We start from the raw sequence: 144,179 nt of genomic DNA, 5'->3' as shown, positions 1-144,179 counted from the left end.
CCTTAAACCATTTTAGAAAAGGTATGTGACCATCGTACATATAAATGGGTTACAGAATTGAAGCACATGGAAACCATTGCTGTGTGTTTTGTTTTTAGGTTTGTTTTGTTTTGTTTGTTTGTTTGTTTTGGGTTTTTTTTTTGGGGGGGGGTTTGATTTTTTGTTGTTGATGTTTGTTTTTTGTTTTTTCATATATGGAGTCAAAGCACGACAAGGTACTTACGATTTACAGCACCGAAAATTGTGTTTGTGTTTAATCTAATGGTGAGAATATATTGCAGAGAAAATAACCGTGATTAAATAATAAGAATAATTTAATCATGATACCTGGTGTCAATTAAATCAACTCTCTATACCGGACTTTTGTATCGCTCGTTGGCCTTTTAAAAATCTCTGTAGGCGCCTGTACATTTGTATGTATCTGTGTAGGCGCCTGTACATTTGTATGTATCTGTGTAGGCGCCTGTACATTTGTATGTACCGAAGACAATAGCAAAATGTTGATCGACAATTACATCAATTTGTACATGAATCTGACGATTACATTTGTACATGTTATTGACCATTTCACTTATATGTAAGTGTATTGATACTTACATTTAAACGTACATGTATTTAACCATGCATTACGTGTATAGGTACATTTAGCCACTGTATAAATGTATCTGACCATTACATTCACATGTACATATATATACATGTGACTCGCCACTGCATTTATATGTACATGTTTATAAATTCTGATACCATTTTTAAACTTCTTAAAACTCTTTCCAGATGAGATAAACTCTTAGATATAAAGGTATCATTCTAATCTCCAATGGCAAAAAAATATCATTTGTAATGTACGGAAAAAAACCTACTTTCTATTGTGAACTGGTTTATGCAGATATATAAAAACTTTTTAGAGTAGTAGAGTAGTAAAGAATTAAAGATCGAAAAAAATAGAGTTCATCATACAGGCTTATATATATAGTGAAAGAAGATAATGAGGAACTAAGGACAACTATAGGACAACATTCAAGGAAAATCAAGAATTACTCTATTTTGTCCAGGTTCTCCGAATGTTCATCTGAAAAAAGCTGAATATGTTAGCAGGAAGTGTAGGTATTCAATGATATCCGAAATAACATAATTGTGAATAATAGTAGATCAAAGCATGGAAAATGTACCCTAAACACATCAAGAATTGCTGTGTGGTTTGAAACAAAATTGAAGAAAGTTTCTTAGGACTGTCCCAGGCACGCAGCAAGGATTTTTCTGAAATTTACATACAAAAAATTGAATTAACAAATAATCATTGAAATTGAAGTTAAAGGTATATACCCCCCCCCCCCCCACACACACACACGGATTAGGAAAGTAAAGCCCCCCCCCCCTTTTTTTTTTTGCTTGCTTGCTTGTCAAGATTTTTTGGGTGAGTCTGCCCCCCCCCCCCCCCCACGCACACACACAGTTTCAAAAACGATGCTACGTGCCTGCAGGACTTAATTAGCCCAAATGGTGACTTACTGCTGCGTCACTCATAACCCTGGTGTAAACCTGGATGGGGATCTTTCATTTTATGCTATTAAAGGATCAAATAATTAAAAAAAAACCTTACACAAAAAATCTTAAATTTTAGAGCTCCTTAATGAAAAAAGAGGAAATAAACCACACAGAAGTGTAAACAGGGTGCGATGGAAATTTGTCATAAAATCTGTAGCCTATTGTTGTACCTACAAAACGAAAAACGTTCCTGTAAACCATATAGCTAGGACGCAATCTGCTATTTTAAATTAAAATTTGTTCCTTTAGACTGTAAAAGACATTCAAAACAGTATCTGATATTTTGGATCACCCTGTATGTATACATGTACTATATAATTATTACATTTATATGTACATATATCTGACCATTACATTTATATGGACGTGTTATGACCATTACATTATTATGTATATATACATGTACTTTGTACATGTATCAGTATAGTTCCAGGAATAAAAGAGAAAAAAAATGTAGGTGTACAACTACTTTTTTATGAAGGATACGAAGTGAAGTTGGTATATGCTCTAATTATAATAATTATACAACTTTTATGCCACCAATTTCATACATTATGAGATAAGCCTTTTCATTTAGTTAATTATTTATCAAAGAAAATGATAAATATTAAAAATTTTAAAATCTTTATAGTCGCTATTCCGGATATGCATACGCGCTCAGTTTTGGAATTTCTTTCTTGTGGATGCTGAGATCGATTGGAGCATGCGCAAAGGTCTGTAGAGTAGCAGTCGACAACAAACTCGAAAATAAGAGAGTACTGACTGTCATTCCGCTGCATTCCGAATGACAAAAACATGGGATGTGGTGGCAGTACGTTAGAGAATGATAGCCCAGGGTTAGTTTTGCACAAGAGGGACAAAATTAAAATAAATCTTCATATTGGCAAAGAAGTGAAAATTCTATCTACGAGGCCTCAAGTAATCGTCGTGTTTGGTGAGTAACATCTTGTAAGGCCGTTTTAATACGAAATGTGTTTTCATAAATGCATACGATATTTCAATATTATGCCAGTGTGAAATTGAAACCTTTGATTATTCATCATATTGTATCGGTTTTATTTGGTCTTGGGGCTTAATAAAAGTGCAAGATACAGATTAATTATAGTAATTACGACGCACATGATTAATGATTGCGGTTCGATTCTTGTTAAGGATAATGGATTATATTGTAGTAATTGTGTTGATTATGTTTCCCAATGTATTGCCATGACGGTATATTTATTGGTATATATTTGATATACCATGCATTGAACAATGCTGGAGAAAGTATGCGTAGTTCATTTTGAAAATCTCCATTCTTCTCACAGTGTTTAAACTGACCAGGGTTTGTGGACCTATAATGTTTGCTTGTCAATACTTTGTAAACCCTTCTTTTATTGAGATGTATTACCGTGTTACAAAAACAAATTTAAAAATCAAAGGGTGGCCTCACAAAACTCAGATGCAAATACTACTTTGATTTTATGATGTTTTCTAAAGGAGAAAAATCAATAATTATGCCTTTCTTCATGTTCTTAACATGTTACTTTTATTACCATAAGTTTAACAGATCTTTAGTGGTGTTCATCTAAGGCCTTGCATACACAGCTGTGTAGAATGAACAAACTAAATAATTAGAAAATAACAATCCAACCATTATGATTTGTATAAGCATGATAAGGTTAGTTCGGTGTAATTAACAAATTCAGTGGAATAGCTTTAAGTTGTAGGATTGTTCAATGATTACTTACATGTACTATGGTAGGAAATTCACATAATAATTCATGTATCAGTGATAAAAAATAAAATTATTGACATGTTTTACGATGTGACCATTTGGAAGAAGAATTAAGACATGCATTAACAGAATCAGATTTTATTGTTATTTACATCTATATGAATTACGGTGCTCAATTGAATCTGCCTATCTACATGTACAGGTATTCATTTATAACACTATAGGTTGCATGCTAAATCTAACTTGTGATATCCATATGAGATAGTAACACATCAGTCAACATTTTTCAGTGTAAGGCAAATTTGAAAGGAGATGAAAACAAGAACTAGCTTGCACAAGAATAACCCCTTTTTTAACAATGGTTTCAAGAATATTTTGATTTTAAAATGCATAGTATATTTAGTAAGACCAGAAAGCACAATCTTTCTATAAAGATTAAGAAATGGTCAAGCCTATAGATAACTGCTTGCCACCATGAACCATCGTTTTTAAGTGTATTAGGTATAGCTAGGTATTGATACCTGCAGGTATCTACATTAACAATTTCTAATAACCGGGGGCAAGTAAAGTTTCTATTCCAGCAAGTGGAACTATTTTTCTGATTTGGCAGGCAAATATTGCAATTAAAGACAATATAAATTTGTAAGAAATCCTACTTTAATCAGTTAGTAAAGGGCGCACTTCATTTGTCCCATATCGGCATGTGCCGAAATGCGCTGATCATGTGAACTGCTTTGAACGGCAAATCGGCAAATGAAATAAAATGGCGTAAAATGTCACCAATGTTCATGTAACCATGGTAACAGATATAACAATAGTCAAATTAAAAGTACCATGAAATGCAAATTTTTTCAGCAGTTTCTCCACATTTCAAAATGATTCTATCTGCCAGAATAATTATAGCCTTAATCATGCATTCTGCAGTCGCTGTCTATTTTGTATGTGAGTAAGGTTGTGTAATGTAAATGAATAAAACGTTATTTTATCACGTAATGAATGAAAATGTGTTAAATCATTGCATATTATCAATTAATGTGCTGATTTATAAACAAGCATTTACTTTTTAATCACCTAAATGTGAGCTAACCATCAATCATACTTGCAAAAAGGCGAATTTGTTCACCAGCATACACCATACACAGGCGAAGCTTCCTTAACCAAATGAAGCAGGAGGCCAGGTTACCAAAGGCAAAAAAAGCATTTCGCATATATGAGGGTTTGATAAATGAAGACCTACCAAAAAAGACAAAAACTTAGGCCTCTGTTATTTTTAGTAATTTAATATCAAAAGCCTATGCAACCAAATTTTGAATTCAGACAAGTGATATTAATATGACTTAAGCTGACAGATAAAGGGAAGCCTGGGCTCTGTTGAAGTCCACTCTTTGTAGTGTTGTGTTCAGTTAATACTGATTTTACTTGGAATCCGTGAGACAATTCATACTGGATCGAATCTGGATTTATTTTTCTCTCAGTTTATTTATGCCAATTTTTTTCTTTTTTAGGTGGCCCAGGAAGTAGGAAAGGAAAGCTTCTAGATGATGTCTCACATGTTTATGGATTAAAACTGATTAGCACAGAAACAGTGCTAATGGAAGAGTTGTCCAAGAAGTTAGAAAATCCAAATTCCAGCAAGAGAACAGAAGATATTGCAGCTTTGTTGAAGGTATCAACTTCCTATAAGCATATAAAGTTTATATTGTTGATCATGTTGATAATGTATTATCTTGTATACAGTCTTCACGACAAATTTTTTTCAGCACATGCCCTTCGGGCATGTAGACCCATCATTTTATCCCAGCCCATTCAAATTTTTACATGCCCAACTCAAAATTCTTATATTGACCGGTACATGTATTGTGCAACCAAAATAAATAAATAGCTAAAGATGTACGTTTCGTAATTTAGCAAACACATACTATAGGTTTAACTAAACACTTCAATGATTACGATTGACGCTTATTTGATAAGTCGTACCGAGAATGTAGACTGCACAAAGCAAGTTACGCGAATAACTTGGGTAGGATGGAAGAAATGGCAAGTTAACAAATTGTTAGACTGGCAATGCCTGTCTGATATTCACGGTAAATGCGCGATATTTCGTACTATGAGACCAAGGACCAGTCTATCATATTGTACGTTGACAGAAAATTTACACATGCCCTCTGGGCATGTAATTTGGCAATTTTTACATGCCCGCCTACAAATTTACCAGGTCCCGGGCATCGGACTCCCGGGTTTTCTGAAGACTGTGTATATGTAATGAGACCCACGGAGTTCAATATTATTATTACATAATTTGCAAATATAAGAGTCTCGTAAGAACTACATTGTCTGTCTGTCTATCTGTCCAGGGTTGGAAATAAGAGCCCGCCCGACCGCCCGAGACGGTCTGTTTCTTAGGCGGGCGGGGGCGAAACTTCAAAAGACAGCCCGGCGGTCGGGCTAATTTTAATAGCCAGTTCCTAGTTTAAAACCGACAATTTCTATATTTAAGTTATTTACCTCATTCACAAAAAGTACTGACAATGTCGGTTGATAGGTTTCGTTGAGAATTAGGTAAGCTCTACAAGTTGTAATCTATTCGCTCATTGGTCTGAATGATTGTTATAGCCAACCAGTGTTCGCAATACAATTTTGTTCGGCACTTTTGCAATAGAAGCAACATGCTAGATGATGCGCAAGTTTTTGAATTTGTTGATTCCCAAAAAGCGTTCCTTGATTGACGCTTAGGGAAAAAAAAAGTATACAACCAAAACAAAAGACGCCGATGTACAGTTCCGGGATGGAAAGTAGAATTTGAATGGCTGATAAGTTATGAAACACATGGGAAGCTCTATTGTAAACAATGTCGAGGGTGGATAGGTTGTACACCACTATTATTTTTACGATATATTCTGACCAAAATTACGCATATTTATATGAGGGTAGTTGATTTTAAACAATCTTCTGGCGAAATCTCCCTTTACAACTTTTAAAACAATAATTCATAAACGATTTAGTTGCAAATAAACACAAAGACACAAGAGTTTACTCGAAGACATCAAAGTTACTCGTGTGGTTGAAAATCAAGTACAAGCATTTTCATCCCCTGTGCAATTAATTGGCATAAGAATATCAAGTTACCTCGTATTTTTACAACAATTATGCGTTTTAACCGTTTTTATTTCGTTGAAAATAGAGCCCTGTCACTGGCGGAAAACCCCTCAAAACAAAGAGAAATCTGGAATTATTTTGCTTTGACCATATTTTGAACCTACAGAAAAATAGTGTTGTGAGACAATTAGCAGTTAAAAGGAGTGCATCTGACCGAATAAATAAATTTTTATCACATTTATTTACAGTTGTTTTAATTTAATCCCTTTTAAAATTTGATATCATACTATTGTCAATCTTTGAAATTGTTTAAAAAGTTCATGATTATGACATTGTTAGCTGGTTTCTAAAAGAGGTTTTATAATTATATACATGTAGATGAATAGTTTAATTTTTTAAGCTTATGTTAAACTTAATAATAAGCATTCTTTGGGTTATGTTTAGATATGGTTTCAAATACTTGTAAAAGTTAAAGATTTCGAGGGGCCTGTGTTACAGATTTAAATATTAAACTTTATGTATAGTTCACTCATAATAATGAACATTTTTATCAGGACTGGCAGATTTTGGGCAGGGCTGGTAACTTTTTAAAGTAGCCAGCCCTGTGGCTGGCTGCTATTTTTGGTGAATTTCCAACCCTGATCTGTCTGTGTGTTACTTTGTCTTTTGACACTTTTATTGTGAGATTTGAACATAACAATTTCAAATATTACTTTGTCGACCAGTATGTATTTTTATTATGGCAATTTAGGTCGTCTTGTTGTGCATGTTGTGAAAGGCAAGATCAAGTAGTTTTCAGTGTAACATTTTCAAATTTTGTATTTAAATAGTTTACTTTAGAAGGAAGGCACCAATAATTTTATCTCTTTGTATTTCATTCTGACAAGGTTTAAGATATGGAGTTCTGTGCAAGTTAAATATTAGAATTGGATTAAAAATTTCAATATTGGTAACAATTTTGAGGTTTTTCCAAATGAAATTTACTATTGCTTGCAGAACACATTGTAAGGTTTTATAAATCTCCACAAGCTCTGTATAAAAATGTAGGAAAATATTCAAAATTTACTTTGTAAGTACTGCTATTGGGATTTTTTCTTTCAATGACTTTATAATGGTTTATGGTCAAAGATATTGTTTGAAATTTTAAGGTAGATCTGATTGATATTTTTTTTTTATCATCCATCCTCCTTAATTAATGTTTAAAAAAAGTGTTGAACAACTAAAAATAAACTTAATCACAAGATATATTTAGGTAATATTAAGTAAGTGGGCTATTCATTAACCGACTTTGTTGATATTGGAAATTTTTATTAAACGGAACGTGTGCACTCCAGAGACAGCACAGATCGAGTATTATCAAAATTGCTCAGATTTACTAAAACGTCTTTGTAAAATACCAAACTGTTTATGATTTCATGAAAGCAAGATAGCAAATGAATTATGTTTCTTTATTAGTTAATCTTTTGAATACTAAATAAATAAAGCAAGTAAATAATTTCTATATATCTTCTTTTGGGTTTGAGATACCATAGGTTATAATGAATTTCTTAGCATATATCCATGGTATGTTTCTACCAGGAATAATGGAAACTGTCTTTACCATATATGTAATTAAAAGGAATATATATAATCTGAACAAGTATACATGGAATACTTGTGTGACTTTGTTAGAGAAACACTTAGTCTAGCAATTTATGGCAACCAACATAACCAAGGTAGCTGAAAGCCTAAAAAAGTTCAACAGTTCCTGAAGCTTTTGTTGAAAATGAGAGCTTGCATGAAGAGTATAGGACCAGATTGATAAGAGAAGAGTATAGGAGAAGAGTATAGGACCAGATTGATAAGAGAAGAGTATAGGACCAGATTGATAAGAGAAGAGTATAGGACCAGATTGATAAGAGAAGAGTATAGGACCAGATTGATAAGATTTTGTCAACAATTAAATCAGTCTTCTAACAGTAATATTGATATTTTGGGGGTTTTTTTTTTGGGGGGGGGGGGGGGGGGTTGGGGGGGATATTAAATACATCAGTAGATAGTATACCCTGGGCAAGTACATGTACAAGACTAGCACAGGCCATGCAAAGAAAATGATCTACAGTTTCAGTGCATAATTCAGAATAATTTTAAGTCGGTATTTAGTAATACGTGTTGCCACTGAATTAATGAGCAATAGAGTGAATAGACAATATCCATTTCAATTTGCTTGCCATGGTAGCCATATCATGTGGCGTCTCTATCACGTGGCGTCTCTCAGATTAAAGCTTATAATTATAGGAAACTGATTTATTTTTGTAAGCTTAATGCAGAAGTACATTGTATTTTGCATCACCAGTTCATAATTCTTAATCAATAATGACAATTATGGTTTTTAATCAATCTAATTAGATTGGTTGTTTGATAGTTCTTTTTCTGTTTGACAGACCCAGCCAGAACTGTTACGATTGCAATGGATCTTCGGTCTTATATGCAACCAAATAGAAAAAGAGGGCAAAGATAACTGCATATTGTGGGACTTCATGCCAAATCTCAAATTCCTTATGACCCCATTCAGAAATGTAAAAGAATGTGAAAATGATTTCAAAATCTTTGAAAACAGAGTAAGTATATTATAGTTTCTGTGTTTTTGTGATTCTTTGTTGTTTCTTTGTTGATCTCCTGTCATGCAATTAATGAAAATAAAAGTGTCAAGGTAAATATTTAAGGAATAAGGCATCATTCTTTGAGGATTATGAGGTGATAAATTTGGTTTGGGTGTGGTCAAATCCAATTAAGCCCTTTGGGCTTTATGATAGATTTGACCATGCTCTGAACAAAATTATCACCTTAATTTTTCAAAGAATGATTCTTTATTACATATACATGTATTTATAATTTTTCCAATTTCAGCACTTTAAAACAACATTTTAAAACCACTATATTTTCATGTAGCACATGTAGCTGCAGGTCTGTAGCTCCCGGTCTGAAAAAATTCGGATGGACGACTTGTGAGCTACAGTAAGTGCCTCCCATAGTAAAAATCTGCAATTTACGGTGCACAGAAATCTGGGCTAGTTTGGGACTGATTAATCTTATTTCCGAACACATTCTGTAAAAATATTTGATTTCAAATAATTCCTCGGACATTTTACTACAGATATTGTCGCTTTACTTGCCTCTGATATTCTTTTAAACACCATCACCAGTCCTGTAAAGTGAAGTGTTGCAGTTTGTTTACATGAAAAAATGGCGACTCTTGATCTCGACGTGAATTTAACATATTTCATTTTCCGAGGTCGATTAGCGTGTTTCGGGGAAAGTCAGGGGCAAGGAAAGAGACGATATCAGTAGGAAATTTCATGAAGAATTTAATGGTACTTATTTTTTTCACAGAATTTGTGTGTAATTAAGGTTAATCAGTCCCAAACTAGCCCAGATTTTTGTGCGCCTTAAATTGCAGATTTTTACTATGGGAGGCACTGTAACTCCCAGGTTGTCTATCCGAATTTTTTTCAGACCGGGAGCTACAGTCCTGCAGCTAGTAGCACATGCTATGTATTACGAGGCAGCGCAGGGAATACTGTTTTTCAGTTATTCTACAAGACACGCCCATTTTGTGTCGCTCATCTTTTATGAAATTATTGGGCTTTTGGCTTCAAAATTGAATTGTATTGTTATCACAAACGAATACATTTAAAAATGTAATTATAAAAAAAGATACAGACGGATTCAGTTTGACATGCCATTGAGCTTTATTTCTTCATGCAAACATAAAAAAAATTACAGCATGAAAAGGTGGTGCTAGTTTTAGATTTACTAATATTAATTTAAATTTGTTAAATTGGAAATGTTGATGTCAAATTTTCCTTCAGACATTTTACTCGGATTAATCTCTATAATGTCTTGGACTTTCTCTTCAACAACTTTCAACATGAATAGTATTTAAGGTTACATGTGACATTCCTCAGTTTTAGATAATTTTCCTTGATAGATTATATTTCTTCTTTATTAGCATTTAGACCTGTTAAGCCCTAAAAATTCAGAGTGCATTACCTGGCTATTTTTGGAATTAGAATATTTTGAATTTTTCTTTTTATTGCATACAAAATGCAACTCAGTGCTTTTTAGTAAGGTCTTAATTTAGTAGCAGTATATATTTTCAATTAAAACTATATATCCAAACAGAAAAATATCATATAACTGAAAATAAAATTTTGAATTCTGTAGTGAAAATCTTCACATTGTTGAGATGGGGAAAAAAAATGAAAATAGTATTGAAAATAATGGAAGATAAATAGGGTCTGACTTTAATTCACTTTAATTCATGTGTGGATCTAGATTACTATTTTTAACCTGTAAAAAAACAAATATTGCATTTCTTATCTTTATTGGACTGATGAGGAATAGAGGAAACATGTTTAAATGAATTTCAGAGGCCAGAAATATAGTGAGTACTGACAACGTCAGCATTTCAAGACATTTCTCCACAAAATAACATGCTTACAAGCATGTAGATAAAAAGACTCTAGCTTTAATGGTTCTTTTTTCTTCTTTTCAGTTTCCTATTTCCTTTGCAATCAATTTCACTGTCACAAGTGAGAAGAATATCCTGGCCCCTCAGTGTGCTGTTCCAAAGGCAGCAGAACCGAAAGAAACTAAAACACAAAGTGCTCAGCCGAAGCAATCTGATGAGGCCGACACTGGAAGACTAGCGGTTAGTACTGGTTATGTTTTACCACGTAGATTATCAGTAATTAGTGATTATGATGATCGAGTTGATTAATGACTCACTGGAAGACTGACAGTCACTATATATATAAGGATTAATAGGCACACTGATAGCTGATACTGATTCTATACAACTGGAGGTAGACTTGTAGTATTAAATCCCGTATATTCCATATCTTTATGGTAGATGTGTGTGGTCTGTATACCAATGAAATCCATTTTCCTATGGGGGCCATGTCCCATTTAACTCATCACCAGGGTGCTGCTCTGGACCCACTATGGATGGCTCCCTGACCCTTTGCCATATTTTGCATGTTTTGTGCCTATGTTCATCAAAGCCTTAGCTAGCCCCTGAAAACTATTTATTGCAAAGATTTAAAATAAATTGCTTGCATATGTAATATCTTGGGCAATATATATTTTGATGATTAAAAAGTAAAGAACTCTGTGTATAAATTGGTACAATGCATCGCAGACAATATATGATAGAGATGTGTATGATTATCGTAGATCTTTGAACACTGCAATGAAGAAATGTTCAAGCTTAATGGATCATTACTTTCAAATCAATATGAAATTCTGAGATAAAAAAATCCCCCCCCCCCCTGATTATCTTAATTGGTGTGGTTTTTATTTACTATTGGATGAAGTTATTGGGATATCTAGAATATTAAACAAAAGATGATTTAATTTCCTTTCCTTGAAATTAAAGACAAATCAGTGTTGATCCAGACTTCATTTGATGCAAGTCGTGGACAAGTCTTCTTATCTTTTAGGAAAATTCAGAATTTTTTATTAATGCAGTTATGTAATGGCTCTGTAGCCAATTTTGTATTCTTGCAAAATCATTACCAAGCTGAATTTGCAGTCTTCTACGATGTAAATGACTACATCCACACGATAACTGCTCAGTTGAGCAAGGAGATCTTGAAGGCGCGTTGATGGGTTACGTACTGTCTGGTCTGCAAAAATTTCGTCTCTGTGACTTGGCATCTGTCACTTCTTCAAGTTTTTTACATATATCTGAATGGTTAATTCTGTTTTAAATGTCTATTTGTATCACTGTTTTGGGTAAAGGACTGACAGAATTGTACCTATACATTGCACCTACCTAATATGGCCTTTGAGTTTTAAGGGTTCTTCACAATTATACCTTAAAAGGGATGCTTAGGATCCTTTCTGGCCAGAATCCCCAAGGGATATTATAAATGAAAGCTGAGAGTCTTTGTTCAGTTATGATAAATTATTCTTTGTTCAGTAACCTGGAAAAAAATAACAGCCACAAAAAAGAATATTTCTTTAAGGAAGCCCGAAACCAATTAAAGCACCAAAAACACAGTACATGCATGTATACCCCCACCCCCAACCCCCCCCCCCCCCCTCAAAAAAATATTTAAAATTTTTTGAATCTACCAGAGTTTAATTTATTTCACTGTAAATTTAATACTGCGAATTTATTATTTATTTAACAGAAAAGAGCCCGTCTCTATGCTGAGTGTGTTCAAATATTCACAGACTATTTTGCAAAGCGAGAGAAACTTGTCTCCATGGATGTATCCTCCAAAGCAAAGGAAGACATCTGGGATAAAGTCTGTGAATTTTTTTCCAATCTCGAAGTTCCACATGTCAGAAACGTAGATACTGTCATCTTTTTTATTTTTGGTAAGTACCTGATATATATAATTACGATAAAATTTTGTGATCTGCAATACAGATTGCATCAAATGACCATATATTGCAGTATTTAATGGTTTGTAGTTTCATGTTTTTGTCATATCTGTATGTACAAATAGCAGACTGCAGTTGTCTTCTTACCAACTAATAAGTCAAGATTTTTAGTATTACACAGACACTTATTCAAAATTTGACATACCTGTAAACTAATTTGAAGTACCATGGCAAGTAGAATAAGTTAGTTTGCGTAGATTATTTTACAGAACAAATTAATTACAAACATTTTTGATTTACATTATATGTTAATTAGTACAGATTACTGAATTTCTCTAAATGCTGTAAAGAAAAGGATTCAAGTTGTGTCTTCTTCATCCTGTTTTTACATATTAAATTATCTCTATGCCTAACTGTCAACACAAATACTTTGTCATAAATCCGTAACATTGATATGAAAGATATACGTTGCAAAATATACTGTGACTATGTACCCTAACATTTTATAGATAATAAAAGCTGACAGGTATATTGAAATTCTACACTCATTACTTTTATATGGTGATAATTAAAAAAGAGGCCAATCTTTATAGTTCTGTAAGATTAAGTTATTGTATCCTTGTATAGCTCTTTGATATACAGTTATTGTGTATCTCTTATTAACAAACATAAAGCAAAGCTATGCATCAGTTTACAATGGTTTTCTCAGGGGTTTCAACTGTTACCCTAGCTCCCAAACAAGCACTATTTATATAAATGTTATTACTGTAAACTTCACAATACATGTAGTTCATTAGACATTACTTTAAACATGTTCAAGTATTATACATGTACCTTTTAAATTACTAAATAATTAATGATATTAATTTGGAGCATTAAGGATCTGATTTTAAACAATTATGAAAATTTCATACTGCTATGGATAATATTTGCAATTCGCATTTTTTTTTGACAATGGAATACTAACTTCTTTACCAATTTTCAAAGATATTTTGTGAAACATTTGTTACCAAAATACTCTCTCGACATTTTACCTCTAGATTTATCCTTTTACTTTCCTCAAACGTTGGTGAGTGTTTGTAATAAAGCCATTGTTTCCATGTTGATGCTATATTTCAGATGACAACGATGCTCAAAATTACTACACTGATTTTCTGGATGCAAAGCGTGTCAATGTTCGTGACATGGCAGTGAATATTGCAGCACCACCGGTAATATACAAAGCATATTATAAGCATGGGCTTAATTTCTTATGATGTAAATGTCAATTTACAGTTATGAATGACATGAGCTAATTATGCATTTTTGCTAGCAAATCATTAGACTTTTAAACCTACATGATATAATAAATATGTAGCATTAAACATGTACTTAATGATCTCCGATACCTGTTTTGGTTAAAATTTGATCTCAACTTTTATATTTTAAAATTCCATTAGCAAATTTGCAATAACTTGGTAAAATACATGGATACCATAAATTAATTTCATTTCATTTCCTTTAAGCGAAAGTTTGAAGGACAAATAACATTTTTATGATGTAAAAAATACTTTGAGGCTGAGGGTCAAAGAACCTTAATGAGAAAACATCTAATATGCTAGCTCTAAAATGCTGTTTTGTTGAGCAAGGGTTAATGCATGGTCCACAATCCTTTCTAAAACCCAACATTTTAACTGTTAACTATTAGATAGCTATTTCGTATTTGGTGATAGAACGACCATATCAGAGGTTATTATCAGGTGAAAACTATGCAAGCAAACATTCTTATATAAACATGTGCCACATGAAACTACTGTTTCCATTACAATAGAATATGCCAGCTGTCTTGTAGAAAGATGTGAGATCAGATTCTATGAAGAGAGCAGGTTCTATCTGAGACACCGAGTAAATAAAAAAGCTCATTTATTCTTGAGAACTGATCCCATAAATTATTCTTCTTTTTTCAGGAACAAATTATTCCAGCAGTATGCAAGTATATTGATGATACATATCCAATACAGAAGAAGTTTATTGTAGATCTTCAACAGTCTGCGATCACAAGGGACTGCATGAAAAAGGTAACCAGGTGTCTCCAGATACTCAGCAGCTACTCTATCACATTTCTTTAACATCAAACGATATCTCTCTGTAAGATCTTGTCATACAATATGCGTTGCTGTTTTTGAGACAAGCTTAAAGACCGAGAAAATAAGCACTGCCTTCAAATTTACCTGGTCAGTGTACCCCTGTCAATCAACTGAATTGAGGCCCCAGATTGGATGTTAGAAAATGATTGACATTCGTTTACTTGTCCTGTGTATACCATGTCTAGCGCTTGTGAAGATCATGCAATTAACTTTTGTCTTTTGATGGATACCGTAATGATAAAACGCCTTGTCTTTATAATCAAAAGAAACTACTGTTGACAGCAATTAAGTTAAATTAAATTAAATTTTCTGCTCTTGAAAATTGTGAAAGATATGAATCAAAAATTTACTCGTACTTGGTTTATGTACCACAATAGTATTTGAGTACAGTACGATGATAACATATTGCATAAAACATTGCGATAAACTCTCACTAGATCCAGTCAGAAACTTAATTGTTTAAACAAACGAAAGATTTTGGCAATGTCGCACACGGTTATTTCATGCTTTCATATTCATCTCAATGAATGACAATTTGCTTTTCCAAGTACATATATAAATACGATATTTTTTAGATCATCGAAAAAACTCTGTTGAGAGCATTTTAACCCCCTTGTACAGACCCTGAAACGTACTACTACACCAAAAAAGCGTGCGACTTTCGTGCGAGAAATGTTTCGTGTAAACCGTTTAGCGTTTCGTGTAAACCGTTTAGCGTTTCGTGTGAATCGTGAAGCGTTTCGTGTAAACCGTTTAGCGTTTCGGGCAAAGCGGGCAGCGTTTCGGGCAAGGCGTGTAAATCGTTTCGGGCAAAGCGTGCGAGAATCGTGTGAAACGTTCATTAGATTTCATTCGGAACTCTCTAACAATTTAATTGTTTCAAAATAACGCTCGTGTTAAACATTACTTTAAACTATTTGTGATTGGCAAAACTCCTTTGAGATATTCTCGTGAAAAAAATCTATAAGAAATGATATACTTATCTTTTTACAAAATTGAATTAATTTCAACAAACAAAAGAAAAGTACGCGTATTGAAAGAAGACTAGTTATTGAGACTATTCGGCTGTGTACAACCAGTACACATAACCTCGGACATCGGGTAAGACCTGCACCTGGCTGAGCCTGTCAATCAAACTCTGTGTATTCGTTTTCATTGGATGTTCACGCGTCTCTTTTTTAGTCAATAGCCAATGAAAATTTAATGAATTCAAGGTAGTCGGAATCAGTATTTGATGATGCACACAATTTCAATGATAGATTATTTAACATTAATTTGAGCAAAATTAGATGTAAACATAGAAAGAAAATATACTGTTCATTTCTATGAAATGCGGGAAGTAAATTCTTCTGAATCCCGAATAAAAATATTTCTACAAGTTATTATTTTGATTATTTAAACACTGATAACGGAAAACAACAAGTAATTAACACACTGAAATTTGTCTAAAATGTACACATGCAATTAATTATTATGGGAATCTATATGTATGGTACTTAATTCAAATAGATTATGATAGATATATTGTACGCCGTTATGCGGGGTGCGGTTATGTATACGAATATTGAGACAAAAATCTAAATCATTTTTTATTTTTTGTTCTTTCCGAAATCCGAAATAGTAATGACAACTTTCTTTATTGTTTAATCCATTGATTTTTTTTTCTGTGATATTATGTACGGAACATTTATTTACGCGAATGATTCGACATAAAAAAAATTAATCGGTTATTTTATAGCATTTTTCTAACTTATGTGACTAATTTTATTTTATATAACTTCAAAATTATCCATGTAAATAATTACAGGTTTATTTACAGTTAGTATTTTTACATCGTATTTTCTGAAACCAATAAAAATATTAATGTGAGAAGAAAAAAAAATCCCGCCGAATACTGAAAAACCGATTTCAGTTTGTAATCAAACGGATTTTATTTTTGGTATTGAATATTGTGTTACGGTAACTTTTTTTCTCTGGAATTTTGATTATTTACGGGACTAATAAGAATCATGGATATTTCTGTTGAGCAATAGATATATTTATAGAAGTAATATTTTTCGCTAATTCTGAGAAAAAATATTTTTTTGCTTTAAATATAAGCACCAAATTAATTTAATTAATCAATTCAATACTTATGTACATATATGTTTCTAATATCAGTATTCTATTATTTTGTGTTTTCTTAAAACTAATTCTTACTTACAGAGTCAGGGTAAAAATCCGAGAGGACCCGAATCGATCAGGATAAAAGCGTGTCCAAAGCGTGTGAAAAGCGAGCAAATCGTTTCGTGCGAGAATCGTTTCGTGTAAACTGTTCAGTTTTTCGTGTAAATTGTTTTGCGTTTGGGGCAAAGCGTGCAGCGTTTCGTGTAAACCGTTCAGCGTTTCGTGTGAACCGTTTAGCGAGCGTGTAGCGAGCGTGCAGCGAGCGTGTGGTGTAGTAGTACGTTTCAGGGTCTGTATATAGACATGTATACACAAGCAAGTGTGTTTCCCTCGGGGCTTCACACCTTTATCGATATAGGCTCCACCCCCACCTGAACTTACCGGAGGTAAACCACCCGGTTAAAAACCTCGGCCTTTAAATGTATGTGAATATTTACAGGCATTAACACATGGACCTCTAATTATTTTTTGATATTCAAGATTCCTTGTTGAAACTTAGTAGAATTATTGAGTTAAAACAGGGCTTTACCTATCATTTTGTATGATAAATTATTTCAAAAGTTTTTGAAATTTATAAACATATTCTCTATTCAAAGACACAGTCATTTTAAAATCTCAAAGGACTATATATGATAAGGGCCTAAAATGGCCCCCTAAAATGAACATCATCATTTTACTATCATTCTTTGTTTTCTTAGTACAAATATGTATGTGATGTGTTTACATAATTTTCATTTTAGTTCAAGTGCCCACAATTTAGAAATATGACATTGTAAAGAAAACATTTTCCCGCCATTTTTGCATTTTTAGCGTAAAACAGCTTGTTTTCAAACAGTTTTTCCTTCCGAAAACATAGAGCGCATTCTTGAACAAATAAAATATTTTAATCAGAGATGTATCTAGCCAAGACTTATAAGTGACAAACAAATTTTCCTTGTTCAAGCATGCGCTCTATATTTCCCATTCGTAAAAAGATAAGAAAAATGTCAATTTTTGGCTGATTTTGATTGAATTATAGAAATGGCGTCACTTCTGACGTCATATACTGCCATTGAGTGCAAATAAATCAAATAAATAGATGAAAAATATATTTTATATCAACTCTTCTAAAAAAGAAGTTAACATTTTATTGTACCAGAAACACTTAAAAAATGGCGAATTATGGGGGCCAAATTTAACTCTTATCATATATAGTTCTTTTAGCATCTCAGTTTAACATGCCTTTACATTGTTTTACTTATACATTGTTGCCAGAAATTGCAATTTAAGTATTGTTACTCCAGTTTCAAACATCCATGACCATGTTGCTTTGTCTTTAATTTTGAACTTGATAACACCAGTATAGGGATCCTGGAATATAAACTTGTGCATACAATAGATGGTTAAAACTTAAACCAAGATTAAGCCTCTGGTTTTGCTTGCCCGTATTCTGACCATTGAGTAACTTGGACAGAATAGACATTGTATTGATTGACAGTCAATTCAGAGGTTGTATGTTCACATGTATACAAAAGCTACAGTCTGTATAAAATATTTCCCAGTGAAAGTCGTGAAACACATCAGGGGATTTAATTGGTTAGTGATATAACCTGGCAAAATAACCTTGGACTTTTCTCTCTCTCCTTTTTTTCTCAGCAAGTGCAGGGAAGGCTAAATACCATTTCCTATTATAAATATCAATACATGTATTTACATTTTCCAGTGTCTTTGCCTGTGATAACGCTATGTATTATCTTATACTATATACCCATAATTTCAAATGACGCCAAATTGAGGAGCCAGTGGGATTTGCTTATTTATTTTTAAATCGTACGATAGTAAAAAAAATTATATTTATAAATGCGAGTAATAAGGAATCATACTTTGAATATTATGAGATGACAATTTCGGTCTTGGCATGATCAAATCTATCATAAAGCCCTTCAGGCTTTATTGGATTTTATCACGCCCAGACCAAAACTATCATGATATCTCACAATACTCAAAGAATGACTCCTTATTCCTTAATTAAATTCACTGCACATTTTGATTTGGACCAGATCTTGCATTAAAATTCCTAGTATTTTATAGAGCTCTGCTTTATGTGTTATTGATTACTTTTGAACAGTGGATGCTTTTGAAGAAGGCTTTCAAATCTCTGCTGGTAAACCTTGGAAATGTTTTATAGTGTTTGTTCTAATTTCTTGTTTATACATTCAAAGAAATTTTGTTATCCTTTATTTGTTTTTAGCTTAACTGAAAGCTCAAGTGAGCTATTCTAATCACATTTTGTCTGTCGTCCGTCTGTCTGTCCGTCTGTCTGTCAGTCTGTCTGTAAACTTTTCACATTTTCAACATCTTCTCAAGAACCACTGGGCCAATTTCAACCAAACTTAAGACAAAGCATCAGTAGGCCAAGGGGATTTAAAGTTGTAAAAATTAAGGATCACGCCCTGTTGTAAAATTAGGAATTATTGAAATTTTTTGAGAAAATTTCAAAAACCTTCTCCTCAGGAACCATTTGGCCAGGAAAGTTGAAACTTTTGTGGAAGCATTTTCAGGTAGTGTAGATTCAAATTTGTGTGAAAATCATGACCTTCGGGGGTAGGATGGGGCCACTTTGGGGGGTTGACTTTTTACATAGGAATATATAGAGTAAATCTTTAAAAAACTTCTTCTCAGAAAGCAATCAGCCAGGAAAGCTGAAACTTGTGTGGAAGCATCCTTGGGTAGTGTAGATTCAAAGTTGTGAAAATCATGACCCTTTGGGGTAGGATGGGGCCACAAAGGGGAGTCGACTTTTTACATATGAATAATTAGAATAAATCTTTGAAATTCTTCTTCTCAAGAACCATTTGGCAAGAAAAGTTGAAACTTATGTGGAAGAATCCTTAGCTGGCGTAAGTTCAAGGTTGTGAAAATAATGACCTCGGGAATAGGGTGGAGCCACAATTGGGGGTCAAATTTTTACATAAGAATATATAGAGTAAATCTTTAAAAATCTTCCTCTCAAGAACCATTTGGCCAGGAAAGCTGAAACTTATATGGAAGCAACCTTGGATAGTGTAGATTCAAGGATATGAAAATTATGGTCCCCAAATTTTTACATAGGAATATGGAGAAAAATATCTTTAAATCTTTTTCTAAAAAAAATTTGCCTAGAAAAGTTGAAACTTGTTTGGAAGCAACTTCAGATAGTGTAGATTCAAATTTGTTCAAATCACAATCTTTAGGATAAGTGTGTGGCCACATTGGGGATTCAGTTGTACAAAGGAAAACATTTTAATTATTCACAAAAACTGAAATGTTAATTATACATTATATGCTTTTACTTATATGCAAGCATTTTTATATATTGCTGATTCTTTAAAATTGTTAAGACTTTGGCCCCAAGACAATTCTTCGGCCTCACAAGAAGGATCAGAGTTTGATGTAGGTTTATGATATTCCCATATATAAACAATTGATATTGATCTTTTTGAGAGCTGCAATACTCAACATGTGATATGACTTTAAAATCACCCTGTTAGAAAAGGGACTAATGATTATAAACATAAGAATATCCAGAAGGAAAAAGATTATTTTGTGTATGATCTACATGTATTATACCACATTGTCCAGATATTTTGTATTATGACTCCATGAAGCTGATTTGATCATGCCTATTGTTGCTCAGGTGAGCGATGTGGCCCATGGGCCTCTTGTAATTGATTTGTCGTCTTTTATTTACATGCATATATTTCATTAATTATATTTCATTGTTTATTTAAAGATGCTGTGATTATCATGTGGAAAGTTAATTTTTATTCAAATGATATTAATATGGATAACATGACAATCAGAGTAGTTTAACAGACATATAGAATCCTTTAACATTATCTATATGTTTCAGAAAATATGTTTGTATTCTCTGAAATGTATTCTTTAGTTTAATTTGAGGAATTATAAAAAGAATTCAGTAGAAAGTACCAATAGAACCATATTGTATTGAAAGAAGCAATTTGATTGATGTTAATAATGTTAATATTATGACATGGTTTATAATTTCGTGTGTCAACATATATTTACGATACAATTTTTGTTGTTGTTGTTTAACCAATGTTTATGTGACCTGAAATCAATACAAATATTCCACTGTACCAGTATGACATCAACTGCCAGTTTGTTCATTAAGAATTGTCTTCTGCAAACAATATTAGTCAGTAGAATTCTTCATTTAATATTCAATTCATAAACTACTATGTTTAAGTTTTAAAGGGGCATGGTCATGATTTTGGTCAAATTCTATTTTTCTGTATTTATTATTTGCAATGCTTTAAGAATACATTTCTAATGATCAAATGAAATTTGGGTGCCCGTCGATGAGTTTTAAGCAATATACAGGACTCACAATGCTTTGTCATATAGACAAGGCTCGTGCCCTGTTTTAGTTTACATAGGTTCAATTTACCAGTAAAAAATCTTTTCAAGCTCATTTGTCTATATTCTTATTCATTTCAAGCATAGATAAACAGTTCCAAACGATTAACACATTCATTTTAGGTGTAAAACTGAAAATTTCACTTCAACATTCAAAATGTAAACAAAAGCTTTGTTTACATAGCAAAGAAATGTAAGCTCTGTAACTCGCTTATAACTCAACAAATGACATTCAAATTTTGGTTGCCTATTAAAAATGCCTTACTGAAGCATTGTAAACATTAAAATCGAAAAAATAATTTTTGATCAAAATCCTGACCATGCCCCTTTAATGACCTCTTATCAAGGGGAAAAACTAAGGAAATACATTCTCACTCAAAGAAAAACCAAAACCAAAAATGAATGGCATTCATTCTTGTCATTTATAGGACCCGAAAAAGGTCATCCAATTCAGGGACATTGCTGAAAATGTGGACGTTCAACGGTACATTCCCCTACAGACCAAGACGAAACACAAGCTAACCAAAGTGTCTGCTCTCTGCTCCTCAGAGAACGAGGTTTGTCTGTTCCCGGCAGATGTCCCTCACAGTCTGTGCAAGTATATCGCTGGACTCTATCGAGCCTATCAGGACTATGTGATATCTAAGTCATAATACAGCATACAGTGGGTCATCATTAGGGGAACATTGATCACTATGCCAAACTTCACGAAGCACCTGACATAGTTGTGTATTGTTGAAACCATTCCCCCATTTTCTTTAACTCATTTTCAACCATATATATTTCATTTGTTGACGTGCTACAAGTTATACTTCTGTGATCCTAGAGATATTTTGACTATCATCATAGTCTAATTAGACATTTATATATTTACTATTTTTTCTGACCTTTTAATTGTTATGTTATTGAATGTAGTTGAATTATAATAAATTTAAGAGTTAATCAATGGGAGGTAGTTTGTTAATCTTTTTTTTTTCGCAATTAATTGTATGCACACAAATGAGAGAGAAAATGTGTGCATGGGGTGTGAAATGTCATAAATTTTTTGATAATATTTTCCTCATGAAAATGGAGGTAGTTTTATTGATTTTTGTGATTTTTGTATCTTTACAATATAAAATATTCCCCATGAACACTTGCACTGGCCAGAGCACCTGCAGGGGTTCAGGAAGATGATCAGTGACAAGAGAGATAACTCCCAAGAGATAAAAGAGATTGGACCAATGTCTGGAAAGTGGACACACACGATTTGAGTTTGCAAGAATCTACATAAATCAATTGAGGTTACATGTCTAAAAACTCAAAATATGCTACAGATTTAACCAATTAATTAGTTACTTTAATTTTGCAAAGTATATTACTACTTGGAATTTGAAGTACATGTATATTCCTATATAAAAAAAAAACATGCAAGCTCTCTGAAAATAGCAAACTTATACCCCCTGCAGGGTGCCCATATTTCGACAGTCTTTATCTATAGGTCCTCTTTTCAGATAAAATGAGCAATAATTTTGAAAGCTAAGACATTTATCATGAATATCAATCATATTGCTGTGTTAACATAATTTGATTAACCTTTTTACATTTTATTATTTCAATATACAAAGTATAAATTCATCAACAAATTTACGGCCGACATCACTTGGTCCTAAATTCGACGATTGCTCTACATTGTCTTGTCAGTTAAATTTATCCTTACAACATTACTTGTTTTTCATTAATGAATCTTCGGTCCTTGCAGACGATAAACCATGTGTTTCGTCATAGTGTTTATATTTTTGTGTTACGGTGATTTAAATTCAGGGTAATGGTGGATTAACATTTGCTGTTTTTTTTGTGAGGAAAAATTCATAAATTATTTTCTTACTTGTTTGAAGTGCATTTTAATAGATACTAGGCCAGTTGATTGCTAGTCTATCATAGTATCATATGCATACAAAATTTCTCTTATTCCTGCGAAAACGAGCGAGATGTAAACAAAAGATAAATACCGTCGAAATTTGGACACTGTTGATTTTAGGACATTCGACCATATGTGCAATACAGCAAAAAAATTATATTTTCTTAGCAGGGGTATCATTTTGAGCATGCTCACAGTACCATGAGTTTAGATTAAAGTAGTATTCGCGAAATATTTCTCGACTGAAAGTCATTTGTCACAATTGCTTACATTTGTAGTTTCAATAGCTCTCGTTCAAAGAACCTTTGCGACGTTAACACTAAGCGGTCGCTTTCTATTGCTTATTAAAGTGTTTTTTTTTTAATTTTTGCAAACGCAACACCTATACATTTCCTGTGAAACTACTTCTTACATGTACATACGTGTCAGAAACGTAATCGTCTTAATTAAGACTCGAAAATAAAACAATTCTGTTAAACTCTTCAAACCGATATATCATAGCGGAAGTTGCCAATATTTTTGTTTTGTTTTAAAAACCAAATAGTTAATTCAAATAAATGTAGAAAAAATATTTTGAAAAAGAAAACACCAGCAGGATTCGATCCAGAAATTATATTGCTTTGCTGCTGTCTGTCTGTCGGTCGGTCCACCAATGGTTTCCGTTTATTTTCTTCGCAGAGGTTGCACAATCAAATTGAAATGAGATTTAGTATACCGATTGATTATAATGATATCTAGATCAAGTTAGATTTTTAGTGTGATCGTGCAGTTTTCGACAGAGTTATACCCCTTGGACTTAGTTAAATTCTACTTCGCAGAGGTTGCACATATTGAATGAAATTTCCAGGTATACAGATTTATCATGATAATATCTAGGTCAAGTTTGATTTTTGGTACGATTGTGCAATTATTTACAGAATTATGCCTCTCGGACTTAAAAAAATTCCACTTATTTGCAGTTTCCGTTCATTTTCTTCGTGGATGTTTCCAAGGGAGGGGGCATGCATAAGTGTTTCACAAACATCTCTTGTTAACATTTATTTTATTAGAAGGTTTTTATCCTTCACATAACGGAACGAATCATGAGAGCTACATGTATGCTTGTTATTTATAAAGTAGTATTTAAAAAAAAACATTGTAAGATTTCTAGACTTGGTTAACTTTCATCGCAAAATATATCGAAAAAGTATATCATATGTCATCTCTGGGTCATCTCTCCATTATTTTTTTTAAAGCAGCATATTTTGTGTTCCACATTTATGGAGAGACAACGAAATCGGTTTAAAATAGCTGTAAATAAGTACGGTACCATCTTGCTATACTCGGACCCATTTTAAGCACCTTTTTTTTTTTTTTTTTACCAATTTCAACGTCCCAAATAAAGCAAATAACGATCATAACTGGAAATATGTGCACTTAAAATCGATTATATTTCTTTTTTTCTGTGTGCCCAGATTCCTGCTGAATTTACATTTTATGCGTCCACTTTGTTCTATAAAAAGTTGAAAAAAAATCGATAAATTAATGTGTAAATTAGTTGGTAAGGCTGAATTAAATAAGGATTAGTTATGGCGGGAGCAGTTCAATTTCCTCTGTCTTTCATCTTTTGGCGGCTTAAATAAATGTATGTATATGGAGTCTTTCCATTTAGCCATGCTTTTACTTCTTTTCGAAACTGCGTAATGTTTAGCTCACCTGAGCTGAAAGCTCAAGTGAGCTTTTCTGATCACTTTTTGTCCGGCATCCGTCTGTTTGTTAACTTTTTACATATTTGACTTCTCCAGAACCACTGGGCCAATTTCAACCAAACTTGGCACAAAGCATTATTGGGTTAAGGGGATTCAAGTTTATTCAAATGGAGAACCACGCCCTCTTTCTGGGGGAGGGGGGGGGGTACTATGAATTTATCGAAAATTTGTAAATATTTTTCAAGAATCTTCTTCTCAAAAACCATTTGGCCAGAAAATCTGTAACTTGTGGGGACTCATCCTCAGATAGTGTAGATTAAGATTTGTTCAAACATAGTCCCCAAGGGTAAGGGGGGGGGGGGTCAATGTTTTAATTGGAATATAAAAAGTTATTATTTAAATACACATGTATATTCTACTCAAAAGACATTTGGCCAGAAAAGCATGAGTGAAAGCATCCTCAGATGGTGTAGAATTAAGTTTGTTCAAGTCATGGTCCCCGGGGGTTATAAGATAGGTCCACCATGGGGGTCGAATTTTTACATAGGAATATATAGAGTAAATCTTTAGAAATCTTCTTCTCAGAACCTAATCAGCTAGGAAAGCTGAAACCTGTGTGAAAGCATCCTCAGATAGTGAAGTTAAAAGTTTATACAAATCATGGTCCCCAAGGATAAGTGGGGCTGCTGGGGGGGGGGGGGGGGGGGGGTCAAATTTTAGAGATTTTTTAAAATCTTCTACTCAGAACACAATTGGCCAGAACTATCCTCAGGTAGGGTAGATTTAAGTTCTAATCATAGTACCCGGTGGTAGGGTAGGGGCACAAATGGGAGGGGTTTAATTTTTACATAGAAATATATATAGAAAAATCTCTTTCTAAAAAAATCCCAACATTTTCTCAGAAAAGGTGCAACTTTAGTGAAAGCAACCTTAGATAGTTTAGAATCAAATTCGTCAAAATCATATTTTTCAGGAGTCTTCTTGAGAACTGTAATACTCAATATGAGTAATGGCTATAAAATCGTCCTGTGACAAAAAGGGCTCAATAATAAACATAATATCCAGGGAAAAACTAATTTTTTTAAAAAGAGGTTCGCTCCTTAGGTTTAGGTACCCATACTGGGTCACCTCTGGGCTGAAAATTCTGCATCATATTTTAGTTTTAGTATTATATTTATATATTACAATGTCAAATAAACCTAATTGATTAAAATTGTTTTAAAAAAATTACATTTTTACAGAGTTTAGTATGGCTATATTTTGTGGCGGAAAGTGATGGAAATGAACAATTTTCATTACTCTCTAGTTTTAGAATACTGTTGCTTTAGCTTCCTAATTTTCAGCGGAGACCAAACTTCTAGATAGTTTTGTGTATTACTATATATTCATGATGTTCTAAAAACATATTTAAGGAAGGGGTCTTTTCTGGTTTTCGACTTGTCAAACGTAAATTTGATTAATTGTTCATTAAATAAAGATGAAAGGGAATTAAAATAGTATATTTTTCTTTCTTTTTTACTATCATACAACTTGGCATAGAAAAAGTGATCAATGTTTAGAATATAACAAGGACTATATTATTGGCGTAGGAAAATATCACATGTTTCGCAATTCAGAATTGCTGCAGATTAATGAGTCGGTTTTAGCATTTTAAAAACAATAACATTAATGTTGGATTATTTTATTAATGTGAACTAATGATATGATACTTGGGTTTCAGAATGTGTTTTTGAAATAAAATTTGCCTATCAAATTACATTTTTATAAGCTTTTTAAAGCGCCCATCATTAAGGTCTTCCGTTTCCAACGGAAGACCTTATAGTTTTCGTACGATTTCTTCTTATTATTATTTTTTTCCACAAATTTTGTGCACGCGATTTCTCGAAAACTATTCGACCGATTTCAATCATTTTTTCACAGAAGATGGGACTTGATGTAAACTTCATACATTTTTGAGATTTTTTCTGTCGTCACTTCCGGTACCGATTTATCGGCCATTTTGCACATTTTCACGACCTATTTTGTGCAGAGCTGATCTCAGAAACTATCAAAGATATGACTATGAAATTTTCAGGATATGTAGTCTATAGTTTGAAGTTGTGCACTATTATGTTGTTTTACGCCAGTGGCGCCATTTCTTGGAGCTCGCCTGGGCTCGAAAATTGAGTACGAATTTTCATTCAAAATTTTCATACGTTTTCATCTGTATCTTTTTATCAGTTGGTATTTTGTTAAGACATATATAACAAAAGTAGTAGATAATTAAACGTTCTTTCCAACAAAATCAAGAAAAAGGGGCTGGCCCCTTAAATTAGGGGCCAAGACACTCGTAAACTCTATTACAAATAACTTAAAAACGATCAAAATTTTGTAATGCAAGATAGAAGCAAAGTTGTTGATTGTAGCAATATTTATCAGGTAAAATCATTTTCACACCCATTTATGACGTAATTAGGGATTTTAAGGGGCCAAAGTACTTAAACTTTGATGCAATATATCTTGAGAAGGAGACATATTTTGTTAGGCAATGTAGAAAAGAAAATGTTTGCATTGATGATTCTAATTGATTCCACTAATCAAAACTCTAAAGTCTGCCCCCATTAAGGATCTAGAGGGCTGGCCCCTAAAATATTCAATCATTTGTATCTCAAAAATGAACAACAATTTTAGATGGGTGTAAGAACAAAAAATGTTAGTATTCGTGAGAACTTTCGATTGAACTCAAGAAAAAGGGACTGGCCCCTTAAATGAGGGGCCAAGACACTCGTAAACTGTATTACAGATAACTTGAAAACAATCAAGATTTCAAATATCTTTGGTACCTAGCCTTTTTACAAAATTGATACCAGCGAGATTTTAGTCACTGTAAGTGATTGAAACACAAAATTTTATAAATGATAGACAATCGATTGAAGATATATTTAACGGGTTTTCTTTTGTCAACCGTCACTTCCGGTACTCACCAGAAGAGTTCAAACAATTTATTTTTTTCACAAGTTTAACTGATTATCTTTGGTGTTTCATCTTCCATGATTAACAGTGGTGTACACTAAACAAATGTATAAAAAAACCTAGCTTTTATTTTCATAAACCTCTTTTGTTCGTCCGTTTTCGGTCTCGAGACAAAAAACCTAGATTCACCAAGATCGCAGATTTGGCAGAGAACATCGATATTTCATCGTATCATATGAAAATAAAATCGGGCGGAAGACCTAATCGTTACTCGTAACGAGATCTAGTATACATTGATTTTTGTGAAAAAACCGCTAAAATCATTTTTTTACCGGGTTTTCCAACGGAAAAAATCCGGTTATTAAAATGGCGGGCGGGCGGCTGCCAAAAGGGTACCTTCATTGTACGGATTACTCATCCTACAGTTTTCAAGATAGGAAGTTGTCCTTTTGCAGATCAATTGTACATATATTAGAGGTGTGTATATTGCTAGGATTTTGATTTCTGTTAATTTATGATAAAAAATGCCAGCTTTTGAACTTAGTTATTTTTTGGCAAAATATTGCATATAGGGTACCCTCATTGTACGGATAACTCCTCCTACAGTTTTCAAGATGGAAAGTTGTCCTTTTGCAGATTAATTGTACATATATTAGGGGTGTGTATATTGCTATGATTTTGATTTCTGATAATTTATGAAAAAAATACCAGCTTTTGAACTTAGTAATTTTTTGGCAAAATATTGCATATAGGGTACCCTCATTGTACGGATAACTCCTCCTACAGTTCTCAAGATAGGAAGTTGTTCTTTTGCAGATCAATTGTACATATATCAGAGGTGTGTATATTGCTATGATTTTGATTTCTGTTAATTTATGATAAAAAATGCCAGCTTTTGAACTTAGTAATTTTTTGGCAAAATATTTCATATAGGGTACCCTCATTGTACGGATAACTCCTCCTACAGTTCTCAAGATAGGAAGTTGTCCTTTTGCAGATCAATTGTACATATATCAGAGGTGTGTATATTGCTAGGATTTTGATTTTTGATAATTTATGAAAAAAATACCAGCTTTTGAACTCAGTCATTTTTTGGCAAAATATTGCATATAGGGTACCCTCATTGTACGGGTAACTCCTCCTACAGTTCTCAAGATAGGAACTTGTCCTTTTGCAGATCAATTGTACATATATCAGAAGTGTGTATATTGCTAGGATTTTGATTTTTAATAATTTATGAAAAAAATACCAGCTTTTGAACTCAGTCATTTTTTGGCAAAATATAGCTTTAGGGTAATCTATTTCACTGGATACGAATTGACATGGATTATGGATACAGGTCACATAAAAGAAAACCCGGTTTGCTGTCAAATTTACAGCTTTTCACTTGTCTCTCTTATTAAATGGTCAATATATTAGCTTTTCTGTCAATTTAGATCTTTATATAAAGTCTTCATAATACATAATCAAAGTACTGAAGAACTGACCGGAGTTGATTTTGTCGATGTTTATTTATTTTAAAATCAATGATATGTTATTTTGCATGACAAGTACATGTAGTTTCTAATTTGAATTACGCACATTTTTATAATTTGAATTTTTGGACTTTTTCGACAAGAATATCGAGAAACCCCCATTTTATAATCATGTTGAATAATATTTAAAGATAAAATTAATTCAATCAAACTATGTATCAGTAATAGAAATATTTCTCGAAAATTGTATGGAGCCAAGCAATATTGAACTCTAGTCTCGTTCAACCAAACGCTCGTCTGACACTGTAAATCTCCGACAAGGATTTACGGAGACAGCCGAGCATCGAGTTGAACGAGACTATATTGAACTTTGGCGTAGGAATACATACGACTACAAAAAATATTTAAATTGTTCGTACCATTTAAAATCTGACTATTTTCAAGGTATTCATAAATAAGTTTACTTGAAAAACAATGCTTTAGCATACATTACTTTGAATTTATCAATTATTTTCAAGAACTAAGTCTTGTCAGCAGCAATGATTTGTGCTGAGGTCCAAACACTGTATCACTTTCGGTTTGTCTGACTAACTGCATAGGAGAGTTGATTAAAATCAACTCCCAAAAATCAGAAATATTTTATTATTGGAAGCATACAAAAATAATCAAAATTTCTTCAAAATTTAAGAAAATTAGAGGAAATGCGGGCTAAGCAATATCAATTTTAGCATAAATATTTATTCCAATTTGTAGTAAAAGCTGATAGACATTCTGATATATTATCATTTCATTGAAGAATAGAATCTTCAAATTTTAAACAAATTTCTACAGAACTACAAAGAGCTACACTTGTTTTTATCATCCTTTACGTTGAGGAAAAAGGTAGTGACCTTGACCTGACCTGCAAAAACAAAAAAGTCAAATTTGAATAACTGATAGAACCATTTGGTAATATGATCCGTTTGACTGTGTCAAAATTTCATTAATTTCTTTTTATAAGAAGTATCTTTGATAACGAGAAGAATCCTTCCTTCTCATAGAAGTTAAGAAAAAACTAACTCCAATTTTGGCCTAAAAATAGCTTATTTCATGTCATATCTCAAACTTTTGTATAGCAGTATAGCAATTCTTTTTAAACTTTGATATAGATTTTACTTTTATAGTCACTACATGTGTTCAACTTCATACTTTATTGAAATAATAGCTAAAAAATAGTTCAAACTATAAATATTTGTTTGATTTCATCAAATTATCAATTTCCATGTAAAATTTCAGCAAAAAATTCAAATTATATTTCTGTTTGGGGCCTTATATTTAAAAAAATGGCATGTGACCTTGGTCACAAACAAAATAAATGAACATTTTAGGTCCCCGTCTTTATATCCAAGTGATTTTCGGATGATTGTCATTACTATTATTTCAGGTGCCAACCTCCTTAAATACTGGATCTGTTATACTTTATTCTCCAGATATTTTGTGTTTGACTGTGAAAGCTGATTTTATGATGTCTTTTGTTGCTCATGTGAGCAATGTGGCCCATGGGGCCTCTTGTTTGTTTTCGGTGGAAGTGGGTTGTAGTGATTATTTCTGGTGTTGTTGTTTTAAGGAATAAGGCATCATTCTTTGAGTATAATGAGGTGATCAAATACGATCGAGGTGATCAAATGCAATGAAGCCCGAAGGACTTTTTGATAGATTTGATTACGCCCGAAAACGCTGTTAAACGCGAAAAAAGAACCAGTTTTACGGTACCAGAGAAATAGTTTAATAGAACATTACCATGTGTTTTGTATGCCGTAATATGCTAGACTTTGATATCCTCAAGTACATATAATGTGGAATCATTTAGATTCACGGGGGCAAATTGTCGTGGATTGTGAGTTTTTTTCTTTTTCGGGGGGTGGGGGGTGTAATTCGTGGATGGTAGGTTTTCAGTTTGAGTAAGAATAAAATAACTCTTTCAAACTTTGTTTTCGTCGAGGATTTAAATTCGTGAGGGAGGGCAACCTACGAATACCACGAAAATTTAGCCACCGCGAATTTTAATGATTCCACAGTAAAACAACATATGGTCCTCGATCATCGTACAAATTCTGTGGGCGTGTGATAAGCGTAACATTGGTGATATCATTTCATTAATATTCACGGTCATCAATTTTCGATGATTTGGTGAAAATCACAGTTTCAAGAATGCGTAAACTCTTGGGAAGTGATCTTATCGATACAATATGGTAGTATAAATAACAATCAAATGAAAATTTAATTTTGTTGTTAACAGCAAAATCCACGAAAATTGGTATACGTTTAGCAAAGAATATTGATAAATCCACAGTATACTCAATATTGCTCGTCTTACTGATTTTCATATAATATATATTAAAAAGGGACTTTTGTTCTCTCTGAGTGCTTTTGAAAGTTTTAATATTCAATAAAAGTGCAATTTTTTAATTGTCTCGTAGCATTCTGAAAGAAAAATGATCTACTGTTATAAAGAAGGGGAGCAGAACGGGACGATGGAGATCCTTATATTGAACCAAGCATTCTAAGCAACAAATTTACTGTCCCACAAAAGGAACATTTATTGAAACCAAAAAGAATGGCTCCGTAGACGTCAGGTTTTGAAAAACAAACATTTTAATGCTAAGCGTTCAAATATTAGTCTGTGATATTTCAATACACTTTTGATAATTTTTTTCCCAGCCACTGAAATGCGTTTATTAACTGCGTTTTAAAAGCCTGCATAAAACAATTTTTCAAACCAAGTTACAAAAGTTAAAGAGATTTGTTTTCAAAACCGTCCATCACATGAAATCTCGCCAAAGCGTCAGATAAATCATTATCTCTGTGTGAAGTCATTAACAGTGTTCTTCAGAGTATCAATAATTGGCTCGGAATCAATGTTTAAAATGCATCGCGCGCATATCAAATCCCTTTCTTTACATGTATGCCCATAATTGTGAAATATTTCAACATGAGTGTTTGCCAAATATACCTTCTCTTATTTCTCCAGTTCGGTTATTTGGATAGTTTTTCAGTTTATGAACAATTACATATGTTTGGAATGGAGTGTGGCAATGTAATCACCAGCCACATTATTTCAGGGAGCACTAAATTTGTCAAGTCTAGGGTAAGTCTCATTAACATCGAGTAGGGATAGTACCACAGAGTAGATGAGACGGCGATTTTATATATTTATACATGTATACATATACATGTACTTTAAACAATATTCACGAGAATAATTAACTATAATGATTTTTAAAATCGGGGCAGGATTTAAGTAAAATTAAAAGTCCAACCCCGCAGATGGAAGTTTAATTGTGCAGGAAAAAAAAGATAAGTTTCTTTGAATTTCGGGTATTATCGGGCGGGTGTGATAGGTACAACTTGGGTTTATTATTTTATGATATCCACTTTGTAGATAGAATGTGCAGCTCACTGCTTGGTAACTACAGACTGTGGAACCATTTTGTTTGATAAGAAGGTCGGACATGGACAGGAGGGTCTTTGCACGCTGGTCACCGAGTCGTCTACAAGTCCGTACGTACTGGAAAGCAACTCGTCTGTATGCTTCATGATGAGAGCGTCTGTGGAAACAACAACTGTACCATCACCAACTGAAACAACAATAACGGCACCGACAACAACTACATCTACAACAATAACAACGATGACAACGGCACCGACATCAACGACGGTACCGACAACAACTACCCCGACAACAACTACTACACCGACGACGACAACAACGAGTGCACCGACAACATTACCACCAACAACAATAGTGACACCGACAACAACGGTGACACTGACAACAACGACTACACCTACAACAATGACAACTACATCTACAACACCGACAACTCCGACAACAACGACGGAACTGACAATACCAACGACATCGACAACAACGGCGACATCGACAACATCTATTGGAGAGGTATTTTTAATCTGGATTTTACTACAAAAAGACAAAACTTGCACCAGGGAACAAAAATTAAATTAAAAAAAGAAAAATAAAGTATGAGATTTATCGCTTAGCCGTTGTATGTTGCCTTATTGCACGCCTTATTGACACAAAAAAAAGTTTAATTAAATTTTGAACTGATATGATTAAAATATATATTTTTTCTTATTAACACGGGAAATTAATGTATTTGCCCTCTCTGAAATTTAAGACATAATTCATGGATGTCGTTTGACCAGTGAATATGACATACTAGTACATGGGTCTCTTAATTTTAGAGAAAAATGAAATTGTCGTAACCACTTTGAAAAATAAGTAGAAATCAATAAAGCTTTTAAATACAATTATATTGTAAACAATATAGAAACTTCCGTTCTAAAACAATTATTTCCAATTCATATAAAGCAGGATATCTGATGTCGACAGTACTAGATTATTCGACTATCGTTTGTTCGATCGTCGACTAAAATTTTTTAATCGGTTACTTGCTATGAAGTTAATGAAAATGAGAACATCTGATATATTTTTAAGTGCTTCAAGGTTTGGGATATAAAAATTAATCATTAAACCGCATACTTTCTAGACATTTGGTCATTTAACTGTCTGTTCCATGCAGTTGTGCCTCCTATGTTTTTATATATAAGCGTCTTCTTTATTGGTGTTAAAAAAAATTTTCTTCAAAAAATTGAGTTAAAGATTTAAATAAAACCACTGAGTTAGATATGCATATACGTGTAACTGGGGAAACTGATCTATGCCTTAGATTTTTCTTTTTTTATATTAAGTATCAATACAATTAAATATTGCATGAATAAGATGTTTGTATAGATTATACAAGTAATAATTATCTCAAGGTGTTTGTCTGAAGAAAACTTTTCTAACAGCCCTCGTATTCACACAACATGTCATCGCACAAAAAATGTGTTATAACGCAACCAAAACAGACAAAAATGCATAACAACTCGATGACGCCTAATTGCGATGGGTGTTGTGCAACGTAACGATAGCGAGGCGGTATGCTGTGCTATGCGGCAATAGTTGTAAATGATCATGCACATACTCCATTTTGACCGTCCTATGTTGTCTTTAAACACCGGAATCCATTTGTGTATTCAGTGTTGTATACAAGGATGCCTTCTGATGGAAAATAACGGTGTAAAAATCAATGCTATCTTCAGTAGACCTTCGGTGAATGGAAACTCTAGCTTCGCGTCGGTTGACAATGGTTTTCTCGGGATGTCAATTTCAACTGTTACCCTCCCAAACAGGCACTATTTATATAGTGCTACCCGTTGCCAAGAGTGTTGCTAACGTTGAGGGAATAGAACGGATTTTAATCTGCGTCTGAACCAATCAGATTTATTTAACATGAAAGTAAAATAAAAAATGTAGGGGTTTATAAAAAAATAACGTTCTTTTTTATCATATTTAGACCATCATTGATATAATAGACAACGTTAACAACATGTGCACCACGAACTCTCAACACGATATAGCCATAGTGACAACCAATGGGGTTCATCTCTATGACGACGCCGCATCCCTGACCAATGGAGCGTGTGGGAATAAGACTATTGTGGGGCTGTTTCAAGGATTTACCCCCCTCCCCGACAGTAGCACGTGGAATGCTCTGTTAACCTACAACAATGACAAATTTGATCTATTCACAAGTATGTTATTTCTTTCAATTGCACCAACTGTAACACATGTAAATAAACCAATAGGTTCACAAATCACGTAATATTAAATGCATTTTATAACCTCTGATATCTATCTATCTATCTATCTATCTATCTATCTATCTATCATAATAATAATAATGATAGTTCTATTTCTTTCAGATGATGGTCAAGTATACAGATGGCAGAAAGACAGTGGAAAAATTAACCCAACATCAGGTTACCCCAAAACTAAACACGCTTATATTTTAGCCGCCGTGTCTTACACCCCCACAAACACCTTCAGCGCTCAGTGGGCGGTTTATACACAAATCACCGGCGCACAGACTTTTTACTTCTTTGACGCGTCCACTGACACAATCTATTACTACCGCAACCAGCAACCTCATGAGGGCAGTTTCTCTATCAGCGACATGACAAACATGGACAACAATGGGAAGCCAATAAACCTGTGGTACAATCTACCCAGCAATGTGGTGGGCGTCACCGGACAAGAAAACACCAAAAAATTTATCGTTGTTGATGTTGACCTCAATGTGTACGACTACGATATACCCAACCCCAATGACGTCAACACTTTTCCGCCAGTGTGTTCCCCACAGGGGCAACTACAGTTGTGATGGAGTTAATAGTAACCGTTAAAATGTACTTGTATGATGGCTTAATTCCTACAGCTTCGATCATCCTCAACAAAGAATAATCGTCATTGTGCTCGGCATTTTGATTCTTTTTAACAGCATGAATAAAAAATATACATTACCAAAACAGACATTGAAATTTGCAAAAAACATTTGACAAGAAAATGCAGAAAAAGTAATTAGAACAGACCAATATTATTACTTGTGCAATAAGTTAACCAATCATTTAAAAGTATACGGCTACAAAACTTCATTGTGCTCGTTCATGCGTGGATTCATAAAAAAAATTCAAGGGGGGGGGGGGGGGTCCGACGGTCGTTTATTTGAATTTGCCGGGAGGTGGGGGGGGGGGGGGGGGCTGAGGCATAGTTTTGGTAATTTTCTAAAGAAACTTTCAAGTAAATGAATTTTGAATTCTGCAGGGAAAAGGGCCGGGGTCTCTTACTCCCTCTAGATCCGCGCATATCGTTTATTTGAAAAAAAGGACAAGTATCCGCACGCATGGCAGATTGACTCGATTGTTTGCTATATCCCGATTGTTTGAAAATGTTTATCCCGTAAAATTCCTACTGATTTTTTTAGTGAGTGTAGTAACTACTAGAACGCTTTTTTTTTTTTATAATTTCATTACCGATCACAGATACAAAAAAAAAACAAGCATTCTGAGAGTATTGCATAAGCAATACACGTCCCCTACCGGTTTGTAGAAATTTATTTGATACACACCGAGCCCGATAACGAACCCGAACATTCAAAAATTTGAATATAAAAAATTAATTTTCTCGAAAATATGTCAACCAGACGCTACAAAAGTGTAAACTTGATCTGTAGTTTGACATTTTGAAGCTGCTCAGCAAGTTTCATGTCATTCGTCAAACCCATAGAGAAAAAAACAGTGGAAAACTGAAGTGGGACAGACAGACGGACGGACGGACCGACGTACGGACGGACAGACAGACGGACTGACGGACGCAGAGGAAAGCTATAGTCCCCTCCGGTGAAACCGGTAGGGAACTAATAAATTGAAAATAATGACATAATTAAGTCACAAATACCACTAAATTGGCTTTGTTCTTGGCATGAGCGAGTATGAAAAGGTCATTTGTTGTTGAATCTTAATTGAGATTTCTCCCATTATAGTCCTAAGGTGGCTTCATTGACCACCGCCTTGGAACACTGATAAAACTTCCCTATATTTACACTGTGACTTCCCACCAATGACGTTCTGGTCGCCTTGTTATATATATATACACTGAACAAACCCTGCCATCCCAACGAGATACTGGCATCAATGCGAGTTTGATCCCGATAACCTGCATTCTGGGTTAGAGTCTTCTATGCGTACAGTCCAACTTCTGGTACTTACTATAGCAAGCCTTTCCCTTCTAGTTTACATACTGGTCCATTGTTTATGAAAACAAGAATATGAAATGTCAGCGTTCTTTAAGTTAAATTAAATAATCTCTCTTTTTTTCCGGAAAGAGTCGTAGGATTAGATCAACAGCGTTAATTATAGCTTTACATAAATTTCACAGACGTTCCTTGATTAAATAAATTAACATACAGTTATAATGTATTTTAAAAAATATCAATATTTCTCTTATAATGTCACCCTGAAACAAAGAGGATAGCTCGGTCATGTTGAGCTGGTCATTATTTGTTAAAATATATACCAAGCTACGTAAACAAAATGCGAGTCCTTTCCAAATGGTTGCCACTGAGTGCCAATAGTCTGATGATGAAAATGTTTATTCTATCTAGCATATTGTTTTTAAAACGATAAATTATCGCAATCGAGAAATTTCCTGGTAATACTCTCTTCCAAGTAACATGCATCAGTGACGTTTAAATGGTTAAGTACGCATTATTACTAAGTCCTTGCGTGCAATTTTACAGATCACAAAACACAATAATGATTTCAAATGTTTATTTTATTTTATCACATTTTATTTTTAGGAAATTGGGTATCTAGATAGAATTCTTGTCTTTGAACTTTGATATTCTATGAATATCTTCAACACAGATCAAAGTGATATTGGCGAAATAATATTTCATATAAGATTGTGTTATTGACACAAATTACTTTACCAGGTATTTATTATTCATTTCTTCTTAAGTTTGTTCGTTCAAACAGAACACCTTTAATAATATATATTGATTTGTGGTTGTAATAAAGAGATAGATTGATACTTGAAATTCAAACCTTGTCAGTCTTGGTGAATTTCTTCACATTTGTTTTGACTTTAATGTATGTACCCACATATGATTCATTCTTTTGAGGTAAATCATCACAAACAGTTGGTGCGTTAATTTTTAAAGAACTTAAACAGTTTCTAACCTTAACCTTCTTAAAATTGTTTAAAATATATACCTATATTTAAAAAGTAATAAATTCTCCATATGGCAAAATCGGAATTTGACCAAAGACTTAATGATTTGCTTCATTTTATCACTCTCTAATTTCGTTTACCATTATTCACATTTCAAACTAATAATAATTTGCTAATCAACATGGTCATTTCTTGTTCATTAAAACCTTATTCCAAGCACATTTCAATCTTATAAGCAACGTTTCGTTAAATATATTTTTAGTGATAACGTGAATACAATAAATTATACATGTGTACAGAACTGCTTGTTGTCTTCTTTTTACACTTGAAATTGACTGTGCTGGGAAATATTTTGTGAGGCATAGCTACACTGAACCAGACATAAATAACATTGTTACAACATTGTTATATATGTCTCTGACTGAACCATGGACAAACTGGACTGACTGACGTCAGACTGAGATCAGTTTATCAGCCTGATTATGTAATAGACAGATTTTATACGCATTGTTTTGTAAACACGATAATTTCTAAACTTTTGATTTCTATCGATTGCTTTCTTAAATAAAGGTCTAAATGATAGGATATGACAAAAGAATGGGGATAATTTATCTGCTGAAAAGATGGTACGTGTGTAATACAATGGTAAAAGCAATTGTCGTCCCAGGGAACTTGATTTGACCTCTGTGATGCACTGGCATCGGAAGCAAATTGAAAGTGGGGGGGGGGGGGGGGGGGTAGACTAATCCTCAGAAATATTGAGAAAAAAACTAATTCCCAAAATCACGGAAATTTTAATCCGTGGGAGGGGGGGGGGGGGAGGAGGGAGTAACTTCCAAAAAAAATTTTTTACCTACCAATTTTTTCCCCCCAAAATCATGAAATTCCTACTCCGTGGGGGGGGGGGGGGGGGGGGGCTAGTATGCCTCTGAATCCAACTTCTCAATCTTTCAAGGTAACTTCAATTTAGGAACAATAATCTTTCCTGCAAGAAAAGTGGAAAGGGGGGGGGGGGGGGCTGACTCCTCTATCATGCTATATGCCTAATGGTTAGGTCTAACTTTGCAAAAAAAAGTGAGGGGACTAAGCCCCCCCCCCCCTAGCCCGCCCGGTTCCGACGCCTATGTGATGAGTGCGCTAACATCATCCGGCACTAGTTCAGATGTGATCATATTTAGAAAAGTTTTGAAAAGTTGTGCATTTTCATAATGGTTAACCCCTTACACGGCCGGTATTTTTGTAACAGAATTTCCGATTCTTTGAAACAAAACAATACGAAATTCTTTAAATAAGCAATTTTAAAAGCATTTATTTGAGATAATTACAGTATTTCTATTTTAAGTGGGAAAAATTGCCTTTAAATAGACATTAAACGTTTTCAAAAAAAAAAATCATATGTCCCAGAGAAAGGGGGGGGGGGTTCCGACCCCCGGAACCCCCCCCCCCCCCCCTCTGAATCCGCCAATGATGCCTGTCCATTTCTCAAAAGAGAATAAAACGAATGTACAACAAATTCTTCTGTCCAGGATGTTGTTTCCTAGACGTCACAATACCACGTGACTACCTATCAAACGATCAATACCGGTATGTACCAAATTGAGGCTGTGCGATGAGTCAATTGTTTACTTGACAATCTATCCTATTTGGGGGAACAATTTATTTATGTCTAGGACATAATACGAGTTCCTTATGAGTCCTTTAATCATTACATCTTGACAATTATACCATGTACCTGTATGCACAGTTATAAGTCCATACATCATTTCTAATAACAACCACCACGTTTTTCTTTCACCATTTAATCATGACAACAAATCAATCTACATCAGGTTTGATATCACATTGGTGTCGCAAAACAAAGTAGAAGAAATACATTAAATTTCTTGATTAAATGATTTTACTCTGACTCAAGGTGGGTTCCAATTTGGCCTTTTTGTCCTGAAGTCATATTTTCTTGATAATTTAAATTATTAGAATGACTTTTTGATACTAGTGACCCAAAAGCAAAAAAGATCTAATGTGGAATCTTTAAAATTTGTGGTGTCTCAATTTTCATGGTATTGGAGGGTAGCCCTATCCCAGGAATTTACATCCTCCACGAAAACAAATTTTGAAAGAGTTAGTTTTCTTACTGAAGCTGAAAATCAAAGCAGCTACAAAATTACATCCCCACGAATAACCAAAAATACGCAATCCATGACAATTGGTCCCCTCGAATTTAAATGATTTCACAGTATGTTTTGGCATGTTTTTTTTTTCCAACCCAAATCTGCATTCAGTTTTGGCAGCTAATTATATCAACAATGCAACATAAACGGTCAACTATTTATCAGTTTTTTGACAACTGATATGCAAGAAAGTCATTATTTGTATCACTATTTTCATAAATTAATATACATCAATATTTTCTCTACAGTGAAATTTAATGGAGACATCATTCAAGAATGGGCCCACCTCAAGTCAAGTAAAGCAATTAATATCAAATCAATGGCAATTTAGCACAGGTTCATTTGGTTAATTAATGAATAAACAGGAACATATGCAAACACATGTAGAAATATTTATAAACATTAACAAATACAAAAACTTAACAACTATTTCTTACAGAATTAAATCACTTTCAACAATATTTTCATATTAACACCCTCAAGCTTCTCTTCAGAAATACAAGTAAAGTTCAAAGGTACTGTAAACCAATTTTTATTTGTGGCGACTTTATTTCGCCATTAACTGCCAATAAACTGGTTCGCGACGACTAATGTTCACGACCAAGCCTTATCCAGACCTATATTGTTATAAAAACTATAGACAAAGGATTGGTTCACGGCAAGAAATATTTGCGACGACAAGGCTCTCGCTTACCTTGCGAATATTTCTCGCACGCAAATAAAAGTTGGTTTACAGTATACAGGATGGTAGAAATTGCAAAATGTCAAGTCCTTTACATAAATGTAGCTAGTGAGAATATAGATTTATGTATGTGCTAGTATTATGAGAGAAGCAATTTCCAATCAAAATAAAATTGACATTAATGAAAGACATCATAAACAAATTTTACTTTCAATTCATGAACTTAAAATCATGCTATCGGTTAATTACAAAAAATATAATAATATAATCATAATTATAAAAATTAAAAAAAAAAATTGAAACTCAACAATTAGGAACAAACAGATATAATAACAATAACAAATTAACAAAAAAAGAAAGGAAATCATTCAAAGTACAATGGCAAGATTCTTTCAGCCTTACATCAAAGAAAATCATACTGTTTTAAGTATTAAAAAATATCAACACTGAATTTCTCACAGTGCTTGTTTTGGTACATAGAGATTAGAGAAGGTTACAAAATATATTTATAATCACTTTAAACACACAAAAATGCTTCATTCACAAGTTATCAAAAATGTGAGAGGCCTTCATATACAGAATGAGGAATACATTATAAAACAATCTTTCATATACATGAACATATCCAAGGTCACACAATTTGGTTGATAGTGCATGAAAAATTCAACTCAAGATATTTTTTTTACAGTTTTCACAAGAACCAATTACTTTTCATGTATTATTAATGTAAACATATATAACATTTGGCTGTGTATTCTATTTCATGTTTTTGGCGGAATGCAGCTTCAACTAAATCAAGTTCATTGCTAAATGTCAAACATACATGTAGATAAATAGGTACTTCCAAAAATATGCTAAATCACTTGTTGAAAAATCAATTTCTGTCAAATATCTACGGAAGCCCGTAAGTGCCACATGATATATATAAAGAAAACTACATATATATATAAAGAAAATCGTATATTTATATATATAAAGAAAATGATATATATATATATATAATGAATACGATATATATATAAAGAAAACTGAATATATATAAAGAAAATCGCGATATATAAGCAAGAGTGATATTTATATAAAGCCAAAAAATTCCACTACGTGACCTTCACCGATTGCAGCCTAATGCTGCATATAATTAACAAACTCCGCCTACAGAGGAGAGAGGCCACAAATGCAATTATCGCTCCATGGTCAGCCGATCAAAAGAGAGGTAAAGAATTTATTTGTACTATAGACAATGTGTTAAAAGAAATTGCATGTAACTCTATTGTAACGAAAATATGTTTTACTGTTTAATATTTATATCCTTAAAACCATCGCCTTAAAATTGTTTATAAACTGTTTAAATTACTAATAGATTGATAGGAGTGTCTGGCTACCCAAAGCACAAAAGTTTATTCCAACAAAAATTGTGCATACCTGCGTGGAATAAGTGGAGGGGTCATAAAGTTACGGGTATTTTGGAAAATTCAATCTATTTTAAAAATTTGCTACAGAAAAATAGGTTATGGACACACCCAGTCCCCCCCCCCCCTAATTTTCTCTACCGCCTCCCTCTTTGGAAGTTCTTGGTTAAGATGGGTCTAAATATTTTGAGCGATATAAATCGGAAGGGATTTATTCACATTACAGATGATTAATTAATTCTGATCGAGTGAAATATTGAATGCCTTTCATAATTTGCACTGGTCCCGCCCAGTTTGTAAAACATTACCTGGTATTGAATAATTGTTTTTTAAAGTAAACGTGATTTTATTAATCACAGTATTATCTTTTTTACAGATGACAGCCGAATTATGGATATACGTTTCTTTATTCTTTACCTCTCTTTTGATCGGCTGACCATGGAGCGATAATTGCATTTGTGGCCTCTCTCCTCTGTAGGCGGAGTTTGTTAATTATATGCAGCATTAGGCTGCAATCGGTGAAGGTCACGTAGTGGAATTTTTTGGCTTTATATAAATATCACTCTTGCTTATATATCGCGATTTTCTTTATATATATATCAGTAGTTATCTATATATATATATACACGATTTTCTTTATATATATTCAGTTTTCTTTATATATATATATCGTAGTCTATATATATATATATGTCATTTTCTTTATATATATAAATATACGATTTTCTTTTTATATATATATATATATATATATATATATATATATATATATATATATATATATATATATATATATATATATATATATATATATATATATATATGTAGTTTTCTTTATATATATCATGTGGCACTTACGGGCTTACGTAAATATCATACATGTGAAGTAAAATATGTTTAAAGTATCCCCCCCTCTTTGAGAGCAGATGCAAAACAATTCTTTGTGAAGCAGTTTACCACTGGTAAAATTGTAAAATAAACTCATCAAAAAGAAAAGCTGGGTCACAGTGTGTAGCACAAGATTATAGCACACCCTCCCTCTTACCTCAAACCCTCATTATAATTACACGTTTCTTATACTCTGGATATAACTTATTTTTCTGTTTTGAAATTACAAATTCATATTATGTTATAACAGTTTTGTACAATTTTCTAAATTAACAGTAAAGACCTCGTAAGAAGTTGTAAGAATTAGTGCCCTTACCGTGTGTATATGTCTTATACATATTCAATAAATTATGTTTGAATCAAATATACTAGTAATTACTAGTAAGCAGTAGTGTTTCTTCCATTATTTACAAGTTTGTTGTCATTCAAGTGTAGGATCACGGAGTTCTGGTTCCTGTTCCACACTTCGGAGATCTTTCTCGGTCACCCCTTTTGCTGCGAGCTCCTCCATCAACCTTTCCAGATACTGGGGGTCGGGGTAAGCAAACCTGTAATAAAGAGGATCTCATTGGTGCTGTAACTACCAGAGACTCATAGGAGCTGTAACTACCAGACACTTATACATGCTGTAACTATCAGAGACTCATAGGTGCTGTAACTACCAGAGACTCATAGGTGCTGTAACTACCAGAGACTCATAGGTGCTGTAACTACCAGAGACTCATACGGGCTGTAACTACCAGAGACTCATAGGTGCTGTTACTACCAGAGACTCATAGGTGCTGTAACTACCAGAGACTCATACATGCTGTAACTACCACAGACTCATACGGGCTGTAACTACCAGAGACTCATACATGCTGTAACTATCAGAGACTCATACAGGCAGTAACTACCAGAGACTCATAGGTGCTGTAACTACCAGAGACTCATACATGTTGTAACTACCAGAGACTCATAGGTGCTGTAACTACCAGAGACTCATACATGCTGTAACTATCAGAGACTCATACAGGCTGTAACTACCAGAGACTCATAGGTGTTGTAACTACCAGAGACTCATACATGCTGTAACTACCACAGACTCATACGGGCTGTAACTACCAGAGACTCATACATGCTGTAACTATCAGAGACTCATACATGCTGTAACTACCAGAGACTCATAGGTGCTGTAACTACCAGAGACTCATACATGTTGTAACTACCAGAGACTCATAGGTGCTGTAACTACCAGAGACTCATACATGCTGTAACTACCACAGACTCATACGGGCTGTAACTACCAGAGACTCATACATGCTGTAACTATCAGAGACTCATACAGGCAGTAACTACCAGAGACTCATAGGTGCTGTAACTACCAGAGACTCATACATGTTGTAACTACCAGAGACTCATAGGTGCTGTAACTACCAGAGACTCATACATGCTGTAACTATCAGAGACTCATACAGGCTGTAACTACCAGAGACTCATAGGTGTTGTAACTACCACAGACTCATAGGTGCTGTAACTACCTGAGACTCAAACATGCTGTAACTATCAGAGACTCATACGGGCTTTAACTATCAGAGACTCATAGGCGCTGTAACTACCAGAGACTCATACATGCTGTAACTACCAGAGACTCATAGGTGCTGTAACTACCAGAGACTCATACGTGCTGTAACTACCAGAGACTCATAGGTGCTGTAACTACCAGAGACTCATAGGTGCTGTAACTACCAGAGACTCATAGGTGCTGTAACTATCAGAGACTCATACAGGCTGTAACTACCAGAGACTCATAGGTGCTGTAACTACCAGAGACTCATAGGTGCTGTAACTACCACAGACTCATAGGTGCTGTAACTACCAGAGACTCATAGGTGCTGTAACAACCACAGACTCATACGGGCTGTGACTACCAGAGACTCATACATGCTGTAACTATCAGAGACTCATAGGTGCTGTAACTACCACAGACTCATACGGGCTGTAACTACCAGAGACTCATACATGCTGTAACTATCAGAGACTCACAGGTGCTGTAACTATCACAGACTCATAGGTGCTGTAACTACCAAGCTGTAACTACCACAGACTCATAGGTGCTGTAACTACCACAGACTTACAAAGTAATTGGGATAAAGAACCATGTTTTTAAGGTCCAATTTCTGTCCCCTTTTTTCACAATTTTAAGAAAGCCTCAGAGCATACATATTTAAATATAATTTAATAAAATTTACAACTGTCAGGAAAATATTAGCCAGATTTTAAAATCTGTGAAAGGTGCTTGTAAGAAATTACTCAAGTTTGATTAGGAATCTCAGGTATACATTTTATGACTTTTGGAAAACAATTCTTCGTTTTTAAACAAGAGGCCCATGGGCCACATTGCTCACCTGAGCAACAATAAACATTATAAAATCAGCTTTACAGAGTAATATACCCAAAAAAAATTATGGACAATGTAGTCTAACAGATCCTGTACTTTAAAAAATCAATTTTTTGCCTGGACATTCTGTTCATCATTGATCCCTTTTTGTCACAGTATAGTCATTTTACATATTGAGCATTACAGTTCTCAAGAAGATCTAATCAAATGGGATATAAACCTACATCAAACTTGTGAAGTCCAAGAATTGTCCAGAAGCCAAAGTCTAAACAATCTAAAAGAATCAAAAATATGTCAAAATGATTGCATGTAAGTAAAACCATTTATTATAACATTTGAGTTTTGGTGGATTTAAAATGTTTTCCTTTGTAAAATTGGACCCCCCCCCCCTCACCCAATGGGGCTCCATCCTACTCCTGAAAAATAATGACAAAGGACTATGTGCGGTATAGTCAAATATCTGCCCCCGATTTCAACCAATTTTTAAATAGTATCGATAAAAATAAAATCTTCACAAATTATTGTATAGAGGATGCCTATAACTATAATAATGATTTTAGTCATCGTTGCTCTTTCGCTGTGTATTTATTACGTCACCTAAATAGCCCAATTCCCGCAAATTTGCAAACAAATGAAAATATTCTCATTTTTGCTCTATATTTTGCATTCGGAAGTATAGAGCGCAGGTCTGCTCAAGTGCGATTTTAACATATTTTTTTCTTCAGATAGTTATACACATTATACTAAAATATGGTACTTGAGCAAGCCTGCGCTCGATGTTTCCCAGTCGAAAAACCATCGGAAAACACCCATATTTTGCTACAAAACATCAATTTATCAAAATAATGCAATATTCATGACGTCATTTCTACATTATGACGTCACTGTGGTGATAACCTTTTACACCTTTATTTCCAATATGATTTTAACTATCTTTCACCTTATTTTAAAGCTCTTTCTAAAACTTTGATTTTGGGGGGCAAAAATTGCATAAAACCGCACTTAGTCCTTTGAATCTACACTATCTAAGTTTGCTTTCACTAATGTTGCACCTTTTCTAAGAAAATATTTTTAAAAAAAAGATTTTTCTCAATATATTCCTTTGTAAAGATTTAACTGGTCCCCATTGTGCCCTACCCTACCCCCATGGATTATAATTTGACCAAACTTGAATCTACCCTACCTGATGATACTTCACACAAGTTACAGCTTTTCTGGCCAGTCGTGTTCTGAGTAAAAGTTTTAAAATAATATTTCTCTATATATTTCTATGTAAAAAGTTGACCCCCCCTCTCCCATTGTGTCCCCACCTTACCCCCAGGGACCATTATTTGAGTAAACTTGAATCTGCACTATTTGATAATGCTTCAATCCATTTCAGCTTTTCTTTTTTAGTAGAAGATTTTCAAAGATTAACTCTATATATTTCTATGTAAGACTTTGACCTCCCCATTGTGGCCCCACCTTATCCTGGGGACCATGATTTGAACAAACTTGAATCTATACTATCTGAGGATGCTTCCACACAAGTTGCAGCTTTTCTGGCCAAATGATTTTTGAGAAGAAGATTTTTAAAGATTAACTCTATATACTCCTATGTAAAACTTCAACCTCCCCATTGTGGCCCCCACCTTACCCCCGGGGACTATGATTTGAACAAACTTGAATCTACACTATCTGAGGATGCTTCAACAGAAGTTCAGCTTTTCTAGCCAAATGGTTTTTGAGAAGAAGATTTTTAAAGATTAACTCTGTATACTCCTATGTAAAATGTTAACCCACTTCCACACAAGTTTCAGCTTTTCTGGCCAAATGGTTGAAAAAACTTTGACCCCCCAGTGTGGCCCCATCTTACCCCCGGGTACCATGATTTGAACAAACTTGAATCTACACTATCTGAGGATGCTTCCAGACAAGTTGCAGCTTTTCTGGCCAAATGGTTTTTGAGAAGAAAAATATCATCAAATTTTCAACAAATCCTAATTATTTCCCCTTAAAATAGGGCGTGTCACTTTGTTTTCACAAACTTGAATCCCCCTTTCCCAGTGATGCTTTGTGCCAAATTTGGTTTAAATTGGCCACGTTTAGGAGAAGAAGCCGAAAATGTAAAAAGTTTACAGACAGATGGATGGATGGACAGACAGACGCCGGACAAAAAGTGATCGGAAGCTTTCAGCTCAGGTGAGCTAATAAAAAACTTTATTTTTCAGTGTTCCATAAATAAACTTAAATAAAATAAGGAGGTAAAACAAAAGAAATCAGGAAAGCTATTTGGGCATTCATCATTAAATCCACACAATTTAAGTTTCTTACCGCTGAGGTCCACCATGAATGTTAGTTTTGTGATGGATGTCGTTCCATGTGATCACATTGTCCCGCCCAGTGGTGCGGGAGTAACCGATGGTGAACACCAGGCGTCGGTCAAAGGCCACACTTAACAGCTTTACGGCCAGCTGACCCTGGGGACAGTCTGGTAAAAAGGCGACCCTCCTCTCCCTACGGTAAGGAACTCCTGGGTTGGGGTGCTCCTCCTTGGATAGAAAATATTTGTTTATATTTAGGCAATTAAAAGATTGGTAGTGAATTCAAAGCTTACAGTTTTTCAAATACAAGACATTCATCAGAAGTGTCTTCTATTAAACTATTTATCAATGCAAAAGAATAAAATTGTTATTTATCAAAGATTCCCAATGTGTGTAAAAATATATGTAATCATGGTTAGTATTTTTTGATATATGTATCTGTGTGTGTGGGCGTGAATTATGTCCTGATTGATTTATATATAGACACGAGGAAGTAAACTTGCTTGCAGAATGGCTAAGATAGAAGTGCTTTATAAAATTTTACCAAACTTTTCAGTAATGTCATTGAATAAACAAAAGAATGCAATTTGTACTAACCCCTTGAATGCCATCTGGAAACTCATAAGTTATCACAAGTGTATTACACTTGGGATACCCTGGAAGGCTTGTGTTATCTGTTTCAACTTTCATCGTGCCCTTGGGTTGGTTTCCGGTGACAACTCCATACATTTCTCCACAAGTCGGGCACACAGGCTTGTGTTCGAACTGTCTGTCTATGCAGGGAGCACAGAACTTGTGCTTACATTTCTGCAGAGTTTTGTGTTCTTTATCCAGTGACTCCAAGCAGATAACACACTGATGATCACCGTCATCTGCAGCATTGTCAGTTGTCCTCTGTTTTGGTGTCGTCTGCTCTGGTGCCTGGCTTGCCTCTGCACCCTGCAACTTTCCATTATCAACCACAAGAGCAGCTGGACCATTTTGTTGTGCTTCCATTGAAACTTCTCCAATATTTTCAGCAAAAAAGGAATCCTTAAGGGTGGTTCTTTTTATGTTTCCATTTCCAGTTCTCTCCAAATTCATTGGTATATACTGCTTCAAGGCTTTTCTGATAGCTAGAGTGGATTCATCTCTAAAGTTTACAATGTGAATGCAACTAAGCTTACATTCTGGGGGTCTTTTAGTTGAAAACTCAATGATTCTCCTCACTAAATTGGTTGTCAAAGTTAGCAGGAAGCTGGGGTTTGCATCTGAAAATAAAAATGTTTTCTATAGTGAAATTTTTTATATTTCTCAACTACATCCGAAATAAAACCTGGAACCAGGAAATATGAATTTGCAGTCAGTACATAATAATAGGATGATTTCATCTGTGGAGAACAATATTTTCCTTGTAGTCAAAATTAATACATTTATAAATATCAAGAGTAAGCTCATCAGATCAGTTTGATCTAGAACCCTAATTAATCCATTTTTTCCTGGAAAGTGGATGCATACATGTAACATTTAAATGGATGCATCATTATATGCCACCATGTTAATGAGTTCATTTCAAAGGCATTCTTGTTTTATATATCTTATATTTAATTCTATATCACACATGTATTTAATAAAATTAATTGCACGCTCAAAGTAAGTGATGATTAATCATTAATATAAAAACAACTACCAAAACCGCGAGAAATAAAGAAAAATCTTTTTTTTAAAAATATAACATTAAAGTCAAACAGATGACAATATAGAAGCAGATCAATTACTGAGTAAGGACATCTTGAGGACATTGAAAGAACAATACCCTAATATTCTTACTCCTGCATTCACAAATCTGACCTTCAGTAAGATATTCATCACACATATGACTCTATCATACTCTGATTTTCTTAATATTTAAAGGCATCTTTTATGATAGCCGACTCATTGAAATTCAGTTTTGAGGATGCATGAATTCAACCATTATTTTTTAACAAAAATTTTTATATTTCAATTAACAATTGTTTTGTGGATCAAATTAGCAATTAAATCTACTTAAATTGATGTTTTGTATCTATTTTTAATAAGTGTGGTTTTTCAAACATTTGGAATGAACAATGTACTGTAAATGTTAACTGGATTACAAATGCTGTCAAGCAAAGGCTTAAGGATCAGTTTGTGCTGAAATGGTCGGCTGATATTGCAAATTCTTCAAAAGGTCATATATATAGAACTTTCAAATTTATTTTTGGATATGAAAAATATTTGAGTATTCTGCCATCAAAACTTCGAAAAATTCTTGTTAAATTCCGTACGTCGAATCACCGACTTCCTGTAGAAACTGGTAGATGGTTAGGCATTCCTCTTAATGAAAGATGTTGCACATTATGTAATAAAAATCAAATAGCCGATGAAATGCACTTTATATTAGAATGTAATGCTCTTTCATGTATTAGACAAAAATACTTGGAACCTAGATTTTGTGTAAAACCAAACACTTTTAAATTTTGTGAATTATTGTCAGAATATTGTCTACTTTAAAACTTAAAAAACTCAAAAAACTCTGTTTATTTATAAATGAAATTTTTGAATCAGTCTGTCCTCCTTGAACATCTGTACTTTTTTCTCATATTTTTTTTATTTCTCTCTAATTTGTACTGTACATGTACCTCTGACTCTATACATACATTTGTAAATATTTATATATATATATGTGTGTCATGTTGACGGTTTGAGTGAAAATAAATTGAATTGAATTGAATTGTATATATTGATGAAACCACAGCCTATGACAAAATAAAATTTACCTGCACCCAGTAAAGGCATAGCCATGTGGTAGATTTGTTGATCACAAGCTTTCTGTAAAATCTTGGCATTACAGTCATCTATGGTCTTCACCCATTCTTCTTCATTCTCAGCGCTATCTGTACCTATTGCCAGATATATTTCCACAGTTTCATCAAAATTCCTCCCAGCATCCACCACAAGAACATCACCAGGTTTGAGGCTCTGTTGTCTATATTTCGCTATATTGGTCTCATATTCCTTTCCAGCAAAGTCGGCGATTACTTTAGAGCAGGGATCTCTATGTCTGATGTCTTTATCTTCCATACAGACTATTGCATTAGTTGCTGACCGGACGATATTTCCCGAGTACACACACACTGAAAAGTCATTGGTCAGCTGATATAGCTGATGATCTGTATTCCTTCTCTGGGTCATGCTGGATTTCTGGAATCCAAGTCTGGAGACTCCCATTGGATTCATATCAGGTCTCAGTGACGATGAACCAACAGAGAGGGATACCTCTGGAATTGAGCTTGTTGATGCATTGAAAATGCTAGAGAATATTTGCTTCATAACAACCACAACTTCATGAGACATGTCAATAAAATGGATTTCCCGTAAAGAAGATCCTTTCATTTTGGCACTGGCTGATATCACAGCATGGGCATACTGAGTGGCACAGACATCTACTGGCATTCCAAAGATACCTATAACAAACAACTCAAAGAGATGAGATTCCATCCACAGAACAGATTAGATATATGAATTATGTTGAATATGATTAAGAGATATTAGACAGCCATCTCTAACTTTTTGTCCTCAAGGAAACTGATTGTAAGGTCATGTTTCTATATATTTCACATAAAACATTTTTAAAACTAGACAAAACAAATAAAGAAATTTCAAACACAATGTTCAGAATAATTTCCACCTGTAATGTGGATTTGAAAATGCCTGGAATATTACAGCCCTCTAAATTTGTATTTATCTAGCGTTTACGTAATATGTTTAAATTAAGTGTACCATGTCCATGTAGTATACTGGTATATACTGCACAACTACAGGCTATACTTTAATTCAGAGAAAAATTCTAATGACTGATTAATTATTTACTAAATACAAATAAAACAAACTTGTACCAGAACTTATTGCTGGGAGTCCCACAGAGTTCATTCCTAGTTCCGCGGCTTTTAGTATGCTGGACTCCACAGCAGAGCGGAGAAGAGTTTTACAGTCCTCAGCCTTAGCGGAGTTCCATATGGGCCCTACAGCATGAATGACGTAAGCGTACGGTAAATCACCAGCCTCTGTGGCTGCACACGACCCTGTCTTTACGAGACCATTTCTCCTGATGTGTGCCTTGCATGCTTCATCAAAAGATTCTCCTGCTGCCTCCAGTAGGGCAAATGCTACCCCTGATCCATGCTTCAGATATTCATTTGCAGCATTAACTATACATGCTACAGGGAGCTGTAGAATGTTCTCTTCATAAACAAAAACTTGTATATCCTGGTCTGTAATAAAAGTGGACACATCGTTTCTAAAGTCTACTGGGGTTGGTGCCTGCCTTTGTGCAAGACTTGAAGTCATATTCTCTTGAGGAGAGGTCTTAAATTCTGGCGATATCTTCTTCAAAATCAAATCCTTTACTCGGGAAGCATCCTGTGAAGACATAGCAATAAGATGAATGCCATTACACTGCTCAGCAGTTGTTGGGATAAATAGAAGGACATCTGTACACTGTGGCTGAACATTGCTGACAATGGACTGTAACACTGGGTTTTCCAGGTTCGGTAAAGGAATGGTGTCTACATGCATCCTCTCTGTCAACTCCTGCAGCTTCTGTCTTAGCAATGCCTGCGTCTGTTCAAGCGTTTCACAGGACCCAACCAAAACTATCTTTGATCTCCTTCCATCATAAGTTATATTCACTGAATTAAATTCCGTTTGCAAATCTCTCTGGTAGAAGTAGAGAAATGCCTCGTATACATCTTGAGGTACATCGGATATTTCTCTCTCTGCTTCCATTGTGTAATCTACGAACTTCTCAGGAGAAGTCTCCATGTTTCTGATGATAGCAGTCACATGATCCAGATCGTCAGTTGAAATTGTCAATCTCAAGGTCATTAATCGCTGGTCAGCATCCAATCCTAAACTCTGCAAGGTTGTTTCACCTGTAATGTTACCATATTTTAATGCCTTTTCTGAATTTTAGAATGTTACAGAATTAGGATTTATAAGAAATGATTACTTTGCTGATTTTTGAGGGGGAGAAATTTTTTATTTTTTTTAATCTTTTTTTTTTCATTTTCACAAAATATGAACTCTTAGAGTGCAGCTTCTCAAGAACATTGCTGACTTCTTTTTACCTTGTGCACTCTGAGACTGTAGCTCCTCCAGGACTCTATTGAAGACCTTTTGTTCTGTGACACAGATTTTGACCTTCTTTACGCGGCCGGTACAGAATGTCTGGTGCCTGTGTCTGGCCACGGCTTGGTAGACTGAGGACACAAAAGCCCGGTGGTCCTCACACAGTGGGTCTATAACAACACAACATCATTGGAATAAACTATTAAGGCCAAACAAAATTAATGATTTGTTTTTCAGTCACTGCCACATCAGTAAAATTATCATCGCATCAGACTTTTATAATATTGTTTTACTGGATTTTTCATACTAGTCTATGTCAATGAAAATGTGATTTTAGCCGAAACATCTACAACTGAAATGTTTCTGTTATCTTTAGAAATTGTGACTGGGGCTTCTATAATGTTGCCTAGGAGCATTATATGGACAATTGTATTGTTTGAGAATTTTATGATGATCACTATTGTGACATGGTGTTTATTTTGTTTTCCTGGAAAATCTGTCATGTTTCCCATGCTCTTTAATTATGAATTCTTTTGGATTATTTTGGATTATGATATTATCAAAGTACAGTGCCCCAATAAAGCCACATCTGACATTTTTCTTTTGTTCATACATTATCATCTTTTTTATCCACAAAATTCAATATTTTCAAATATCTAATATAATATGACAATACGATTAAGAAATAAAAGACAGAACTGAACTAAATACATGTAAATACAATCGAAAGGAGGCTTAAAAACTAAGCATTTTCAAAGTCCAAGGGTCATAACTCCATCTACTTAACATGTAGAGTAATCTATGTGATGCGATTGTCCCTCATTTAAACTTTATGCAAATCTCATCTCAATATTTGCAAGAGTATCCAATTTGTTTATTCTTTGGCAATGTATACAGGTAATAACAAGTATAGATATACAGACTACAGTACCGGTTGGTCTGGCTGGGATGACCAGTGACTTGAGGTCCCCCTCCCCTTCCGCTGTGTTGAGAGCGGTGAGGACAGCCTGGGTGAGGCCCCCCTGACGGGCATGGACATGTACAATCTTCTTCTGTGGGAGGTCAGCGGCAGGGGTCACAAAGTTCTTACTGTACGATAAGGTCCTTGGGTCTGCTACAATGAGGAGGAACTTACTTTCAGTGATTAGCAGTGTTATGAGATGCATACTGAAATCTGCTTAACTGAATCAAAATCTTGTGAAATTCTACATTTTATTTCAAATAGCTAAGTAAGAACTGTATTTCTTTAAGTAAACATAAGAAATTTCCATCCAAATACTGCGGTAGTAGATTAATTGCTTGACTAATCGTTTTACCGCTTGCTTTTGTAGTCCCTGTTGCCATACTTCTAAGAAGTGGATCATTACTGGCATCTGGGGAGAAAAAAAACCAAGAATCTTGTTCCATCAGAAAATATAATCATAATGTCCAAATTAAAAATATTTTTTTATATCTGCATTTACTTTTCAATCATTTTAAAGCATTCAATTTTGAGTCACATAAACAACCTGTTGATTAACCAACGAAAATGTATTGACATATTAATTAAAAGATATATGTAGATTTTGCTGATGGCTTGGAACATAAAATTGCATTTAACAAAAGTGTTCATGCTAATTCTCAATGCAAAATATCTAGAGAAAACATATCCTTATTCATACCAGTGGAAAATGGATTATCACTGGTAAACAGTCGCACAAGCCCGTCATATCCGTGCTGTTTGGTGACATCACCGAGAGCAGCCGTCAACGTTATTCCATTCACCTCACAGGTAAACTCTGTTCTTCCAGGCAGATTAAAGTCTGTAAAATATTGTATTCTTAGATGTAGTTGCAAACTAATATCTCTGTTAACTTGTAAAAACACACACACACACACTCTCTCTCTCTCTCTCCTTTTCAACATTTGATCCATTGACTGTAACAGTCCATGTGGTTCTATACTTTTTTAGACTTAGCAATCAGCTCCTCAAACACCTTTATGCAAGCCAAATTTGCAACACCATCTTGCAATTCATTAGTAGAGTTATCTCCTTTTCTGGTTGTCCAATAAAAACAATTCCTACATAAGTTATTTCCGATGAAGAGATGAAAATGTCATAAACCCTTGGATCCCAAAGTTGAGAATGTCAATTAATATTTGATCAATTATCCCACAGAGTGCATTTATCACCAGATGATCATGAGTTTTGCTTGGGAAGGCTGATTTGAGCCTTCTATCAAGTGAGCTAAAACTAAGTCATTTAACCTTAAGTACCTATTTTGGGCCATGGTGTTAGTCAATGAGTTAAACCTTTAAACCTTCCTTGCCTTTTACCTGAGACACTTTGAGCTGGGAGACTGTTCTGTCTATACAATGTCGGTTCTCTACTGACTGGTCTAATCTTGTCTTTCTTATACCTCCTCAGTTCTTTGTCAAACTCCTAAACAAAGAGAGTACAAGTTTTCAAATACAGTGTATGCCCAAAGATTACTGTAGAAGCTCAAAATTTTGTTGTTTTTTAATCAAATAAAATTCTGTTGGCATTTAACTTCGTCATCACTTTGTATTCATTAATACTTTGGTTCAAAATTCATCATGTATTCAATTTCGTTGATTTATACTGACTACGAAAATAACGAAATTTAATCCTCAACAAATATTTCTGCTTCAACAGTATATGTTATTCACTCTGAGTTCCTATGATATGAAATTAAAGTAGCGAGAAGTGTTCTTGTTAATTATACAGAATATATTGTACATATATATGACTTTCAATTTATACATCAAGTTATATATTTTGAAGACTTAAAACTTCAGTATATATAATATGTTCTTTCATTTGCATAAAGAGCCAGTAATGTGAACAATTTATAGAAAAATAACCTTCATGAAACAATTTCTCAGTGTTGCCAAGACAATTTGTTACCCAAGGGAGATTACTTTAGTTAATTTATGCTGATGAAAATAAAAATGACCTGATATGAATGATTGCATGTCTATATATACATGTGGTGTTCTGCTGGTCAAATAGGTGGTATAAATTTGTGGGGGATAATGATAACTGATGGCAGTAAAAAGGTGTTGAAAGTTAGCATGCAATGATCAAACACCTGAAAATTGTTTGAAATTAACTCGTTGACATGTCTATAAAGTGTGCAGAAACTGGTTAAATGTACATGCACTACCTTGAAGATCTGCATATCAGTAGGAATGATCACAATGTCAATCTCTGTCAGCGAGGAGTTGGGGTGATCCTGCTCAAACTGTCGGAAGACCTGGAACATCTTCTGGGCCACTCTGACAGGGGGCATGTTTAAGGTTCCACAGCCCAGGGCTGGAAATGCTATGCTTTTCAGGTCTTTCTGAAGTGCTTGATTTAGACACTCTTTAACAAATTTTTCCAGCATCTACAATATATGATGAGTATATATAGAAACTTCAACTGGTCACAAGTTAACCTTTAGATTTATATATCTTATTCTAAAACAGCAAAAAGAATGAGTCCTTAATAATTGAATGATTGACAACCCTATAAGATTCAATCAAAGATTTTATTGGCATGTAAGTCTTGAAGTACCTCCAGACAATGGGCCTTCTTGACCTCTGGTTCATGTGTACTGGGCCAGTAGTCCAGCGCTCCGTGATACACAAACCGACAGTCCAATCTGAATCCTCTAGTGACCGCCACCTCTCCCTGAGTTATGCCCTTTGGATGATAGTTGCGGAGCTGATCCTGAATGCATGGGCCTGCCTTTCTAAGAATGGATCTTGAGACCTTGCCAGAGTCCAAATCCAAGTGCAAGGATGTTGTATTTACAATAGCTTCTCTCTGGTAACAGATATGTATAATTTTAAATACTTGTATGTGTATGAATGTTTGATAATGCAAACTTTGCATAATTTCATTTTTAGCTGGCATTACAAATTAACTTCAAAAGAAATATACATCAAAAAATGTGATGTTATTTTGAAATAGAATAATATTGTGGAATGGAATAATAAAATACTGTTTGAAGTATAATAATATGGTAATTTAAAATAGAAAAAAAAGGGTTGGCATTGTGCCAGCAATGCTCACCTTCTGATTGGCTATCTCTCCCTTGACCAGCTTAATGGTCAGTCCCTTTCTTCTCTTCCCCCGGGGCTGGGTGAACACCTTTCGGATTGTGTCCCCCATGGCATCCACACACACTTGGCAGATCTGGGCACAGATTTCTGTCTCAGGGTCACACAAGGTCACACGCTGTCAACAAATATCCATACACATAAATTGAAATCCAGTAAATTTTCTCATACCATTAGTCACAGAAATTTTTTTGCTGCAAACCACTCTATACATATTTCAATAATAATGATAATATCTAAGATTTAAAAACAATAATGATATCAAGAAAAATTTGTTGCAGAAAACCATTTTATCACAGTCAACTAAAATAAAGTTAATGTGAAAAAAGTTTACATTAGAATGTATCAAGCTGTATCAAAAATTTACCCTGAGGCTTGATACTGCATTTTACATGTACATGTACTGGTAATTGTACTATGCATTTTGCATAAAGAAGGAGTAAGATGGCCAGTAACAAAATGATAATTGTATTTAACATTTTAGACATGTACCTTCAGACAACAGGCCTTTCTGTACTTTTCTATGTGAGTTTGAAGTCCCATGATGATGGCTTTCGTCAGCCTCCCATGTGGCCAGTCTTTGAAGCTTCTCATAGGTAAGGCCACAGATTTATGGCCATATTTCTGTAGGTCTTCAAATAGATCCACCAACATGTCGACCAGTTCGTGCTTCACTTTTCCTGACCCTGTGTTCCATTTAGGAACAACAACCCTGGCTGCTTTTCTCTCAAGTTTTTCTACATACAAAAATCTGCTTTGTCCTAAAATAGAAAGGAAGGAACACTTGTGAGCTGTGAACAACTGGATGAGTAAACATTACTTTGAGATGTTCTGCTCTATAAAAGGAACTTTTTTCTCATTTAAATTCAGCTTATTCAATCCATCATGAAGCAGTGAAATAATTACATTTTGTGTTGCATATGTTCAAATAAAACTAATCAAAATTATTTTAAGAGAAGAATCAATTTAAAAAAAATTGTAACCCTACCTTCATTGGTAGATATCTTATTAAGATAAGGTAAATTTTAGTGCTGATATTTTGCTATCTTATCAACTAGGTGTTTCAAAAATGTTTGCATAGATCTTATCAGATGATATAATAAGTTGAAATATTTTGGAGTAGACATGTAATGTAAGGTACTTCTTTACCATAGGGAGTTTTCTCCAAACGATCTGCTGGTTCAATCAACATGTCAACTTCTGCCTCAGAGGTGTCACCACGAAATATATGAACATCTATTTGATCTTTAATTCTGTAAGCATAAAATTCCAAATCATCCTGCCTTCCTTTAGGAGCTGCCGTGGCTTGGTTTCCTCCATTCTGAACAAACGATATTTCAGAATCTTCCGTCTGAATGTCACAACAATGATGCCGTTCCAAATACCTCACTAAAGCATAGTCATTCATTCTAAAAAGTTCTGCTGCTCCAGGTGACTTAATGGCAATTTTTGTGGTTGAAACTTGGTCCCTCAAATCCAAGATGGGACCTACAGCAGCTTGGATATTTTCTTGTGTTCCTATGATAACAAATCCAGGAGTAGATCCAGGGCCTTTTTCAATGCCCACACAATGTCTCTGTCCAATTTTTTCAATTTCAAACATCTTCCTCTTTTTCAGGAAGGAAAACACATCTTCATGAATTTCCACAAACTTTTCTGTTTCTTCTGGTTTAGCCTTGACTTCAAATGACTGCAAACAGCTGTTCACATCCTGGTTCAAATTACTGCAGCATGCTATGTACACAGAATCCTGCATTACGGACCAGACAATTCTTCCATGGTACTTCTGTGTTAAATCACTCATTTTCTGTGTTAACTTTGTCAAGTCTTTGGGTTTAGGAATGCACTTTAGTTCCACAGTTTTTAATATGGTTGTCAGCACCTTAGTTACATTTTGCTCAGTGTCAGAATACACAATCAGGTAGTTATTCTCAACATTTGGCAACCAACAAAACCTAACACCAAGTCCACTAAGTATTTCCTGATCCAGATACTGCACTACTGCATCATGGCATAAAAGATCAAGTATTAAAGGATGCAATTTTGTAGTCCTCATGGAAAAACCCCCAAGCCATTCGTTGTTTTGAATCGATTTGATAGCCAACTGTATACTTTCATTTGAGCCTTTTATATCTACTGCCTGGTCTTCAAATTTTTCTACCAATGTAACATTGTACTTTTCTTCAAGAACAGTTTTTCCATCCAACATGGATAATAGTCTAAGCTTTATACTCGAGACTGGAATGGTATGAGAGTGTTCTGATCCTGATGTCATCCCCTCCAATTCTTCAGCCTTTTTCTTCTGTGTTGTGTCTGTACAATCTACCTCCAATGAGTGGCCTTCCAAGTCCACTTTTTCCATATGCATATACTGCTGAGGAGTTGACGACAGTGTTGGGCTACTCTGTAGTTGTTGGAAATCTCCATTTTCTCCACCTGTGGCTTCAATCTGTCCATCAAATTTAATTGGTTTGATAACATAGGTCTCACTTTCTGGGCTATCAATGCTTTCAATGAAACATTCATCTGTGCCCATTTTCTGATTTTTCTTAATTTCTTTCCTCATAATGTTTTTACTCATCAAAACATCAGTAAGTAACTTTGAAACATTTTCTATATCCTCTCGACCAATAGAACCATTTTCATGGACAAATTTCTTCAGAGTCTGTTCAATAGCTGATTGTGTTCTGCAATACTGGGCCTCTTCCTCTTGGACCAGGAAACTCCATTGATCTGTGACTTGTTCTTTACTTCTGTCATCTCCAGCTCCAAATAAATCAGAATCCTTCTCCGTGTTCTGATGGTTCACTGGTGGTAGTTCCGAATGCTCTACACATCCGTAACTTGTAACTAGTGGTGCATTCTCTAGCATCCCCTTTTGGTTGTCTAATGGTGTTTTCTTAATCTCCTCTTTAATCTCTTCTTGATGGTCGAGGAAGAGAGAACTCAATGGTTCTGTTTGCTCTGCATCCAATGATGTTTTCTTACACTCTTCTTGATCATGACTAAGGCCAAGAGAACTCATCAATTTTGTTTGCTCTACATTTAAACTGGTACCTTTTCTGTTATTGTGAGGACTTTCCTTTTCTTCAGAGGTTCTTGACACTGGGAAAGACTGCAGAGACAATGATGTTTCAACTTTAGCTGATGAGGACTGGCATGGCATCGGTCTGATGTCTTCTTGAAAAACTTTTTCTGTTGATTCCCCTGACTTTAAATTGTTTTCTGGAATAATGTCCTTTACTGAAGTATCAATGGATTCACTGCAGACTGTTTCTAAAGAGGCACCAACATTTTCAGGCAACATTTGGTAGGAGCTGAAGGAATCTGGCTCAGACTTTGCTTTTTTCATTTCTTCTGGCCACCATTCTAGGGAGTTTCTCGGTACTTCAAAACTCTTCAAGTCATCAGGCTTCCGAAGTGATAGCTTATTATTGGGCAGATTAAAATCAATAGACTTGCTTCCAGCATTATCTCTGCTAAATAAATTTGGTACATGCTGTTTCATCTGGTGACCTGGAGAATTGGAGGGTCTTTCCAGTGAATTTTGATTCCATTCATTTTCTGGTTCTTCAGGATTTTGTTCATCTCTAGTATTTAGCAGTGATTCAAATCCATTAAAACTTTCAAGTCGAAGAGATTGCTCTTTCTCCATTTCTCCATCTGCTTGAAATGTATTGGAAATCACATTTCTATCATTTGAAACCAAGGAGAAATCTCTGTCATTGCTGGACTCTCCTTGGGAAGCATTTGCCAAATTGTGATTTGATGTTTCTGATCTTGTAGAGACCTGGTCATAGCTTTGGAAATCTCCATCCTCTAGTACTATGATACTATCACTCGACTCTGTTGTGCTCATTCTAAATATGTCGCTTTCTCTCGACTCAATAATCTGCCCTGTTGGCTGTTGACCCTGGTTCTCTCGAGTTAATGTACCTACAGAGACAGAGTCGGATGAATTAACTAATCTACTACCTATGTTTCCAATTACTTTGGAGAACAGTGGATTCACGACTGGAGACCTGGGAGAATTTTCTGGTGATGTTTGACTCTGGTCAATGACTGCAAAGCTTTCCTGACCACTGCCATTGAAATTATTGAATACCTGATCAGTTCTTTCTTCTTCATTAGGTGGACCAAATCCAATGCTGTCTTTAAGTCCATCCTCAAGAAGTACCCTGGGATCTAAAACAACACTACCAGTAGGCTCTTTGTTGGATAATGCAGAGTCAGGATTTCCATTTTCCTGGAGAGAATTTCTGAAATTTTTGGGTGCTGAACAATCTTCGTTGGTCGACTGAAATGATGAATCTCTGCTGACATACACAAAATCGCTAGAAGTCAGACAACTCTGCTCCGTCAGGGAAGACATTTCCAGCTCTAATATTACCTATAACTTTCTGTCATGAGTTCATCACATTCACAATTTTCCTGTAAAACAAATGAAAAGAAAATTATCTCATTATACATATACATGTACATTCTCAAACCATGCACATGTCTAGTAAATAAATTGAATTTTCATAAAAGGTTTTTTTTTCATAAAATAAATAATGATTCATTCAGTGAATTAAATATGATATAATACATTAGGTATCAAATGTATAACACACTGTTAGGTAAAAATATTTCATTTAAAGTTTTTTTAAGAGACAGAACTCTGATAGCTTTTAATAATATTGCTATTTTTTAGAAGCTGTTACTTTTGCAATTAGAACTTAAAAATAATCAATATAAATTTGTGAATTGAGCTTAAATAACCTAATGATCTATATCAATAGATCAGTAGCTTATCAAGATATATACCCCTTCTAGAATAAACATATATTGATATGATAATTTTTTTTGTTTAAATGTTGTTTAATTTTATGTGGTAATATGTTAAGAAGGACTGTACATATGGACCTTAATTAAAACATTTAAAATCAAGTGATGATTTTCATTTAAAATCAACTGATGTTTCATCAAATAGTACATGTATAATCAAATTCATGGTATAATAACGAAAGCAGTTTTTATCCTTTTTTCCCAACAGTCTAATTTCCTGTTAAACTGCTTATCAGTATGGCAACAGAAGTTCTCACAAACACACATACAAGCCGATCGTTTCAGTGTCTTTATAATGTGATATGAGAGGCAACAACTGAATAATGTCATACCTGCATTGATTATTGCTTTTAAGACGCAAATACTTGGCATAAAAACAAATACACGTATGCTTGACCTCCTGACATCTACAGGTATATAGGAGTATACATCGAATATATTTTTCTACGCATGTAATTTTAACCATAATTTTTACGACTAATGAAACTAGACACATATTGAAAAGTCAGGTCTGCAAAATTCTTATCAATATATGCTTGTTTTTTCTGATTATGGATCTGTGGATTAAGCAATTAACTGATTAAGTACATATAACGTTAACGTTATCCTACTTTCGTTTTTAAATTCCAAAAATTCGCCTTTAAAAACGTATGTCAATATCAGTTGACATAATTTTGTCAACCAGCAAATTCTTTTTTAAAATTTAGAAAATAAAGATGTAATGAAATGGAATACATACTTTACCCAAATGATAATTCTCATATTATGATTATCAGTATGTCACAACAAAATATATAAACATGGATATGACATCACATATTTTCCGGAAACACTAAACGATGGAAGTCTAAATTCTAAAGCGTTTCCTAACCATTTCCGGAAAGCAGGATATAAAATTGACCCTTTAATTAATATAGCTTCCTTATGGACAGGCATTATTTTGATTTGTAAAACAATTTTAAAAAGTTTATGTCCGACTTCTGCACAATCATTTCTATCATTTATATTTTTCAAAATAATTCATATTGAGAAAAAAGTCATTATAAAGTAATTTCTATCGTTGTAGAAAAGTCACATCACTTAAACAAATTATAATACTTTAAAACTGAAATAAATTCATACTGAAAAATTGAAGTATTCAAAACAATGTAAAACTGTATTTTTTAGAATTTTATTTTGCTGCAAAAACCTAACTGTTATTAAGACGATTCTGCAAGTATTTTTCATCCAGGAAAAGATTTCTCTACCAAAGGGAATATAATACATATGTACACGTAGCAAACTAATTATTGTACAAGTCAACAACATTACTTTGTTTCAATCAGGGCCTCTAAATAATTAATTTTTCCATACAAATACATGACTAACAAATGTTTATACACCTGAATACCACTGTATTCGTTTGGTCTTTTTAGTAGTAAATTAAAAATTTCTCAATAAAAACTTCCGACATGGAAATTGCAGCTCAACTCGCATTTAAACTGATTAATCCCTTTGCGAAGAACAAGTCTATATTAATATTTAAAAAAAAACATTCAAATTTTAAATCCAGAATATTTGGATTTTTTCTTTACAAATGACAGCTTATGGTTATGAAAGTAATGATCAAATGGTAAATTTTAATTTAAGGTAAATCTAGCTGATTCATAACTTGTTGACTAAAAATTGTTTAAAAACTCTGCAGAGATCAATTATGAGTTCCAGCTCGTACATTAAAGTCTCCTGTACCAGAAATCGGTCATCTATACCAGATTAGTGTATGCCTTCAAGATATTATTGCTAGTTAGACCAGTATACCGATAAGTCGACAGCTGGTAACATTAAATTGTATTAATTAATGACGATAATTTTCAGCCACGTACATGTGTGTCATGAGATAGTGATGAATGATAAACATGTACTTGTAACAATGCCCTGATTTACGGGGGTCAGCTGTTACTAGACAGTTTATAGTTTATTTAATGCATATTATAAATGGTATTGTATGTACACTAAGTACATGTGTTTGTTATTGTTATACTGCTGTGTAAGGTATATGTGCCAACAAATTTGTTCCAGACAGATATCTTAGTGATGTAATAACTAATAATAAACTAATAAAGCTATTTTTTATATACTTTTAAAACAATAAAAGGACCCCTTGGAAAAAGCTTTCGAACTTTCATGGGTTATAATAGAACCGGTTCTATTTATTACGTCTTTTGAATACCCCTTCTTTCAAATTATTACCACCATTGATGCGCACTATGTGTATTCTAGTAAGAGTATATCTTTGGTCAATAAATTAATCAATAGACTTAATTAGTATCAGCATCGTTTTAATCCTCTGTTTTTACCATCGTTCCGAAACTGAAAACAAATGAACACGTGCATTGTATATACATTACAACATAGATATTTTTAACCTTGTGTTTGAACAATTACAAAATCTACCCTAATCTTTTGACGCAAATAACTAACCGATTAAGGTGAATTGAAATATGTCGGACTAAAGAGTGACTGCGTTCAAATGGATTCATGATCCTTCATGTTATGGATATATATATATACATGTATATTAATAAAGTTTGATTCTATTCAGTAAAATTGATATATACTTAACTTATTTCTTGTTGATTGTGGATTCGCTACCTTTAAGATATAGCGGACAACAACCGCTTCAGCATTGAAAAAACAACTAATTGCTTAAATTTTTTTATCAACCCTTCATAGCAATACAGTTACATGCAAAATGTGGAAAATGCTCAAATCTACGAAAGCCGTCTAGGCAAATCTCTTAATTCCGATTTCCCGGTACAAAAATCAAGTCCAAAGTTGCATAGTTAACAATATTCATGCCTGTTTATTCATATATATTTACATTTTTCGGCGTCTTTATCTGCGATTACACCACGAATCGATTTTGTACTATACGGTCCAATAAATTCAAATGACGTATTGTTGGGGCGCAAGCGGGGTTTGCATAATTAAGTACAGGCTTTCACACAGCCCTTGAAGCACTTTCTCCCGCCTATCTCCTCCCATAGTTTCTCCACAAAGCAATGGTTGTCCGTGTTGACACAGTTCTGGACATCGTATTCTGTCAAAACCGGACACGCCCTCTCACAGTCTAGGCTATCTACAAACAAACAAACAACGGCACGTGATTAGAGGGATCATTCTACGTATCTTCTTTGTTTTTTGGTCAAGCTCCCTTTCTAAGAAACGAAATTTGCATGCATATCAAGTAGGTTCACTTTATGAGATTTGAAGATTTGAAAATATTATTTTTAAAGGTATTCAAAAATTAACAATCGTGAAAAACACTATTTCAAATATGCACAACTTTATTGATATTGTAGTAAATATGATTTCCAACTATTCATTCAACCATGGTAATAAATCACAAAATTAGTAAGAACTGGATTTACAAACTTTACAAAACTTCAAAGTGTTTTTCATGATAAATAGAATAATTGGACAAGTATGAAATAAAATGGTATGAATTTTTCAGCATTTCGTAGAAATGAATTGAAATACATGTATAAACAGTATTACTGATTAAATGAACATAACCCGTGACCAAGCTTAATAAATTGGTGTTTTCAATCAGGTGCTACATAAAGATGGCAACTTTTTGCGATTGGCATAAGTCTTTAGGAACATTTTCAAAAGAAAAACACATCACTTAAAATTTGCCGAACGACCATTGAGGAAAAAACCCAATATTAGTGCCGTTGGAATATTGGTGTCTCAATTGTTGTTACGAACGGTTGTACTCACTTTAAATTAAATTTACTGTTGATTTCGTCCTCGATATTCGTTTAGATATCTGGCAATCCGTATAAAAGTTATTTTAACATAATTTTGTCAATGCTAAAATATATTGTGATTTTCATCGACAACCAACGCAACCAAACCGGAAGTGTTCATAATGTCAAGCAGAGGTCGCAAACCATAGGTCAAGATCACTATACATCGTTCTCAACCAATATATACATGTTACATGAACCAATAGATGATAACGACACAGTCATTTATGACGATGTTGGTCCGATTTATAGAAATTGAACTATAGATATTACAAAAATAAACGAGATAATATCCATTTATATAATTTCTCATATAAACATCGAAAGATAAACACGAAAATATAGTAAATCTTACTGTGACATGCAACACGACAACCGGTGAAACAACCGAACTCAAACACCGGAGTAACGAAACAGCACGGATCCCTTATGATGCAAGAGGTAAGGTCCGGAGGATCATTAAACCTGCATCTATTGAGGTCTGAAACAAATGTTTTATTTTAGAAATCTTACGCTAAAACACTCAAACATTATATATAACATGGATATGTAGCTTATAGTTATTTTTTATTGTGTTAATCTTGATTGAATATGGATAATTTCATTGATTAAAAATCTAAATAAGAATTAATTATTAAAAAAAAAATTGTTTTAAAACTTTTGTTGCGCAAAAAAATAATAATAGAAAATTTAAAAACAACATTATCAGTTTCAAATAATAATTTTGCTTACCCGGTTTTAAAGAAAATGTTGAACCGACTCCAATACAAACTGCAATAATCAAACCCATCATGGTACCAAAGGAAACACTCTGCGGAGTTACCATGCTTTCAATCAAAATATTCTGAACCTTTTCTCACAAGGTTGTGACTAACAATACGTTTTTATAAGTGAATTTCAAAGTTTGACCATCATCAGATCTACAAGTATTTATAGCACTGGTCGAGATTATTATAATCATAATTTACTGTATTTGCAACAGCTATTATTGACATGCGGCTATCAAACTTACGGCAGCTTCAGGGCGAATGGTTCAACCGACTTAATATAGTCGGGCTGGACACATGTTTCAATATATTCCCAATTGTGCATGTTATAAGTTTAGCAGCTGGGAATAAACGTTTTGACATTTCTATTAATTATATAATTCCAAATTGATAATTAGAAAACGTTTTAGAAATATGAGTAATCTGTTAAACTTACGTACTTATATATCCTCCCCAGCCGTGCCCCGGCGGACGCTAGAAGGGGGTCGTTCAACAAACGACAACCGCTTGCAACAACCTGTACTTACCATCTATAGTCTTCACCCTCTTTCTCCCAGTGCGCCTTTGTTCTATGTTAAAAGCCATAGTACATGTGAACATGTAATTCAGCCACTTTCAACATGCGTTATTTTTCCAATAATTTGCTGTCCGATTTGTCTGTTCAACCATTGTATAGATGAACATATTTTAAAACGTTAGAACTATCCTAGATATACCATTATGCATGAACGTATATGCATAAAATAGTATTACATAATATAACCACATCATCATTTAAAAAAGAGTAAATGATCACACTGGATACAGTATGACAGGCGTTGTAAATGTTTATCGAATAGTCTTCCGAAGGTTCTTCTATGTATTTCATCTTCGCTAGCCAAGGATTTACGGAGGATTGTACATTGCAAACCCTTGGCCAGCGAAAATGCTTAAGTCTACATGAACAAAAACAACAACATGCTTTCTATGCACGGTGATTCATACTTGCATGAATGATTCAGAGATCCATAAATGCATATATATACTAAACAATCTTTCAACATCCTCGTTTAACCCAACATTCAGTTTTAAACAAGATTTTCAACAACTAAAAAAATTAACTTTCGTAATTTCAAGGACCTGTCTCTTTGAAAAAAATAACTTGCTCCTGACTGTAATTCAAATTCTTCGTCACAACTGATATTGAAAAGACATTGAAACAAATACTGAAAAATTAAAAACAAAAACCATGACATAAACATATCAATACTTTAACTTTATTGCGTTTTAGATACAGAGCATCACACAGCCATAAAAACAGCTTCGACCTTCCACGTCAATTGACATAAAATGGATGGAACACAGGGGGTCGTAGTTGACGCAGTCTTTAAGGTTTTCTTTGGGTGGAGGCGGGCAGGTGTTGGAACAGCCGTAGAAACTGTATTCACCTATAGGTAAAGAATTCCGAGCAAATATACTGTAGATAATCAAACTAGAGTGAAATGAAAGGAAAGAAACGATGTTAATTAAAATGAAATAGGTGTTCGCCTATTTAAAAGAGTTGATAAACAGTTTCCCGTCATGTACCCTTCCCTTACGTATCATGAATTGTCACAAACATGTACAGTAAAGCACGGTTATAGCGAAGCCCCAGAACCAATATTTTGATTCATTCGGTTTAAACGTTATTCGTTATATCCGTAAAGTAATTATTTAAAGTACTACATTTTCTGTACTAGGAACGTGAAACTGACTTCGCTGTTATTGTAAATTCCTTTGTAGTGTGTTTGCTATAGCCATGATTTACTGTTCTACATAATTATATGCAGTCACGTGCTATTCGGATAAACCACTCTATAGAGTCTTCAAATCAGAATCATATTAAGTACCTCCTGTGAACCGTCTGACTATAATGACAAGAAACCCGGTACTTACTCTCACAGTTTTCCTTGCACCCCCTGAAACACGTGTCCTCAAACACTGGCTCGGGGGAGCAGCAGCGATCGGTCTTCAGACAGGTGTCGACTTCAGCCTTGGACGGCACTGGACATCGAAACTTCTTGGCGTCTGGAATTTTTAACTTTATCACTACCATAAGACACTCATTAGACATCAAGTAGAATGCAGAACAAAGTTATATTTCAAATAACTACTGAGTGTCGTCCTTGTACAATATAAACGTACATGCAAGTCCATTTTTAATCCATTTTTAATCGGTAATTGCAAATTAAAAATTCAATTTATTCAACATAAAACAACGCAAAAAATCATGAACTGTTCATTTCTTTCTAATGGCGTGTCAATCAAATAAACTACTTACGGGTATTCCAAGGAAAACACAGTACAGGGGACAGATGCAACCAAAGACCGATACCGACGATAAAAGCTTGGAACATAGACATCATGCATGCAGAACGTTTCTTTCTCTGCTGTAAAGCGCAACGCAATGGCTGTGAAACATTTTGTTAAAAATCAGCATACGGACGTATAAATTTGTTGGTGATGGATAGTGACAATGAGAAATTACACAACTAGAGGAACTAGAGGCATAAATGTTAAAATCTTGTGGGCATTGACGAGAACAAACTGTAATAAAAAATATCAGTGCGATTTATCGGGGCATCAACTCTGAGTGACACTTTTAATGAGCCCAGGTCATCGATCAGTATAAAGGTCAAGGTCGTTTAATATCAGGTCTATATAACAACCCTCAAACAGACAAATAACAATTTTTTTTTTCTTCAAAATATAAGAAATGATAATGTGAAAAGTTAAAATACATGTACATCATAAACTCAATCTCGATAAACGATGGAACCTTTACCTATTTAAACAGAGAAAAATGCTCATACATGCGCCATGCAGGCAACAGTAAGTGGAAACCTAAGTCCATGAGGGATCTTAGATTAAAGATACAATTAAATATTTCAAATGTATCAAATAGCGTGTGAACCAGTGGATGCACAGTTATTGAACTTGACTTTAAAGCGTCAAGGGCGATTAAATTAATGATCAAATCTTTCACACACTTTTTACCCTCAAAGATTTTACACATATTTTTTATCAAATATATCATATCATTTAATGATAGGAAAACATGTTTCATTTTAATGTAACGTCTTTCCTGTTGGCGAGCAAAGTTGGGCGCTGCTTATGCAGATAAGAGAAAATAGAAGCAATACATATGACTATATTTAAGTAAATTATGTAGGAGAATAGTTGCATAACTTTGACAGAAAATTGAAATATACTCTTCCGAATAAATTTAGGAGTCTAAAGTACATGCATGTAATTAATCAAGATAACAGATGCATCCAAATTTTTAAACTCATCAATTTTAGGATACAAGACCATAATTCATTGCGGCAAAACAGGCAAGTGGGTTGATGAGACACCGTAGATTCACTGTCTCAGTGCTTACCAACAGCTAGAAAATTAAGGTGGTATAGGACATCTGTCAATATTAATGTGGAATTAAAGTAGATCATAATTAGAATACTTTCAGCGATTTAGAATTTTTAAATTTTACAATATATGTTTCACTCAAAAATATGCATTGAAATTTTGAAAAAAAAAACTTGGGTAAAACTTTTAAAATCCCCAACGGGATTCGAAATCATGACTTACAGATCATAGTTAAACCTCTAATCCACTGCGCTACGCTGTTAAGTAACAAATAAGGGAAAGAAACTATTAATAAAATTAAACTTGTATTTATTAATTGGTATTTTTTTATGAATAGCAAGTCACAACAAAGAGGTGTCCCATACAATCTTAAACGAGCCGTTAGGTCTTTATTACATGCATCGCATTTCATCGTAGCTCATGTAACGGCCATTTAGATCAATCTTCACCGAGATTTGAATGAAAAATGAAATAAAACGTAGGGTGACCATGGAATACAAAGATCTACCCCCCCCCCTCCCGTGACTTTAATTTAGAATACCCCCCCCCCCTCTCTCCGGATTAATATATGAATATCATCTATTTAATAATCTCGTGTTGCATATTTACGAAACGTTACATCTGATAAATTGTTTCAAGATTTAGTTAGCATTTTCGGGTATGCTCTTTTTACCGGGTATAGCTCCTGATGCGAGTTAAGTCAACATTTAATAATAAGCAAAGTTATAAGTACATATCCATTAACAAAGACTTTTTTGCTTGTCAAGATTTTTGATAAGCCTAGCAGCCAGCCCCCCCCCCCCCTTTCAACTTCCGATGCTACTGTTGCATTATCATGTTTGGTATAATTCACTGGCAACTTTTGAAACACGACGTCCGAGAATCATCTACCAATAATTGATTAGTTTGGGCATGACACTATAGTTAAATAATTGTATGCATATCAAATTGTGCACTTATAAAATAATGAAACATATTAGCGTGCTCATTTAGGGTAATTTGTTTTGAAGACAAATATTATATGCTGTAATAAAATTATTCATAATAACCAGATAAAAACAACAAAACAACAAACAAGATTCAATAAAGGATTAATTTATTTAAATAAACATAAAATTATTCATAATAACCAGATATAAAAAAAACACACTAGTAATTAAATGTGCATTAAATTTTTTTCAAAGCCATGTGTTGAGACTCTAAGAATTTCATTTTCAAAAAGTTAACAAGATCAGATTATTGTCCTTGTTCATAAGCAACCAATGTTACATTTTATTATTTTTATGTCAAACAAAAACCAAATCCTTTCAATATGGTTACATGCACTGTGGTTCTAATATTTCAGATATCATTTTACATCAAATTTAAGGTCTAATATTTTATTACATCGTAACAACATTTTTAAAAAATTTCTGAATTTGTCAATCCTTCAATACTAGTGTATAATTAACCGTTGGAATGTCCATCATCGAAAACCCCGGCCAATATGTACAACCCTCTCCAGTATAGAGAGAGCTGTGCCTCAGAAAGTGGCTAGAGACAATGTGGAATGCCAGAGTTTATGGAATAACAAAAGTACAGATACAGAATTGAAGCTGAATTTTGCTGCTGTACGTGTTCATAAATACAACAGAATCATCTTTGAATCTCACATGAGCTTTTGGTAGGCCTATATAATGGCCTAATGGTCAAGATCTAGTAACTAAGATACAGTGTACAGGTACACATGCTAATTGCTGCTGTAGAAACAAGAGTCCCCTCCATCAAAAACATAAACGTTCTACATGTAACTCTGCCAATACTTTTCTTTGTCCCAGGTTTCCAACACATAAATTGCTCAACAATATATCTAAATTGTTCACCTGTAGTGTAAATATGCAGTACTTCTAACCAGGTTTTAAAAGAGAACTCAATGCAAACAAGTCAGCAATTTAAGGCATGGTAGGATGCCAGGATACATGTATCGATACTGTAGATCTTGACCTTTACATAGTTCTAATTTAAGTGAAGCAGGGATATAATGCTTTCACTTTTGAACCAATGTCTTTACAAATCCTGCAATGCTATAGACCTGTCCACTTGACAGAGCTATCAGGAATGCCAAATTTCTCGTATTATTACACCCTCCACACAATATAACTGTACAGCAGAAACAGCAGTTGTGGAGAAAACACTTTTTCATACAAGAGAATAATGTTATCTGGAATGTGCAATGATGGAAACAATGATACAACCATTTTAACAAGACCTTGGACTTTTGGTAAGATGTAACTATCTTATTCTTGCTCAAAACAAGGTAAAAATGATGCCAGTTTGAAGTGAAATATACATAGATTGCATGGTACCAGACAAATCTTGTTGATTTCAAAGAACCATGACTGAGTGGCCAGCAATGAAATAGACAGGTCCACGTCATAATAGTAATGATGTCATACTGCCCCACCATAGAGCCTGTACCACTGACCCAGGGGCCCGTTAATTTCACAATTTTTGTAGAGGGCATCATGGATATCATAACCATGCATTCAGTTTTTTCCTCACATGAGTGGAAGTTGAGAAGTTTTTTTCAAATTTGTATTTCTATGTGCATATTTGGCCCCGACGGTGGCGCTTAATGGGTAGTAGAGCCACAAATTTCACAATTTTGATTCTTCTTACCATATAGATGCTTCATACCAAATATGGCAACCATTGGCCTTGTAGTTTTCAAGAAGAATTTAAAAATGTAAATTTGTTTACAACGATGCACAAATCACAACTATCGATGAACACCAATTGCAATCGGTCACCTAAGTGACCTTAAAAATATCTAACTGTGCATAATGTTGTATACTGGTATATCAAATATATGCATAGTTATTAACATCCTTTCTGCTTCCTCTAAAGCAAAAATTATTATTATTTTGAAATTGAAAGCAACATTTTACAACAGTGACTAGTCTATTATCTCTCACACATAAAACAGAGTCATTTTGTATCATATCAGTGTCCAAAAAGGACATATACACAAAACTGTTTTTTTTCACATTTAGAAAAATAGGAACATTAGTGAAAAAATTGGAATATGTTAGAATGGCACATATTTATACAAATAAATTATACAAATAAGTACATATCATTACAAGAGCACTGACAATTGCACTGATACATGTAGCAAGTACAATTTACATGTATTAATATTAAAACAAATTTTTTATAAAGCTTATGTATTTGTCACAACATTAAAAATTTAACCAAAAAACACACCACAAAACAACAACCAACTAAAAAAAACATCCCCAAAACAAAAAATCCCAAAATTTGATCCCAAATTTCTTGCTTGGTTCAGGCCTTGGTCATTAAAAAATTAACAGGAGTAAAAACATTGCAAAATATTGCACATCTAAAAGGATCTTATAATAATAACACTTAAAAGAGTAACCACCAGAAATTAAGTAAACTTAACTTGCCTTAAGAACATTTAAGGCCTTGTATCATATTTGATTTAAAGCCAAATGTGATGAGTAAGTTGGTAATACTAGGGAGAGTTGTGCTTCTTACAGCTACTAGTACAACCAAAAATTACATGTAAAATCTGGTGGTTTATGCTTTAACAATACTGAAAAAAAAAACCTGTAATTGCACTCAATGGTTAAAGCAGTCTAAGTTGATCACATATGTGCTCAGAGATAATGTGATCATGCAAAACAAAAATGAGACTTTTCAGATAAACAACTTTCAACCTTTATAGCACCTGTGCATCATCATGCATCAGTAAGAGACAGTAGTCTTTGCACTATTTGACTAAAATAACAGGACTAAATTCATTTGTTATCAACAACAGCCCTATTTTTGTTAAGTTTGCCATTCAAAAAAGAAGCACAAAACAATTGTATTGTGTTTAAAATTAAAGTTCCAGAATGTCTGACAGTGATTTTTACACAATGCTTTGCTTAGTTACCATATTTACATAAAAAGAAAAACAGAGGAAAAAAAATCAACAAGTGCTATAAAAAATTTTTCTTTGATCAAAATAGTTAGGTTAAGGTTGCTCAACAAACCAGTGCATTATTTGATCGATCAATAAAGAATAATTTTTGAAATGTAATTTTACAAAAATGAGACAAGTATCCGCTTTCAATTATTATATGAAATTTTTTTTTTTGTATTTTTAATAGAAACAGGAAACATCGTTTTAACTGCAAGATATTTTAGAGCTAAATATTTGGTATCAATTAGTGCACAATAGAATTATCTATAAATACATGTCAAAGACGACCAAATATATAATATTTTTGATAAAAAATATTTATAAAATGGTAAATCAAGAATTGTAAATATTTTTTTTAAGGTCAGACGTTCCTCGAGAATCTTTTTTGTATCTCCTCGTAATAAAGAGTTCCAATAGAAAATACTAATTTTACAATTACTTTAAAAATGATCAAAATTTACGTGGCTTGGTTATATGTCTAGATGGCCGAGTGGTTAGAATTGTGGCCGCTCAATGTCAGAAGCGTATAGGTTCTTGAGGTCGTGAGTTCAAAGCCCCGTCCCGGCAGAGATATAGTTCTAATATAGTGAATTTCGCTGTGCTGTAGATGCATTTATTTTTTAATAGCAGCAATTCAAGTGTATTTTCAAGAAGATTATATAGGAAATTGCATTCTCTAGTATTTTGCAGAAATGCCTGGTAAGGTACCCTAATTTTTTGCAAGAAAGCTTGTCAAAGTAGTAGTTAACCATTAACAAATTCCTGGAGAAAGTTATCTAAAATTGAGGAACGTGTCGTCTGACCTTAAACCTATGGATAAAATCTGCAAGTCAACTGTCACTCACATTAAACAATTGCTTCATAATCATATTTTAACAAGAAATTAAAATGAAATTGTGAAATTCAAGAAAAATTGAGAAAATCGAAATTCAAACCAATCCTGATTGTAATTAATTTGATCCTGAACATAATCATAAAAAGTTGAAATATATCACAATTTTGCAAAAATTCCAGATTGTTTAGCTTTAAAATAAGTTTTTCATTTTTTGATTTTATAATAAATATCAATTTCTCAGAAAAAAATGTAGTATTTTTGTTAAATTTCAATTTTAAAACAGTTCTGATCAGGATCAGTTTTTTTTTTTATTGGGATCTGTTCATATATGGAAAATTGCAATTATTCTAATATGTAGCAATTTCGTTTCATTGATTAGTGCTTAATATGACTATTTCTTATTCTACAGATTTTATCCATACATTTAACAGATGTTAAAGAATAACAATTTTAATTTTCAGAAATATTTTTTAAATTAAAGAATTATAAACGACCAGACCATCTTTGGCATGTATTTATAGATATTAATATTACGCATCAAATAAGACCACATTTTGAGCTTTTTAATACCCTGCAGTCAGAATAATTTTTCCCATTTCACTGAAAAAAAAAAAAAAACCCCGGTAAAATAATCGAAAGCCGGTATCGCTCTCTGTTTTGTGAAGTCATACATGTATTTGAAAAAGGATTCGTTATCAATCCATCAAATAAGACTTAGGTGTGTTGAGGAACCTGAAAGAGATATATTATTCCCTAGAAGAATCACAGCCATTTTTTGAGAAGCTAATTTAGATAAGTTAAATCTATCTAATAACGGAACTGATGTGTAATGGTGACCCTCACATCACATTTTGTAAGGAATATAGGCAAGGGATATATATACAACTGGTAATTAACTGGTTATTAACCCACAGGAGACAGATTCAATGATATACATGTAGTAACAATTTTATATTGTAAAATTATTTCTGTGATAGAAAAATTAAAATATTTTAAAAATTTAACAATCAGAATATAAATTTCTCTATGAAAAAAAAAATAGCACAGAGTCAGTATTCATTAAAATCGAGATGTTTTCATGAGAAATACATTAAAACCAATACAACACTGGAACCAGCTACCACAAAGTTTTTCCCATGTTTTTGACAACTGTCCAAAAATAAACATCTACCTTTTTTTATGACCCTAGCAATATCAAAGAACATTACTAGAAAAATACAATATATCTAATTCTGTGGTTAATATATTCTTATATGAAAAATTTATATAAAAGATGTACTGAAAATGAGGAAGGTGCTTTCCTTACCCCCAAAACCCCCTAATTATCAGTTTTATATTCTTCTGCTTTATCAAATAAAACAAATTTAGAAACAAAAAGTGAATTCAAATGACATCCCATATTAACAGTGTCCTTTCATTGCACAAAACTAAAATAAAATTGTACATTCAATTTCATGTCATAGACGTGGGATTAACTGTGATACCCTAATATTCCACGTCTAATAAATCGATATTCCAGCAGTATGACTACTGTCCTTTATTCAAGTTTGGTGTAATTTGATATCCACAGTCATATATCATGATAAGCCCAGTGTGATATCATGATATGCTCAGTCATATAACACAATGAACTCAGTGTGATATCATGATATGCTCGTCATATATCACAATGAACTCAGTGTGATATCCTGATATGCTCAGTCATATATCACGATGAACTCAGTGTTATGTCATGATATGCTCAGTCATATATCACAATGAATTCAGTGTTATGTCATGATATGCTTAGCCATATATCACAAAGAACTCAGAGTTATATCATGATATGCTCAGTCATATAACACAATAAACTCAGTGTAATATGATGATATGCTCAGTCATATATCACAATGAACTCAGTGTGATATCCTGATATGCTCAGTCATATATCACAATGAACTCATTGTTTTGTCATGATATGCTCAGCCATATATCACAAAGAACTCAATGTGATATCATGATATGCTCAGTCATATATCACAATGAACTCAGTGTGATATCCTGATATGCTCAGTCATATATCACAATGAACTCAGTGTTATGTCATGATTTGCTCAGTCATATATCACAATGAACTCAGTGTGATATCCTGATATGCTCAGCCATATATCACAAAAAACTCAGAGTTATATCATGATATGCTCAGTCATATATCACAATGAACTCAGTGTGATATCATGATATGCTCAGTAATATATCATGATGAACCCAGGGTTATGGCATGATATTCTCACTGTATAGAAATATCATTATAAGTTCATGAAGTCCAATAGCATGATATGCTAAAAAAAATATATTAATTATTTTGGTAAAATATCTTAATTTGTAAACTGCACAATTTACAAGTACTCTGATATACAAACTGGTACTTCAAATACCAAAAAAATCTTAAAAATAATTTACAAAATCAAATTTCATTAACCCTTCTTTAACGATGTTGCTTGTAATTTTCTGATGACACACTTTTTATCATTATGGGCCTCCATTATTGATGAGGTAATATGAGACCACAACCTTGAGCTCATTTCCAGGGAATTCCTTGGTCTCATCTAAATCAGCTGAATACTTATCTCCAGGGCTGACTTTACTATCATCATAGTAAGTCCATGCCTGATTCTTGTAGATCCACCCTGTAAAGTGCTGGCCCTTGTGTACATACACCATACCAACCCTGTATTTGTGACCCAGAACATAAACCACTGCTGGTAAGTCCTCAAAAGCTCCAACCGGCAGGAAATTTAAACGCAAGACGTTGATAAAAAGGACTGGGGGTGGGGGGTGGCTAAAGGTCAGACAGACAGTCTCCTGGCAATGATCACAGCTAAAATAAAAAACACAAGATGATAACCCCAAGCAAAGGTAGGAAGTAACACTTTACACATTAATGGGCCTTGTATTTGTACATATATTTTTGTATATACTGTTCCAGAAATGTTATTAAAATTGTTTTGCTTAACCTATTTATAAAATTGAAATCATAAAGCAACTGACTGCATATTTAGAGTGGTCAGGAATGAAAATCTAAACTGACATTGATTATATGTGGTCTAAAATTCTTTTAACAGCAGCTGACTGGAAAAATTACAAAGTTTTCCTGCTATTGACTGTTCGTTCCATATGCAGTTTATTCTTGCAATTGAAAATACTTTCATTTTTTGCATTATCTATTATGTATTAAATGTCAACCCTCAATCGCATATACATGTACATGCCAAAATATTCTTATTTCAAACACGGAGGGAGATGTAGTGCTTGCTATCTCTTTTCTACATACACTGTATTATTCTTTAGGTCAAATTTCACTATAATTTTAACACTGTCAAAAATAAGTTTTCTATCTGTAGAACTATTTGTTGTCATAAGTATTGATTTGTGCTCAGGTCCAAACACTGTTTTACTTCTAGTTTGCCAGAGTAACTGCAAAGGAGAGTTGATTAAAATCAACTCCCAAAAAAGAAAATTCAGGTGTGTAATTTTCTGAAGTGAAGTTTTATCTATGAGAAAAATTCTTCTTTCAAGCCAATGTGCTTGCACAAAACATAATTCTAGACCCATTTTTTTTTCTGGGGGAAAATATTTTAAGAGTAAACTCTGGTCAAGCATCTATGATACTGATACATACCACTTGTTTGAAGGACACAAATCTTCAAAGAATTTCAATATTCCTTGCTGAATGATGTTCATTTTACCATCTCTGGTTTTTAGACATGGAGGGCTGAAATAACAAAACATATGATAATTAGCTGACAAAGTACATGTACATCTACACAAACACCTGTCTGGAACTACGTGTTCATGATGCATGCATATATATAATTATTTATCAACTCCTTTTGGTGCTTTCCTATAATCATGTTATTAATAAATTCAATTTTGACGACTGCACACCACAAGCTATCCAATAACCGGTAGTAAAATCTGCTCAATAATATCACTAATAGTTTGCTTGGATAGAGTAACCTAATTGTTGACAAGTTATCAATGACAATGGTTGTTACATACTTTTTTTACTTTATCAAAAGTAATTAAAGAGATAAAATAGAAAAGCGTTTTGCTATATATGTTTTCAAATACAATGTGCTGAGGTTCTCCTTGAGCATTAGAATACCGGTATGTCATTCTTAAGATTATCATGATGTCAGGTTTTGTACCCAAATTGAAACTTGTACATGTCACACTGTATAGGCTAAAAAGCTTGATTTTTGTTTTTTATTTTCTTTTTGTCATTAACAGAAAAGGATGGTTTAACGAACTTTAAAACTAGTGGAAAATGCTTCTTTTACCCATTTTTTAAAAATTAAAGTGGCAAAAAAAATTCACTGGCCGCCATATTTAATCACTGTGTTAAATCTTTAGCCAAAGTACTGCATGGATTAAAGTTAACACATGGTTAAATTCAACAGACTTTTGAAAAACATTTAACCATGTGGTTAACTACAAGATTAACTTTAAACACAGAGTTAACATGGTGTTAGAGTTAACCACCTTTCAAAAAACCAGGCCATTGGTCAGTAAAATGGAATTTACTGACCACACATAAACCATATAAGGTAAATTACAAACCATGTAACTATAGTCTGTCCCAAGATATTTATGCAGCACATTTGGGCAATTTTTAATAAAAATATGCATACCTGTGCAGGGTTGTCTCTAAAAACTGATGTAGAAGGGAAAAATAAAAAAGTAGAAGGGGGTCTGGAGGTCTAGCTTATAGCTATGATCATTTTTCACTCGAAATAATTCACAGGAATGAAAAAAGAATTCATACAGAGTTTTATAATGGGAAGTGTTTACATCTTTTCTCCATTCAGAAGACACTCAGAATACCTTGCACAATTTTTCAAAGTTACCTTCATCTATTTTGCAATGCAAAATCCCAGTAGACTTTTACTTTTAGCAATGTAGTGAAACCTGACAGCTAAGAGAGGGTGTTTCAATGAGGAAATCTTGGGATTTTTTCATACCATTGAATGAACATCATTGAAACCCAGAGGTATTCATAACATAGAATAATTCAAGAAAATGTGCGACAAAAATATCTTGGGACAGTCTATAAAAATACATTGTATTCACGTAATGTGGTTTTTTCAAAGAATTTTTCATAGGCAAATACTGTAACTTGTTGTTCATGTCTGTAAAATATTTTTGGATCAAATATTTTCACAAAATGAGTTAAGAAAATTAGTCTGAACTGGCTCGCATATTTTTGTGTGTGCTGTAAACAGCAAGTTGTCTGCATGTCTAAACTATCATATAGCTCTACAGTATAATCTACCCAATAGCTACAGTTATGTAGCTACTTTTAATCATAAGCAAAATACCTACAGTTATTAATTATTCTAAAATTTCTATTTCAATAAAACTGTCTTACTTTATATATCAAATTAAGCAAATATCAGTAATTGCTTGATCAAAACAATAATCTACACTAAATAAAAATAAATCTCATCAATCTAACAGTCTTATTTCATCTACAAAATATATTTGTAAACTAGCTATCAGTGATTTTAAATAGAATTTTTTAAAGCTGAACAGGACACAACAATGCTATTGTCTACCAAGTTACTCTTTTCTCACCCGTATGCCTAAAAACCCTATATATTCAGCTTCTGACTTCTTGATAGTCCTCAACACCCAGTGACTTCTTCATTTTATAACAGTACGTAAAAGCAATTTCAAACTAATTTGAAGCTGATAAATAAATATTGTCTAACTTTGGTGTCTGTATGTTTGGATATAGCTTCAGTTACCTCAGACCTGCTGATCCTGAGTTCGTATTAAGTAGGGACTTGTTTTTATCAATAGCAATAAATTTTTTAAAAAGTTGTTTTCTCCCCATAAATTGAACCTTTTTCTGTTGAACACATGCAAAAATTCCTGTGTGTTGAACACATGCAAAACTTCCTGTGTGGGTATACAGCTTACATCGCCACTGTTACTCAGACATGATAAAATTATCATATGCACCTATTCCTAGCTCGGAGACAAGACATCACTAAGATGGAGAACATCTAAAAGGACCCTGATTAAATAATGAACATTAGGAGGAAGAGCATTTCAGAGAATTTTGCTTAGACCTAATCTTAGAAATAATAAATTTCCAGCTAGTATAGAACTTTAATTCAGCCTCATTACACATACCTTTCTACAGGCATTCTTTTTATTTAATCTACCAGTAGGCAGGATTAAGACAATGGGATATACAATCTGGACTACAAAAACTGAACTAGACAACATTGAGATGCATGGTAAAGGGGAGGGGGGGGGGGGGAAGATGTGCTCCGGACAAAGATTTTATTTATAACTCTGCTATGGCCTTAACCTTACCTCCTAAAAACATGGTTCAAAGTCACTGCACACTCTTTACCGAAAGGCACTCTGTCAGCGAAGTATGAGCCATATTGGGCTAAGGGAAGAAAGATATGCTCCTGACAAGCGATCTCAGATGGACAGATAGAAGAAAGGATGGAAAGACAAACAGATGTATGGACAGACTGATCATTATAAAGAGCTTGCAAAGTGGAGCCCTTATTAAAGAAATTTATTATGCCCTTTAAATTTAACCTAGAAAAATGGTTTCACTGCACACCCCTCATCCAAAGGCTCTGTTTATGTGAAGTATGAGTCAAATAGGGCTAAGGAGAAAGTATAGACATGTATGCTTTGAAAAAAGTTTTTCTTGCGTTGTCTGATATGATCTAGTAACTTCATTCAAGGCCATCCAACAGTCCTTTGACCTGAGGCATTCTGTGGGTGAAGTATGAGCCAGATTGAACCAAAGGGAGAAAATACATGTATATGATCTGGACAAGGATTTTTCACACAATTCTGCTGTGACCTTAACCTTTGACATAGAAACTTGGTTCAATGTCACTGCACAAATCCAAAGGCCCTCTGTAGGTGAATTATGAGCCAGATTGGGGCAAGGGGAGAGAAGATATGCAATGGACAAATGATCTCTGGTGGACAGACTGATCACTATAGGTTACATGCAGAGGAGGACTCCTAATTATATTAAATCTACAGCCAAGTCAATGCATTGTGCAAGGGAAAAGAAACTGCACAAAACATAGGGAAATAAAAACACAGAAACTCAAGTTCATTATATACCTAGTAGTGTATCAGGTCTGATACACATAGTAGAGTGGATGATACAGCATCCAGATCACAGCCTTCAGGGCTGAGACATCTTTCCTTGTATCACCATCATAAAGGCTGTATCGCCCTCAAATTTGAAATAATATCCCATTACTTTTGAATACAAGTATGCATAGACAAATTTATGATATACTAATCTACCACTGAAACACCAAACAAACAATTTGAAGAATGAAAATACATGTTGGATATTGTGATTTTAATAAAATTAAGTTCAATTTCATATCTTTTTTCTTTCCGAAAGTTGTCATCCAACAGAGTAATGCAATGGGTTAGGTCCTCATCTATAAACCTGGTGGGGGGATGAGTTTCATAGATGGTTCAATCTAGTTTTAATTTAAAATCAAATGACGGTTAATGTTTGAATTTGAAAGACAGGGTAGCACAGAACACGAAGCTGCTTCTGAGAATGCCTTAATTTAGATAGTCAAAATAAGGTGGTTAAAAGGATGAATATGCTAATAAACATCTTATACAGAATAACTCACTGGATAGTGTAGATTTCTATGCAGTGTTACCAGGAAAACTTATGAAATTTTTATTCTAGTGAAGAATATTGAGACATTTTGAGGCTACCTCACAAAAAGTTATTGTCTCAATAATTTTAATTTATAAAACATAACTACATCATCCAACCCCCTTCTTTTAAATAACAAACATCGACTGTTTGTCTTAAAAGACCAACAGCTCATACAGTGCCAAACTATCATTTATTCTAAAGGAATGGAAACACAGGATTCATATGCATTTATCTGAAAAAATGTGTAAATTCATGCCTTCTTTATTAAATCATTCTGGTGTTCTTTCTTTAAAGAGATATGAATTTGATTTTTCAAAATAATTGTTGGTAATATATTGATAATATAAACAAATAAAGTCATAAATGATTTAAAAAGCTCCTGATATCTCCAATACAGTAAACCAAGTTTATATTTTTTCAGGTATGCTCCATTGACTTTCATTGATTGCTTTCACAAATATTAACATGTATTTCACAAATAAAAACACACAAACTAAAAATACTTAATCAAATGGTTGATTATTCATTTATGAGTAGTAGAGGAGTTCAGTATATATATACTGATGCTAAAACACATGTTGATATAAGAACATCCCAGAATTTAGAATAGAAAGCAAATTCGGATATCTCGAAACCACGCGTATCTTGAAGTTTTGTTGAAGTTTGAGATACCAATGTTTACCTGTAGAAGGTGGGGAAAAAATGGTGTGATGTCATGTGCCTACATTATAAGTCATGTTCAGCTTTAATAGGTCATTAGACCTATTAGTTGTAATTAAGTTTGAAACTTTATAGTGAAATACACAGAAGTTTTTAAAAGGCTGTAACTCCAGAAAAAATTTAGAAACTTTTCAGGAGTTACAGCCTTTTAAAAGCTCTGCATAATTCATTATACTTTAAAATCATTTATAACTCGTGGTTCTTACTTGATAATAATCTGTTCCCTTGTAAACGTTCTCTGCATATGACAACCCTCTCGGCACAATCCTTTCATCACAATTTTTTCCGTCAATATACAGAAAAATTTGATCAGCTGAAATTTTACTTGATCGACAATGGTGTCTTCTGGGTTTACCATTTCTAGGTGCCGAAGGATGTGATAAATTCCTCTTGCTGAGTTTAATTTTCCATGTTCAAACATTTCCAAGATAAGCTTTGGAGAGAAAAGATTGATGAAACCAACTGAATTTTTTTTAATGTTTCAATGTAAACAGTTACAGTGATATCAGGTATTACTGACAATAAAAAGCAATATAGGAATTCTATTATCAGATAAATTGCCATAATATTTTATTTTTACATTATTATGTCATTTCCCCAACCATTAAATTTTGAATGTCAAGGAAATAAAATACATGAACATATGAACAATGATTGTTTACCATTATATTTACCACATGTACTTAGATGTTCCAAGGCAAATTTACATTTTAAATTCATGGTCGACTGCTTTAGCTTTGTTCAGATAACTGGGATCTAATTACTTGAACTCTTAGTTTTGTCAGTAACTGGTCCAGACAAAGGAAAGGTAAGTTTATTTTTGCTGGTTTTTATTTTGAAACTTATTTATACATGCATCTACAAATATGAGGATAAAAACCCAGCTGTAAACCCATCATTACCTTGCCAGTCCTGCAACTCTTAAAGGCATCCTTCAATGCTGGAAACTCTATCAACATGTGACTGACATCCATGAAGAAAGTATTAGGTCCACACATGTTTTTGCATTGAATAAGTCTCCCTTCTGTATCTTTGAATGCCCTTTTGTTACAGGATGGGTTTCCTACAATGTTCAACTAAATTATTTGCCAATAATAAGATTGTATGCAATATGCTGAGTTATAAACATGTTAATATAGATATAATACAAGTTGTTTAAATATTTGTAACTTTTTATAACTATATATATGCATCATATGCATCAAGATTCAGTAATCTATAAATAGCAGTAGTAGAGAATACAGTGAACATCATTTAATAGCCAAGGCTGATGTACATGATTTACTGGTATTCATTCTTCATTAACAGTACATTAAATAGATTAGAGGAATTAATATAATGTGGCCTCTTTTCCCTTTAATATCACAATTCATGTGGACATCATTTTCAAAAGAAAGCTATACTTGCCTAAATAAGTATGCATGATTTTATTTAAATCATAGCAAGTACAAACCTACGTCATTGCAGCCAGGGTTTTGAATGGGAATGTTACCATGGTCAGATATCAAACACCAGTTTTCATGTAAACCCTTTAGTGGATATGAAGTACCATGAGCCTGCAATAAGTTTTCTAAATATTCTGGTGTGTAACATTTATCACAAGTAAAACACTGAATTTTTCTGTGTTCTGCACTGTAGTAAAAACCAGCAGTGGCCAGTAATACAGGTGACAATTTGTAGAATCTGCGATATGTCAGACTGGCAAAGGAGTTGAGTCTAAACCATTCTTTCTTCATATCCAGTGTGGTCCAATCCCAACCACTCTGTAAATCCAACACTGGAAACACAAAACAATCAGTCTCAATTAATCTGAAGTAGGAGAATCTAAATCTTTTCAAGCCCTTCTTAACATACTTTTTGTTCTTTGCAAAAAAATTGTAGACAAGATTGGACAATTTACTTTCAGGCAAGGCCTTACGTAAAATTCTGAATTCCTGAGAGGAAATTAATAAATGTCTTGGTTTTTTGTTGATACGACATTTCATGTCCTGAGCATTATCAATACTTTTTCCCCTAGTTTTTTTGTTTTCAATTTCTTCTTTGTCTTTAGTGATATGACATTTCATGTTCTTGCTTTCTCTATTTCCATTCTTTTGGCGTTCTTGATCTCCAGCCTCAGCTAAATGAGAACATTCATCAGTCCTTTCAATCAAGGGATCTGATGGTTCCACATCTTCCATCTTCCCACACCTCTGTTCACTTCCAGGGGCATCTCTAGAAAGTTGACTGAGAGAATCTACTTCATCTACCTCAGAACCAATCTTAATGGATTCTAACGAATAGAATCCAGAATCATGGTTTTGGTTCTCAGGTTCATCTGCAGACTTTTCAACTTGCTGAGGGATATTCCCTTCTGGTTCACACTCCTTGGATAAAACTTCGTCGAGGCTTATTTCTCTTGCATCGAGTTTTGGTGCACTTTCCAGATTGAGGGTGACCTCTTCAGTTTCTTTTTTTCCCTTTAAACCTTCTGCTTCCCTTTTTGATGAACTCTTCTCACATGGTTTGGGTTTGGGGAAATCTTTCCCTTCATCCTCAAATAAAGGAGGGCCTTCCTTGATTTGTACTGTCTGTCCTTCAATAACATTGCTACCTACAGTAGCTGCTGATGCCATTGAAAAAAAAAATCTGTTTTAAAAAAACAACAGTTATATTGAATAAATTATAATTCTTTGGTTTCAAAATGCCAATAAAGTTTGATGGACAAATAAATGAAAATGTTTAATACAATGTATTGTATGATCAGCACACTCAGGTAGTTACATGTAAAAGGGCTAGATTGGTGGTTTTCCTCATTTTCAGACTATATTGATCTTTTTCTTGACAACAAGATCTCTATAGACATAGGAAAATATTCATTTTAAAATTATAAAATATAAAACTAACAAATAACTTACAGCTAAAATACGAAGAAAATAACTTCTTACCATAGAACTGCCAGGAGATTACTGAACACAGCCACCTGCTGCTTCTGATCTTTATTAACACACTCCAATTCTGATGAGTAATTTGTCGACCACTTAGCCACCCTAAGATGAAATTATGAACTGTTTTAAGTTTCCTTGATCATCCCTGTATAATTCATCTAACAAATTGAAGCAATTCAATTGATATCACCTCACTTTCCACTTCAAAATACACCAGATAACGTTCAATTAATCGTATGTGATATATGTTAAGCATTAAAGCATTTAAGGAATAAGGAAGTGGATGAAGGAGCTAATTTTATTTAAATTCCTAACGCAATCATCAAACATTTAAAATGCTTTAACGGTATTTCCTGGAAAACTTATCACTGAATATATCTATAATCTGAATATATCTATCTATTATAAGAATCTTTTTCAATGCCATAAATAAGATTTTGATATTAATTTTTTTTGGTAATGAACATGTATTTTTGTCAGAGAAACTGCAAAAATTGTTTTGACAGCAAACAAGACATTTTTAACATAAAATTTGGTATCAATTAAATGCATAATTATCTGTAGATAAAAAATATTAATGGATATTGAAATCTAGAATTGTTGGTATTTTCAAAATCTATTTATAAAATCTATAAAATAATTGTCAAAAGCAATTTACAGACCATCAAATAAAATAATCATGTGTTGATCAACAATGGCTACCTTAACCAATCATTGTCTGGTCACCACATGGAAATTCTATTAATATGCTGTAGGTACATGTAGAAAACAAGAACCTTTGTATCTATTGAAATCTCATTGCCAAGGTTAGATTTTTTTGTCATTGTAAAAACCTCAGTTTTTGTATTAAACTGTCTGATAGTGTATTCATGCTTTATAGGTTTGTACACATACCTGTGGTTTATACTTCTCTTACAGTCATTTTGCAATTGGTTCTGGAACCGCTAAATGACTGACCCACTTCCTGTTGCATTAGAATAATTCCGACTCAGTCCTGAATATTCCAATGAACCTTTGATATAAATGTGACTGCTGTGTTGTTCTAGAAAGTGGTTTCCAAAGAGATTACAAAGGGTGTAACCCTCTCATAACCTCTCTATAACCTGCACATCACAAAGTCATTGTCTAAATATTCAGGGTTTAAACAAAAACGCTTCTAATATCTATTTATTTTTCAGCTGAATTTGCTGGTTGTGCACAGTGGGTTTACTCTGTCTACTTTTTCATCTACAATAAAAAAAAACAAACCTAAACAGAGTAAATTATAAATAAAACTACATGTATGTATTGAATGAGACTTGATACACTCATGCAACCAAAGACAGATGGGAGGAGATTCAATAATATTGTCTGATGTTTGCAACAATTTCACTACACTGTCAAACAATTATCAATGTCTGGGTAAATTTTTGTATTCTTTGATTAATAAAGCAATATGAGATGTGTCATTAATGCTTTTTAAGCAGGGTATTGCAGATCATCAGCGATATGGTAAGATATATTTAAGTGTATGAGGGGTATAATTTTACCATATAAACCAACCACATTTAAGGAATGTTGCTGCATGTTGACTCAATCAGGTCCAGTACAATCACTATAGATTTAGCTACATAGCTCGATTTACCTACATAGCTTTATTTACCTACCTGCAGTAAGTTTATTTAGTTACCTTTATAAAATTTTGCATTTTAAGTTTTTAAGATAAAAAGTCGAAAGAAACTGTCAATCAGCCTTTATTTGTACTGTGTAGTTTTAGAAATGCAATCTATAGCAAAAATAGTTAAATCATCACTGCTTTTGAGCAGTTTCAAGCAAAATATGCATTTCTATTGTTTGAGTAACCGTTACCTACAGGTCTGTAGCTTCTGGTCAGAAAAAATCAGATGGACGACCTGGGAGCTACAGTGCCTCCCATAGTAAAAAACTGTAATATACGGCACAAAAAAAATTTGCTGTAGTTTTGGACTGATTAACCTTATTTAAACACTAATTCTGTGAAAAAATTAGTAACATTAAATTCTTCATGCAATTTCCAACTATATTTTAGAATGTTTTTTTTTTGGGGGGGGGGGGGGGGGTCAGTAAAGTAAAGTGGTTCCGATCATCTCTTTACCTGCCTCAAAACTAGCTTATTGACCTCAGAAATGTTAAATTCACGTCGAGATCTAAAGTCGCCTTTTTAACATGCAAATAAACTGCACCATTTTACTTTACAGGACTGGTGATGGTGTTTAAAAGAATATCAGAGGCAACATAAGTGATGATATCTGCAGTAAAATGTACAAGGAATTTATTGGAATCAAATATTTGTTCAGAATGTGTTTTGAAATAAGATTAATCAGTCTAACACTAGTGCAATTTTTTGTGCACCGTAAATTGCAGTTTTTTTACTATAGGAGCCACTGTAGCTCCCAGGACCTTCATCGAATTTTTTTCAGACCGGAAGCTACAGACCAGCAAGTGTCCAAGTAGTGGACAATACACTCCCTTTTCACCGCTGCGACCCGAGTTCGATCCCCCTGATCGACAGTGGTTGTATATGATAGGGTATGGCGGTCGCCCGCTTGGACACGTGGGTTCTCTCCGGGTACTCCGGCTTCTTCCCACACCAATGACCCCCTCGCGCCAACATCCGTGCCAACGAGAGATATTAATATAAGTTGTAGAACTTGTTTATCAATCGGTGTAAAATAAAGTTCAGTTTTTTACAGACCTGCAGCTAAGTAACTGTATGACACCTTGTGGGCGATGAAGCATGGATATTATTAAAGAGTCTTTACTTTACATTACCAATCAATTATCATACTAACCAAACATTCTTCTTTGCTATTCCATTAAACTTTAAAGTGCATGTAGTAGCAGTTTGATAACACATACACAGTTATTCATAGCCTCAAAACTTTCAGAAATTTGACTGCAATTGTGCTGAAATGCTGAATAAGGAGCATTTTCAAGTGATTTTCATTGTTACCAGATCAGTTCAAAGTTGAAAATTTTTGCTGCAACTAAACACGATTTTTTTGTACAAATGCCCATTTCAGAAAATTTTTTTATTGAGTAGCTAAAATAAACCTACTTCAGGCAGGTAAATAAAGCTATGAAGGATAATCAAGCTACATAACTAAATCTATCAGGTCCAGTACAATCACTAGATTTACATGTAGCTACTAAGATGCAGCAGTAATTTTCAACTTTGAACTGATCTGAAAACAATTCATAAACAAAGGTAATCACAGATTACAAAGCTCACCAAAACAAGGCATCACCTTTATGAGGCATCACCTTTATGAGACCACCGTTACCATATTATATGAAAATCATACTTTATGATCTTGGATACCGGTATTCATGAATACTGTTTTGACACAATATCGTATATCATCAGTTAAAAAATTGAATGATAAGATCATATATTCATTTCATATGATATTATATTGTAACATATGATATGACATTGTATTGTGTTATACATCATTGTATTTGATCAAATAATACAATATCATAATTTAATAATACAATATAGTATAATATGATGCAATATCATATTACATAAAACATCATAATATTGTAACATATGATATTTTATTTTGTTATATTCAGTAGTATATTCTCACTATATAACTCTATGTAGACAAATAGTCAATAATTGTAATATTATAAATGACCAATATATGATATATATAATCAATGTTGCCCGAAAACACAGTCAACATTTGTTTTGTTATATGAAGAAACAAACCAAAATTTAAGAAAGTAATTAAAAACAGATCACTGTAATTTCCTCAGATCAACAAAGAAAATTTGTCTATTTGTCTATATAGATGCTTTAATCAATGTTGCCCGAAAACACAGTCAACATTTGTTTTGTTATATGAAGAAACAAACCAAAATTTAAGAAAGTAATTGAAAACAGATCACCGTAATTTTCTCAGATCAACAAAGAAAATTTGTCTATTTGTCTATATAGATGCTTTGCGTCGGGCAATATTTTGTCCCTCGGGGGCTAACATTATCAATGTTGCCCTCAACCCCAGTCAATATTTGTATAGTATAATATAGTATGGTATTGTATTGTATGATACTTCATCGTATTTTGATACATAATATGATATATTGTATCATATAATTTGATACAAATCAAATAATATAATATCATGTGATTAAGTAAAATATTATATAATACAATATTATAATATACATATTGTATCATATGATACCAAAATATATAACAATATCATATTATACAATTTCATGTTATAAAACCAATATCATATTATAGTGTATACAATAGCTTTTGATCAGATACGATGTTATATAATATTAAAATATCATATAATACAATTTCATGTGATATAATGTACTATATAATAGAAACCAGTATCATATTTTACAATATCGTATCATACAATACAATATTACTGCAATATCATATGTAATACAGTATTATATGATAAAATAATAAAATTAACAATACTAGTATACTAATTGTTCTTGAACAATTAGAGGTCTTTCCACATCCTTGTTTTTTATGTTTGAAATAAGATTGCCTCAATAGAATAAAGTATTTTTCTGCATTTAAAACTTCATAAAAAAAGTGTCAAAAGATTAAGTATGCAATTTTTTATTGCTTGACCTTGTCCTTTGACTTTCATGTCATTTTGATTGGACAAGGTAGACGCTTCAATACCAAGTGGTCCGATGTATCTATGACTATTGATTCAAAAGTTGTTTGTATTTTTATTGAATATTTGAAACTTTCAGGGGCAATAACTGCTAGAAAAGGACTTTTGATCCTTTTGGTATGAATAGATTGAAGGAGCATCTAAGTGTACTGAATACATTTGTAAAAGTTTCAAGTCGCTATTTCTAATGGTTTATGACGGGTAGTGATAACAAGCATTTTGTACAATAGGGGCAATAACTCTATAATTGTTTCAAGGTAGGGGTTGAAGGGTTATATTTTGAAATGTCTTAAGATGTCCTACTACATCTAAGAAAAAGTTTTTCTCTCCCACCCTAAACAAAAGAGATATCAAAACTCATTAAGTAAGAGATTTTCAAATGACCTTTGACCTTTATGTCATTTTGTTTGGCCAAGGTGGATGCTTCCATCCCAAGTGGTCCGAAGTCTCTATGATAAGTAACAAGAGGCCCATGGGCCACATTGCTCACCTGAGGAACAATAGGTATAATAAAATCAGCTTAATGGAGTCATAATTAATACAAACTATCTGGACAATGTACAGACAGACAGACAGACAGACGGACGACAGACAAAATGTGATCAGAATAGCTCACTTGAGCTTTCAGCTCGGTGAGCTAATAAAAAGTTGGAAGTGATTTTATGGAAATTTCAATACTTTCAGGGGCAATAACTACTAGAAGGGGGCCTCAAATCCTTTCGGTATGATAAGATTGAAGAACCCTCTAAGTGTACTGAAGACATTGATCAAAGTTCCAAGTTTCTATCTCTTATGGTTTCAGAGGAGTAGCGATAACAAGTTTTTCGTAAATAGGGGCAATAACTCTGTAATTATTTTTAAAAAGGAAGAAGCCAAGGGGCTATATTTTAGAAGGTCTTAAGATGTCCTATTACATCCTATTACATCCATGATAAAGTTTTTTCTCTACCACACTAAACAAAAGAGATCTAAAAACTCATTAATCAGATTTCCAAATGACATTGACCTTTGACCTTTATGCCATTTTGTTTGGCAAAGTTACGGAAAGCAAATTTGTCAATGAAGTCATCCCTAGTTGGTCCATTCTTCATGCCCAGTAATAAAAAAAAAATGAAAAAAAAGCTGTTGAGGTTGCATTTTATACACCAGCAGAACATGTTCTGATAATTAAAATGATTGACACTTGATTAGGAGAAATGGATCTGGATTTGGGAAAATATCAGTGATTTTTGGATTGGGAATGGGTCCGGTAAACGGACCCAAAACTAAGCAAGGAAAACCCCTGAACAATATCATATTATACAATATTGTACAGTACTGTATCATAATATACAATACTATACATAACAATATCATGATACAATATCATATCTTAAAATATAAAAAAAATGATACAATATCATATCGTATCATATAACTTTTTACAATATAACGTATGATATTATATTGTATCATATTAAACAACAGTGTATCATATCATTCAATACTATCATCATCAGAGGGCACCTATAACAAAAACTTTAACCAGCTCTAATATCCTTAACCTCCTCCAGCATCCAAAACACAGGTGCTTGAGGACAGGATCGACCCCCCCCCCACCAGTGTATAGACCCCTGGGACTTTATTCATTTTTTTTTTATTAAATTATCCTTTTAGGATATATTTCTAAACTAATTTATTCATTCATTGCCCAAAAATTACCTAAAACAAAATTTTTAAAAAATCAGACCCTCTGTGTATATAATACATTATCAAGTAATGAAAGTCTCCCCGATTTCTCAAACTTCTCCATGTTTCTCTGTTAAGGAGAAGTAAAGTCTCCCAAAAGATTGTGGTCCCTGGTCAACCATTTAATACTTGTTTAATTATTATAGTACAGTTTGAATAAATTATATCTTAAAAATCTTAAATAGTGTTTGAATGATTCATTATTGTTAAAGATTAACCAATACAATTAAACTGAAACAGGTATTTAATATTTTATGTTTGTCATTATTTTTAGTTAATTTTTGTCAAAATTGGTCAGGGCTAGTAGTAAAAGAGTCAGGGCTAGTGAAAAATTGCTGAGGTAGCCCGACTGGTCTAGTAATTAAAAAACTTAAAGTCAAACCCTGCATAAGACGCATCATCCATGCAAGTTTGGTGAATTAGGACCAGTAGTATCAAAGATATAATCATCAGAGGGCACCTGCAAAAAAAACTTTAACCAGCTCTAAAAACCTTAACCTCCTCTAGCATCTGAAACCTTTGGCTCAGATTCAGCATTCAAGCCTGTCTGGTGCATCAGTATCATTAGACACACCATTCATGCAAGTTTGGTGAAGTAAGGACCAGCAATAACTTAGATATTCCTATCAAAGGGCACCTGCAACAAAAACTTAAACCTGCTCCAAAAACCTTAACCTCCTCCAGTATCTGAAATTTAGGACCCAGATTCAGCATCCAAATCTTTCGAGTCCATAAGTAGGTCCAGATGCATCATCCATGCACGTTTGGTGAAGATAGGACAAGTAGTAGCTTAGATACAGGACATGCAACAAAAACTTAAACCAGGTCCAGATGCCGACGTCGAGGGTATAACATAAGCTCCTCTTGACTTCGTCTTGGTGAGCTAAAAAAATCACTCTTTAAACTGTTGCTCTTTTTGCGCAAATGCCGTCAATGTTTTAAAAGTTTTGGGGCTATGTATAACTGTTTATGTGTTACCAAACAGCTATTTTCTAAATGGAACAACAAAAAAGAACAGTTCTTGTTAACATGATGATTGATTGGTAATAATTCAGCACAATATGAAGTAATCACACTTATCCATGCCTCATGGCACACAAGGTGTCATACAGTTAATCAAACAATAGAAATGCATGTTTTCCTTAAAACTGCTCACAAGCAGCGAAGTTTTAACTATATTGCTCCGAGTTGCTTTAATAAAACTACACAGTACAAATAAAGATTGAAAGTTCCTTGCGACTTGTTGTCTGTTTTACATAAAATGCGAAATTGCATAAGGTATCTAAATTAACCAACTTCGGGTAGATAAATAAAGCTATGTAGGTAAATCAAGCTACGTATAGTTAAATCTAGTGGCTGTACTGTAGCTGTCTATAGTTAAATGTACTTGACCTGTGAATACCGTGATTTGAGACTATGATCAGATGGTTGTCCGTTTTAGGAGGGGAATATCATAAATATAACCAGGTATATCACTTTCGCTTTGCGCAAAATTTTTTGCTAAACCTGAATAACCTCTGACTTAAGTCCAGACATACCAGCAACATACTTTGCTCAAATCTGTCTAAAGTGAATGTAACATTTACATTTCTCACCTTTTCCTAAAACCTGTAGTTGTCCAGGACAATTTTTACTCCAAACATGTCAAATGCAGTCAATATATTGGTTATTTTTCGTGCATCTCAACTTAATCATACACCAACTAGCGAGTTGAAAAAGTCTGCCATATATAAAGGAAGTGAGTCACTTGACGCTTCGCGCTTGCGCATTTGGTAACGGGATGTTTTGCTCCTATTGATATTCAGTCCCCTATTTCACTGAATTTTCTCTGTTTAGCTAAAAGCCCAATTTAGTTTGACTTTAATTCTATGAAAAAATAGAAATATCGACTGTTTTGTCAATGATCATTTATTTGATTAGTCCCTGATTAATACTTTCGGGATAATATACTAATACTGAAAATTAAATAAAATAGACACTTCATTTTTTTCTAAAATGAATGAAAATGTGGAAAAAATCAGTTTGCAAAATTATAGAATGTTACATACGTTACGCATGATCTTAGACAAACTCTCAGTCGGACGAAGAAAAAATCAAACAATTTAACATTCACGACCAATTTTATTAAATCAAACAGATAAGAGACTTTCCGAACACAATTTAAAGTCATGGCCCCACCGTCACCAAAATTTTCAAATCACTCAACTCAGTCATCAACTCAAATTCTTAAAAGAACTCAGACTTGAGGCTGAGTATTGACTTGAGGAAATTTAAATTGGTGGCGCCTGCGGGACCTGACAGAATAGAAATGACATTGTGTAACTTGGCCATTGTAGACACATATCACTGACTATAATTATGCACTGTACTTGTGAGGGGTAATAAACACACACATTTTTAATTCAAACAATCATTTATACATTCATACCAATGTCTATCATTTAATGGGCTGTCAGTTGTTTACAATAAGATTATTTTTTACTAAATTCATTTTCTTAAACTTCAAAAGAAGCATAGTCTGTGTTTCCAAATTTTCAATAGATTTGAACTGATGGGTTTATATCCTATACTGTAATACAACCATGATGTACATATAATATGAAGATAGTACTTTCAATCTTAAATTTTAATTATAATCTACATATTATTTCGAATGCAACATCTCCCAAGGCTGTCGGCATATGTGGAAGATCACAAATTTCACAGTTTTTAAAGAAGATGGGAGTATATTTCTTATAAGGCGTGCAAACTACCACATCAGTAGAGATAAGATACCTGAAATATAAAAATATCAACAAATTTGATAATTCTTTCAAAAAAAATTTCCAAACAATTATTCATTAACATACAGGTCATTGTTTTGTACTTGGGATATATTGATTTGAATTGGTGTATACCTACCTTAATCTTCAAATAGTGTCATTTTTTAGAACTTCAATGCCTTTTGTTTTATCGAGAGCATCTGTGCTCCATAGTTTTGACATAGTTCAATTAAGGTATGATGAAAAACGATTCATTTTCAGGGAACAAAATTTTGGGTGGATGACCCACTATCTTTAAGAAATATCATTTTGCATACCAACAATTGACTGTTTTAAGAAATTGATACAAGTCCGTTAACTCGTAGTGAAAGTCACACATATATTTAAACAGCGTGCTTGCCTAAAGAGCTCCAGATGTTAGGTAACCTTATAGAACTAAGCATTATAGGATGAGAATTGAGGGTTCAGTACCACCAAAACTTAAGTGAATATTTCTTCTGTGTAATATTTATAACTAAACTGACCAAGTTTGTATAAAAATTATATTATCTTAAAAGAAATAGATTTTAATGTGGAAAAAACAAAATTTGAAATTTTATTTTACGTGGATATATCCGCCATCTTATTTCCCATCTTCTTAAGAAAAAAGCATGGTGTGTGAGAGAGAGAGAGAGAGAGAGAGAGAGAGAGAGAGAGAGAGAGAGAGAGAGAGAGAGAGAGAGAGAGGGCATGCATGTTTATAAGGAATGAGAGGGCATGTTTATAAGGAATAAGGAATCATTCTTTGAGTATTATGAGGTGTTAATTTTGGTCGGGGCGTGATCAAATCCAATAAAGCCCGAAGGGCCCCGACCGAAATTATCACCTTATAATATTCAAAGAATGATTCCTTATTACTTATATTTATATAATTTTAAGCCATCGTACGATTAAATATTTAAATATAAATAAGCAAACCCCGCTGGCGCCTCAATTTGGCGTCATTTGTATTATGGGTTATATAGTACAAAATCGATACGTAGTGTTATCACAGGCAAAGACACTGGAAAATGTAAATATACACAAATACATATGATACAAATTTGTCACCTGTGTTATTAAGTCTGCATTTTGTTTAAATGTTCACTGCACTATCAGCGTTCCAAATTCTCACCCGGTGGACAAGTTATAAGGTACGACAGCTAGAGTGGACGCGCCTGTCGACAGTTCGTCCTCAATCGACATGAATCCTGACTTAGCTCAAGAGAGAAGAAGGGCTACCTTTGACCCCGAACAAGTGACCAGCCTGCTGTACAGGGGACCTGAAAATGTCCGCAAACGTCGATACTTACGTACGTACAGTGTATATGTTTTGCCCTTTTTTATTTTATTGAGAAGTCAAGAAGCCCCCCCCCCCTTACTTTCAATTTGCTTCCGGTGCCACTGGTTCTAGAGTTTCGACTGTCATTGCTATGGATTTATAAAACTAATGTATGTACAGTAAGGTAATGATGATTAGACAACATTATCTGACTCCTTGAGCATTCAGAGGTATAAAAACCTAAATCTGTCGGTCGCTTTTATACGACGGCTTATAAGTGTCATTTCGATTTTACATAAAAACCCAAATAAAATCTTTTGTACGAATTTTTAAATCGTTTGAACGATTTTGAAAATTTCCGTTGGTACGATGTAAAAAATTGTTTGTACAATTTCAAATAGTTTGAACGATCTAGAAAATCGTTTGTACAATTTAAGAGTTCGCCCCGGAGGAAAACTAAAGTGCTCACGAAGCGCAGCTCATTGCTAGGTTTAGACTATCGATGTTTTGTTGGACTAATTCAAAACAGACAATTAAAATCCGTTAATACAATTTTCAAAAACGTTTGAACGATTTAAAAATCATTGAAATTTGGAAAGAAATTCGTTTTACAATTTAAAAATTTGCATGTATGACTTTAAAAATCGTTTGACAATTTAGAAAACCATTTGTATGATTTTTTTTAATTGCTTGAATGATTTAGAAAATCGTGTATACGATTAAGTTCCGTTTTTTACCGTATAGAAAAAATGTTTGTTCGATTTTGGTGTACTTTTTGAGCAGATTTTACCTGATTAAAACCTTATGCAAAATTAAGACGCTAATCTTGACAAGATTTTGCGTATTTTAGGTGTAGTAACTTCATATAATTTATTGATACATGTAGTAACAACTGAAATTTGATGCGACATTTTTAAATCCAGCAGACAAACTGAGTAATGCATATGTGCATGATTATGGAACGTTAAGAGCTACATGTACCATAAATCTATTTAAAATTCTTAGCAATTAAGACGAAGATTCGTGGCCTAAGGTACATGTATACGTGTGTATATACAAGGTATTCTAATGATGACTATAATACCATTTCCCACCTTTCCTACACGTACTCTTTTGCATCTAGAAAAAGTACATGTAATATGCAATGGTAAGCATGTGAACATTTTGTGGATTTTTTTTTCGCACTAGAAAATGCAGCCATTCAAGATCAGGTACTTCGTGGGTCCAAGCCTTGGGCTTTCCAAAGCCGAGTTGAACAATATGAAACAGCGTTGCAGATGTTTATCTACATGATGAAGAAATTGGATGAAATGGGCGTTACTGACCCTTTGGAGAGAATGTATTACCAGGAGTTAGTATAGCACCATTATTTCCCCTGGTTCCTACAATGAATAACTAATCAATATGACAGCAAACCGGGTTTCCTTTTGTGTGAACAGTATCCATAATCCATTTGTCAACCCTGAATTGATAAACATGCAGAGAAATGGAATACACTATATGCAAAATTCTTTGAGAAAATGACTAAGTTCAACGTTCAACAGCTGGTATTTTCTTTCCATAAATTATCAGAAATCAAAATTCAAGTAATAATTATCCGTACAATAGGGGTACCCTTTTAGCAACCGCTCGTTGATATTTTCACCATTTCAATAATCGGATTTTTCCTTTGAAAAACACGGTTAAAAAGTACTTTTCTTAAGTAAAAAGAAAAGCTTTAGAAACCCATTTAGAATTTAAAAAATTTAGAAAATTGATTTCAAAAGCATTAAAATCAAAGGTTGTACCTGACCGTTTGCATTTAGTAAATATTGATGAATCAGAATGTATTACAATGATACAATGAACTATCACCTCATCCTCAGCGTTCCGTGTTTTTGCACTATTTCAAGCTGAAACACTGTTACTGTAATTAGTTAATCCATTCCTTGCTTTTTCCAGGGCGGGTGCTCCCCATTATTACAACCCTATGGCCCTTCACACGGGTATGTTCATCCCATCCATAGAAAAACAAGGAACCAAAGAACAGAAAGAAAGATGGCTGCCCATGGCGCGGAGTCTCCAGTTGATCGGGACCTACGCCCAGACAGAGATGGGACATGGTGAGATTATAAGATTAAGACTATCATCAGCTTTAGGTTGCTACTGAGCAACAACAAGTTACTAGGATTATTTTTGCCGTTTATACAAGAGTCGAGACTTATGCGGAGATCGATTTTACTATTTCTATATATATGATAGGCATTTTTTCATTGTATAAACGAGGTAATGTCATACATTCGTGATTACGATTCGTAATTTGTATATTAAATGAAAAAAATAAGGATTTGCTGGTGAACATTTGTACTTTTGATGATTTGTAGGGACCTTCATTCGAGGACTGGAGACCACTGCTTCGTATGACCCGTCAAATCAGGAGTTTGTACTCAACTCCCCAACGGTCACCTCCATGAAGTTCTGGCCGGGAGGATGTAAGTCGCCCCTACCCCTTCCCCCTACCCCCTCTCCCCATACAGAGTTAACTCAATGAAGGGCTGCTGGGAAGATGTATGTCGCCCCTACCTCTCCCTCCTACCCGCCTTCACCCCCCCCCCCCCCCCCGATAAACAGACTTTACCTTCATGAAGGGCTGGCTGGAAAGATATAAGTCGCCCCTATCCCTCCCTCCTACCCCCCATACACAGTTACCTCCATGAAGGGCTGGCTGGAAAGATGTAAGTCGCCCCTACCCCTTCCTATTACCCACCTTCCCCCATACACAGTTACCTCCACGAAGTACTGGCCTGGATGATGTAAGACACACCCAACTATATCCACTCACAACTCATCTGCTGTCATCTATATGAAGTACTGGCCTGGCGGACGTAACTCACCCTACATTAACCTTACCCACCCACCTACTTGTTTAGTGTAAACTTTTGTGCTACTTAGGGGCACAATAAGTTCTGGCCCCACCGTCACCTCCTTCTTTAGTCGATGCTCAGCCTCATGTGGGAGTATTGTACTCAAATTTATATGCACTTTTCTTGAAGGATTTGAGTTTGGGATCAGGTTGCACTGAAAAGAAGATTGATGAAAAGGATGGCACAAATGGCTACTGGTTCAATCGTAAAATGCAATTTCAAATTAATTTATTTCCATTAAAATCTATTTCTGATGATATGGTACAATTTTTCAAAAGCACGATTTCTAACTGTAGCCAATTTGAAAAAAAAAATGTATTTGATCTTGTGAACAATGATGTCTCAGTTCGACATCAGAATAACCGTTCGCGAAACAAATACTTTTATAAGTCATATTTTGTGATACAAGTTGATTGTTTGATACACAGTGGGGAAAACGTCTAACTGCTGCCTCGTTATGGCCCAGCTGATTACACAGGGGAAGAAGAGGGGGATCCACTTATTCTTCGTACAAATCCGGGATCTGAAGACTCATCGACATATGCCGGGTATCGATATACTAGTACATTGTAAAATACTTTTATACTACACTGAAATATTCTTTAAATTTTTCTATCTAGATTTGATGATCCATCTGATGAGTAGATTTTGTTGAAAAACAAGTTCGCTCGATTATATTCGATGCGTTTACCAGTGTGGGGGGGGGGGGGTATTTAGTTTTTATGTTCGATGCGTTTACCAGTATAGGGGGGGGGGGGTTGTTTAGTTTTTCTGTTTAAAAGAAAAACATGGCGATTTTATCCCGCGATGTATTTGGAGGTTAATTTTATTTTTAGAATTTTATTGGGAAGGGATAGGGTTAAAATACATATGAAAAAGAAATATCAAATACACCTTTTACCGCATTGGTCATGATTTAATTTTGTTTACAGGAGTCGAGTCGGGGGATATTGGCCCCAAATTTGGGTTCAATTCCAACGATAATGGATATCTCAAGTTGAGCAATGTTCGAATTCCCCGGGAAAACATGCTGATGCGATACTCCAAGGTTAGAACCCCGATGCGTTTATTCAATCAATTAAAGGGAAAAATGGGTTTTGGAGGTGCATGAGGGCTATTTATAGAGTGCTCATTTATAGAATGCTGTATTCTCCGTGAAAGGCATAGCTCCTTATAAAGATGTAAGAAAATAAAAATGTTCAAAGCTAAAATATAGGGAATTTTCTTTTTTTTTCTTAATAATTTAAAGCTACTAAGCAATCATATCAAAGAATGTAAGGGCGGTCTGATGTGTAACTCGTTGATCCCCAAGCCTGCTGTAGCTGATACTCACTGAACTGTATTGTAGGTCTTAGAGGACGGTACTTACGTCCCCCCAACCAATCAGAGGATAGGGTACGGTACCATGGTGTTTGTCAGGGCTCATATCGTTACAAACTCCGCCCGGGGATTGTCGAAGGCCTGTGTGATAGCGATCCGCTACAGCGCCGTACGTCGTCAAACGGAAGTCTCACCAGGGTGAATAAAACGGGGTTAAATCAAAGATCCTTTATCATGTTTATACACAGCACACATGTACATTTGGGTAATAAGAGGGATCTACCATTTGATGTAAAATAGAAAGAAATTCTGTAATATTAATAGCGTGTGCAGAAATTGCAGTCAACAAAAAGATACGTATTTGCCCCCCCCCCCCCCCACTTCAGTAAGTAAATGCGATTTTCATTCATTAGACGTTTTTGTTTTGGCAAAGTTTTAAGGGTTAAAATGGCAGAAACCCTATGCTGAAATTGAGCTAGATAAACTCAAAATATACACATTTGTGAGATGTAATTTTCTCAAATAAGAAAAATATATTTAGTTTCTAGATGGACCTTAAACGGGGGTAAATTAAAGACTGGAAAGGCAAAATTAAGTAAATAGACATTTTGATCGTTTAGAGGTCCGGAGGCCCAAATTATTGACTACCAGACTCAGCAGTACAAGTTATTTCCCCTGCTTGCCACGGCATATGCTATGTACTTCACTGGAAGGTATGCCGAGGATTACTATGAGCAAATAGCATCCGAAATAGAGGCCGGCAATCTGGAGTCGTTAAATCAGGTAGCTAGCACAACGCACGTGTATACGTGTACCTGCTTACAACTGTACCGTGCAACATAATACATGTAGAACCTCTTTCAATAAAGATATTTTTATCAGTTTTATCCATGACATCAAACTCAAATCTCAAGTTACAAATATCACTTAAAGTCACTACAGTAAACTTTGGTCATAGAAATGTCCATGGGACCTGTGAAATTGATTCGGTTTATCTACAAATCGTTACATGTACATTCGTGTAACAAACGCGTAAAATTGTATAATTACATATAATGTACAAGAACACTTAAAAATATGTCAAATTGCAGAATGTAAGATATTACTAACTATATGCTCATTGAAATAATCTGTAATATAAATCAATACTAAGCCTCCCTGTTTGAATTCAGCTGCACGCTGTATGTGCGGGGTTGAAGGCCTTCAGCACGTGGGCCTGCACTGCAGGGATAGAGACCTGTCGACTGTGCTGCGGGGGTCACGGTTACTCCCACGCCAGCGGGATCCCCAAGCTCTACACCTACTACACCCCCGGATGTACCTACGAAGGGGAGAATAACGTCATGATGCTCCAAGTCGCCAGGTATTTTTATGTTACATCACAGGGGCATCATATCCGCTCTACACTCTATGACATATATATAAATAATGTATTATTTATATATATGTCATAGAGCGTAGAGCGGATACGATGCCCCTGTGGTTACATTAAATTACCTATAGCTCTCGATCCTGATTTTTTATCGCTGCAAAATTAATATTTTTGAATTTTAAATAATGGTAACATAGTTTTTAACCAAAAATAATTGTTTATGATCTTATTCACACCCAAATGAAAATCAGATGTGCTTCTTTCGATTCTTCTTCACCGAGAACAAAGTGTACTTCTTGCCAATGCATAAATCTCATTTGTTACAGATTTCTTATGAAAATATATCCTGATATAAAGAGGGGAGGCCCGATTCACGAATTCGTGCAATATTTGGGGGCGGATCTGACTCAGAAATCGTGTATGACTGAGGAAGTGGCACTGGGTTGTTTACTGAAGGCATTCCAACATCGCGCAGCCAGGTGAGCTAAATGATTTAACTGTAAATCATCAATATGGCACAGCTTTTTGACAACTATGGAATCATATATGATTGTTCGTAGTCGTTTATTTAATGTCTTATTTTGGAATTCATAGAGACCACATTCCTTGCACTTTTCGATCTTGCGAACTTCGTTTTTTAAAGCAATATTGAGTTTAAAGAAGTCACCAATGCAATTCAGTGCGTTCCCATGAACCTATAGCTACATTCTTTTTACTAGTACCCATGAACATTAGTCACCACGGAAATAATATAATCAACAGTATATACAGAGAGTAGGTACATGTATATATGAAAGGAGATGCTATTGGTACATGTATATGATTATATCTTTTGTAGATTGCTCTCTGATGCAGCCGCTCGCATTGAAAACCTTGTGAGATCCGGAAAATCTCGCCAAGAGGCGTGGGATGCATCGACAGTCGCCCTTACGTGGGCTGCAAAGGTTGTATGAGCTTAAAGTAGAACACATTTGTAGTTTGTTAGTGTAAAAGAAAATAACAATTAATAGCATTTTTGTGGGGGGTTTTTTCAGGCTTATTGCCACACCTTTGTCGTCAGAACGTTTTCACAGATAGTAAGTGATGCTGCAGTCGACAAGAGCACAAAAGACGTCCTGACAGCTCTTTGTAAGCTCTACGCCATTGATGGAATCATTGAGAACTTGGGAGAATTCATAGAGGTGCATGTTAATAGAGAGCCCCTTTACAACTGTAAGATTTAAACGAACAAATTGCAAATTATTAAACTTTTTAAAACTTATTTTGCTTACAAAGGATGGGTTCTTCAGTCCTCATCAAGTGTCCTTTCTGAAGAACAAACTGGCCGACCTGCTAGCTGAGATTCGACCAAATGCCGTGGCCCTCGTGGACGCTTTTGACTACCCGGACAAAACCCTGGACAGCTGTCTGGGTCGGTATGACGGCCAGGTGTACCCAGCCCTGTATGAGTACGCCAAAAACTCGCCATTCAACGAGCAAGAGGTAAGGCAGGTGTACAGCTTATGGGTTATGTTTAGGGACATGCAAATGTATCTCATTCTTGCAGTTTGGCATCAACATCATTGAAGTTCAATTAAGCCTTTTAGTATTTAATTACCATGTGCACGTACAGTGTTCTGAATATATTATTGTCGTAGTCTTACTTTATTTGGAAACTTTTATATGTCATTGATTTTTCTTAACGAGCTTGAAAACAAAAGGAAGCGACAAAAATGAAACTATATATAAAGAAAAAAAGAAAACATCTTTACTTAGAGCTGCATGCTTTGACATTTTCTTATATTGAAGTGATGAATTTTGTAGGTTCTGGATTCTTATCACAAGTTTATCAAGCCAGCCCAGACTGAACAAAGCCAACGGGCCCCAATGGCGCGACTATAAGGTTCCATCGCAAGGAGATGAACAGTTTAAAGTTTGCATCAAACATGCATGTATTAAGGGTACAGCAACCCATGCGTCAATGATAGCCCCTTTCATTGCTGATACGGATATACACTTGCATTATATATACAGTGTCAGAAAAAGGGATTTACTAATTAGCGTAATTGATTGAATTTTATCATTCCAATGAAAGTTATGGACAACACCCTCTACACGAAGCTAGTCAGTGTAGCCATTGCAATCAATGCAGTACAAGTTTGAATTCAATTAGTTACTTTAATATGTATTTTGCTCAAAATGGCACTTTTGGGGCTTTTTAACAAACATTTTATGCAATGTGGTCTCATCAAACCTATTCAAGTAAAACATGAATAAAATTATTGTGGAATTATTTTTTTTATTACATGTAGATATGAACAAACTAAAAGTGATTGTAATTAATTCAAAACAATGAACATTAATATATAGGCTGTAATATTTTTACAATGTATTTTGGGTCATCACAATTACATGTAATAATAAGATTATTTGTTTAATTACAGTATTAATATTATGTCCATTTATTAATTAAATTGTTCATGGTGATCTTATAACATAATGGAGTTATCAGAAATCCAGTGATTTTTTTGTGTAAAAATGTTTGTAACCGTCGGTTTCTCATTGAAAAATAACACACAGCCATTGAGATATCAATTGAGTGATTTATGATGCTATAATTTAAACATCCTACAAAATACATACAATATATTCAATATTTGATAACAATAGGACGTATTTTATCACATTTTTAAATAATAAATATATGGACATATTTATCATCAAGCATAGAATCTAAAATATTATACTGTTAGCTAACTTCATGAATTACCTATTCAAAAGAATAGGTCTTATTACCCAAATTATAAATAGTTAACTTATAGAAGGAAAAGATCAATAATTACCGAATTGTGGACTCAGCTAGTTACTACTGCTTAGTCTAATACAGACATTGTATAATTAGCAATACATGGCTTTGACCTGTATATACAATAAGGCACTTGTCAATCTATGCACAATGATAAATAATTATCTATAGGTCAGATTTATATTAATCTATATAACAATTATTGATTGCTATAGCTCTGTGTAACTAAAAAAACAACGTGATATTCTTTATATCATCACTTGCTTATTTACTTCTCACATCAATCCCTTCAACACAACCTTTCATTCTCTCACTAGCAATATTGTTAATGGAAAGAACATATACTTTCAAAGGTCATTCTTGTGTCCAATGAAAATGACTTAAGAATAATTATAACCACTTTGAGACCTTCACTCTTGGAATGCTAGAGTTGAAATTAAATTATATATATTAAAAAAACTGAACTCTCTAGGTATTTGACCCTAAAATAACCCTAGAATAACCAATCCAGAATTCTTGTTATGACCAATGGACTGTCACTGACCTCTAAACTAGTTCTTATCTAAAACTGGTCCTAATGAATGTTAAAATAAGCTAAAAAAAGATAACACTCATGATAAATTAGTAAGTTCATGCTTAGTGAAATCAGTAGTATGTAAATTAAATTGTTTTATTTATTTCCATCTATTAACCTGATATTGATATATTTTATTTCTTAATTTAGTTATTTACAGTTTATAACCATCAAAATAACACATTATCACGTCATGTTTTATATTGTGTAAAGTCTATATATGCTTGTGTGATTAAAAATTTAATTAAACAATAGTATAGTTTAGTTTATAGTTTATTAGCTCAAAACCACACGGTTTATATGCATTGTATAAATACATGTAAATACATAATCAATGTGAACAAATTGTTTGGCAGTACACAGACACGTCTGCCATCATGAGATATTACCACAAATGTACAATGTAATAATTACATAACAAAAAATAGAAAAGAAAAATGTACATATATGTATTTTATAATACTTAAATTATCACATTAGGACGATAATATACATATTAATTAAAGCAAATTATTTCGATACTCTTTGGCTTTCTTAAGAAGAATACATAGTTTTATTAATTAAACACTAAAATGCTCTGTTTGATGATTCATGTGGGATATGAAGGTAGCGACATTGCAGGAAAAATTCATAACCCGCGTAACTTGAGCACAGGTAAGAAAACCATTTTATACCTGAAAACTGTTTATAGGTAAATTTTTAAAAAGTATAAACAATATTTCAAATCTTATTAGAAATTTGAAAACGACTGAATTCGTTTGTAGTTTTTATTACAGACAAAGACACTGGGAAACATACACATGTACATTTCTTTTGAAAAATCTTTTAAAATTAAAGACATGCACTTCGATCTATATTCCCAGGGCTATTACCAACTACCCCCCCCCCCCCCCCCCCCCCAGGGAAGGTTCAATATAGTCCGAAATATCCGACGTTTTTCCTGACCTTTTTAATGATTTTGATACTTTGCACGCCAGGAAAACGACGTTTCCTCGCATGTAAAATATCAAAATCGTTAAAAAAAAAGAAGTAAAAAACACGGAAAAAAGGTTAGATATTTCGGACTAAGTTCAATGTTACTTATTGGTCGATACAATGGCTAAAGATGATCTGTAGATAAACAGTCTGGGAAAGACATTTCCAATGTGAATTGAAAACGTAATGTGCTCTTTTGTTGAATCAATAGTACATCAAGATGTTGGAAGACCAACCAGGGGATGGAAAGTTAATGTCATTCTATTTATAGAATAAAAATCGAAGAAGGCGGCGAGGTGTACCTTTTGCATTGTAAAGGTATATTTTTCAGAAAATAAATAAAGTCAGTGCGTATGATTTTATAAAGTTATAAAGAGTTTATCTAAATTAATATATGTTCCGGGGACTACGGTTAGCTATGGGGCGAGTTGATCCTGATTCGCCCGAGGTTTTCCGAGAAGTGATAGCCTATAAACCGGCAATCGGCAATCCTCGGCTGATTCCGCTACGCTCCTTATTGCCGAGTGCGCGAGACAACAGAGTAGTTCCGAGTGTAAAAACCGGAAGTATATATGTTTTGTTGTCAAACATCAATGACGTACAACTCTGAGTTTTGGTTTTTTCGCTGAATCAGTAAGAGTGGAATAGCATATAAACAATTATGATATGTGTGAAACTTATAACAGTGTTGTGTATATCACATGATCATTGTCATCACGTCTAAATTTAGCTATGGTTCTATTTCCGTGATATATATAACTTTGGGGAATAAATCCTTTGATCACTGTGGAAGATTTGTTTGGTAGATAAAATGGCATCGCCGGTGTACTGGGACGAAGAATCAGTTGTCAGTAGTTCATTAGAATCGTTGGAAATTCCTCATTTTGAACCAGATTCCGAGGATGACCAACATATTCAACATGTTCTAAGGGAGATCGAAACCCTCGACCCTCTTACAGAAGTAATGCAAAGTCTCAGGGACCCTTACTATGAGTATGATTCAGATGATATTGAAGATATTGAACTTCCTGCCCCAGAACCAGTGGATCTCTTGCAATCATTTGGAACAGTTAATGTTACAGCCGAGTGTGAAATATGTCTGTCAAGAGATAGTCCGGTACGTAATCGTTCCTGCTGCCAAATACCCGTATGTGATGACTGTATGCAGACTTATTTTGTATCTCAACTTGAAAGTGGCATAAAGAGAATGCAGTGTATTTCAATGTGTCCCAAGTTTGCTCACGTAGATGAAATTATGTGTCGATTACCTGTAGATTTGAAAGATAAATACTACAAATATCTAGTTGATGCCAATAATGACCCTCATGTCAAAACATGTCCAAAATGTAGCTTTGTACAGCGCATCTCAAGAGAAGAGTTGGATGCTTATAAAAAGAAGAGGAGGAAGAAGAAACGGGGTATTCTTGTAGTATGTCAAGACTGCGCATTAGAATGGTGCTTCATTTGTCACGCTCCCTGGCACCGTGAAGGCGTCACATGTAAAGAGTTTAAAAAAGGCGACAAACTAGTCCGAAACTGGGCCAAAGAATTCCATTTTGGAAGTAAAAATGCTGAGAGATGTCCCAAATGTAAGGTAGTGTATGTTTCAATTTTAGTGTGAAAAAGTATTCAATGCACAGATATATATGCAATATGCTAAAGTTTTAAAAGATAATGTATATAAACAAGATTTTTTTTTGACATACATATATAGCCCGTCATTTATCTAATAAATTATTTTCCTTGATATCGTTGATGTTCGTTATATAGCTAATGATCAATATTTGGTGATAAATCTTTAAATTGCCTTTATGTTAGGTGTATATACAGAGGACAGCTGGCTGTGACCACATGACCTGCAGCCACTGCGACACCCATTTCTGTTACAAATGTGGGGAGAAGTACGTAGAGGTCACGTTTATTGGGAATCACTATGAGAGGTTCAGCCCTTTTGGATGCAAGTACAACCTACACCCAGACAAACCCGTGCTACGGAAGATGATCCGAGGATCAGCGCTTGGTATTCAGAAACACATACAGATCATATTTTGTTCTATATAAAAATTTTCATGGATAACGATTCATGTCTAAACTGATACACAAATATATATATACTGTGGAATCATAAGATTCTGTGATGGCTCAATTTTTGTGGAATTCGTGGGTACCTCTTATCCACGAATTAACATCCTTCACGAAAAAATAAATTAAGGCAATAAATTTATATTTTCTTTTGTAGGTATATGAGAATACACGAAATAACGTCCCCATGAACCTGTAAAATTTAAGCAATCCACGAAAATTGGCCCCCACAAATTAAAATGATTCCACAGTACATGTGTATTATCTTTATACTTTGATAACATATCAAACATTACTCAACAGAATAATACAGGTTTTAAAAAAATTTAATCATACATGTATTTTGAAAAAAGGTACCCATTCTCAAGGATCGATTCGCTACATATACCTGAGAAGTGAAATACCCAGTGACTCAATCAGAATGTTTAAAATGTTAATATGTGTAATCATATTGATCGCAATCTCTTAAACCTACACTGATAATTCTGATGTTACTTTTACAGGGGCTAAAATTTTGGGAGGAATCATTCTTGGAGGGCTTGCCATTGGGGGAGCAGCCATTTTTGTGGCAGTGAGTCCCATTGTTGTCCCAGCATACTTTGGGTTCAGGATAAGAAAGAAAAGACGTTTGAAAAGAAAGACAAGGAAGGCACATGCATTTAGTGTTGTGTACATGGATGTCGGCAATGGACCACCCCAATGTACGTTTAAAAGGCTGATTTAAGTTTTATTGGCTCACCTGAGCTGAAAGCTCAAGTGAGCTATTCTGATCACATTTTGTTTGTCGTCCGTCTGTCCGTCTGTCTGTAAACTTTTTACATTTTGAACTTCTTCTCTAAAACCGCTTGGCCAATGTCAACCAAATTTGGCACAAAGCATCATACATGTTAACTCTACCGATTTTCACGGAAGTCTACCGCTTTTTGACCCCATTTCCCACCTACCGCTTTTAATTGAAAATCTACCGATTTTTCAAAAATTCAATTTTGCCTCGCTTGAGTAGCCATTTTGGAAGCCATTCTAGCTATAAAATCTCGCTAGTTCTATAGATATCGCGTGACTTGAGTCGGGAACATTTAGATGTTTTTAGGTCACCTGAGTCACTCAGGTGACCTATTGCAATTGGTCTTCATCCGTCGTCGTGCGTCTGTGCGTCGTGCGTCGTGCGTTAACAATTTTACATTTTTAACTTCTTCTTGAAAACTACCAAGCCAATCGTTACCATTTTTGGTGTGAAGCATCTCTATGGTAAGAAGAATCTAAATTGTGAAATTCATGGTTCTACCACCCCTGGGGTGCCACGGGCGGGGCCAAATATGCAAAAAAAGCCAAATTTTCAAAAATCTTCTTCTCTACTCCCACGCATGTGAGGAAAAAACTGGTTGCATGGTTATGTTGTCCATGAAGCCCTCTACCAAAATTGTGAAATTTATGGCCCCTGGGTCAGGGGTTCTGGCTCTAGGGTGGGGCCAATGTGGCCAAATAGTAAAAATGTATTAAATCTTAGAAAATCTTCTTCTCTTCTATCATATATATTTGTCAAAAACTAAATGCATTATAATGATGTCCATGAAGCCCTCAACCTAAATTGTGAAATTCATGACCCCTTGGTCAGGGGTTCAGGCTCTAGGGTGGGGCCAATATGGCCATTTAGTACAAATGTATTAAATCTTAGAAAATCTTCTTCTCTACTCCCATATATATTTGTTAAAAACTAAATGCATGATTATGATGTCCATGAGGCCCTCTATCAAAATTGTGAAATTCATGACCCCTGGGTCAGGGGTTCAGGCTCTAGGGTGGGGCCAATATGGCCAAATAGTAAAAATGTATTAAATCTTAGAAAATCTTCTTCTCTACTCCTATATATATTTGTCAAAAACTAAATGCATTGTTTTGATGTCCATGAAACCCTCTACCAAAATTTTGAAATTCATGACCCCTTTGTTAGGTGTTCAAGCTTTTATAGGGTGGGGCCAATATGGCCATATAGTAAAAATGTATTAAACCTTAAAAAATCTTTTCTACTCCCACACATGTGGGCAAAAAACTGAATACATGGTTATCATATCCACAATCTCCTTTACCTAAATTGTGAAATTCATGGCCCCTGGGTCAGGGGTTCAGGACATGAAGGGGGGGGGGGCAATATAGCAATATAGTGTTAATACATATAATGTTTAAAAATTTTCTTCTCTATTCTCACACATCTGTATAAAAAAACTGACTAATAATTATGTTTACCAGGAAGTCCTCTACTGAAATTTTAATTTTCATGTCCCCCTCAAGGATGGGTTTTGACTCTAGGGCAGGGCCAAAATGGATGTATAGATGTTAATGCATATAATGCTAAAAAATTATTTTATTTACTCCCACACACCTGAAAGGAAAACTGAATTCATGATTTTGTAGACCAGATCTTTTAGTTTTTCACCAAAATAATAGGTTTCACAGTTCTTTTTGAAATGTGGTCGTCATTACAAATTTATATTTTTTTTACTCCAGTATGAAACCTAATTAATTAGATGCATATATGAGACTCCATGACAAGTTTGTGTATGGGATATATGCTACTCAGGTGACCGTTAAGGCCAATTGGCCTCTTGTTTACATAGCGATAATAAGGCCTAAAAAAAAATGTTGTGTGTTTCGGGTAACCCGACCTAACCTACAAAAATGGCCCGATCCTACTATTTTTAGATGTCTGATTTTATCGGATTGTGAATTTTATCTTATTTCCAACAAGAAATACGTTTTTAAATATGAAACAAACAAACATTCTTGGGATTCATATGATAAAATAAAAAAAAATCCCTACCTACCTAACCTAATTTTTTCATCAGTGTTTCCCTAAACACACAATTTTTTTTTTTAGGCCTAATGTGGGTTTCAAGCATGCATTTGACAATGAGTGGTGAACACTTCTTATTGATTACATTAGTTAGGCCTAACAAAATAAAAAGTTTGTTTCCGCTTTCATGCTGAAAAACATTAGGGTTGGTCGGTCGGAATTTTTTTTTATTTTTTCAATATTTTTTTTCCCTTTAATATTGCAGTATCCATACATGCCGGTTAGATACTAACACTGCTGAATGGTATAAAATGAGAAATACTTTTATATCATTCCTGACTATTAAGATGGTCTTAAGAAAACACAAAAATGATATTATATATCAGATACTTCCTCTGCCAACGATGAGAGCATTATTAAAATCTACAACACATGGAAACATACAGCCATTTTGAAACAAAACGTTTGAGTTACACTGATTTGAGAAGAGTAACTGCTTCAAGCGTTTTTGTGACCAAAAATTTTGACTAATTTTTTTTTCCAAATCGGATAAAAACGAAAATTAATGATTTTCCATCAAAAATCCTTAAAAAAAGTTTTGAGTCGGGGGGTTAAAGCTAGGGTCGGTCGGGAAAGCGGAAACAAACAATTTTTTTTCTTAGGCCTTACAAAAATGTCATCGACATCACCGATATTATTCAAAGTTTTAACGCTGACTGGCTGAAAGTATTTGACTTTCTTCATAAATAAAAAAAAAGGGGAACAGTATGTGTTTTGTATGTTTTGTCATACCGATTTCTCAATAAGCCATGGGGGGAAAAACAACATTGAAAAACACAGAGAAACACGGGGACTCATACAAGCGCAGATTTCAACATTCAACTTTGAAAACTATGTTTAACAAAGACTCAGGTGGAATGGAAGACAAAGTTTGCTAAGCTGAGGTAATGTTCGTTGAATATCTCGTAGAACATAATCTTCCATTCGCAGCTGCAGATCATTTAATAAAGATTTCTAAGTGTATGTATAGTGACATCCCCAAAAAACAGTCATGTGGAAGAATGAAATCAACCATGATTGTGAAAAACTGCCCGGATCCAACATACAGAGATCCAGTTGTTAGTCATTGTAGGAAATATAAATTTTCTACACCAATGAACACAAATAGATCTTTCTTTGCATGTGATAATAGTCTTATTGTTTCATTTACAGTATTGCATTCCTTCATATTCCTTATTGTAGCCATTAGCTTCACATGAAAATTGAAACCGCCGCACGCAATGCTTCCGCTTTTGAGTTCAAAATCTACCTATTTTTCATCACTGGAGGTTATCATGTATGCAAAGCATCCTTATGGAAATGCAAATATAAATTGCAGAAATGAAAGACCAATCTTTATTCAAAGTGGAGAAAACCTCGTAAATTGTAGAAAAAAGGGGGGTGCATTTATAAAAATCTGTATTTTGGAATTTATTGACGATTGTTGATTTCCAAGTTGGTAAAATGGGTAGGCAAAGCCGAGTGGACATTTTACGGGTTTGTGGACCTATCACAGGGCGAAAAACCATCTTTAAGCAAGTCCTTAAAGGTGGCTTAAAGGTGACTTAAAGGAGCTTAAAGGCTATACAACCTTTAAGCCGCCTTTAAGTCACCTTTAAGCAAGTGCTTATAGGTCCTTAATGTCCAAACTTCTTTAAGCCACCTTTAAGCTACCTTTAAGCATCTTTAAGTGGCATTTACGCTCTCTTTACACTGCCTTTACACTGTCTTTAAGTGGCCTTTAAGTCAATATTGAACAAGCTGAACAATAAAAACATATATTAAATGCAAAAGCTCTTTTATAGAGATGGGAGGGGGTCATCCGACTCATCCGAGTGATAATATAATTTCCAAGGAAGGGGGGGGGGGGGGGGTTCCAGGCGGTTTTAATCGTCGCTCCATTAAACACAGATCGCTATCATCAGCACCGCTCCGATGGACACAGATTGCCGTTATAAAATTCTTTATAATTTTTTGGGGGTTTCAAAATTATTGTAGGGATTAGCGCAGTCTCTGTATCTTAATATGTGCATAAAATAATTAAAGTATGTTTGTTTCCTATTATAAATTAATCGGTGAAAAAAAAATCTCTCTCTCTCTCTCTCTCTCTCAGTTCATCCGGTTATTAAACAAAATAAAGATAATTAACCAAAAATGCATGATTTAATTTGATAATTGGTTTAAGGTTTGTATTTTTTTTTTCAATTTTCATTATTTCTAACTCTAGATCTGCTGGATACATGTTAAAGATGAAAAGACTCTCAACTGCCTTTGTTATATCGGGCAGGATATTACTGCTTTGTTTGTCTAGACATAGTTTTGTTCGTTTGTGTATATCTAATTTGAGTCTATTGTTTGTCCAACTTAAGAAAACCCCTGGAACTAACACAGAATATACAAGATATACACAACAGTTGTGTCGTGTGCCCAGGTGCATGTTTGTGTATATCTAATTAAAGTCTATTGTTTGTCCAACTTAAGAAAACCCTTGGAACTAACACAGAATATACAAGATATACACAACAGGTGTGTCGTGTGCTCAGGTGCACTTCAGGGTTTCTAAAGGCGTTGAATCTTAGTATGTACGAGTATACGATAAGTCTACTGAATAAAAGTTAAGTTACATTTGTAATTCATTTTCAAAGTATTATTTCCTAGCTCTGGGTTTCAAAGATGTTACGTCTACAAATTAACGATACATGTATGTAAGAGTAAAATCTTGAGGCTAATTAATTAATGTACCGGTGATCATAAATAGGGGTTGATTATTTAAATATATGTATAAGGGTAAATATGTCAAATATACCCGGACTGGCACATCATACAATTGTATGTACAAGTCATTTGCAATTGCCACATGCAGTAAATACGTCACCGGTAATTGGTAATTTTGTTTGGTATAGAAATAATAGTTTAAAAATCATGTACTTACAATTACATGTAAATATTTAAACATATTGGAACGGCGCCGCGATCATGAAAACCGGGAAATTGAACAAATACCCTAATAGTATCAATGCATTTAATAAAAGAAATGATTTCATTTTCTTTCTTACATTTTTATAGCTATAAATTAGATGATCGTATCTAAGGTGGCTTAAAGATAGTCTTTAAGCTGCCTTTAAGCCATCTTTACGCTTTCTTTAAGCCACCTTTAAGCAACACATATAGCTTAAAGGTGGCTTAAAGATCGTCTTTAAGCTACCTTTAAACACCTTTAAGCTATCTTTAAGGAGGACTTAAAGATGGTCATTCATCCTGTGTATTTAAGAAGAAACTAAATAAATAATTCATGTTTAATTCCATACTTCTAAAATGAGGCAGCCATGACGTATGATGAACGGGTCGATCTGATCTGATCGATTCGCATACGAAGGGAATCTTTGAAACATGTAAAATATGTTGGTGCCGATTTTGTGAAGTAAATCGATCAGATATTTTACATGTTTCAAAGATTCCCTTCGATCGATTCGCATACGAAGGGAATCTTTGAAACATGTAAAATATGTTGGTGCCGATTTTGTGAAGTAAATTGAGGTTAAAGCAATATGAGCTGCAATTTTCATGTTGAAAATTTTTTTTGAAGAAAATGTTATTTTTACTGAAATGACACAAATTATCATGGTTTTAAAATTTCTGTTAGTTCTGTTTTTGTGGGAAAAGCTATTAAGAAGCCTTAATTGGAGCAAAATTGAATTATTGTTGTCCTGTACAAAAATTGATCTGCTATATACATGTATTCCTTATAAGTGAAATCTTTCTCCTGACAAAAATTAATGATTTTTTCAAATCTTATTTATAATAAATGTTTAAGTTACAAGCAGACTTATCATATTAGCAGGTCTTTTCAGCAAAATAAAATTCTAAAAAATACAGCTCATATTGCTTTAAATATTTCAATGCATTGACAGTTTTCACATATGATGGTGGTGTTAGCTTGTTTTGATTTTTGTTTTGTTTTCATTATTTATGCTTTGTAACCTGGGAACTATTTCTTGCATTTTGTAATTTTTACATATCAAATCAAAGAGAGATTTCGGTAAATCAGACAGTTGACTGTTTTTACCTGCACAAATTACGGTAAGCAAAATCTGATGTAGTAACAAAGAACTAAAATACAATCGGTAATTTGGTATGATCTTTTGCATAATGGTTAATTAATGCAATGTGTTTTGTTGAGATGCTCAGCATTTTCTCAACTTTATTCACTGTCAGTTTAAATAGAGTTTAATATCGCTGACAGAAATATGTAGGTATATGTATGATTCATTTGGAAAAATAGTTTGTGCTCTTTATTTGTTATAGTGCATATGTTTCTTATGTTTAATTGTTTACAATTTCTATTTACTATCCATATTTGAGCGTTAAGCTTCGAATTATAAGCAAGATACAGAGCTTTGCTCACAATTCTATGTTTATACACAGATCTGAGGCCATTTTGTTTGGTTTTCATTTTAAATGCTGAATAGGAAATACCAAATTAAAAATCCTAAGCTGAATGTAATAAACTCATGTGAACAAAAAAATGACTCAAACCTAGCAGAATTGTGAGCTCTGTATCTTGCTTATAATTCTACGATTGAAGCTGAAATTTTGGTTGATCATTAGAAATGTCTCGCTAAACGTTAAATACTTGTCCAAAAAAAAATTGAATGATGACATGCTGTAACTACTCTCTGGGGCCCCCTCTTTTTACAATGAATAATATGAAATCTACATCAATTTTTGGTAGTTTTTCAGACATGAGTAAATAAAAACGACACGGTTAAAACAGTGTCCATAGTTCTGACACATTTCTGTTACGGGGATAAAGGCATTATTGCTATTCCTAAGAAAATATTACAGCGGAAAATTATCCTGGTTTGTAGCCGTTTGTGATTTTTTAAAAAAGATGAAAATTATGGGTGGGCCTTAGTAAAATAGAGTGATATGCCTGTGAATACATTGATTTTTATAGCTCTTTAACATGACATGACAACATTTTTCATTCAAGTGTATTCATCAATCAAGTGTGAGTAAGGTTATAAAAGTCACATGAGTTTACGCCAGGTAAACAACAGTCGTTTAATTATAATTGGGAAGACAAATTATATATTGTAGTTTAATTAATATTCAAGGGTATCAATTTTCGTGGATAAAGTGAAAATCATGGTTTAAAGGATACATAAATTCGTGGCCAATGACCCTATCAATGCAAATTGTTAGTAGAAATTGCACTTTATTTGAATGTTTTTAATTTGAGAAATTGAGCGCATTGTGAGGTACAATTTACTTCCTCACATCTATAGGAATTTTTAAAAATAAAATACAATAACTATTATAATATATATTTTAAAAAAAACAATAACTAGTAAGTAGTTGAGGAAGAAAATGTGCCTTTATGCTGTCATATATTTTGATCGCTTTATAAAGTGGGGGAGGGGGGGGGTGCAGAACGAAAATATGGGGAATTTGAATTTAAGTTAACAGTGTACCCCTACTAAATGTTTAGTTTTATATCTTGTGTAGGATTTTCTTATTCTCTGTAAAAATAGCATTCCATAAAGGTACAATGTCAAAGATTACATGATTGTATGCAAAAAAAGTGTAAAATTGGAATACTTTACAATATTTATTTTTTGTTATTCTACTGAGGGGCCATATGGCACAATATCTTAAATTTGAACGTTCATTTAAAGTCATTGTTGCTCAGGTTAGCAATGTGGCTCCATGGGCCTCTTGTTGTTGTGTTCTATAAGTTGTCATTGTACAGTACTATCCTGTGCACAGTGTACAGTGTTTGCTTGATTAACATGAGGGCCTGGGATCTGATTAGTCAAGGAAGAAAGAAAGTACTCTCATGAGAAGATAAGTGATGATAAGTGACTAAGCAGGGGTGTTTCAACGGCTGAAACAGGAAGAAATACTCCTTATATGTTACATTTGTGTTTTTATTTTAGATAGTTTGATTGTTACTTAAGTACATACAGTCACGTATATTTATCACAACAAGGGTGTTCAATACAATGCCTGGTACATTTTGTAAGTTGTACATGTACATTAGTTGCTTGTGAAAAACCCAACATTTTGTGTTTCTGAATCATTGATGTACTTTTTTACAATTTATTTTTCTTCCATCGCAAGGGCTAACTTTAGAGCTCTTGATTTCATTTCCACTTCATTTTTCATAATTGGCCGGTTCAACTGTTAGTTAGTCTGTCAGTCTACAGACCATATGCATTCCAATCAATATTTTGAGGGCACTTTGCCCAACACACATCAAATTTTGAGGGAATGGTGACAAGAAATGATTGACCCTAATTAAACGCAAGTCAGAAGGTCAAATGTTGCCAATTTACAATTGAAATTGCATGTACTTAATTTGAAAATTTCCTCAGAAGCAATAAGGGAAAGGAGGTATATTTCAAAGTTTGTTCAAGAGTAAAAGTATTTTTAATATACATGTATACAATTCAAATGTAATATACTAATATATGACAATTTATTAGTTTGAGAAGAAGAAGAAATTAAAAAAGTTTTTTTTTTTTTGGGGGGGGGGGTGTAAAGAACCTAGCTTTAATTTCTCCTCTTGTTTTCCTCCACAGTGACTTTTCTTGATGAAACTGGAAACCCTCTTCCATTGACTGCTCGTCCAAAGACTCCTCCTCTTCCAATGGCTGATAGAAGCGAATCATCATCAAATGAAGAAGATAAAGAAGAGGATGATGAGGAACTGGAAGATGAAGAGGTTACAGAAATAAGGAATGTGGAGGCGATCATCCATAAACCAGATGATGAGGCCACTAAGTCTTCCACCATGGTGGAAGTTAAGGAAGAAACCCAGGTGTGTGTCAGTGTGAGGAATAAGGACACTCAGGTCACCTCAGCTGACCTTGAAATGCAGGAAAGTGGGTTGGTGGTGCTTCATGTCAGGACCACACGTAAATCTCTAGAGCTAGAGAAGCAGCCACAGGAGACAGAGGCGAAAGAATTCACTGTCAAAGAAAATGAGGATTCAATCAGTGACAAGGGCTGCTTTATTAAAATTCTTAAAAAATTGCCCTCGGTGTGGGAAAAGGAGAAAGATGGAGAGAAAAACCAGAAGCTTGAGAGTTTGGAAGACACAAAAGGTGTCAAGGGATTGGTCACCCCTACAAGTGACCATGGCGAGGGTGACCTTTTGACCCCAAGTGAGACAGGGGACTACTTGAAGCAATTACATGATGAGAATGAGCTAAAGGATCCCTACTGGGGTCTTGTGTCGACCTCAGATGAGATAACTTATCTGTGATACATTGTTTGCCTCCCTTTGTTTGTTTGAATTAAGTAGACTTAGACCAGTTATTCCCCTTTAACAATGCTCATGAAGGATTTCTCTTTATGCATGTTTTGTTATGAAATATCACCATTTCAGACGTGTTTTAAGCAAATTCAGTTGCTTGTGCATACATGAAGTATGAGACTTGGGGCATTCCATTGAAAATTTTGTGTACATGTGTTCTATGCATTTTCCAGTGTATTTGAGGATGTACCAGTACCTGTATTTTGTGTCAACAAATTAAAGCCTACATGTACTGTCTCAGACCACAGGTATAAAGCTTGCTTGATAATGTTTGACCTTATACTTAGTACAATATATGCTATATGGTCAAATATAGTACAAGTTTGACCACTGTATAATGTATGTATAAGTAGTTGTAGTTTGACTAAATTGAGATTTCACTCACTTTAATTTGAAAAAAAAAATGCAACTGCAGTTCAACCAGGAAGTAGAGAGAATCAATTTGGTTTCAAGCTGATGTAATGAAGACAGGTCTTGGATTTTTGCTTTTGTAAAATCAACATGAAATGCTATTTTCAAATTTTAAGAAGCATTTTTTAAAATTAAACCCATGTTCTGCATTTGCGTAACATTGGTGATTGAAAGACCAGCATTTTGTAAATTGATATATTTTCATATTGTTTTCACTTGAGATAAACCAATGTGCATTTTAGGACACAGACATGTTCATCAAGACTATTCTTGACCTCCAAGGTTAACTTGAGTTTATGATCAAATTCGCATCAAGCAAGCTTAATGCAAGTGTCTCAAAGATTTCAAAGGGTAAAACTTGTGTGCGTTATTATTGTTTTCTGTCACACAATGATGACTGACAAACCATTACATTATCTGCATACTTTTTAATTATCATAAATTGTGTTTTCAATACTCAAAGTATGACTTGGCACATATTGATGTGCTCATAGTTGATAATTATGTACAAAACACTGTATATGGTATGCACATGGCCATGTCTTGAGTATCTTTGTAAAAGAAATCCACCTGATACTTATTACTAGTGTCCATCTAGGTTGTCAGAGGTCCCCTGTGTGTTGGAACTGTGAACCCCATTCTTAAACTAATTACCAGTTCTGTAAAGAAGGGTTGGTAAGTCTACAGTGACATTTGTAATTATTCTACATCAGATCAAAGACTGGAGTATTGTACTGGACAGTCAGAACACATCTCTTTTCAGTTTAGGTACAGTTTATCAAAATGTTTAAGAGTTGTTGAAATGACTGTATGGTGTTTTAGGCTGCAGATTGGAAAGTACAGTCCCTATATCAAAGACTACATGTACTGTTAAATGTTTTGTATCTTCAGTGGCTCCACCTCCCCAGTATTGCATGGATAAGCATACAGTGATTGCTTAATGCTTTTGTGGTTGCTTGATGTGCAGTGTTGCTTAGTGTTGCATTTTATGTTTCTATCATAAGATTTTAAAATAACTAAATGGTACATGTGCTGGTAGATGAATATATGACAGCAAGTCCTTGTTATGATAAGTCCCTTTTTAAATCTTTGCTACAGTATAATTCCAATACATGTATATTTCAACATGGTTAGTGCTTTTACATGTATTACACATCAGCTGTATATTTGTAAACTGCTATTTATATCCGGCAATATTTACATTCAAATGTTGATGTTGTGTCACACACAGAACAGCTTTAAGCAACACCTCCTCATCTCCTCACATTGTACTTTACACTTGTAAGATTGCTTTTCTTTTTAAAAAAGAATGTTGTTTTTTAGACCAACTGAACGGTCGTTGTTGTTGAGTAACTGTTGACTCGTGTTTTATCTTAGTTCTTTAACTGTGTTCACAACAGATGTGTTGTTGTTTTCTTTGTCTTGTGTTTTATTTTATTATACGATCATGCATGGTTCTCTATAATGCATTTACATTTGATCATGTTGATTATCTTAATTAATTAACTACATGCAGCTCTAGTAAATGAATTATGAAGATGCAACATGAAGATGTAACCGCTGAGTGTCACAGCTCTTGAGAATCCTAAGCCAAACTACCTGTATGCTCATCATCAATTTCATTCAGTATTTTCAGCTTAATATCACTTTACATGGATTTCATTTTATAAAGCAGTTTTCAACTCGACAAGAGTTTTTGGTGTTAATTTCGCAAAATTATATATCACGCGCACCAAACCTAAAATTCCATGTAATGTACATGAATAATGTAGTACTACATTGATTTCATGAGATATTTTCTCGTGTTATTTATTATATCATCGTATTGTTCTTTTTGATGTATAATATATAAATATGCGTTAAGTCATTCACGTGAAATTACACGTGATGCTCACTGGTTCATGATGTCTTTCATCCTGTTATTACAGCAAAAACTTTTCTGAAACATTTCTTTAAGCAGATTATCAAACTTGGTGTAAAGTATGGATGCAGTTTAAGTACGTGCTTTTAGCTTTGTATGATTCACAGTTGTAATCAGGCTTAGTGACTATGTTGTATGTTCATCACTATTTAAGGCTGTATATAGTTAAATCTTGACAACCAACAAGTTAGTGTATTATACCTATGTAAACAATCAATGCCACTGATTACTAGCATGTCAAGTTTTCTCTCGACAAGAAGAGAGTGTCCATCGAATGAGTCTTGTAATCAAACTGTGTCAAATGGTGTTATTGTGTCTTCTACGCCACCGTATTTATTAAAGTCTTTCGTACACAGCTTCAGATTTTTCATTTTCATATTTCTGTAGGGTTTGATTGTCGGAGCTGATTTCCAGTTTGTCTTTGTTTAAAAGGCTCAACCTTTAGGGTATAAATTGGAGTAAACCTTCTGCTTCCAACTAAGCATTAAAGTTAAGAGGATGTGATTTAATTTAGAATAATCAGTTTTTGCGTCAAATGAGGATTAGAAAGAAAAGAAAAACGCAGTAAATGTATATTATGTTATAAACAGTACATATGTACAACGTTTTATTTACTTATGTCTAATTTGTTTTATATAGTTGTTGGTTTAAAAAATCCATTTTTCCTCAAAACAAAACAAACAAAAACACACACAAACCCCCACCCCCCCCCCCCCCTAAAAAACTCAAAACAAAACAAAAACAATTGCACAACCCCGACCCCTTACCCCTAAAAATCCAGAGCTACAAATCTCAGAATACGTGTACTAGTATACGCTAACCAGTCAATACTTGGGAATCCTACCATAAAAAGGAAATTGAATACCTTTCTGGACCATTTTGGTGAAATTTTTGCATTATGTTACATGTACATCACCAGGAGAGGTTAATTAGTAACTTAATGTAACAGGATGCAAGAATTGCTTTCTTGATTTACCTTTTAAGACAAAAATTTGCAACCTTCAAAAGTTACATCAAAATCAATAATGAATATATTTATCTATGTATTAGTTTTAGATTTATTGGTTTAATATTGACAGAAGTGATAAAAGTCTAAGCTGTCACCATATTTGACCTTTTGCCAATTTGTATTTTACATATAATACAATGTCAGAACATATGAAATGGCACTGACCAAATTTCAAGACCTCGCTATCGAACGAACACCATACAAATGTAGCCTTTGAAATATTCAAAATACATAATTTTTTCTGCCTTGTGTAGATAAAAATATGATTTGTATATTTCCTCCCAGAAGGAACGAAAGTTACTTCTATAAAGAATATTATATGCCATAACTTTGTGTATATATTTGTAAACATGATTATTTTGTAATTTAATAGTCCTACAAAACATTAATATAAAATATATTACGTTCAGAAGTATCTTTTATAAAAATGCGATATATGTTTAAAAAGATGAATATATTGTACAAGGTAAGTAAGACGTACATTCTTATATAGAGTGTGATAGGCAGTTGTTTCCCTTTGTACTTGTGTTTACATTTGATGTAAGTAAAACCAATTCATGAGTGAAGCTCATGAGTCTATTTAATCAACAAATTGTAAATTATACATTCATAAATGGCCAATATACATATATAATCAATAAATGGTAAAAATTAAACATTACTATTCAAATGATAAAGTATATTTATATGCAAACTAAGGCATTTTAAAAGGTACATGCGAAGATCGAGGATATACCAAATACATGTATGATAAATTTTATGTACATGTCATGTGAAATGAAATTATTGATTGTGGACTTGTTCATAACAGTGCAATTTTTGTTTCCTTGATTTTTTATTCTACGTAGCCTGATTGAAAGCCATACATGGGTAAGTAACAGTTTACCAAAACAATTAACACAAGTTCGAGCTCATTTATTTGTTCAAATTTATGTAATACACAGATAAATGACACAAGAGGACAATACGACTATCTATATTACAAAAGAAATCTAAATTTTATTATAAATGCAAAGTCAACAACAATTAAAGATTAGACATGCAAGTTGATATATTTCGAAAATAAATACACAACATTTTGAGTTACCTGTATTTGCAATTAGGTCCAAAACCTTAAAAAACGTTTGATCTGAAATAATAATAGCTATAGAAACACACGTTTACCGAATGTGCAAAAAAGCGACAGAGAATGAAATGAAATTCGTCGGCTACCTGCTTCCATTTACAAAGTGTTTATATCCTAAAAATAGATAAGATAAAAGAAATGCCCATTGCTATAATATGGTGATCAAACTCCAATGTCTGGCCCTTCTTCTGCAGATTAAAATTTTGGAAAAAGGAGTGAAGTTAGTTTCCTAACAATTGAGAACAAATATATAAATACATTTTGATAAATCTAGTATGCTTTAATGTTTATTATGATTGAATTATTACATTTTGATCGATAAATGATATAATACACATGAGTTTGTTGATATACAATGTATACTATTTGTCACAAATATTTGCATTGTGCATCTATATTATATTCTTTTAGCTTTTACTGAGAACCAAAATAGACATTTGTGCATTACACTTTCATTGAAGCTGGGAAATAGAAATAAAAATTCCCCTTATCACCATTTACCTTGGTATATATTTTCCAGAAATAAGCATGAGTTAATTAAGTCTCAGTAAACTTCCCCAAAACCTTGCCTTTAGCACCGTTTCGTGTTGTAAATAGTTAACAACCGCACGCTAGCTGTGACGAGAGAGAGAGAGAGAGAGAGAGAGAGAGAGAGAGATTCTAAGGAAAAGAGCAAAGCCATTTTGAATTCAGAATGAAGAGAAATATCACATGTATTATTGTGGTTATTTGACTCAATATTCATTTATAATATATGCACTTGAGAAGGTGGATGTCAAAAGTACACCTACACATTGATATATATCATTTTAAGATTAATATAATAAGTGACACTTTGTTTTAATAAATCGAATAGGAATACGATTAGAAATCCTTGATAATTAATATTCAAATACACATAAAAAACAACAACAACTGGGTTTCTTATTCTCAATTTTTTTATCTTGATTTTCATACAAAACAGACTGTTAAAGATTGAACTTTGTAAGTCTAAGAATTTATATTGCACTGTTGTAAGAATTATATTCCTAAAATCAAGGAGATATTTTGAAGCAATCAAATAGATAATTAAAATATGTAAGCTCTTCATTATGGAAAAAAATGTACAGGTTCAAATCAAAGGAATAGTAACTTTCTTACTTACCTTATCAGGTATTTGATTTATTGCCCTAAATTTAATGTTTCCTCTCAGCTCTACCACCTCGTAGGAAATTGTCATATGTGTTAAAGTTTAGACAAGAGAAATTAAAGTGAGACGACACGTTTCTCAATTTTATTTAACTTTTCTCAGGAATTTGTTATTCATTAATCTATCTATCTATCTATCTATCTATCTATCTATCTATCTATCTATCTATCTATCTATCTATCTTGAAAATACAATGCAAAAATGAAATGTTAACTGTTTCATATACACTGTACAAAAACAAAGGGTATTTTGTGGTTGACTGTTGCAATATGTAACTAACCAATTTTCATGTTATATAGCTGTCCATTCCTAATGTAAAAGTATATAAATGTGTTCTGTTTTAAATTTTGTTATCAAATGTAAATAAGTTGTAATTTGATTTCATATTGCTGTCCATTGATTTGGAGGAATAAAAGAATATTTTATATATATATATATATCTAAATATATGTATATTATCATTTTAAAAAATATGATAAATAATAATAATTTTATTTGGTATATTACCAGGCCGTTGAAAACTTGAAAAATAATCAATTATTTTTAGAAACGTGTCGTCTGACCTAAAAAGAAATTCCATCTGTACATCAAATATCTTTTATGTATTTTAAACTCATTCTAATGTGTGTGTATCTATATCCACAACTTAAGTGTCAACAGCATGGAACATCAATCATTTTGCATATTATTTTATTTATCATTTCTCTTAGCTGCCGATTGATCCTTCTTCTAAAAGGTATATTAGCGTTATGTATGTAGCTATGCCATTTTGTATATCTGATAAATTTAAGGCTTTATAATTAGAATGAAATCGTTTTGGCACACTCTGTCAATGACTAAAATGACTTGATACTGTCATAAAATCAGAATAATAAATCATTAAATTCATGCATGATTAAAAATATTCAGCGACAATACGGAGCTATTATTATCCATTTCTTTTTGTGAAATTAAAACTTATTAATGTATTTATTATAATTGATAATTCAGCAAAGATCACGTTACCATTGGCACCATCTCTGTTTACTACAACTTTGGTCCTTGTTATTTATTTTCTATAAGAAAATTGAACGAATAAAGTGATAACAAAGTTAATGTACAAATCACCTAGATGCCTAATAAATGGTCTTACAATGGGGTTACAAAACAAATACATCCAGGAACTCTCACATATACATATGAAAGATCATCACAGGCGGACACTCCTGTTCAATCCTGCTCCAGGTGTGGATAAAGGAGAGGTAAGAAAAGGCTCTTGTACACACATGTAAAGAGATCGGTGAAATAAAATAAACTACAGAAGTATGATGCTTTTTTTATGAACCACTAAAATAATGATGCAAGTTAAACTACATAATGCATTTCTGTAATTCAACATTTATCTTACGTACTCGTAATATTTCGTTTCTTGATATGATAAAAAAAATGAAACCCTGTACTTATAAAGGAAGTGGATTCACGTGAGCCTTGCTGAGCGAACATAATGTAATTCTAGTATTAATGGCATGTACTTATCTCAGTTTTTCAGCATCTTTGTTTAAGTCAACAAAATTGAAATAAGTATACAGATTTTAAGATACTGCATCGCCAAGATTTTTGTAAGCTTAATAACTGTGATTTTAAAACTAGGTCATATCTTTACTGGCTGCTGAGAACAGCCAATTGAATCCACTGAAAAAGACTCTCTTTTCACTTCCTTAACTACCATGGCATTTTGTTGATAAAAAAATCTGTCAGAGATGGGACGACTTTCTGCGTAAGAGATTCGTTCGGCGATATTAAATTACACAATCACACCCATTTTAGATATGTCGTTGCATAAACAAAACTTTATTGTTATTTTTAAACACTAAAACCTTGAAAGGGTTTTAAACATTTTTGTATCGCTTTTGAAGTCAAAAATAAATTTTATTGCAAGTTTCATGTTTGGGCTTTATTTACACACTTTGATAAATAAAACTCCTTTCTTAATGTATTGGTAAATAATATATCTTTTGTTAATGCTCTATAAAATTAGAATTCTATATCGATATTAAAATATCACTTTAAAGATATTTAATTGAACAGATAAAAAAGGACCGGGAAACAGGCCTAATCTATATATACTTGTACAATAGGTCAGGACAAGGATAATGCTTGTACATGCTAGTACATGTAATAAGAGATTTGTAATTGTAATTTAATTCGGAAAATTTCATCAACAAAATATTTAAAGGGCAAATTAATTATTTCAAGCACTTGTATAGAGTAATTAAAAGGGAATAAAATCCTTAAATAAAGGATGTTAGTACATACATGTATGGATCGATATAACTTTTTTAATCATTTTAAATTAGTAATGACTTAATAAATTCATATTCGTTGGGAAAATACATTTTAATTTTTTTTTACTACATATGTTTGCTATTGATAAGGTGTCAAGTTATAGAATACAGTGTTATTTAATTAACTTAAAGATATTTTCCGTTCAAAATAGTCTTCGCGACCCTTATAATGTTGAATGTCCTTAGTACATGTTAAAAAAATTACTCTTTTAAACAAAACTATTTCAATCTTACTCTCCAAATTTTTAAAGGGGGCTCTCCAACTAACACATAAAATATATTGTTTACTTCAACTTTTTTACCTAAAGAAAAAAAAACATTATGATTAACTTATTCAAATTAGAAAAAAAATTACTATCAATATCGAAATAAATACAATGTATAAACAGTTTTCATTAAAAATTACGCAATACAGATAACTTACAATTATTAATCTTATTTAAAATAAATACAAAATTTGTTTAAAATTTCACGCATTTACAAGGTCAATAATTGAATGTTAAAATAGAAAAAGAGTTTGACAGTGTTATCTAATAAGATAAAGCTGTACAATTGATAAAAAATAATCATGACCCTTAAAGAAATACCAAGTAATGTGCATGAAAATGTACAGCAACATTTTGCACGATTATTGTAGCTATCGTTAATAAAGTTAGACTACTTGGTATAACTCATGCACATATATGTCACTACTATTACTTATTAGGTTAGTTACTGACTCACTACGGAAATATATTGGGTTGATCAATCTCATAGATGGCGAGGCGAAGCCGAGCCTTCTATGAGATTGATCAACCCAATATATTTCCGTAGTGAGTCAGTAACTAACCTAATAAGTGTTTTGTTTTCTCGAGGACTATCAAGCGACATATTTATTCACAAATAGCGATGATCTACGCAAAGCCATGTACAAGATGCCTTACATCTCGTCCAACTCATTTAAACTCTTCAAAATTTTCAATCTCACCTTTCAAATACTCTTTCAAAATCTTTGCTTTACCCATGTTTACTTACAATGTTTTGTTGCTATTCAATTTCAAATGTTTTCTCCCTTTCCTCTGCAGAGATTTGAGCAAATTTCGACACTGCCATTTTGTTCTGCTCCAGACAAAACAACGTGACGTCAATATTCTAAGGGCAACTACTCTACTTTTTAAAAAATTCAAAGGGCAACAACTCCAAATACTTTAAGAACTTACAGCATGCAGTTTATGTATAAAATACTATGAAATGTCGAAATGAGTAAGCGAAGCGTCGACCAATGACGGCCATATTGCCTAATATTATTTCTCACAGAACAAATATAGAGATATATGAGGCAATCACGTGCTATGTTTAAACCAATGAAAATGTGACATTTCAGTCCAAGGGAAAACAAATTGTCATTTTGGGCGGATATATTTAAGGGAAAAAGCAAAGTTTAAAAAAAAATCGGAAGCATAATTATGATATCACATTAAATCCCACTAAAATAGAAGGGTTAACATTCAGCTTTAGTTAAGTTTAAATGCAGAAAGGCTATTAAGTGAATCGAATCAATAAAGTTTTTCTTATGTATGCTGAACGAAAGATAAAAAGCCAGCTAGTTCAAAGTGTTATAGTTAAATTCATACTTAGAAGGTATTGTACATTTTATTTAATCTAAAGAAATGTTCTGGTTTCAAATCGCATATCACTTTCTGTAGAGGTTGCCAGATGAATCATTGTATATGCAGAAGCTATGTTTTTTGTGTAATAATTAATGAAAATGAGTTTTACTTTATTTTTCAATTGATACTCAAAATGAGTTTTTTTTATACCAAAAAACATTGTACTAAAAGTGTCACAATCTACCAAGCGTTTTAGTATGGTTTTGCATATATGAAAGAAACCTTTCCAGTTTTTTATTTCTAAAATTATTAAATCTGTTGTTGTTGATATTCAGTTGTTTGATTATTAAACCAGCTGTTGTTTTATTGTTCATCAGATGTATTATTCATTTTATCATATCAGTGTACCTAATGTACCACATTATATTAATTGATTGAATAAATGAACTTAAGTTTGAGAACTTGATTAGGAAAAGCGATGAACATTAACATCGCATACAACACGTCCCATGCTAATTACCAGCGGCCCTGTACCTGTGTGTACCTTTGTAGTGTCACACACCTTTCAGGTAGGGAAATCACCTCCGTTCTTTCTTATAAATATAAACCTACGTACTTTCACTCAGAAACTCCAACTGTCAAGGATTCCAGTGGAAGACCTTGACCCACACAGAATGAGATAATTAATTAAGATGTTAATTAAGCTGACAAAATACAACTCAGCTACATCTCGCTTTAGGTTAAACTTTTTTTTCTCCTTAAGATTTACAGGTTGCATGAAAACTTCCGACACGTGGACATATTTCATTAAAGTTATCCTTTTGCAACATTACGGTAACCAACTTTAATATTGTTATTAATAAATCTGAATGGGCTTTGGTAATTTGCTTCTGTATATAATTTTAGGATTTTTTTTTATGTAAAATATTATATGTCCCTTTTCCTTCCCAAAGACAGACTACATTTCATTACTGTATCAACAATTAAGATATTGAAAATGTAAATGAATATAAAATATAAATATTGTGTCGTAATTTAATTACGAAAAAACCACACAATAAGTTAATATAGATAAGTTAAAAAGCGATATTTTTTGAGATACTGAAAATTATATTAGGTTTAATTATTTATTAATAGAATATCAACTGGGTTTGTTCAATAGTTGCTACATCTATACTTTTGCATGAATAAGGGATGAAGGGTTTTAAAACTTTATGCTTATTCCCCAAAATTTTTGAAATCACAAGCATTACCTCACTCTACATGTACAAGAATATGATTTTGGGGATGGGGGTCACACTTCTCTCCCTTTCGGTTACAGTTTTTGTAATAGATGAGCAAAATGCCTATTAGTCCAGAAAATTAACAAGAATTTTGAATTAATGAACAAGTCTTAAGAATTTGTGACACATTTTCATACAAGAACTCATATGAACCTATGACTTTCAATAACCAAAATTAGGACCGATCTCCGTGGTTACTCAAACATAAAAAAATATAACATTAGAAAAATGATAGTTGGGGTAAAGATACACAACGCCATAAAGGTCAGTACATTTCGAAATGGCAAACTGAGATTATGTAAATCACTGAAAGCAGAATTGTAAAATTGTAAAATTTGAAAAAAATATTTCATTATGATACTTCCTACAAAAAAGGGAGAGTTTTGTTTCTTCTTTGTTTGCTTGTCTGGTTTTAAAAAAAAAGAAAATTCACATAATTTTGAAGCAAGATACAAGTAGTTGAGAAGTTGTCCTAGATTCTGAAATGAATTTTATCAGGTGTAGAAAAAATAGTCTAGTATGTCAAAATAATATATCTGAAATTCATTTACATTATTTATTTATTTATTTTTGTTTACACTTTATCAAGAATTAGTGCCAACCATAAAGTCAACTTGAATTATATCAAATATTATATTTTATATAAACATTAAGATTTTACCGTCCATAAAGTTTTCTCTTTTTATAACTTTTTACCATTTTTATGGTGGATTAACACACCTGAAAAAAGTCACTCCAATTAACAGTATTTTTTTTAATTATGAAAGATATATTGATAAATAAACTTGACATGTCAAAAAGCGAAGAATTTGCAGTTTCGGATAAAAAATGAATATATAATTAATTAAATTGAGTAAGTAACAACAACAAAACCTGCAGGATTCGAGCTCAGGATGTACAGATCACAAGCCGACACTTTATCCACTCGGCTATGGAGTAAGCTACATGTTCTCGTCGATAAAATATTTTTAATAAAACGAAATGTCATTTCGATTAGCGGTCAGGCATTTTGTGATGATGTGTTTTTCAAGCTTAATTTCCTTACTCACCACGTGCACATTGTATTTGTATACTAGTATACTGTAAATAATATATTACGTGAAACTAACTGGTTAAGTGAAAAAATGGATTGAATTGAATATTATTGAGCAACAGGCGATATTATTGACCGATATGTTCTCTCTCTCTCTCTCTCTCTCTCTCTCTCTCTCTCTCTCTCTCTCTCTCTCTCATTTCTTTCTCTGGATGAGACAAGTCCACACTTGCATGCACATCAAGTTTTCCTATAATTTCAATGAAATTATAAATGCAAAGGAGAGGGAAGAAATAAAAAAAATCATAAGACCTAAGATAGAAAAACAGAGATAGGTCCTAATTTTGGTACTTAAAAGTCAGAGGTACAAAACCTTATTTATGTCATTTTTAACAAGCTGTTTAAAGATCTACTTCTTTTTTTTTCAAGCATCATAAACGTTAAGATCAACACATTCGTCGAAATAACTGTAAAAACATTGCAAAATGAGTGAACATTTGTTTCATCTAAGCATCTATCATGGCCTTCAAAAACATTTTATGGGCAAAAAATCCACACAGAGAACAAAAAATGATAAAATATTTTTCATATGGACCAATATCATGGTGTTCATTCATTTAACTGGAAATCTGTGCATGGGCACATACTTTCCAGGTAAGCACATTTAGATTATACAGGTGTACTGTATCTTAAAAGGCTCTTAGGTCTATTTTAATCATTATAAAAAGTAAACAGGTAGGCGATCCTTTAAAAAATCCTTTAAAAATATTACGTGGGCGATATCATGTTCAATGCTTAACATATGCAAAATTGCATCTCATTAAAATGCCATCTTATCTATCATTTCTACTGCCAGTGTAAAAAACGAGTTTAAAAAGACCATAGACATCTTTTTCACCAGATTAACAACGTATCAAAGAAATAAAAATAACACACATTACAAAAAATGGTTCAAACACATTCAAATGTACATCAATCAAAAAGTTAAGAGTAATTAATCGATATCGATAAAAACTTCTTTGGTGATTTTATATTTCTTATATTACAAGGCACTTTAAATTTTTCTAAAATTATACTTGATTTGTAATCGAGGGTATCTATTGCTAATCATATAAAACTATATATTTATTTTAATTTGTATTTGCTTCGTTTGTTTGGATCTTTTGTTATTGTTTTTATTTTCTTATCTTGTTAGAATTTGTCTATGTTTTTGTAGCTATTGTAAACATTCACATGATTAATTTCTTCTCTGTAACTACTAAGCCAATTTCAGCAAAACTTGGTGCAAAGCATTAGTAAAATGAGAGGTTACCGTATCTTATGATGTTCAACGAAGGAAATAAAAGATATAATATGGATTTATCTTAAATCTATTCATCCTTAAGAACCAAATACCTAATTAATATTCAGAAACGTAAAAAGGGCTTCAATTCTAAGTTCCAATTTCATCAAACATATAAAAAAAATCGAGATGTCAAGAGATTTAAACATTGTTTTTAAACCCCTTGAAATTCAGAAAGGGACCATGGAAAGAGATAAAAGTTTAAAATAGATATACTATTGCAAAAATTTTAATTAAGAATACAATTTTATTGAATCGATATCGTATCAATCTAATATACTTTACTCGCATAGCTAAATCCGTGGGATAGGAGCCATAGACTGCATTTGGAGTTAAAATTATCCAGTCAAAAACAGGCATTCCGTTAAGGTCAAGATCTAGTAAATGAAAGGTGCCTACAGTTTTATAAGATTTAAGATATAAATTCTTTCAATGATGCTTCCTAAAAATACCTTTGTTTGATAGGGTGTACAGTGGCTTAAATTTTTGGTAAAGACAATGAAAGTCATATTTTAAACAGTCATTTTCGATGAAGTATGAAGGAGATTAGGAACAATGTCGGAGTTTTGTCCATGTTTGATGAATGATATTTATCTAGAATGCCTACAGTCTCTTCAAAACCGGAATTAAAAAAGCTCTTGACCTCCTCTTTGAAATGATGTCAAATTAAATATTTTTTTTATAGGTATCGGGATTACTTTTCCCCTGATATAACATAAAATTTCAAGAAATTGTTTAATTTTCTACATACTCCCTTTAAAACTGTAAAGTACGGGAAAAAGGTTCTTTATATTAATTAGGACGTCAGAATGGTTTTAGCACCAAAAAGACAATCTGGACTCATTTACTAGATCTTGACCTTAAGGTGCCTACAGGTTGATGAAATTCAAGATATAAATTCTTTTAATGCTGCTAACAGCTTCATAACAATATCTTTGTTTCATAGGGTGTACAGGGGCTTAAATTATACATTAAACAAGCACTTGACGTCCTCTTTAAAATGATGCCAAATTAAATATAGGTACCTAATTACGGTCAAGATCTAGTAAATGGTTCCAGACTGTCTTTTTGGTGCTAGAACCATTATGACGTCATAATTTTTGCCGTAATTTACGGTTTTAAACGAATTATGTAGAAAATAAAACAATATTTGGACATTCTATATCTACATGTAATCACGGGAAAAGTAATCCCAGTACATAATTATATTCAATTTGACATTGTTTGTATAAGGAGGTCAAGAACTTGTTAAATGCCGTTTTTGGAGAGACTATAGGCATTCAAGATATATTTCATTAGTCAAAAATGGATAAAACTAAGAGATTTGTTTCTTTTATCCTTCATATTTCATAGAAAATGGTTGTTTCAAACATGATTTTTTATTGTGTTTACAAAAAATTTAAGCCCCAGTACACCCTATGAAACTAAGATATTGTTATGAAGCATCGTTAAAAGAATTTATATCTATATTTCATAAACCTGTAGGCACCTTTCATTTACTAGATCTTGACCTTAAATAAAGTCAATTATTTGTGGTACAGAAGAATTCATAAATAGAAATGCGTTGAAAAAGCTTTGTTCGATTTTGGATACTACTTATAATTACATCTAATGACCGCTTATCTTCAAGGTAGATGTTTAAATAAAAAATATTGATTATAGATTTTTATAATAAATACATTTTCGTTAACATCTTACGTTCGGTGCAGAGATTATAACAAACCAACAGCAAGCAAAACATAAAAAGACTTTTGTGAAGTCCTAATTATAAGTAAAATGTCAACCTTATTAGCTTATACATTTACACATTGTTGTCTTTAAATTTTTGTCGATTAATTCTGTTGGCAAATCACATAAAACAAACCAACTAAAAACAACTTGCCAAAGCTTTCTGTTGCGTTTTCGGGAAACGAAATACCCAAGGCTTATTTAATGTGAACCGCAAACATATCTATCTTAGTCTGTAATTAACTTTTGGGACACTTTTTTTTTCATTTGTACGCATGCAATATGAAAAAAAGCAACAGTGAATAACAATCAATTATTTTATTTAAAACGATCTGGGCTAATTGATGTCTAATTGATGTCAATTAAAATACACACCTAACTTTAAACTTAAAAACAGATATGAGTCAAACAATAATTAATAATATTCGTGAAATGACTTCATGTCAGCAATTTTCATAATAGTCTTGTGTGCATACTAAAAATTTGGAATAATGCGGTTTGCGTCATACATTGATTTGACATACATCACTTCATTCCTTTTTTTTAATTTCATCAAAAACCACAAGCCCATCTGTATTATAAGCTGATAATAAAGCCCTTCGTTTGAGTTGTCCCTTAGGTATTTGGGTAAACAAAACAGATTTTATTTGCTCGATAATACTTCTCATGACAATATAGCGTACAATTTTGACCAATCAAATGTGGATATTATATTCCACCCAATACCGGTTTTCTTCATCCTGTCATACTTCCTAGCAAAACAATCGATTTACACCATCGCTAACAATGATAAAACTATACTTAACTCCCATGAATGAAGATTTTATTTACAATATCTCATTCATGATAACAGAGAAATCAATTAGTATGAATTGCCGCTGTGTTTTGTGTAAAAATTATTGCGGCTTCCTATTTAAAATAAAGCATAAATTGACACAGGACAACTGTTGTAGAACACTGCTGCTTGTTCGCAATAAGTACAATTCCTGTATCACACAAAACACAAGTGTCATTATTGGTACAACAAAGTTTTGATCAGACCCTTCCCGTGTCCACCGCTAATCTAGCTGTTCATGTGGTCATGGGTTTGAAACCTATTATGGTTATTTGGTCCTTGTCTTTCATATGCGGCCTGTTGAAGCGGAGGTCTCATGTTAAAAAAAGATATGACCGTGGCTATGCTATTCTGCTGCTATGCTCGAGCTATTCTCGAGTGTCCAACACTTGAGTCTCCAAAATGTGTGAAAGATTCTCAAATAAATAAATAAAAAAAAACACAAAGCCATTTTTTTTCGTGTATATTTTCGTGTATATATTGCTACATTTCGAACGATGAAAATTGCTGCTGTTGATTATATTGCTGGTACATAAATGAAACCTATCATATATATATATATATATATATATATATATATATATATATATATATATATATATATATATATATATATATATATATATATATAACAAGCAATTCCAAACCATGTGCACTCACTGCGAAAAAAAATGCAAGAAGTCTGCTTATGAACACTGTATGTTAAAAAATAGAGCAAACAAAACCTCAAGACGTAAAATCTTTGTTTTATGGTAAATCTCAGTTTGCTGTGTTAGGTTCCTCATTAGAGACCATAATTGTTTCTACAGTGCTTAACATTTTTACTAGTAGGTAATTTAACATTTTCGGTCACACACAAGCAAAAAAATGCAGAGTAATTTTCGCCCACATCATATCAGTGTCAACAGGCTATCTGATCCTCAGAAAGCTATCTATTTCACCTGAGCTAGAAAATCGTGAGAGCCTAGTTCCAGATGAGTGAACGTTCATTCATAAAAATTCGACAACACCTCTCTATTATTATCTGCTGTTTACCGCCAAAATCAGGTCGTGACGTCAGCAGCATGTCAAAGGGTTGGCTATTTCAATCGTTTTATTGAGTACGCAAATTCGAAGAAGGCAATAGCATGTTCTCCGAATCCCTTCAGCAATCTTCTTTAATACGTTTTTTTTTTATTCATAGAAAGCTCTATAAAATGTGATTGGCCGCAAGAATAATTAAGTAATTCGGTTAACTCTGCAGTAACAACCATTAAAATAGTACTTTTCAGCGTTGAAATTGTTATTTAAAAAATTCATTAAACATTTCATTGCGTGTAACAGTTTCAAGCAAGCACCCTATTTAAATGTACAATGCTGTGAGAAAGATAAAGACACACAAACATGGACACCTTTTGTGTACACCGTGTTCTGGACTGGTTTGGCGTACTCCGGGGTATGCCGTACTCTGATAGAACGAGAATTATCTCTTTAAACACACACCTTTCGTAGAAACACACCCGTCTCAGTAAGTCGTCTACCTTCGTCAGCACGAACCTCGGTCAACTCTGCACTAAATGTCAGGCGCTATACATAGGTATTGACTCATTTAAAAATAACCGGTGTTTTCCAATTGCAAATTGATTCACCGACTTTTCTCTGCATATTTGAGTTTACAAATTGGTAAGGGAATTGTTGGGGTATCTTGCCTCTGATTCATATTTTTCACTGAAAAATGTTTGTTGGAGATTGCTTATTTATTTAATTATATTGATAGTTTTGGTAAATGAAATGAAAAAAATTGCAATGAATGAGTCAGTGCATGTGCAAAACATTTATCGCTTTTTTCCTTTAGAAATACAACAATAACTATGAGTATGAAATGGAAAATTAATGATATTAGAATTAGCTCTTGTTCTGATCTTAATTATATTCGCATGGTATGCAAGAAAATATGTACTATACCTATACTTTATTTATATAGCAATAATCTTGTATTTGATGTGGGAGTACAATTGCAAGATATCTGCTTTCCACGTCCCTAGAGCTCATATTCCTATCATTTGGCTGTGGATGAGGACAATCAGGTGAGTTAGAGGGATCGGAATTCAGATGTTATGTAACAATGATAACAATGCTAAATACTTTACTACCTTTGAGGACACCTTCTACCCTCCCCATTAGGCATATGATGTATTCTTAGAAACTATGAAGGTCATTTACGAAATAATATTTCTATGAAAAGTGATATAAAACATGGCAAAAATTTCAAGGACACACTACATATACATGTATAACTTAGTGAATACGGGGACTTACATGTAGCTATTTCTCAAACAGTCTGTGAGATTTCAATGTTTTATTACATAATATTTTACACAATGTTTTAAATAGGATTCCTTCCTAGAACTTCTAGAGCACTTTAAACTTTAAGCGTGAAGTCAGGGCTAGTCCAGTACGATGGCGAATGTACTTTTCCTTCTAAACTATTACCAACATTCACAAACGTCCCATACATATGTTATTGATTTGATGTGATGAACTGTAATTTGTAATGTTAACATTATAAAATTTTATATGATGATTCTAGAGTGATGCTATAATCGGTACACTCACTCAAACACTCAATACATTTTAACAATGTTTTATGTTTAAACTTATATAATGCAGTTAAAAAATAAAACAACACAACATTTGCATTTCAAATTTCAGCAGTGTTACAGAAGAAGACAGACAGACGGACAAACGGAATTACAGACATAAAGTGGGATTCAAACAAGTTTTTGCGTTTATAAAAATTTGATGTTAATGATATTCAGATTGATAAAAAATACACACACAAACATGAAAATATATAGCTACATAACTAAAAGGCATCGAAGAAACCAAAAGCAAAGAGAAATCTTTTAATGGAGTTAAGGGATATTATTTTGTTCAAGGCTGAATATGACGTATGGGATACTTTTATAGCTAGAGTTGCAAGCATTCTTATAATATTGACGTCATAGCTCTGGTTCTTAAAACAGATAAATGTAGTCTTCACACACTGATAAATAACAGATCAAATATAGAAGCCATTATAGACTTTAATAACATAATTCAGATCTAATTCATAGATTAGAAAGTATTTATAGCTCACCGATTCCTTTAAACCGGTAAAATTAAACGGATCTTTAAAGGCTGTGCCTTATATACTTTTTGTATGACAAGAATTCAAACTTAACTCAGAAAATGCAAATAGATCTGTTTAATATGAATCATATTGTCAATAACCTTAAGAACATTTAAAAGTTCAGGAACTTTTATCTGTCATTTCTGGGTATGACAAAGATGCTGAAATTTGAAACAATTTCTTAGATCCATTGAAATTTCAATATGCAAAATGATGTTATCAGATAAATATGCAATGAAGCTATTTAAAACTTACCTTTTTTTCTTCTGTTACTGCTGTTATTACTAAATGGGTTAGCTATGCAGATGAGAATTATAATCTCTGTCACAAGTGATATTATAATACACATATGGATAACGTATATTTCATTTCTAAAACAGTTATTCAAATTCCTCAATATGTATTGCAGTATTCTAATGTTACAAATCAAAAAAGGAATACATGTAGTGTTTAAGTTACCATCTTTACTGATTTTAAAAATGACAGCAACGTATACATGTAAATGTAGTTGTATTCAGTAAATCTGATTGGTTCACTTTGTATTAAGTACTGAAGTACATTTTATTATCATGATTTATTAATAGGAATAGAAAATAATTTTCAATGACTTGGATATTTCTTATTTTGTCTTCAAGAAAAAAAAAACATAAAACAATGTAATTCAGCCAATCCATAACCATTTTTTCTTCATAGAAAAGTATATTTACATTGCACTTTGGGTTTATTCGACAATCTTCAATATAAAGTGTATGCATTATAAGTATTTTATTATCAGGTTGCTTTTGTATAACACAATCAGGAGCGAAAAACCCAAATTTTAAAAACATTTCGATAAATGGATACTTACAGACTATAGAAAATACTCAGTGCTCAATCTATAATACATACTTGTATGCAAATACAAGTTTTGAATCTAAATATATGATACCTTTTAGCAAGGATTTGAAAATTGTCATAGATTTTTAAATTCATGCCAATTGTAAAATTCATTTAAAATAACATAAACATAACTTTTACAAATTTAAAGAAACGTTAGAAGGATACAAATACTTTATTTCATACAACATTACAAATCATACCCAAACCATCCCTTCAAAATTACTTAAGTACTCAAAAAATAGTAATAGGCACAGTTTTCTAATTTTTTATACAATGGAACCACACTTTAGATTTTACTCGTAACATGAAGTAACGAAATAAGTCGACGACCTCTTTACAATTCTCTTCTCGGCATGACCCTCTTTACATGTACATTAAATTTTTATGTCAAAATAAAAATAAAATCAATCCGATTATAAATTCATGATATTGGGACCAATGACTTCAGAAATGGGTCCATTCCATTGAAAATATGAAAAGCAATGTGAACGCACGAACGCACAAAGCGGTCTGTTTCTTTTACATTTCAGGTTGTAACCTTTCGGACGAACGGTTTTTTTTTTAAAGTATATATCTATATAGGTAAAAACATTCAAAGGGTTAATGTTTGGTTGTAAAGCATAGGGATTTATTGATTGTTACAGCAAAGTGTTCACTAGATGAAACCATAATCGTGCTTATATTCTGTCACGCTTCTAAAAGTATTGAGGAGGTTGACATACAATTTGAAATCCAATTGAATATGGCAATGAAATTATAAAATTGCGATGTTTTGAATTTTACTTCAATATGAATTGTCTGGAATACTAAAAAACTGCTTTTTAAAGGCCACGATCGAGGTTCCAAAGCTGTCATCTGTACATTTATTATTTAGACTGACCGAACAAAGACCTTCTTGGAATACTTTCTTCATAAATAAACTTGTTTTGTCCTTTTTTTCTAAGAAACCTCGCTGTCCAAATGATAGTGTATTTTTCGCTGCAGTACACATGTTGTTAGAAGCGAAAAAAAAGATAAATAACATCAAGTAGTTTGACATCATGATATATTAATTTGCCTAGTTAAACATCAATTGTATATACGGCTGGGACGTAAATTGGTTACATTCTGAAACAAGAGATGTTGCATCGGAGTTAAACAAGAGAAGAACAATAATCAAACAGAACACTAAATAAGCAGGATGTGATTGGGAGCAGATGCTCTATGGGCTGCCACCAGATGGCGCGTGTGGAGTGTGTCCTTACAGGATACATAGGCCATTGTAACGGTTTTCGGATTTAACTAGGTTTTTAAAAGATTTTTATCTAAAGTCATCACAAAAGCGATATATGCTTCCAAAATAATTAACCACGTGAAATATTTTTTTTTCAGCGTGTTAGAATTGTAGCAATATTTTGGTGAACAACAAAGTTAGCAGTGCACTCGAACATCATTCTAATACAAAGTTTGATTGACAAACTATATTTCATATAATGAAAAATAAAACACAGTAAGAACGAACAACGTTCCTCTTTCATTTAATTTTAAGGAATGATTATCTTTTTCTTCTCTTTCAACAAAAAAGGGGGATAGAAAATACGATGACATAGAAAACAAAAATGATTCGTGGTCTAATAGTAATGCGTCAATGTCATTAACAGGGCAATACCTATACTAATGACAATACTAATGAATATTCTGTATGACAGAGGACATAGTTTAACTATTTCATATGTAAAGGAATGTTTATTATTCATATTAACAAAAGCAAAAAGAAAAAATCTGAAATAAAAAAAACCCGTACAGTAGAGGGTGTGCCTATATTCCATTGACCATCAATACATTAACACACTAGTATACCAAGAAATCAAGGAAACTCCACAGAAAGTAAACAATGTTCTTGGCAAGCAGTGGTCCTATTGTAACCCGAGTAAAAAATTCGAAAATTAGAATCTAAACACAAGAAAACAATCAATTTTACATCAAACGGATCTTCTTCTCAAACAGCTTTATTCTAATATTTTACAAATGTACAGACCGTTACAAATATCAGTAATATTTCAACAAATACATGCATAAATATGTTGTATCAAATGAAAAAAAAGCAGATGAGATGATTTAAAACTTTACTAGTGGTAAGTAGAAGTCAAGCGATTTCAGTTTTAGAAGCATGTTGGTTCTCCGATTGTAACACAGTATAAATTAATATATAGATGTATGTTTAACAACTGAAAAGACTGATGGGTGTAATTTGTACATTTCAGCTCTTGGATTTTTAAATTCATAGATCATTTAATCAATATCGTATACAAGTTTATGCATATGATTTTAAAGTCATGAAGCGTGTATGACACATGATAATAAGCACTTATTTCTTTTTACCCTTATTAAGTTTTGATGATATATTGGAGCGTCCAGTGATGAATTAATATTGGCATCAATCGTTTATATCCATAAGTACTCTGCTTTATAACATTGCCGGGTCATACCCTATCTACGAGATTGTTCAATCTCCCAGCAATCCATGGTATCAACAAGGTGCGTGCCCTGGAATTGTACCGTACTTATCGACCACAGAAAGACTTCTCGTCTAGTAGGGCGGTCAGACGAGCGATCCGAAGGCCATCGGAATTGTTGACATATTTCACTTCTTTTAGTGGTGCAATAAAAAGAATCCCTTGATACGGGGATTTCTTGGTGATTGTAACGGCAAATTACATGTACGTGATCCACTTGATGAATTTTGTTTTAAGGCCAAACGAGGAAGTGAAGAGCTCTGTTTGAGTAACCGTTTTCCCAACAATCCATCTTATTGTTCACCCATCTGGTATTGTATTACTTCTTCCATGATAAAAATTGCATAACCTTAAGTGGATTTAATTTTAATGTTTATGTTTTTTTTATCATTAGGCATGGGCTATTCATTTAAAGATCTCCATGAGAACATGTGTACTCTGAAATGGGATTGTTTGATAAATTGTCCACGTTCGTTATAATTTTTCTTGCTCAACCTTTCTCTCATTTTCCCCAATTAAGATTGTTTTCTTTAAATGTCGCCATGTAAGACGTGTCCAAGATCCTTAATCAAGCCATAGTAACATTAGACACAAAACAAATATAAACATTCAATATATTGCGTTTTAAAAAGGTATAATACTAGTTTATCATGCAGCAATATAACTCTAGGTATCATGTCCTTAACTTGCACATTTGTTTACATCTTTGTTTGCCGTCGCTTTAACACTGTCGGGAACATTTAATTTTCAAAACATTCAATATTTTGATATCTGATATGTTTTTTGGTTGACCAGGAAGCAATTGATTTAAACAAGAATGGTCTTTTTACAGGTATCATAAAAAAAAGGATTGATTTTTTTTGTTCAAACTGTCTCGCCATTTATTACATGAGTAAAGAATCTTCATCAAACAAAATGCAAGCGAGATGGTGAGATCTCAGTAACCATGTACACCTTTTCATATTTTTTTCTCACTCACGTTAACTTGTGAACGTACTCTGTGTTTTGAAATTATTTGTGGTTGTTAAATCGTAAAGAGGAAAACCACATCGTTTTCTCTTGATAATTTCTAAGATATAATAAAACTATCAATAAATATGTACATCTGAATAATTTATCTTGGAAATATAAAACAATTGTTGGATAATGCAATTTGTCTAGCAATACATGTACATGTATTTGTTGTCGTTTTTTAATATTTATGTCTACATACCATGTTTGTATCATGTTAATTGAGTGATCTTTTTTCTTGCTAAAATACATGAGTGTATTTCTAATATAACGAAAATAGAAGTTTGAAAACAATCATATGACAAAATGACAATTCCACTTAATGAACTTAAAATAAAAGATAAATTTATAAATTACATTCAGGTAAGTTATTCTTACAACACGCGTCATGTTGTGTTAAATCAGTTACTATAGCTATGTGTCGCGACTGCACTGTATGGAAATAAAAATGGCTAATATTATGCAATGTCCATTAGGCCTTATTATTGCAATCTGTAAATTTGATGAAAAATATTCGGGAATTCCCTTTTTCTTTTGATTTACTTTACTGACAAAACTGCCAGCCTTATACATTTAGATGAGCGTCTGAATTGCCAGGTACACTGTTCGACTTTGCTATCATTGTGTGCCTATCACAGGTTAACCATGTAACAAAACAAGTCTTTGTTGTTCTTAAGTCAAATTTGAATAAAACAAATGAAAAAAAAATAGTATGTAGAAACTCAAAAGTTTTGAATTCATAAGTGCATATCTCAAGGTTAAAACCAATGTTAACAACAAAACCTTCTTGAATTTAACGTTTAATTTGCGTCTGTGTTAAAAAAAACCCAGAAATAAAGAGTAAGATTCATTATATCAGTTGAAGAAATTTTGATCATTACTACAAAGATTTTTTTATTGTGTTCATTTGACTGTTGTTACGTGTAATTTATGACTGACAATGACAAACATTTCACACTTAGGCCTTCATTAGCCTAATGGTTCAAAATTAATGTACAATTATAATAGAATTTTCAAAATCTGAGGCAAAAATTGTACTTTTATACATATAAACAGAATTTTGCACAAATCCATTATTTGATCTGCCAACAAAGGTCCCTGAGTAAAAATGTAAACAAAAGAAATTCTCCTTTTGTCCAATTTTGATAGAATATTAATTTAATGGGTAATTGGCTTCTTATCATACAAAACCCGGGTAAACTTCGTCCCAAAGTGACAATGAACCTGTAAAATACTCATGACGTTCAGCAACATACTTTCCATAACTCATGCATAAGATGCATTATATTAGAAATTTTGACGCCTGCATAATGAAAGTTAAAGTAAAAAGTAAAGGTTTATGAGTTATAAAATCATATTTCTAAAGCTTTAAGGTAGATATGACGGGTGATTTTGTTTACCACCGACCCACCGAAAGAGTAGTAGTTATAGAAGATTTGTAAGTTTTAAAAAACCAAAACATTTACATATATAATCAAAAGATAACAATTGTGATTAACACATTTTAAATTCTTATCTAAATCAGCCTAATAAATTAAGTGACATCCGACGCTATATTGGTATAACGGATGTTTTCTGTGGGGGCTGAAACTGTACCACGAAGTTCGAGAAATGTATAATGCAACAAGAAACCGTTGACAGGTGTTGGTCACCTTAACCGTTGTCAGATGATTCAATTACCTGACGAAAGTCATCGCTGTTACAACAACATTTATCGGCTTAAATCACAGTACAAACGAACCTGTTACTACAATCCTTTTTGCGTATTTACATGGCTGGATTCAACCACATGTTGAAGGATGCTGCATAGTGTGCGCAGCTATCGTCAGCTGTTTTCAGCATCAGTTATTGCTGCACCCTTGTGTTTTAGGGGGTAGTGTTTCGCAGATTTGATGGGTGTAAATAAAAGAAAAGGCGTTGGATTTCATCCAGTTTAATTCGCAAAAAGAAAAATCACACATTGACACATGATACTTGTGCGATGGTCATGAAATTAAAAATTGATGTTTCGTTAAGTTTTTAATTTTAAAAAAAGGCGATACAGATGGACCCGCTTCACATCAGTTATCAAAATTATCATTCACATCAATGCAGATAAATTTTCACAACGATCCTAACACTTCTTTTGTAACAAGTAATGTTATTCTTCATCTTTAATAGCC

At 33.4% G+C, this 144,179-nt stretch overlaps 8 protein-coding genes across 13 annotated transcripts; 4 read left to right on the top strand and 4 right to left on the bottom strand.

Annotated features, from left to right (window-relative positions):
- The first annotated feature begins 2,245 nt into the window (after nucleotides 1-2,245).
- On the top strand, nucleotides 2,246-22,372 carry LOC128159427 (uncharacterized). Of its 2 annotated transcripts, XM_052822524.1 has the most exons (9): nucleotides 2,246-2,482; nucleotides 4,771-4,931; nucleotides 8,785-8,961; nucleotides 10,899-11,054; nucleotides 12,541-12,730; nucleotides 13,856-13,947; nucleotides 14,683-14,793; nucleotides 19,136-19,171; nucleotides 21,855-22,372. In XM_052822524.1, the coding sequence occupies exons 1-9, from the start codon at nucleotides 2,344-2,346 to the stop codon at nucleotides 22,077-22,079; spliced, it is 1,287 nt and encodes a 428-aa protein (XP_052678484.1). In that variant the 5' UTR covers nucleotides 2,246-2,343; the 3' UTR covers nucleotides 22,080-22,372. The 2 variants fall into 2 exon arrangements, with proteins under 2 accessions (XP_052678484.1, XP_052678493.1); XM_052822533.1 differs by lacking the exon at nucleotides 19,136-19,171 and having other exon boundaries at nucleotides 2,247-2,482.
- A 9,565-nt stretch (nucleotides 22,373-31,937) lies between these two features.
- On the top strand, nucleotides 31,938-36,012 carry LOC128158977 (uncharacterized). Its single transcript, XM_052822002.1, has 4 exons — nucleotides 31,938-32,568; nucleotides 32,863-33,381; nucleotides 34,841-35,078; nucleotides 35,250-36,012. Exons 1-4 carry the CDS (start codon nucleotides 32,386-32,388, stop codon nucleotides 35,705-35,707), a joined length of 1,398 nt encoding a protein of 465 aa, XP_052677962.1. The 5' UTR covers nucleotides 31,938-32,385; the 3' UTR covers nucleotides 35,708-36,012.
- A 7,147-nt stretch (nucleotides 36,013-43,159) lies between these two features.
- On the bottom strand, nucleotides 43,160-62,799 carry LOC128182365 (uncharacterized). 2 transcript variants are annotated; one of them, XM_052850968.1, is made up of 16 exons: nucleotides 62,686-62,799; nucleotides 58,269-61,550; nucleotides 57,612-57,880; nucleotides 57,073-57,237; nucleotides 56,572-56,823; nucleotides 56,180-56,401; nucleotides 55,329-55,434; nucleotides 54,674-54,814; nucleotides 54,329-54,385; nucleotides 53,944-54,126; nucleotides 53,012-53,182; nucleotides 51,782-52,816; nucleotides 50,663-51,349; nucleotides 48,483-49,135; nucleotides 47,896-48,113; nucleotides 43,160-43,750 (listed from the first exon to the last, which is right to left on the bottom strand). In XM_052850968.1, exons 2-16 carry the CDS (start codon nucleotides 61,489-61,491, stop codon nucleotides 43,624-43,626), a joined length of 7,509 nt encoding a protein of 2,502 aa, XP_052706928.1. In that variant the 5' UTR covers nucleotides 61,492-61,550; nucleotides 62,686-62,799; the 3' UTR covers nucleotides 43,160-43,623. The 2 variants fall into 2 exon arrangements, with proteins under 2 accessions (XP_052706928.1, XP_052706936.1); XM_052850976.1 differs by having other exon boundaries at nucleotides 53,944-54,123.
- Nucleotides 62,800-64,627: 1,828 nt separating this feature from the next.
- On the bottom strand, nucleotides 64,628-66,674 carry LOC128190489 (uncharacterized). Its single transcript, XM_052862565.1, has 3 exons — nucleotides 66,470-66,674; nucleotides 66,093-66,218; nucleotides 64,628-65,064 (listed from the first exon to the last, which is right to left on the bottom strand). The coding sequence occupies exons 1-3, from the start codon at nucleotides 66,561-66,563 to the stop codon at nucleotides 64,913-64,915; spliced, it is 372 nt and encodes a 123-aa protein (XP_052718525.1). The 5' UTR covers nucleotides 66,564-66,674; the 3' UTR covers nucleotides 64,628-64,912.
- A 614-nt stretch (nucleotides 66,675-67,288) lies between these two features.
- On the bottom strand, nucleotides 67,289-69,072 carry LOC128163844 (uncharacterized). The gene is made up of 3 exons (XM_052827515.1): nucleotides 68,804-69,072; nucleotides 68,419-68,550; nucleotides 67,289-67,931 (listed from the first exon to the last, which is right to left on the bottom strand). The coding sequence occupies exons 1-3, from the start codon at nucleotides 68,886-68,888 to the stop codon at nucleotides 67,771-67,773; spliced, it is 378 nt and encodes a 125-aa protein (XP_052683475.1). The 5' UTR covers nucleotides 68,889-69,072; the 3' UTR covers nucleotides 67,289-67,770.
- A 1,895-nt stretch (nucleotides 69,073-70,967) lies between these two features.
- On the bottom strand, nucleotides 70,968-94,200 carry LOC128185430 (uncharacterized). Of its 4 annotated transcripts, XM_052855043.1 has the most exons (9): nucleotides 94,063-94,200; nucleotides 86,952-87,284; nucleotides 86,058-86,159; nucleotides 85,049-85,758; nucleotides 84,584-84,907; nucleotides 84,033-84,193; nucleotides 83,337-83,563; nucleotides 78,355-78,447; nucleotides 70,968-77,553 (listed from the first exon to the last, which is right to left on the bottom strand). In XM_052855043.1, the coding sequence occupies exons 4-9, from the start codon at nucleotides 85,743-85,745 to the stop codon at nucleotides 77,205-77,207; spliced, it is 1,851 nt and encodes a 616-aa protein (XP_052711003.1). In that variant the 5' UTR covers nucleotides 85,746-85,758; nucleotides 86,058-86,159; nucleotides 86,952-87,284; nucleotides 94,063-94,200; the 3' UTR covers nucleotides 70,968-77,204. The 4 variants fall into 4 exon arrangements, with proteins under 4 accessions (XP_052711003.1, XP_052710986.1, XP_052710991.1 ...); XM_052855026.1 differs by having other exon boundaries at nucleotides 84,584-85,758; XM_052855031.1 differs by having other exon boundaries at nucleotides 84,584-85,758; nucleotides 87,015-87,284.
- A 1,880-nt stretch (nucleotides 94,201-96,080) lies between these two features.
- LOC128158920 (peroxisomal acyl-coenzyme A oxidase 1-like) lies at nucleotides 96,081-105,502 on the top strand. The gene is made up of 14 exons (XM_052821914.1): nucleotides 96,081-96,560; nucleotides 97,718-97,880; nucleotides 98,471-98,631; nucleotides 98,893-99,000; nucleotides 99,861-99,980; nucleotides 100,365-100,480; nucleotides 100,781-100,950; nucleotides 101,373-101,535; nucleotides 101,925-102,115; nucleotides 102,451-102,603; nucleotides 102,963-103,068; nucleotides 103,159-103,305; nucleotides 103,400-103,606; nucleotides 103,928-105,502. The coding sequence occupies exons 1-14, from the start codon at nucleotides 96,452-96,454 to the stop codon at nucleotides 104,003-104,005; spliced, it is 1,992 nt and encodes a 663-aa protein (XP_052677874.1). The 5' UTR covers nucleotides 96,081-96,451; the 3' UTR covers nucleotides 104,006-105,502.
- A 1,484-nt stretch (nucleotides 105,503-106,986) lies between these two features.
- LOC128175966 (uncharacterized) lies at nucleotides 106,987-121,379 on the top strand. The gene is made up of 4 exons (XM_052841907.1): nucleotides 106,987-108,052; nucleotides 108,277-108,478; nucleotides 109,044-109,241; nucleotides 117,955-121,379. The coding sequence occupies exons 1-4, from the start codon at nucleotides 107,270-107,272 to the stop codon at nucleotides 118,638-118,640; spliced, it is 1,869 nt and encodes a 622-aa protein (XP_052697867.1). The 5' UTR covers nucleotides 106,987-107,269; the 3' UTR covers nucleotides 118,641-121,379.
- The last annotated feature ends 22,800 nt before the right edge of the window (nucleotides 121,380-144,179 follow it).

The sequence above is a fragment of the Crassostrea angulata genome, chromosome 1, assembly GCF_025612915.1.
Source record: "Crassostrea angulata isolate pt1a10 chromosome 1, ASM2561291v2, whole genome shotgun sequence".
NCBI classification, from domain to species: Eukaryota; Metazoa; Mollusca; class Bivalvia; order Ostreida; family Ostreidae; genus Magallana; species Magallana angulata.
The sequence above is the reverse complement of the archived record's forward strand: the minus strand, read 5'-3'. Positions and strand labels throughout refer to the sequence as shown.

What these genes read in the sequence shown, in the direction of transcription:
- LOC128159427 (XM_052822524.1), top strand. Translation starts at nt 2,344, where the DNA reads ATGGGATGTGGTGGCAGTACGTTAGAGAATGATAGCCCAGGGTTAGTT. An exon ending in TGTCATCTTTTTTATTTTTG is followed by an intron (nt 12,731 to 13,855) that starts GTAAGTACCTGA and finishes GCTATATTTCAG; the next exon opens with ATGACAACGATGCTCAAAAT. An exon ending in CAAGGGACTGCATGAAAAAG is followed by an intron (nt 14,794 to 19,135) that starts GTAACCAGGTGT and finishes ACTTTTGAACAG; the next exon opens with TGGATGCTTTTGAAGAAGGC.
- LOC128158977 (XM_052822002.1), top strand. Translation starts at nt 32,386, where the DNA reads ATGCCCATAATTGTGAAATATTTCAACATGAGTGTTTGCCAAATATAC. An exon ending in CGACAACATCTATTGGAGAG is followed by an intron (nt 33,382 to 34,840) that starts GTATTTTTAATC and finishes TATCATATTTAG; the next exon opens with ACCATCATTGATATAATAGA. An exon ending in CAAATTTGATCTATTCACAA is followed by an intron (nt 35,079 to 35,249) that starts GTATGTTATTTC and finishes TATTTCTTTCAG; the next exon opens with ATGATGGTCAAGTATACAGA.
- LOC128182365 (XM_052850968.1), bottom strand. Translation starts at nt 61,491, where the DNA reads ATGTCTTCCCTGACGGAGCAGAGTTGTCTGACTTCTAGCGATTTTGTG. An exon ending in ACAGTCTCAGAGTGCACAAG is followed by an intron (nt 52,817 to 53,011) that starts GTAAAAAGAAGT and finishes GTAACATTACAG; the next exon opens with GTGAAACAACCTTGCAGAGT. An exon ending in ACTCCCAGCAATAAGTTCTG is followed by an intron (nt 51,350 to 51,781) that starts GTACAAGTTTGT and finishes TGTTTGTTATAG; the next exon opens with GTATCTTTGGAATGCCAGTA.
- LOC128190489 (XM_052862565.1), bottom strand. Translation starts at nt 66,563, where the DNA reads ATGGTAACTCCGCAGAGTGTTTCCTTTGGTACCATGATGGGTTTGATT. An exon ending in AACATTTTCTTTAAAACCGG is followed by an intron (nt 66,219 to 66,469) that starts GTAAGCAAAATT and finishes CATTTGTTTCAG; the next exon opens with ACCTCAATAGATGCAGGTTT. An exon ending in TTGTCGTGTTGCATGTCACA is followed by an intron (nt 65,065 to 66,092) that starts GTAAGATTTACT and finishes GTTTGTTTGTAG; the next exon opens with ATAGCCTAGACTGTGAGAGG.
- LOC128163844 (XM_052827515.1), bottom strand. Translation starts at nt 68,888, where the DNA reads ATGATGTCTATGTTCCAAGCTTTTATCGTCGGTATCGGTCTTTGGTTG. An exon ending in GTGTTTTCCTTGGAATACCC is followed by an intron (nt 68,551 to 68,803) that starts GTAAGTAGTTTA and finishes TAAAAATTCCAG; the next exon opens with ACGCCAAGAAGTTTCGATGT. An exon ending in GTGCAAGGAAAACTGTGAGA is followed by an intron (nt 67,932 to 68,418) that starts GTAAGTACCGGG and finishes CTTTACCTATAG; the next exon opens with GTGAATACAGTTTCTACGGC.
- LOC128185430 (XM_052855026.1), bottom strand. Translation starts at nt 85,745, where the DNA reads ATGGCATCAGCAGCTACTGTAGGTAGCAATGTTATTGAAGGACAGACA. An exon ending in AGAGTTGCAGGACTGGCAAG is followed by an intron (nt 83,564 to 84,032) that starts GTAATGATGGGT and finishes TTCTCTCCAAAG; the next exon opens with CTTATCTTGGAAATGTTTGA. An exon ending in AGGGAACAGATTATTATCAA is followed by an intron (nt 78,448 to 83,336) that starts GTAAGAACCACG and finishes TTGTTATTTCAG; the next exon opens with CCCTCCATGTCTAAAAACCA.
- LOC128158920 (XM_052821914.1), top strand. Translation starts at nt 96,452, where the DNA reads ATGAATCCTGACTTAGCTCAAGAGAGAAGAAGGGCTACCTTTGACCCC. An exon ending in TGCTGATGCGATACTCCAAG is followed by an intron (nt 100,481 to 100,780) that starts GTTAGAACCCCG and finishes ACTGTATTGTAG; the next exon opens with GTCTTAGAGGACGGTACTTA. An exon ending in ATCTGGAGTCGTTAAATCAG is followed by an intron (nt 101,536 to 101,924) that starts GTAGCTAGCACA and finishes GTTTGAATTCAG; the next exon opens with CTGCACGCTGTATGTGCGGG.
- LOC128175966 (XM_052841907.1), top strand. Translation starts at nt 107,270, where the DNA reads ATGGCATCGCCGGTGTACTGGGACGAAGAATCAGTTGTCAGTAGTTCA. An exon ending in AGAGATGTCCCAAATGTAAG is followed by an intron (nt 108,053 to 108,276) that starts GTAGTGTATGTT and finishes CCTTTATGTTAG; the next exon opens with GTGTATATACAGAGGACAGC. An exon ending in GATCCGAGGATCAGCGCTTG is followed by an intron (nt 108,479 to 109,043) that starts GTATTCAGAAAC and finishes TTACTTTTACAG; the next exon opens with GGGCTAAAATTTTGGGAGGA.